The 113,972-nt window shown below is 32.2% G+C and overlaps 14 protein-coding genes across 18 annotated transcripts; 9 read left to right on the top strand and 5 right to left on the bottom strand.

Annotated features, from left to right (window-relative positions):
• Nucleotides 1-15,405: 15,405 nt before the first annotated feature.
• Nucleotides 15,406-17,609, top strand: LOC118033207 (WAT1-related protein At5g07050). The gene is made up of 7 exons (XM_035038101.2): nt 15,406-15,724; nt 15,830-15,892; nt 16,003-16,119; nt 16,227-16,470; nt 16,566-16,724; nt 16,814-16,965; nt 17,069-17,609. The coding sequence occupies exons 1-7, from the start codon at nt 15,522-15,524 to the stop codon at nt 17,340-17,342; spliced, it is 1,212 nt and encodes a 403-aa protein (XP_034893992.1). The 5' UTR covers nt 15,406-15,521; the 3' UTR covers nt 17,343-17,609.
• Nucleotides 17,610-29,626: 12,017 nt separating this feature from the next.
• Nucleotides 29,627-30,863, top strand: LOC118033191 (L-type lectin-domain containing receptor kinase IX.2). Its single transcript, XM_035038084.1, has one exon. It carries the CDS (start codon nt 29,752-29,754, stop codon nt 30,649-30,651), a length of 900 nt encoding a protein of 299 aa, XP_034893975.1. The 5' UTR covers nt 29,627-29,751; the 3' UTR covers nt 30,652-30,863.
• A 6,483-nt stretch (nt 30,864-37,346) lies between these two features.
• On the top strand, nt 37,347-40,019 carry LOC118033187 (cytochrome P450 98A2). Its single transcript, XM_035038081.2, has 3 exons — nt 37,347-37,919; nt 38,687-39,084; nt 39,221-40,019. Exons 1-3 carry the CDS (start codon nt 37,433-37,435, stop codon nt 39,863-39,865), a joined length of 1,530 nt encoding a protein of 509 aa, XP_034893972.1. The 5' UTR covers nt 37,347-37,432; the 3' UTR covers nt 39,866-40,019.
• Nucleotides 40,020-41,231: 1,212 nt separating this feature from the next.
• On the top strand, nt 41,232-44,561 carry LOC118033188 (cytochrome P450 98A2). Its single transcript, XM_035038082.2, has 4 exons — nt 41,232-41,535; nt 42,529-42,711; nt 43,832-44,226; nt 44,355-44,561. The coding sequence occupies exons 1-4, from the start codon at nt 41,232-41,234 to the stop codon at nt 44,559-44,561; spliced, it is 1,089 nt and encodes a 362-aa protein (XP_034893973.1).
• A 295-nt stretch (nt 44,562-44,856) lies between these two features.
• On the bottom strand, nt 44,857-46,910 carry LOC118033190 (cysteine proteinase inhibitor 12). Its single transcript, XM_035038083.2, has 4 exons — nt 46,593-46,910; nt 45,700-45,910; nt 45,268-45,413; nt 44,857-45,125 (listed from the first exon to the last, which is right to left on the bottom strand). Exons 1-4 carry the CDS (start codon nt 46,788-46,790, stop codon nt 45,000-45,002), a joined length of 681 nt encoding a protein of 226 aa, XP_034893974.1. The 5' UTR covers nt 46,791-46,910; the 3' UTR covers nt 44,857-44,999.
• A 915-nt stretch (nt 46,911-47,825) lies between these two features.
• On the top strand, nt 47,826-53,675 carry LOC118033186 (protein kinase and PP2C-like domain-containing protein). 3 transcript variants are annotated; one of them, XM_035038080.1, is made up of 12 exons: nt 47,826-48,150; nt 48,257-48,374; nt 48,583-48,749; nt 48,965-49,032; nt 49,133-49,356; nt 50,010-50,061; nt 50,632-51,178; nt 51,586-51,655; nt 51,748-51,967; nt 52,061-52,165; nt 52,782-52,877; nt 53,221-53,675. In XM_035038080.1, the coding sequence occupies exons 1-12, from the start codon at nt 48,036-48,038 to the stop codon at nt 53,413-53,415; spliced, it is 1,977 nt and encodes a 658-aa protein (XP_034893971.1). In that variant the 5' UTR covers nt 47,826-48,035; the 3' UTR covers nt 53,416-53,675. The 3 variants fall into 3 exon arrangements, 2 of the variants coding, with proteins under 2 accessions (XP_034893971.1, XP_073261156.1); XR_004684796.2 differs by lacking the exon at nt 53,221-53,675 and having other exon boundaries at nt 51,748-51,962; XM_073405055.1 differs by lacking the exon at nt 48,583-48,749.
• A 9,563-nt stretch (nt 53,676-63,238) lies between these two features.
• Nucleotides 63,239-69,574, bottom strand: LOC118033185 (aladin). Its single transcript, XM_035038079.2, has 15 exons — nt 69,338-69,574; nt 69,199-69,254; nt 68,796-68,972; nt 68,496-68,610; nt 68,290-68,389; nt 67,998-68,177; nt 67,609-67,667; nt 66,909-66,996; nt 66,736-66,811; nt 66,191-66,290; nt 65,219-65,270; nt 64,574-64,711; nt 64,305-64,392; nt 64,115-64,182; nt 63,239-63,692 (listed from the first exon to the last, which is right to left on the bottom strand). The coding sequence occupies exons 1-14, from the start codon at nt 69,393-69,395 to the stop codon at nt 64,120-64,122; spliced, it is 1,350 nt and encodes a 449-aa protein (XP_034893970.1). The 5' UTR covers nt 69,396-69,574; the 3' UTR covers nt 63,239-63,692; nt 64,115-64,119.
• Nucleotides 69,575-71,501: 1,927 nt separating this feature from the next.
• LOC118033181 (protein ROOT PRIMORDIUM DEFECTIVE 1) lies at nt 71,502-74,420 on the top strand. Of its 2 annotated transcripts, none has more exons than XM_073405441.1 (2): nt 71,502-73,739; nt 73,827-74,420. In XM_073405441.1, exon 1 carries the CDS (start codon nt 71,597-71,599, stop codon nt 72,944-72,946), a length of 1,350 nt encoding a protein of 449 aa, XP_073261542.1. In that variant the 5' UTR covers nt 71,502-71,596; the 3' UTR covers nt 72,947-73,739; nt 73,827-74,420. The 2 variants fall into 2 exon arrangements, with proteins under 2 accessions (XP_073261542.1, XP_073261543.1); XM_073405442.1 differs by lacking the exon at nt 73,827-74,420 and having other exon boundaries at nt 71,502-73,063; nt 73,181-73,819.
• A 181-nt stretch (nt 74,421-74,601) lies between these two features.
• LOC118033184 (syntaxin-52) lies at nt 74,602-76,946 on the bottom strand. The gene is made up of 6 exons (XM_035038077.2): nt 76,788-76,946; nt 76,341-76,563; nt 75,464-75,669; nt 75,271-75,371; nt 75,108-75,152; nt 74,602-74,894 (listed from the first exon to the last, which is right to left on the bottom strand). Exons 2-6 carry the CDS (start codon nt 76,556-76,558, stop codon nt 74,769-74,771), a joined length of 696 nt encoding a protein of 231 aa, XP_034893968.1. The 5' UTR covers nt 76,559-76,563; nt 76,788-76,946; the 3' UTR covers nt 74,602-74,768.
• Nucleotides 76,947-78,551: 1,605 nt separating this feature from the next.
• Nucleotides 78,552-81,163, bottom strand: LOC118033180 (syntaxin-51). The gene is made up of 6 exons (XM_035038075.2): nt 80,979-81,163; nt 80,509-80,731; nt 79,593-79,798; nt 79,400-79,500; nt 79,231-79,275; nt 78,552-79,040 (listed from the first exon to the last, which is right to left on the bottom strand). The coding sequence occupies exons 2-6, from the start codon at nt 80,724-80,726 to the stop codon at nt 78,915-78,917; spliced, it is 696 nt and encodes a 231-aa protein (XP_034893966.1). The 5' UTR covers nt 80,727-80,731; nt 80,979-81,163; the 3' UTR covers nt 78,552-78,914.
• Nucleotides 81,164-83,623: 2,460 nt separating this feature from the next.
• LOC118033179 (uncharacterized) lies at nt 83,624-84,753 on the top strand. The gene is made up of 3 exons (XM_035038074.2): nt 83,624-84,159; nt 84,243-84,533; nt 84,662-84,753. Exons 1-3 carry the CDS (start codon nt 83,685-83,687, stop codon nt 84,751-84,753), a joined length of 858 nt encoding a protein of 285 aa, XP_034893965.2. The 5' UTR covers nt 83,624-83,684.
• A 1,511-nt stretch (nt 84,754-86,264) lies between these two features.
• On the top strand, nt 86,265-89,067 carry LOC140954668 (probable LRR receptor-like serine/threonine-protein kinase At3g47570). The gene is made up of 3 exons (XM_073405068.1): nt 86,265-86,631; nt 86,782-88,563; nt 88,660-89,067. Exons 2-3 carry the CDS (start codon nt 86,787-86,789, stop codon nt 89,019-89,021), a joined length of 2,139 nt encoding a protein of 712 aa, XP_073261169.1. The 5' UTR covers nt 86,265-86,631; nt 86,782-86,786; the 3' UTR covers nt 89,022-89,067.
• A 1,541-nt stretch (nt 89,068-90,608) lies between these two features.
• Nucleotides 90,609-96,147, top strand: LOC118033178 (protein sym-1). Of its 2 annotated transcripts, none has more exons than XM_073405155.1 (8): nt 90,609-91,194; nt 91,563-91,650; nt 92,365-92,459; nt 92,841-92,913; nt 93,011-93,103; nt 93,231-93,317; nt 93,751-93,831; nt 95,879-96,147. In XM_073405155.1, the coding sequence occupies exons 1-7, from the start codon at nt 90,803-90,805 to the stop codon at nt 93,829-93,831; spliced, it is 909 nt and encodes a 302-aa protein (XP_073261256.1). In that variant the 5' UTR covers nt 90,609-90,802; the 3' UTR covers nt 95,879-96,147. The 2 variants fall into 2 exon arrangements, with proteins under 2 accessions (XP_073261256.1, XP_034893963.1); XM_035038072.2 differs by lacking the exon at nt 95,879-96,147 and adding an exon at nt 94,432-94,867.
• Nucleotides 96,148-104,355: 8,208 nt separating this feature from the next.
• On the bottom strand, nt 104,356-105,579 carry LOC118033177 (calmodulin-binding protein 25). The gene has a single exon (XM_035038071.2). The coding sequence runs from the start codon at nt 105,294-105,296 to the stop codon at nt 104,535-104,537; it is 762 nt and encodes a 253-aa protein (XP_034893962.1). The 5' UTR covers nt 105,297-105,579; the 3' UTR covers nt 104,356-104,534.
• Between the last annotated feature and the right edge of the window lie 8,393 nt (nt 105,580-113,972).

Below are 113,972 nucleotides of genomic sequence, written 5' to 3'. Positions count from 1 at the left end.
AGGTTATGAATCCCACTTGCTTCATACTTTATTCATTTAAATTAATTAAATCACATATATTAATTGATAAACTTATTAAAATAAATATGATTTAATTCGTTTAACAAATAAAAAACAATATATCGGAATATAAATGAGAATCACATCTATCTTCGGATCCTGTTAAATGATACCAAAAACAAAAACAAAAAAAAGCCTTCTTGTCATTTGGGCCAAGCCTAAAGGCAGTGATGGATAGCCCCCGTTTGGGCCAAGCCTAAAGGCAGTGATGGATAGCCCCCGTTTGGCCCAAGCCCAAGAAATATACATAGCTGTACATTCATGGAATGGATAACTTGCAGCTAAACAGCATGCATAACTTGCTTATCGATTGGGCCTGGCCCAAAAAATAAGGATGTATAACTTGCCTTTAAACGAAAGACATGGTTGCCAGCTGTTTGGGCCAGACGCAAGCGACAAGGAAGGATAGTCTACAATTAAATGGCAGGGATTATTGTCCGTTGAGAATAAGCCTTTCCAGCCCTCTCCTTTAAGAGCCCGTTTGGCATTGCGGCCAAACCGGCTTTTCACTAAAATTCAAAATTTTTTTTTTTTTTTTTGCTAAAATTGAGTGCGGTTTGTATTTTTTTTGGATCGTTTTGATGTGCTGATGTCAAAAATAATTTTTAAAAAAATAAAAAAATATTATTGGCATGCTTTTCGACACGAAAAGCTATTTGAAAAGCAACCGCTACCACACTCCCAAACACCCTCTAAGTCCTCAACAGAACAAACTATACCTCGTCACAACCGCTCTGGATTAAGCGCATGTCTGAAATTGTGATAGTATTTATAATTTAAAAATTTATTAAGATAATAATTTTTTAATTTTTAAAATTAGCATATTAAAACGATGTAAAATTATAAAAAAAAATATTAACAATTTTTTAAAAAAAATATCAGGGAACGCGGTTTTAACCATCTTTCCAAACAGTCATCTAAATTGATGTAAATTTTCAATAAGTTTAGCGACAAGCATATATCAAAAAAAATTATTATGGAGTAAATAATATTTTTAAAAAATAGATATAACTAGAAAAAAAATAATCTTAGGTAGAGATATTTTTATGATTTTTGTCTTCTTCTTCAAGGTGGGTTCAAATGAGTAATTAATAGGATATCACTAATTATTCTGAGCACCATAATTTTTTTCCATGTATCATAATATAAAGTTATTATATATATAAAAAAAGTCGATATAACATCACACTTTTCTATATATTTAGATGTCATTTCGGAACGCGGCCCAAACAACGTTTCATAATTTTTTTAGCTTAAAATTAAATTTTTTATGTTTAAATATTTTGATGTATTGATATTAAAAATAAATTTTAAAAATAAATATATTTTTTTTAATATATTTTTAAATAAAAAAATATTTTAAAAATCAATCAATACCAAACCATACTTTTAAAGGCATTGGCTGTAAATTCTATTAATTCGATGACTTAGAGATGTAAGATCAACATCACATAATATTTTAATTTTTAACTGGAATAAAGTCCAATACACCATCAAAAGGCACCTCTCTCTTAAAATATTATTATGCTCTAAATATCATGGTTGGTGTGACATATTACTAGCAGCCATAAGAAGACTTCGTCCCATTCCTTTTTGATGGTCCAATTATGTTGCCCTTTAAGCAGTCCTTGATTCTCCAGGCCTTCTTTTTATTGCGCACTGCTCTAAGAGTTCCTTTGTCCTGTTTTTTTTATTGCATGATTTAGTATTGTCATGTACAGTAATTCTTAAAAGTATTTTTTTATTCAAAGATATTTTAAGTAATTTTTTTTAATTTTTAAAACCAATATATTAAAATTATATAAAAAAATACTAAAAACTACAAATTTAATGGTCTTTTAACATTAAACGCATTTTTTGAAATACATCTAAACTCAATTTTGACCAAAAAAACAAATCGCCTCTAAAATCCATACGCAGATAAAATCATAAAATTGTTTATCTAGCTGATTAAAGATTATCATTTAGATTCAAGAGCATTTTAGAAAATGGGATTTTTATATTTCACTACTGTGGTTCTACTCCATTTCTTGGTGGGCTGAACTTGTTGATCTCTAAAACTTGTTCACATATAAAATATGAGTATATATTTTAAAGTTGTATTTCTAAAAGGTGCCGAGTAAATTTCATTTCGAAGAGGCCAATTTTGCATTAAAAACGTCAAAATGTTATATATATAAACCTATTAAACTTTGGTTTTTTTTTTTTATATAACCCAGGATATTTGGGCCAGTTTACGCGCATCACGACTAATCCTCGAACTCACTGAACATCTTGCAAGCCCAGTAGACAGGTAAGGCACCGTAGTGGTGACAGGCTTGCACGCTAAGACTTGAACCCAGGATGCAGAAACAAGAAAACCCTTGTCAGGACCGCTGGGCTACAAGCCTTGGTGCCTATTAAACTTTGGTTTGATTTGGAGTGTTGTTGTGGTTACTTTTCAAAATATTTTTATTGCCGAAATGTATCAAAATAATTTTTTTTTATTTTTTAAATCAACGCATCAAAACGATCTAAAACACAAACAAAATTAGTTTTTAGTAAAACAAAACAAATAAAATTTTTAAAAACATGATATATTTGCACTATATTCTTAAACAGTACCTTTAAGTAGAGTTCAAGGTTAGCTCCCATCAGTTCCATAGCTCCATTTCTATGAACTAGCATATTTACTAGAAAAGTTTTTTCGATAGAGATAGAGTCTTGCTCGGATAAAGAAATGAGCAAGAGAGAAAGAAAGAAATCTCTCTCTCTCTCTCTCAAATAACATAATATCTTTATGAATTCCATGATGCATAGTTGCATACACATTCACATATTATACATATATTTTTCTCTTTTCATTTCAGATCTTTTTGATCTGCTTAAAGCTTCGAGGATCCTTCACTATTTGTCTTATTAATTCAATGAATTTTTGCTAATGTGACGTGGGTATCTGCGTAGAAGCTGCACAACTTGGATTTTTAAAATTTATGTGATGCAATAATTTGGACAACAAAAGGTGGATATGTGGAAAAATGTTGCCGTTTGCTTTAAGCAAAGATGGTTTTCTCTACAAATCTATGGGGGGGGGGGGGGGAAGAAAAAAGAGTATATATGCACTAGTACTTGTCCCATAAAAAAGCTGAAGAAAAGAGGATTAATTGCATGCCATAAATATTTTTCAACTTCTAAAGATGTTGTCTACTTGCATTGACTTGTACAAATTCTATGCATAATAAACATATTATACACATTATTTCTTTGTCAATGACCTTTGTTGTGCCAATGACTAACATCACTAAGGAATAAGCTGTATTTGCTTTAATGTTATGGTTCTGTGAATGGATTCCACTATCTTTTCCTTAACCTCTTGCTAATCTTGCCTCTTACCGTGAAGGAATTCTAGTTATCGGTCGGTTCACAACTTATTGGGTTGTTGGTGCATCTTCGTTTAATTTTTATTTTTAAAGAATTATACAAATTATATTTTAAAATTTTATTTAATAGTTTAAACTTTTAGGTTGAATTAATTTTTTAATATAGTATTAGAGCTTTGATAATCAAAGCGATTACGAGTTCAATTTTCACTATTTTTATTTATTTGATAAAAATTAAGTATAAAAAAATATAAATATGTATAAATTTTAAATTTAAAGGGCATTCATTTAAAAAGATATATTAAAAATAATATAAATTATATTTTAAAATCTCATCTGAAAACTAAATTAAAATGATTATATGATATCTTTATACCGTACTTTTTTTTTTTTTTTACCCTTGTTAAATTGACTTTTTTCTGTCGTAAGTAATCCGTGAAATGACTTATGTAATTGTCAATCATGCAAAAACACCTCTTTGAACTTTGAAAAACAAGTTATTTTATAAAACGTGAAAAAATAGACGGTCAATTGGTGATTATGCTGTCCTCAACTTACATTCTCAAGCTAACATACGTAACCATTCCTTCATTTGCAGTCTAGAGGTGATCCTCCAATCCACATAAATTTAACTAAAAAAAAAGAAACAGACACGACAATATCTTATTTAAGAGATTTTGGGTCAATATCCGCATGCTTTAGTATCGTTGTTGAACTTTTTTCTGGCAGGCAAACTCAGTAATCTGTCGGCAAGGAGTCTAATCCAGGTTAAATTTTATTTTAAACCGAATTACATGTTAATCTAATTAAATTTAAATGATTATATTAGAGCCGGTCAAATTTGAATGAGACTTAGCCAAGTTAACTTCAATGAATTAAAATTTTATCCAAACCAAATATTGTTGTATTGTGTGTTTATATATAACATTTTTGTTCAAAACACGTTAATTGAATTTTAAAACTATACTAATAATTATTTTTATCTCTATATTAACCTGAGTCAATGGTCAATCAAACTCGTAACTTGAACCTTGTCATGAGTTAACTCTCGAATTAGATTTTAAAATTATGATAACTGTTTTTACTTTTATATTAATTCAGATTAATAGTCAATTCGACTTGTGATATGAATCTTAATTTTAAATTGACTCATAAGTTGGATTTAAAAACTATAATAATAATTATTTTTATTTTTATATTGACTTGAATCTACATGAGTTAATTATTGTATATATAATTACACAAGCTTATTATATATTTTTTTTAGTAGAGGAAAAAAATATCATCCTTAAAACAGCACAACATTGGATAGGACAACACTGGACATAACAAAAATTAATTTTTATATTGTCTGTATATCAAACAACTTCATAAAATAAAAATTATGATGTCTAGTCCATCAGAGCAAGCACTTTTTTATGGAACATGTTTTTCTTATTGGTCACCAAAATTAAAAATTTTATACTAGTATCTAACCAGAAACCTATAACAAGTTTTTAAATCATAATTAATATGGATAATTTGCTTTTGATCTGATTGGATAAATGAAGTTAATCTTTAATTTTTTTTTCTCAAGTAGAATAGGACTCATCAATTGAATTATGTTCTTGTTTGTTTGCTAAAAAGTAATTTTTTTTTAAAGTGAATTATTTTCTTGATGTTTAGTATTGTAATAAAAAAATAAATTGGAAAACAATTTCAGTATTTGGTTATGTAATAGAAAATAATCTAGAAAATAACTTATTAATATTTTATTTTTTTCAAATTTATTAAAATAATAAGAAACAACTCTTACAAATTAAAAAGTTGAATGAGAATGAAATTGAAAAAAAAATATAATTTCATAAATTATCTCAAATAAAATAAATAATAATCAAAATAATAGAGAACAAATCTAAAAAAAAAAAAATTGAAAGATGAAAAAATTAAAATAATAATAATTAACATTTCATAAATTATTTCAAATAAAATAAGTAACAATAAAAAAAAATGAGAACCAAATTTGATAGATAAAAAATTCAATTAAAAAATAATAAGAAAAAAAGCAAATAACAATTACAAAATGAGGACCAAAATTAATATAAAAAATATATTATAAGGGATGAAATTGAAAAATAAATATTCAAAAAAAAAAAAAATATATATATATATATATATATAACAATCAAAAGTTTGAGGATCAAATTTAATATAATCAGCAAATATTATGATATTTTTAAATTTTTCACGATTTTCAAAAACTATTTTTCATCCAAAATAAAAAGAAAATACTTTTCTAAGAACTAAGTTAAATTTTTTTTTTTGATCGGAAAGTATTTTTTACTGATCAATTTTTTTAATAATAAATAAATTTAAAAATAATTTTGTAAAAATAACTTTTAAAACATAAATACACAGCTAAAAAAAAATGAAATACTAATATGTTGTTAGCTAATTGGATCAAGGAGTGACTGGTGATTAGACAACAAACATCAACCAACTGATTGGATAAAACTTGATTGTTTTCGAGAAATTAATCACTTTATTTTTATCCCCACGCGCATAAAGTCATTACTGATCATTAGTACCAAATCCAAAGTTAAAAGAAAATGAATTATGATGATTCTATTAATGGAGTTGTGCCTAATTAGGATAAGCATCCAGATAGTATATGTGGAGGAACGTCTATGTTTCTTCTGGCTGTTGTGAAGCATGATCTAATATTACGACATCTGTACTTCTAGGTCCAGAACAGTTCATTAAAGAAGGCAAGCACATGTGTCCGGACTTCTTTAGGTATCAAATAAAAAAAAAAAAATTTTTAAAAAAATGAATCAAAATGAACCCTTCAAAGTGAATTCCCATTCACCTACCTCTGGTAATATAATTATTATCAAGTTTGTTATTAGTTTGAATTGATTTTTATTATAAGAAAATTTTTTTAAATAAAGTTTGGCTTGAATGTGTGTTTTGTATTATGATACAAATTGATTTTTAAAAGTATTATTTATTTGTAAATATATAAAGGTTCAGGGTTTTGATCCTCAAGAAAAAAATTCAAGTATCCGAGCCTAAAGCAACTCGTGTATTTAAACTTTTATTTTTTTTAAGTTATCCACCATTTAATGCTTTTAAAAAATATAATAAATAATGTGTTACTTGCACTACTGAATTTTTAATGACCTTTAATCATCAAGAAACTATGAAATTATGCTAATATGTTTCCGATAAAAAAAAAGTTCATTTTCATTCATATATCAACATGAAAAAAACAAAAACAAAAATATACCCTGAAATTCTGGCGACAATAGATAATTGAGTTTGGTTAATGTGTGTCATTTGTTAGCCATGATTATCATTTTCCTTTCTTTTTCTTAAACGGTTCAGTTAATACTAATAATTAATCTCTTTTTTTTTAATTTCCACCATAGGGGGAACTTCAGTATTACAATCTTTCACAAGGTCGAAATTGTTCAGGAATCACTTCTAAATATTTAACATGTTAAATGAAGTTTTTTTTTATTATGTTTATATATCATCAGGCCATTTACGAGTTCTTTTGAGCTTAAAACTTTTATAAATACATATTTGATTTGTGTGATGATTTAATTTATATACAGAATAATTTATAATTGCTTAATCTCTGGATTTTTTTTATATAATTTTATTAGTCCTTTTAGTTTTGAATAATTTATACTATTTTATATTGTCAAGTGGTCATCATGATCCAAAACTTTATTATATATATTTAATAAAATCATAATAATAATTTTATATTAAATATATGATATATTTACATTTACCTCATTACTTTTGAAATTACTTACCAATATAAGATTTTTCGCTCTCATAAAAGCACTCAACAATCTCCATCTCATGTACGCGTTTGTCCACATATCGAACCACAATTCTCCTCCCATCCAAAGGCAACATTGCTACAGTTTGGAGGTAGATTGTACTCAGAAGTCAAAATCATTTCAGCCACCTGGGGCGGCGCATCGGCCTCTGATGAGGGGGCTACGGCCCCAAAAATTCTCAAAAAGTTCATTGCAGTCCTTGTGATTTAGTATATCTTTCATATTCGCACCCACCATATTCAAATCTGTCCCCTTTAAATGTATTGCTTTTCTTTTTCTTTCCCTTTGAAATCCAATGTATCTAACTTTACTCACGCTCAGCTGCTATCAGCCAAACTGTCGATTTTGCGATTATGTACTTGTTTGGAACATTTACATATTGGAGCTTTTACGTAACCTATTCAAAATTAAAGTTGATATATATATATATATATATAAAGTAATGCATATGCACCACTTAACATATAGTTTAAATCAATCATTTCCTTGGCTAGCAATCTTGGAAACATGTAAAGATTAAGTAGATAGTACTTTTGACATTATCTTCATCACTTTTAGATTTTAACAATATCTTAACGTCTCAACAGAGGGCATGCATGCGATTCTGTCCAAAATAGATGTTGTGTTTATCATTGAAAAGATCAACTATTTTGGTCCAACTTCACAAAGCTTTTCCTTGCTTGCATCTTTTTGGAAAGAAACTCCATTGGTGTAGAAAGCACATAAGGAAAAAAAAAAAAAAAAAGATTGTCGTGATCATTTAATCTAGTCGGCCATAATCTTCATGAAAGTCTGTCGCAACAATTTTTCACTCGACCAAAATGATAAAAAGAAAATCACTTTTTATCATAGCCATTTCTTTATAGTGATCATCAACGTCTCTACTACTTGTCATTGTAGCAGAAAAGATCAACAATCAATGGCTAAATACCCCGCTTTCAGAAGAGTCAATCAACCACCGTGTGATGGATTTTAAAAAATAGGATGCTTTTCTTTTTTTCAATTGAACTAAAAGCAAGCAGGCATTCATGTCTTTGCATGGTGAATACTTTTGGTTGATTAATAGATACAATACATGGATATCACAGGAAAAATCTGCAAAGCACCGGCTTCAATTGACTGTTCAATGTAAAGATTAATACCGAAAGGTTTGGAGGAATGAAACTTTGACTAGAACATTTTCGAGTAGATTATTTCAATTTTTTTTCAATCATAGTTCTCTTTATCAAAGTTCTTGGAATTGGATGACTTCACTCGGTTCAATTATAGGAGGTCTTGTTCCACTCAAATAGGATGGTTTTGTACGTAAGTTAATGGAAGATTATCATTCTAAGTTAAAGAACACGTCCCACGAGGGGGGGGGGACATCGATCGATCTATGGTTTTTTTTTGGTTCATGTGTCATGAATTAGGATATGAAAGGAATGTGACATAAAAAAAAAGAAGAAACTATGCAGCTTTGTATTGTTGGTGTTTTTTGAAAAGAACGATAGACATTGTAATAGATAAGTATCTTTAAAAAAAATATTGAAAATGACATGAAATAGAGATGATTGAATAGAATATTGTCAGATAAACACAAACTCTAATGATTTAAATTTTCGGCAAATACGAACATGAGAAATTAGCATGACAATAGAGTTGATAACTTGAATAAGTTTCAATTACAGAAGCACCTTAATTTATGAAAGAATATTCCATGAATTAATTTCACCAGGCAAACAACTATAATGCATTAATTAAGCTATAGCATTTCTCAAAGAGACTAATGACCAGTTTTTACAGGCTTCGATTTTCCTCAAAGCAGATCATAAGAGAATACAAGATACAAAACTCATATTGTTAATTTCGTTTCGTTTCATCCGGAATAATCGAAATATTTTATACTAATTTAAAAAACAAAATAATTTTCATTTCGTTTTAAATCTTGGTCCATTCTGAATTTTTCGGTTAAATTCCAGCAAAAATATTCCAGTTTTATTCCACATATTCCATTTCGGTCTTGAAAAGCCATTGAATCAAATTAAACTTAGTACAATTTAATTAATTAAACCACTAAAGTATAAAAAATTATTTTTCATTATTATTTTTAATGACAATGATATTAATTTTTTTAAAATTAGATTTATTACTAATATATATGGTTTATATTCATGTTTTTTTTTTTAAAAAAAGTTTATATATACTTTGTAGAAATTTGACAAAACAATGGATGCTTTAGATTCCATTAGCCTTTATAACATTGAACTAGTTTTATATTTAAAATATTTTGATATTTTGTTTAAGTTGAATTACTTTAAGTTAAAGATCTATTAAATCTTGACTATTTAGAAATATTTTAAATTTTAAAATTATATTTGTTTGGCATTATTTGTATTACATAATTTATAATTAATTTATCTTGAATCTGAATTATGTTTGTTGAATTATATATATATATATATATATATATTAAAAAAAACATCTTGACTTGTCCTGTTGTTTTTACTTGCAGAAACATATTAATTACTCCTTTTTAGATTTTTTTCATGAAATTATTTGTAACATATAAGATGATATTTACGTTGCTAGTTGTGAAGTTTAGCATTTAAGGGTTTTGGAGGACCTCTTCATAGATTAATACATGCAAGCATTTCGCTTCAAGGTTCATTCAAAAGAAAGTGATCAGAGGAAAAGAACGGTTCCCCCTCTTACACAAAAGAACGGCTCCTTCAATATCATGAGTGAAAGATTGAATCCAAACCAAAGAAATGCACTAGTTGATAGGGTAGATTGCAAGACATCACTAAAAAAGAAAAAGTGTAAGCGTTCAAGCAAATAATGCAATCATATACTGCTGAAATTGTGTGGCCTGTTTTGTGTGTTTGTGCCCTGATTCTTTCAGCTCAAATTTTAATTTATTTCCTGTGTAGAAAGAAATATATAGATTACTTGCTGATATTGCTGTCAAAGTTTGTCTCTTTTCTTTCTTATTCCGAGCACGAAAGTGGAAAAGAGAGCTGAAGGTGTGTTGTTTTGTGTTTGCTAGCAGTCACTCAGATTCCATGGCATATTTTCCAACCTAACCCAACTTCACCTGAGAAAGGGCCCTTCACAGACTACAACTGACCCCTAGCTCACCACCACCACCACCAAGTTGAAGATCTTCTCTTGCATGGTGGATCCTCTCGACAATCCAGCTAGCTACCAACAAAAACCTCCACAAAACTTGTCCACAAGATTCGAAAACTGAAGAACCAATCGACTGGGGTTCAGCTACAATATTTATATCGTTTTTTTAAGGCATCGATGGTTACATGCACCGAGCATACCATTATTTAATCGGTCCGGTCACAGTTTGGTTGATTACTTAGCCAAAGTGTTCCATTCTCAACTTTATATATCATTTTTATTTATTTAATATAAGACATATACACAAACACTCAAACGATTAAGCAATAAGATATTTTATTAGAGATCAGATCTATACAAATGAATGGACATCGAGACTACCAAGTTACACGTATTAATGCGTATTTTTTCTACGTGCACATATCTCAACATGTTAATATGCACTCTGTTCTAAGACTTTCTTGTATTATAGGTCAGTATTAACATCCATACTTTATCCGAAGTTTCCTTTTCGATATAAAGAAGATGCATGTTCGGATCTAAAACCTTTTAAGGAATCAGTAATCGACTCTGTCATCATCGCCTATACACAGGCGTGCCCCTCTCTCTCTCTCCCTTATTAAAAATAAATTTTAAAATTATTGAGTTTCACAAATCTTAAAATTATTAAAAATTTATATAATTATTAATTTTAAAAATTATTAGATTAATTGAGATATACACAAACTGGCTCAGATACCTATATTAATAATAAAAAATGAAAAACATTTTCAGTGAAGTAAACGTGAATGAAAAACCAATAACACAAAACGCTTTAATTACCTTTAGAGTTCACAATCTTGAGTGTATGGTTTCGTTTGATCACCATGTTAATGTAGGACACTCTCTGACACATTGAATAGAAACCCAACTAACCATGTCTCCCGGGCAAAGTTATTTTCCTGTAATTGCCCAGGCAATTTTCAAGAGCCCCTCGATCGATCCTCAATTATATATGATCGATGATCATCGGAACATTCTCAGTTGAATATCACTGCAGTTTTCTTGCACCAGTTTTTGTCGGTCCAACGTAGCAAGAAGTGACAGGACGTCTTTGCGATGACTGGGAGGTGATTAGATGCCCATTTAGATGATTTGGTGCTCCACTTAATTTACCTCGTTGATCATTGCCTCACCTCTTTGTTCATGGGATGCTAGGACTTGCATGACGGTAATGGGGGTATTTTTGACATTTCACCTGTAGCGCAAATAGTTCCCGAGGAGCCCTTGATTTTGTGGTATTCAAAACTGAAACGATACTGCTCAAAATGGTGGTCGTCTCTGTTCCCTTGGCCCTGATTGGACCCCATGAAACCACCAAGGGACTAAAAGTGAATGGTACAATCTGTCTATATATATATATATATATATATATATATATATGTATATATTCAAATAATTGAATTTTTTCATTACTTTTAGGTAACGAATAATAAATAAAATATAAATCATAGGGGTATAATTTAACTGATTAATTCATGAGTTTGCTTTTTTAAAAATCATCAGTTTTTTAGTCTTACAAATTTAAGAACTACTGAATATTTACATAGCGTTAATTCTAGGATTTATAGGAGGTATATATATATATATATGAAATGGAACGTCTATCAGTGCCATGCCATGGTGCTTTTCCATAAGACGAATTGTCGCTATATATTCACTGCAATTATATTGCTTCAAGTTTCTAAAACATCATTAAAAAAAAATGGTTATATCAATTTACTCCGTGAATCTAATTAACCCGAGTTTAGCTCTCTTAGCTAACTAAACTAAAATGAGAAATATGTTATTTCAATCAGCTAATTTTAAATTTGATCAAATAAAAAAAAATTTAAAATAATTTTCTGAGTTCAAATCTCTACTTTAATTAAAATATCTAAATGATACCACACATATATTTAAACATATAATATGCATACTCAAAACTCTTATCCTTAATTTAAAATATGGTTTATATTGAGAAAAAATGATTAAATATAAGAAGACCACAATAAATTAAAATATTAAAATCAGAAAATTAATTTAGTGTCCCAAGAACAACAACTTTTAAACTTTTATGCTGTTATAAAGAAAATAAAGCAAATACATTTATACTTGATAATATAAATTAATGCTGACACTCGAATATGATCCAGTGGTTGACTTATAAAAAAATATAAAATAATCTATTTAATGAGCTCCATTAGTTTAAATTATATCTTTGCATATAATTTTTAATTTGATATATATATATTCCATTATTTTTTTTATTTTATAACTTTTGTATTTACGTTTTTAAGTATAAATAAGGCGTGTGGTATCATTTAGACCTTTTACTTGAATATTGTAGAAGATTTTATCTCATTACATTAAAAAAAAATCATTTCTTCCTAATTATTTGTGGATCGTACGTATAACATAGTAAATCTCCTATATGATTCGAATCCTGAAATATCATTAAGAATTAAATCAATAAAAAATCTGCAGTTTATAAAATAAATAAAAGAAAACACACAAAAGAATCAATGTTGTAGTTACATCAGCAAAAATCATGACACACACTCTTTACGTGCGGCGAATGGATGACCAGATACAATTGCGATGGAAGAGTGAATTGCATGCATCATCATTCCATATTTATTAAACCGTTAATAAAGTAGGTTTCAGAGAATTAAAGAAAAGTTATATTCAAATTCTCCATCTTTAAATCTTTAATAAGCTCTAAACAAACTCATCCATAAAAATATTAAAAAAAATATATCAAAATTAGAATTTAAACTCATAATCAGACAATAAAATCAATTAAAATATAGAGATGTTTCGTGTTCAAATTCTATCTTTTATATTTTCAACTAACATGCAAGTGTGCGAATTGATGGGTTATTCCTTGTGACTTGGCTATTAGAAGTTGTGGTTATATTATATATAAAAAAAATATCAAATTAAATTAATTATTATTATTATTTGGAATATGTTAGGTTGAAATTCCCTATCTATATGATGATAGTACGTAGCACATGTTCCAGAATTCACATCACAATTAAAAGCCCAAACAAAAGAAAACCTAGCTGATATCACCCATGTAGGAGTATATATTTGTTTAGCCATTTCCGTATAGATCGAGGCTTCAAGCATCTTATCTCAGTACACTACATATATATCATGGAGAAGGAATCTTCAATTAGATCATATAAAGGAATATCCGATAATATATGCTAGATTCTATGATAACACCTCATGAATGGTTGATATATATATATAATATTTCTCATACGTACGTAATTAAATAATTAAGCAATTATAATTGCTTTCCCTATAATTAAAAAGTTGATCTCCGAATTTTTCCACAGTACTTCCAATGATATTGCCAAATGAATTTTTTATATATTGAATTATATTCATGTATTTGACCTGGTTAAGAACAGATAATTATATCAAAATTAGGAAATTAATTCATGAAAAAAAATCTCAATAATTTGATTCTTATATTAATGAAAAAAGATATGTATATTTCCTTGAATTCAACTTGAAAAACTAAGAAAATCTAGATGACAGTACATTTCGATAACTGGAAATTTGAACAACAAACGAAGGGGAGTGTTTCATGATAAGTGATTAAAACATTACTGTTCTATAATTTCTCAGTTTACTTTACGCAAAATTCTTGATTCGTTTCATGAAAAGACTGAAACGGACGGTGTCCAAATCCATATTATCTTCGTAACATTCTCTTTTGTTCAAGTAATCCATAAAATATGAACTCTACGTACGTATAATATAAGGAACAATGCATTGCCAACTTTTTTTCTTTATTCTACCCAATGAGAAACGCAAACACCCAACTTTACAAAGTGAGTAGTGTCCACCATCTGCAGCAAGTATTGGACCTTGCGAATGACAGTGGATACTTAACAGAAATCCCTTGAAGTTCCAATTAAAACACTTGTGAAAGTATAGTTAATTGCATGAATTATTGGATCATCAAAAATAAAATTCAATGATTTTCCACATTTTCATTGTGCATAAAACCCATAAAAGATAGTATAACTAGCAAAATAGACGAGTGAGCCCTCCGCCGATAACAATTACTAAAAAAAAAAAATCTCTCTCTTTGAAATTTTACCATTTATATTTTTTAATCTACATCTAAGTGTGCAATCAACTAGAGATCTCAAATTAATACTCTTTACCGTGATCTAGTTTTTGAAAATGATCGTCCACGCATGAATCGTGATTAGAGTATCATGATATATATATATATATATAGAAAAATAGAGATAATTAAGCACTAATGTCCACACAAGCTCTAGACCATAGGTAGCATGTTAGTGGCAGATCAGTTCTAGACTAGGAATCATCTTATGAGTGGAGTTAATTAAATAGTGTAGTTAGGCACATTGAGCATCCCTTCATATTAATTAATGACTCTACAATAAGGTCTTTGCTAAAAATATGCTCATAAGAAAAAAGATAAATTAATTATTGGGTTTTTTATCCACTTTGAATAAGAGTTGCTGGAAATGATCAGCTAGCTAAGCATACACAATAGGCATTACCAAGTACTGTTCCAATGGATTGATGAAGATGAATGTTTCGCAATGCCGCGTAGATCGGCCGAGAAGTCGAACCCAACAAGCGTGGAGGGGCCACCACTTCCCACCACCCCACCACCACCATCTATTACCTTTCCCCCTCCATTGGCATCAGCACGCACCAAACTAAACTCTCTTTTGTTTAGCTCTAAACTCGTTTACCACCAAGGCAAACCAATGGGGGCCCCACTTATCACAATCAAGCCTTCCCATTTTCTGCCACGTGGAGCCCACGTCAACAGGATGTAGCTAATCGGAATATTCAACGAGATCCACCATAGAGCAAATGCAACATACACGTGTGAGAGTGTGAGATTCTCACAGCCTTGAGACTATCTATTATATTACATCATCACACTCGATCACTATTTTGGATAGAAGCCTTCACACCCCGAGTGCCTATATATATATAGTGGCCTTGCTAGCCATTTTTACTTAGGAAACACACACAAGCAACTAGAACTTGAAGTCTGGTTCTCCTGATCTCTTTTTCTTCCTCTCCTTCTCATTAATTACCAAACCTTAAGCTAGGACCCAACAAAAAAATGGAGGGGAATGGTTATTCTGGAAGCTTTTTTCAAAGGAGCAAGCCTTACATAGCCATGATATCATTGCAATTTGGCTATGCTGGCATGAACATCATCACCAAGGTTTCTCTTAATCGAGGGATGAGTCATTATGTTCTAGTGGTGTATAGGCATGCCTTTGCTACTGCTGTTATTGCTCCTTTTGCCATTATTCTTGAGAGGTACACAAACATGGTAGCATGATTCAAGAGAGTGCTAGCTTTTATTAATCCTTATTGGTACGTAGTGAATGTTAATCTTTTCTGGTTTTCCTTTTTTGGGTTCAGGAAAGTAAGACCAAAGATTACATTTCCCATTTTCATGCAAATGTTTGTGCTGGGTCTTCTTGGGTTAGTATTTTCTCTCTGGCATGACATGGTTTTAGACTTTTGGAAGATATTGAAGCAAGGATGACAAGTAAATCTTAACTTCTTTCTTTTGTCTTTTATTGGTCTAACAGGCCTGTGATTGATCAAAACTTTTACTATGCTGGGTTGAAATTCACTTCTCCTACCTTTTCATGTGCCATGAGTAACATGCTGCCTGCAATGACATTTGTCATGGCAGTTCTCTGCAGGTACTATAATCAACACTCTGATTCCTCTGTATCTCTTCTCTTCGTTGCTTTATCATGAGTGACTAACTGATGTACTTGTCTGGTGGGCTTGTACTAAAAATATACAGGATGGAGATAGTGGACATAAAGAAAGTTAGATGCCAAGCAAAGGTGATTGGAACTATAGTAACTGTGGCTGGAGCCATGTTGATGACATTGTACAAAGGTAATGTCATCCATTTGATCTGGTCTGAGCATGTCCACAGCACCCATTCGTCTTCTGTTCCTGAAACTACGAACAAGGATTGGATTAAGGGTTCCATTCTTCTCATCATTGCTACATTTGCTTGGGCTTCGTTCTTCATTCTTCAGGTAAATAATAGAATGACTAGTGTAACTTTAGTTGTGGATTTGAAAAAAAGGAGTTCGAGCACTTGACTTTTTGCTACTACGTACTTATTTTACAGACAGTGACACTTACGCGGTACTCAGCTCACCTTTCACTTACAGCACTCGTGTGCTTTTTGGGCACGCTACAGTCCATAGCTGTCACCTTTGTGATGGAACACAAGCCTTCTGCTTGGACCATTGGCTGGGACATGAATCTTCTTGCTGCTGCCTATGCTGTGAGTCTCTCTCTCTCTCTACAAACTCACAGGTTCAAATATGTAATGGCAGTAGTAAAGGCACTAATAAGTGTAATTTTCATGTACAGGGAATTGTGTCATCAAGCATTTCATACTATGTTCAAGGACTTGTCATGCAAAAAACAGGGCCTGTCTTCGTTACTGCTTTTAGCCCTTTGATGATGATCATAGTTGCAATCATGGGCTCTTTCATTTTGGCTGAGAATATTTATGTTGGAGGGTAATTTCTCACGTCCTCCGCAAACAAAAACAAAAAATAGTCTGCGTTTTTTACATTTGGATTTACCACAGTACTGACTAATAATTTCTTTTTGGATTTACAGTGTTCTTGGTGCTACATTAATTGTAGCTGGACTCTATGCTGTTCTATGGGGCAAGCACAAGGAACAAAAAGAAAAAGAAGCTGAAATTATCCCAGAATCAATTAAAGAAAATGGAGAGAATGGTGACACAACAGGAATGATCCAGGACATTGAAGCTAACAATTGCACCGAGAAGCAAAGGAATCGATCTAACAATGTTACTGTACCGTCCGTGGCTATTACTGTTCCAACTTCACAGGCTCCCATGATAGCCAGGGAAGCACCAAGAACATAATTAGCTTAGGAGAGAAATGATAAAGACAGAAATAATAGAGGGTTGGCCATAGAAGCTTGGAAGGGAAGGGAAAATAAGCTTCTTTTTATATTTTTTGTAATTCCAACCTTACTATTTTTACCCCTTTTTTGCCTTTGTTTTTTACTTTTTTGTTTTGTGGGAGATAAAATCATGGGACTCACAATCTTCCATATGTAACTGTGAGCTGATATTCTGTTGATGAAAAGCTAATGAGAGAATGCAGAATCTTCCTTTTTGATTTTATAATTATCGTGTGTCCTGCCTAAACTCCAAATCGATTTAAAATTCCTGGAAATTTTGTTCCACATGTAGTAGAATTGACGATGACGTCCGAGGCAGATTCCACTCACTAGTGTGCATGTGGCTGACTTTTTTCTTGCAGTTTCCATCATGTAAGAATAGGGTGGGAATCTGACGTGCCATTTAATGTTGAGGCATTCGTTCCTAACAATTCACTTTCACCATTGCAAGCTATTCGTTTCTTTGATCACTCTTGCTCCCACTGGCATTGACAAATCAAGTATATAGTGATGGAAGCACACATCTATCTTATTCCTTTGAAGCTTCAACCTGTGTGTTGAGGATAGTTGATTACAGATCAAGTAATCCTGCTGCTTATATGTACGTGGCATTGTTAATTTCTCTGCCTGCTTTGATTTGGTGAAATCATTAAGTATATGGTATGATTAAAATTAAGAGGAAAAAAAATATGTTTCAACAAAAGAGGGACTCCCAAGCTTACTAGCCTGACATGACAAAAATGGTTCAAGTAAAAGTGAAAGCACCACCATAAAAGCCAGACATGTCTGCAGATGATATCCTTGGCCATATGGAGCTAGTTTTGTTTCCTAGGGAACAATTTCCAGCTCTGCTGTACGATTGTCTATTGGCCTCATTTACAAATTTTAGCTGCAATCAATCTCCATTGCAGCTGTAGTTCAAGAAAATCTCCTTCAACTGGTATATGATGTGAAAATAATCATCCAAGCAAAAAATATTGAAATAGATTAATGAAAAGGCAGATAAAAATTCCAGGGAAAAAAATACTATAGTATTTAAGCGATTAGCACTGAACAAAAATGATAGTGATCATATCACCAAGAAAGAGAGGAAATCTTATATAGATTCCTTTTCATCCAAGCAACAGATAATACAACTATCGTTGAGCATCAGTTGCCAAATTAAAGTTTCCAGGATAATTAAGAAAAGTAATAGAATAAATTGTTTCCTCGCACTTTCTGTATGTATCTAATGATAAATAACCCAGATGGAAATGGTAGAAATGAATATTTTGTGTTGATTAGCTCTTCAAAAATTAATTAAATGTCTTAAGATTTAAAAAAGGGCAAAGAACATAATTGTCCCTCATCTATCAAGTGATTCTCAAGTGGGCCTCCAAACAAAACAAATTCCCAATTGAACCCTTCTATCAAACATCACCCAATTAACCTCCATCAACATTTATGGGGGGGAGAGGCTTAAGCTTAAGACAAATAAATCCTCATTATTGTGACTTTAAAAGCAAAATTGTTAAGACAAGGGGTTAATTTAATAGGGTCATGTCCAATAAATGGGCCGGGGGACCCAATTTGGAATTATTTTCTGTTTGGGGACTCGAATTGGGTTATCATTCTTCCACGCCTTAAATATGATTGTCATTAATTCTTGTTTATTTAATCCGGGATATATATTTTTACTCGAAATTCATTTCTCTTCCAATGGATAACTCGGGAGAGAATATAATGTCGAAATTTTGCACAAAATGATCAGACACAAAGTGATGCAGACAATGACTTGAAAGTTTGGAATCCATTGAACATAGCCTCAAAATATGTTTGCATTTTCGAACCAGACATGCCTATACTACGTGCAAATGTTCTGATTCCTAGTTTCTATTTAGTACCATTAAGTGCTAAAGTTGCTGTGCTCTCACTTGTTAGGATAATATCACCACCTCCTTCATATTCCACTTTGATCATCTCCTCCGTAACTTCAGATATATATATATATATATATATATATATATATATATATATATATATATATATATATTCGAATAAAATTAAAGCATCCATCACCTCTTACAATCTCGAGTTGTTGCCGTCCTAAGATTGATGTAATGCATACCAGGTTGATTCTCACGTACTAGCTAGGCTAGCTCATATGTCCTCTAGGATTTGCTATAAACCTGTGGAATAATATTGAAAAGTTGCATTTTGCATTATTTAATTGAAATCTCACATTGAGATTTTCATGTTTTTTTTTAACCAATGAGACAAAAACGGTACTTCATATTCAAGGGGAGTTTTAACTAGAAATTATAAGGAAAATTAAGGTAATTAAATTGAGATACCAAGGTCAAGTCTTTCCTATTTTTTAAAATCTCCAAAAGGGTTAAAAAGCCACTAATTGTTGGTTTCTCCATTAGAAATTAAGCTGAGTGGAAGATTAGGTATCAAAGGATGATCAAGGACAGAAAATCTTGAGCTTAATCTAGACTTTCTCCATTAGAAATTAAGCTGAGTGGAAGGTTAGGTATCAATGGATGATAAAGGACAGAAAGTGTTTGAGCTTAATCTAGACACTCCTTAGCAACATGGTTCATAGCCTTTCACGTGTAAATTCCGATTATAATATGCCAAAATCCACCAAGGAAAGAAAGAGATTAGTAGTAGTGTTGCAAGATTGAAATATTATAAGAACACCGGTCTCAATGCGTCCAAGTGGATGTATTATTGGGCTAGTTTTTTCTTTTCCTGTAAAAATTCTTAGTCATAATTTCACTTGCAAATAGCCCGGAAGGTGGACTCATGACAAGAGAAAGTAAAATTCTTCTCCTTTTGGGCTATTTTTTTTTTTAAGAAATCCGTGTTATATACGGTTTTATTCATATATCTAAATTCAAGATTTTGTCTAGACATTGATTTCATTTTTTCATGATTTATCGTCATTAAAGTAAAATCACATTACTTTCAGCAAACTGCGTTGTGATGATCTCTATTCCGTGGCATAGATATTTCTCACATAGTCGGCTAGCTTGGAATCAAAATAATAAAAAAATAATTTTTAGAAATATAATTCAATTAGTTGGATTCTAAATTTGTTTTTTAAATATTACCGGTTCGAGTCTCATAAATCTCAGGCTATTAAAGACTTAAATAATTATTAATTTTAAAATTATGAAATTAATCAAGATATGTACAAATTGTCAAATATTTATATTAATAAAAAAAATAAAATTATTTGATTAGTGCTTGTGTGTTATAGTAAGTAACGAAATAATTATTGTCAAGCAAGGCTGCTTAATTCGACAGTAATCTATTATTACTTTTTAATTATTTATTTATTTTGATTAGTAACAGAAGCAATTATTTTCCAAATTTGATAATGACAACTGCTTTGATATATACCACTTGAAGAATTGTTGTGTTGCATGGAAATCACTAGCACTGAAAATGATTATGCAACATCGATTCTCCACATAATTTTTGTAGCCTACATCTGCCCTTTTTGTTTTGTTTCTAAGCACTCTTCTAAGTCCCTTTGTCCTCTAGCAAGGGGACACTCAACAAGGCCCAAAATCAATCTTATATTAAATATCAATCCCCACTAAGTTTTATTTTATATTTTTCTTTAGTGCAATAATTCCCATATGATGGTTTCTGCCATCACCTAATTGTAACTGAGATCTTGATCCGGCCCGAGATTAATTTATTTTGCAGACTCGCCACTAAATATTCAAGATTGAGAGAGGAGTACTTGAGCATCCAATATTAATATATTTATAATTGCAAGTGAAAGATCCACTTATCGATCCATGATAAAACATTTGTCATAAAATTTATTCAAGTTATTTACATTAGAGAATAATATAAATCATATCCTAGAATTTTACCTAACAACTTAAACTATTGAGTGAAGATGATTCTTTAACATGATATCAGGGGCTTGATGACCAAATAGTCACGAGTTCAAATTTTTTATTTATTTATTTACATGGGTGTCCGGACCAGCTTGCACGCACCACGACTAATCCCACGACCAACTGAACATCCTGCAAACCCAGTGAGCATATAAGGCACCGCGGGGGTGACAAGCATGTACAATGAGATTTGAACCCTGGTGCAAAGAAAAGGAACAAGCCCTTTCCATCGCTAGACCAAAACCTCAAGTGCGGTTGTGTTGTTTTAAGTTAACGGTTGGAGGATGTGCAGTGCTTGGATTACATTGGCCGTTTAATAAAAATTAAACATAATATAATATAGACATGTTCAAGTTTCAAGCTCAAAGAGCTTTTATTTGAGGGGATATGTTAGAGCTAATAATATAAATCATATCCTAAAACTTTACCTAATAGCTTAAGCTATTGGGTTGAGATGATTCTTTGACAATTTATTTATCCAAAATTTTTTTTTTTTTTTTTTTTTTTGAAGAATGACATATAATATAAATAGAATCTATAAATTAAAATTTTTAATTTTTAATTAAATGATTTTTTAATCAATTTTATAACAAAGTTTTAATTTAATTTAAAATTATTTCTAAACCAAATAAATTTATAACTTTTTCCATGAGGCAAATTTTAAAAAATAACTTGAATCAATATTTTACAAAAGTCATATCGAACAAAACCTTAATATGAAGACTAATTCTAATATTTAAATTAAAAAAGACGCATCTGATTTGGATTTAATTACAAGACTCAAAGATAACATCTTAAAAGAAAATTCATATTTAGGCCAATTCAATTATTTTCTATAGAAAGGAAAGGAAACTCAATAGAACTTTTCCAATTCAATTCCAACCAAAGGGCTCGGCTTTTATGCTTGGCAAAAATCTTCTTTTTCCTATTTCCTTTGATCATGAAAAAAAAAATCAATATCTACGTCGATATATGTAGAAGAAAAATTGTCTAGGAAAAAGTAAAAATCATACAAAATTTAAAATAAAAAATAAAAGCCAGGAGTAGGTCGAGCCAGTTGACAAAAAGGAAGCCTAAATGAGATAGAAGCTTTTAGCAGGCTTTAAGAGATTCAATTCGGCTCGGTCTAAGAAGGCTGGAATCTTCAGCAACCCAAAGTATCTTGATATTAAGCCCATGCCAAGATCGAAATGGTAACGATTGTTCAATGGAGCTCGAGGACAAAAATCAGAATCCAATTTCCAAAGACTTGTCCTCGAAGTCTTCTTTGGAAAAAGAAGCCCAAAACTAAAATTCGGGATTGCCTCGAAGAAAAATCAGAATCCGAGTTTTAACTATAATTATAGAATTGTGAAGTTACTGCTAGGATTAACTTGGGAAAAAAAATATCAATTATATAAGAAAATAAAAAAATAAAAAATAAAAATCAAGATTGAAATAAAAAATAAAATTTATTTGTGATTTATAGGAAAAAATAATTAAAAAAAGGACCAAAAAAAACATTCACAAGAATAAGGATCAAAATTGAAATGAAAAACAAAAAAATTATTGAAGGGTGAGATTGAAAAGAAAATTATATTTAACAAAAAGCCCCAAAAAATCAAAAGAATAAGAATCAAATTAAAAAAAAATAATATTTAGCAAATTGAGATTGGAGGATGAAATAAAAAAACAAATAAAATTTCTATAAATATCCAAAAACAAAAATTAAAAATCAGAATAATAAGGAATGAAGTTGACATACTAACAACAAAGATATTTTTTATTTTTATAGCATTAGTGCAAGAGATTCAAAGTTTTATTATCTTTATATTTTTTATCCAGTAATTTTGAATTATATATATTATAAGATACATAAATAAAGGACTCAATTGGATGTTGGGTCTAGCAGGGTGCAAGACCCAAATTAACTTTGAGTCTAGCACCGTACAGGACCTAATTGGGTGTTGGTTCCTGTCTGGTATAGGACCTAAAATTCCTTTAGATCCTGCCAGGTATAGACTCATATGGGTGTAGGGTCTTGCCAGTGCAGGATTCATTTGGGTGTTGGGTACTGCACGGTGTAGGATCTAGAGGGATTGTGGGTCCTACCTGTGCAAGACTCAAAATCAAATTGGATCTTAATGGCACATGACTCAAAATTCAATTGGATATTGCCTAGTGGTGTAAGATTTTTTAGTTTTTTTTTTTTTTTTTATGTTGCATGTGTTATATTGTTATTAACAAATTTAAAGTTTAATTTCTTGAAATATAAGGTTTCATGGATTAATAAGATAAATTCCATAGATGTGGATTATATCAGTTGGTTACGGTTAATTAAATCCAAATTTGTAATTTTAAAGGGTGCTCAGAATTTAGTTGAATCTGCACAATTCTTCTTCTTCATATTTAGAGCTTATCATTATTTTTATTTTTATTTTCAATGTTAGGAAAAGTAAATTAATCTCCATACAAATAAAAAAGATAAATTGTATAAAACTTCCTTCAAGCCTTCAACTATTGAGAGTCAGGTGTATTTATAAAAATATATTTATTAAATAAAAAATGAATTTGAGTAATAATAATAAAAAAAAAAACTAAATTACCCAAATAATTATTTTATATTAAATGTCAGTTGTTGAACAAAACTCTAAAGTAAAAATCCAATATTAATGATAGTTACATATTGTAGTGCTACTGTTTCTTGATTTTTTTTAAAATATAATTTTTTTAAAAAAATATTTTTTTATTATTATTTTAATATATTAAATATAAAAATTAAAAAATAAGCTCTAGTACCACCAGAACCCAACAACTTTAAATCTTGTCTACCACCGTAACCCAACATCTAATTGGAATCATTTTGCTACTAGGACTTTATATTTTTAAACTCTTTTATAACCAAAACAAAACATCTTTTTTTATATATATAATTTTGTTGAGGAGCTCTTTTAAATTTTTTTGATTATTTAGTTCACATAGCTAGCCTCTAATTAATCTGTGTCTGCAGTGTTTTTCCTTAGCTCTTGTTAGTATAAAAATGATTTACAATCACACCGATGCTTATAGTCCAGCGATGGCAAGGATTTTCTTGTTTCTGCATTCTGGATTCAAGTCTCAGCGTGTACGTCTGTCACTTTCGCGGTGCCTTACATGCTTAGTGGGTTTGCAGGATGTTCAGTGAGTCATGAGTTTAGTCGTGGTGCGCACAAGCTGACCCAGACACCTATATAAATAAAAAAAAAAAAAAAAGATGTACAATCATGTAATCTAATAAATATTGAATCAAACCACCTTAAATTGAATAAAATTAAAAAAAGTAAATCCGTGCATACAAAGTCCATGTTTCCCAGCGAATTGTCAGACAAGAACTGACGCAAAGATAAACATCAAAGATAAACATCACAAGAGAGAATGGATGTGTTGGGATGGAACCAGACTTTTCTATAGAAAGGAAAGGAAACTCAAAAGAACTTTTCCAATTCAATTCAAACCTGGCAAAAATCTTCTTTTTCCCAATTCCTTTGGAAAATGTAAGCAATTGTGAATTTTCTATCATTATTTTGATATTTATAATTATAACTGATCATGAAAAAAAATCAATATCTAGGAAAAAGTAAAAATCACACAAAAAATTTTAAAAATAAAAGTCAGGTAAGTCTGTTTGAGAATATGGTTGTGGTTGTTTTTCAAAGTATTTTTCGTGCTGAAATATATTAAAATGATATTTTTTTATTATTTTTTTAAAATTATTTTTGAAATTGACGTATCAAAATAATTCAAAAAATATATAAAAATAACTATTAATAAAAAAATTATTTTTTTTTAAATATAAATATAACCACATTTCCAAATATTTTTTGTATTTATCAATAAAATCACGCAGGCTGGAATCTTCAGCAACAAGTATCTTGATATTTAGCCCATGGCAAGATCGAAATGGTATCGATTGTCCTGGTTTATCAATAGAGCTCGAGAAAAAAATAATTCCATATCCAAATTCCAAAGACTTGTCCTTGAAATCTTCTTTGGAAAAAGAAACCCAAAACTAAAATTCTGGATTGCCGAAAAGAAAAATCAGAATCCGAGTATTAACTATCATTAGAATTGTGAAGGAAGTTAAAGAAAGAAGATTAAAGATGTTTAGAAGTTACTGCTAGGATTAACTTGGAAAAAATATATTAATTACATAAAAAGATTAAAAAAAATAACAATTTAAAAAATTAAGATAAAAAATAAAATATAAAATAAATTTTATTTATGATTGAAAGGAAAAAATAATTTTAAAAAGAACCAAAAATAATCAAATGAATAAAGATTAAAATTGAAATGAAAAATAAAAAAACATTATTGAAGGGTAAAATTAAAAAGAAAAATTTATTTAACAAAAGGCCCTAAAAATTAAAAAAAAATGAGAACCAAATTAAAAAAAAAAATTGGCAAATTGGGATTGGAGGATGGGATTAAAAACAAATAAATTTTTTATAAATATCCAAGAATAAAAATTAAAAATCAGAATACTAAGAAATGAAAAGTTGAAATACTAATAACAAAAAGGACCGAGTTATAATTTTTAGAGAGAAAAGAGAAAATAAAAAAAATAAAAAAATTCCACAAACGATAAACCAAACCGCTACCACCTATATAAGTTACACATACAATTAGTAAAAGGATGTGGGGGCTTTTCCAACTACAAGGTGGAAACACATTTTTTAAGGTTTTAAATTTCATGGTGAAAATGTATTTTTTAACACTGGTCAAAAAATTTTATTTATACCTAATAAATTTAGTAATAACTAATGTGTCATATAAAAGATTTAAATGCCTCTAATAGCCAGAGCAATGATTTTTTTACGATGAGAAAGGAAAAATCATCATTTTATCACTCCAATGAGCAATCTCCATGAGTCTGTCCACGGTGTTTTTACAAGTATTATTAGCTATTGTTAATATAAAAATAATGTACAAAGTCTAATAAATATTAAATATTGAATCCAACCACCTTAAAATTGAATACAATTAAAAAAAAGAAGAAGTAAAGAGTGTTTTATCAATGGTATCTAATGATTAGGTGTGAGTTAAGTTTTTTTTCTTAAAAAAAACATAAAAAAATTAAGGAATGATTTTGAAGAAGAGGGGTCACTGTATACAGTATTAAGATATGAATCTAATGGTTTTCTCTTAATTGTTTTAATTGTTCAGGCTTCAGATGAATTCCAAGTCATTTGAATGGAAGGCCATGGATACAAGTCAAGGGAAATTGGTGGATGAGTATGAACTAGGTCAATTGACTGTATAAATTTCATCATCTTTGCCCAAACAATGTTAAAAATCTACACCTTGATGTAAAGTATTGTCGTTGATCGCACCCTAGCTTGAGAGCCCCACACGGAGTGGAGTGACTGAACTTATTTCAAAGTCCATGGTCTCCACCTTTGTTCTTGCACCATAAATTCATTTTTCATTTGATTTGATGATCGAGCTAGCTAGTACGCTTATTAATTTTATATATTTTTATTTTAAATTTAAATTCTGAAATCAGCATTCTCAGAAGTCATTCCACACCCTAGATTGATAAGGAGATTTGTCATTAAGATTTCTTTCAGAAAAAGATTTCAAGAAAATAATAATAAAAATACTTGTATTATTCGAACTAATTATTCCAAATGACTAATGACTAACTCTCTTGTCTATATATATATATAAAAGTCGGAGATGAAAAATATAGGTTTTAAATAAAGTATATTAGATATCTCTTTTATCTAAGATATAACCTATATATAAAATAATACTTTATGATTAATTGAAATGAGTAAAAATAAATAAAAATACTAAAACAACTCAAATCTTTCATTTAAAATACACAACCCTTTCTATCAATACAACTTTATTCTCTTCACCCACTAAGTCTTGGGAGGCTCTCCCTTGTCATTTTTTTTAATTAAATTGAAAAATATGGTATCTTAAATTTTAATTAGATCTTGCTACGTGCTTTGACTATCTTGAAAAGTCACCATATGAATATTAAGTAAATTTAATTATTTTTAATTAATATTCTACCTAAAAATTTATTTTATAATACAACTTATTGAGTGTTTTAATAAAAATAATCTATTGACTTGGTCTTTTTCTCTTTTACGCGGTTGTTCATTCCGAGTTTTATTTTAGCTTCCTTTTTTAACAAGAAATGTTAAGAAAAAAACCGAGGAAGGCAAGTGAAAAAAAAAAAACAACCATAAATTAAATAAATAAGTGATGTTATTGCGGTGGTCAAGCCATCATGTCATACACTTTTGAAATTACTATTATTATTTTATGCACCGACAAGGATAATATTTAGCATTCTTTTCTCATTTATTAGTATTTACACCCTCAATAAATAGGGTTGGAGGTGATGTTACTTGATCCAGGAAAAGATGAATGAACTTCAGGATTGACAAAAACAACTCTTTTAATTCAATAGAAAATACCACTTCAAAAAATATTAATGTTCTCATACATAAGATAGTTTTGGTTTTCCAAGTTCAAATTCCTATAGCTCCATATTTTCTTTATATTATATTGGTTTAAATCTATATTTTTATCAATTTATATTAAAATCATGTATGTGTCATTACACTTAGATCTTATTTATTTTTATAAAAGATTGTTTTTTTAAAAAATTACTTTTCAAACTTTCTAGTGTTTATTTATTATTATAAAAGCTAGTCAATAGAACACACTTTCCAATCAAAGAAAAAATTTGCTTCATTTCTAAGAAATTATTTTTTCTTATTTTAAGAGGAAAATATTTTTCATAAATTACAAAAAAATTAAAATATCTTATTTTTAGTTGATTATATTAAAATTGATCATTAGTCTTTTGATTGCTATATATTTTTTCCTTTAAAATTTGATTTTTATATCAATTTTGGTATTCATTATTTTAATTATTATTATTTTTTCTCTTATTATCTTTTTTATTAAAATTTTGTATTTATCATGTTTGGTCTCTATATTTTTTATTATTTATTTTACTTCAAAATATTGTGATATATAATCAAATGTTGATAGTTTATAAAAAAAAAAAAAATCTCATTAAAACCAAGTAATAATAGTAAATCACAATCTACAGGTAGCTTTCAAGAATTTTAAAATGGAAGAAACCTTTGTAAAAAGCTGTCTTGACTGGTCTTTAGTGAACTCGGTTAAGGAGTCAACGACGACTTCCCCGACGAGTCATATGTCATGAAAGCATCATCCCAACAACCATCCGATCGAACTCTTGCCGATCATTTGGCCGGTTCTCATTGGCCTACGTGCGTTTGAGAGCCATGCCTTGAGCAAAAAGTAAATGACTTTTGAAATTGGTTTTCCTTGACTTTCAATCAGAACCAAGATGAGTGTTTTTCTCGAGTGGGAAGAGGATTAATTACAGTATATTCGGAAAGATTCCCATGGTACGATATCATGATTAATGCCCTTTGTCACAAAAATCATCAAGAAATTGAAATTATAATGTGATTCTGAAGTTATAACCTTCTCTTCTTCTTCTTTTTCTCTCAAAACATCCTTTCATGTGTTCTGAAAAATAATTAATTTTATACATCAAATATTGTTTAACAATTTTAAATACTCCATCCGTATAGAGGAGTGCATATATGGAATTCAAGAGAATTGATGCAAAGGAGGAAATTGATGCAAGGGAACCCCAATAAAAATAACAAGAAGCATAAAAATATACTTTATATATATATATATATATATATATATATATATATATATATTAATAAAAATATATAAAAAACAGCCTCAAATAACATCTTTGAGGTTAGGTCATCTAGAGCTCAACTAATTATAGCATTCTATATCTCTTATAGATCTAAACTTGTAGAATTATCTGGAAAAAAGAGAGTTTAATTTAACAATCATATCAAATGTTATTATTTTTTATATATCGTCACTATAATGGTTTGATAAGATCGAATATTTTCTTAGGTTTAGTTTTATTGCATGAAATTTTAGTTGTTGAGAACTTTTAACTTTTGCTAGCTTGACATCACAATTGAGAAAATAATCGAGAGTGTTTATTTTTTTTCAGATGATAAAAGAATATTATTGCATGAAATTTATGTATTAATTGAGACTAAATCGCAGTATGGTACCGAGTGCTTGGAATTCAGAAATTAATGCATCTCTATAGATGTGAGCACATAGAGGATTATTCCTGTAGTCAAAGATTCTCAATGTAGCTCCAAACTACAAAAAGAAAATAAAAATTGCATCAACCTGTTGTGAAGTGGGGCAAAGGCGTGGCTAAAAAGTTTAGTTAATTTTACGCGTCGGCCTCTCCTTATAAAGCTAATCAACGAGAGGCAACATGTTTAATTAAGCCATAGTTTTGTGGAAGTATATTGTAAACACTAAGTGTCATTCATCTATTTCACGACAAACTTTCTCTTCTAGCCATATTTCTTCCGAGATCAAGCCCCTCCCTGTAATTTCTACATGGATGAAAGTTGCCCTAACCCTCGAAAGTTTTCATACCAAACACTGGCTTGCGCCACTAATAATTTCTCAGAGAAAGACAAACTCGGGGAAGGAGCAACTGGTTCAGTTTTTAAGGGATTCTTGAGGGAGCTGAGCTGCTCTGTAGCGGTGAAGAGGATAGCATTTGGTTCTAAATATGGTATGGAGTCATACCTGCCGGAAGTGAAGGTCTTGACTAAACTGAAGCATGAGAATCTGGTCAACCTCGTTGGCTGGAGCTGCAACAAGAAAGAACTTCTCATTGTTTACGAATTGGTTGCAAACAAGACCTTGGAATATCATCTTTTCAAGGAGACAGTCCTCCTGACATGGGGTCGGAGAAAGACCATCGCCCGGGGCTTGGCTTCAGCATTGCTTTACTTGCACGAAGAACGCGAGCAATCTGTTCTACATTGTGATATCAAATCAGACAATATCTTGCTGGACTCGAATTTCGGTCCCAAACTATGTGATTTTGGCCTGGCAAGACCTGCGGAAGATGAGCAAGAATCAGGTTACCCTACTGTTCTGACCGGGGCGCCGGGGTACCTGGCACCTGAGTGTAAAACAAGTGGGAAGGCTACTAAGGAATCGGATATTTACAGCTTTGGCGTGGTGGTTTTGCAAATGGCTTGTGGAAAGCCAGCTGTGGAACAGTTTCAAGAAAACGGTATGAAATTTGAGCTCAAGCTGGTGGATTGGGTCTGTGAGAAAATTGAAAGAGGAGAGAATGTTTCTGCTGTTGCTGATCCACGTTTAGGCCTCAGTTATGACGAGAAGGAGATGGAACAATTGATTTTTGTTGGGCTTTCTTGTGTTAATCCAAACCCATATGATCGCCCTTCAATTTGGGAGCTCATCAAAATGTTAAAATGTTGAAGACCAATTGCCCCTATCACCACCACTGATGCTGCTCCTGCTGCTAGATTTTCCTACCCTTCGAGCCATAGCAATAAATATTTGATGATTTTAGTGATTTTTCTCCCTGTGTTTTAATAGAATATGGTGATGAAAAATCTTATGCTTAAATAAACCTTTGGATCAATGTAATGTTTTCATATATATATCATAAGGTAGTTTTAATTATTAAAGAGATCTATCTGTTCTCTATTTTCCCTTATTTAGTTTAAATATTGTATTGACATATAAGAAAAATATTTTCTTAAATGCTTCAAATCAATATGAAAAATACATTTTTAAAATTATTCATAAGTTTTAATATCAATAAAAAATATTAGATAAGCTGAAAATATTCTTTTTATTAAAAAAAATCATATGAAAATGGGATAAAGAGATTTGTAATACGACATTAATAATTATAGTTATTAAGCATGTTATGAGATAGACTCGATATAAGTATTGACTTATACAAGACTTGGTTTATAAATTAGATTTATTAACTTGGGTTAATTTAAATTAATTATTTTTTAAAAAATATTAAAATAATATTATTTTGATTTAAAAAAAAAACAATAATAGGTTTGATCGCATCATTGATTAATCTAAGTTTTTTACTTAATCACACTATATCAACTTTCAAATTATTTTTTTAAAATTCAATCCAAATAAAGTTTCAAATTTTAATTAATCTGTGAAGTTCTTCGAGTTTATGGGCAAATTTCGTAGATCTTTAAAGTGCATTATACAAAAAAAGAAAAAGAAAAAAGGCGATTCCGTGGAATCTCTCTAGCTAGAGACTCTAAGGCCATGATCCCATTCCATGTCTCTTTCAGGAACCACAAATAAATATCAACGAATCTACCAGGAAAAATAGTAAAATTTTCATAAGGCTTAATTTTATAGAGGAAAAAAAAATAGAAAATTAGCAATATTATAAATAAAAATTAAAAGATATAGTGTTTTAATGTGGATTGTGCATAATATAATCCATAGTAAAATTACTGGTATCTCAAATAGTTGAATAACACTCATGAATAATTTTGTATTTTCATATTTTTATTGGATAATATAATTCTTCATATATCCTTGAAAAGAGAAAAACTAATTACCTTACTTCGGGGTCAACTTTCCTTTTCCTAAGATAAAGGAGTATTTTTAGTTTATTGACCTCAGTTTTATTGCAATTATCATGTGGGGTTAAAGATATTATGATTTTTTTTTATAAATAAATAATAACATGATTGACACGTAATTTATAGGTGGCCTCCTAGTAGCTATTTGTCACCTTTAAGGATGACATCTAAAGTGGTGCGTCACCCTTTATATTATAGGCCGATGCGTGTTAGCCGTGAAGGCACATCGAAGCTCTGGCAATAATTTTTCTCACTTCCCTCTTTTCTCCTCCTTCCACCTTAAAAAGGTGTATTGGCCTTGCAAAATTATGAAGTGATTCTCAAGCTTTTAATTGTATCGAATTTGATTTAGTTGTTTTTCAATTTCATTTTTTGACATTTGATTTTTTATGTTTTTTTAAATCAAATTTGACCTTATTCTTTTGATTTCTATTTATTTTGCTTTTAATTTTTTTTATTGGATTTTATTTTTTGATTTAATCCCTAATTATTTGATTATATATATATATTAATTTGATCCCTATTCTTGTGATTGCAACTCCTTTTATTTTGAGTTCTTTTCTTGTTTGATTTTTGTTTTGGCAATTTCATCCTTCATTGTTTAATTTCATTAAACTTTCATACCATATTTAGTATTTATTTATTTTTTTATCATATTTTTAAAATTCGACTTAAGAGTCGATCTTCGTCATGTCTTGAGTCACGAGTTAGGTTGAATGATTAGGGTTACTGGGGTCAATTTAATTTTTTTTGTTGTGCAAGAAGTAAAAATAACATTATTTTAATAAAAAAAATAATTGTAAAAAAAATTAATAGGTGTTGACATGATTTTCCCCTAGCTAATCGCTTAAATTTTTATTCAGTTAAAAAGTAAAAATGGTATTATTTTGATAAAAAAAAATGGAGAAAAAAATTTAATTATGATCTTCTTTCTTTTGATTGGTCTTTCTTTGTTTTAGATTTTTTTTAGATTGTTTTTAATTTCATCCATTTCCATTTTATTTTGTTTTGTTTATATATCAATTATGTTATTCATTCTCTTTATTTTTGTTTTTTTTTCTTTTAATTTTTTCACTCAACATTTTATTTCATTTCATTTTCTTTCTAGATTGAGTCTTTATTTTTTTAATTGCTCTTTTTTAATCCTTTTTTAATTTGTTTTTTTCTTTTAATTTTGCCGCATGACATTTTATTTCATTTGTTTTTTTTAATCAAATCTTGGTTCTCTTTCTTTTAATTTCTATTTTTTTATCATTTTTTATTTTTATTTCGATGAAGTCCTCATTATTTTATTTCATTAGTTTTTATACCAGGTTTGATCCTCATTGTTTTGATTACTATTTGTTTTCTTTTTAAATTTTTAATAATTAAGTAATTTGTTGAAGATTTGTTTTGGTATTTTAAATGATCATCTTGATCTCGTAGCTAGAGTTGCTGATATAAAAAATTAGTTTAATTTAACTTTAATTTTTTTTTTATTTCATCCTTTGAAATTAACCTATTAACCCTTTAACCTTTTTTTTTTCCTTTCTTTAGGGTTATTCTTAATTATTGGTTAATCAAGTTAACCCAGATTCACCTAAATTATCATCATTTGAATATAATTTTTTATGTTAGAAAAGAATTGACATGCTCAAGCAAAAAAAAAAAAAAATTCTAGTTAAAACTAATAAAAGTCAATATAATAGACCCAATATGGGCCAATTATCAAAATTTTCAACAGGCCTTAAATTTTAGATTCAGTTCAGATTGATTTAAACAGGCTAAAAACTTGAACAAACCATTTGAATGGGTCTATCGAGCCCAGACCAAGTGGATTTGGTGTCAAATGCCACTCCGCGGCTCAATCAAACACTTCCTTGTCCTAACAGTAAAATATCAACTGTAGGCAATAAAAGGAGGGAAGCCAACAACGGCTCTCTCTACCTATCCATAACTCTATGTAGAAATGGAACACTTGTAGTTGAATCCATCTTTGCAAAATGAAATCGAAAACGAAAATTTGGGACTGCCTGAGAAAGATATCGGAAGCCAAGGCCCAAGGAAAAAGATTGTCAAGAAGGGATTTCATGGCAGACTACTCCGTTTACTGGAGATGAAGTGGAAGGTACTAAAAAGAGAGAAATTATTGTCTATTTTATTTGGTTTCCAAGTAAAGCGTCAGTTTGTTTCAATGCTTGTCACTTGATGAAGTAGCTTGAGATCACTTAAAGAACTATGGTTTTAGAGTTTCAACAAGAAGGCTTACATGAGATTTTCTGGTGTTGAATCTTCTTGTTTCAGTTCATTTCAGCATCAGGTCTGATCTGATAATTCTTGAGAATGGAATCCTAGTCTCCAAATCCGAGGAAGGTGTGGAGTTTCATATAGGAGATGGTAAGTGCATTGTGTTCATAACATTTTCTCAAGTAACGTCGTAGAAATTTGAGGGTTTCATCTCTGGTGAGATCAATAATTCTTCTATACTGATCTGGGTTTAGGTAATCTATGTCCTGCATTGAGCAAAGCAGTGAAAACAATGAGTAAGGGTGAGAAGGCAGAGCTAGCTAGCATATTTTTCAAATAAGTATATCTGTAGTCTTTACCATTATAGAACAAGTGAACAACGGACGGTTCAGACAGAGCCATTATGACTATGAAGAAAGGAGAACATGCCGCAGCGACCGTGGATACCGAATACCTCCGTGGCGGTGACGGTGCTTCCCGCAAATTCCTTGCTTCATTATGAAGTTGAGCTGATCGATTTTATCGAAGGTTGTTTTTCAAATTGCCCTTCTGTTTGTATCTGTGAATTATCAGTCAGACCAGATAAATGTATTGAAATTTCGATTTCCTGACACACAGAGTGCATTCAATTTTCACAGCTCCGAGTTTTGGACAGAAATAACCATTTCTGGAAAATTAGAAGCAAGTGAAAGGAAGAAGCTCGACGGAAATGTGCTGTTCAAGGCAGGAAAATTCCGGCGTGCCTCTTAGAAATATGAGAAGGTCTATTCAGAAGATCACAAGCATACTTGAAAACATCTGAATTAGAGAAAGCTGAAGCAGAAGCAGATATAAAGAAAGCTCCAGCCATTGATCCTAATAATCGGTATGTGTAAAATTAAGTCGTTACATGTTTTTTTTCTTAAGACAAATTTAAGGTGGCCAAGACATGACTCAAACTTAAACTTCACACGTTGTCTCTGAGGATAAACCCATGGTTATTAAACTAGGTTCGACTTGACAGATAGTTAAGATTGCGTTTGTTTCCGCTAGTTTTCATTTTAGCGGTAAACAAACATAATAATATATTTTAAAACAAAAAAAACAGTGTTTTATGCTATAAAACTTACTAAAAAAAAAAAAAAATTTGAGCTGCAGTTTTTACTTGTTTTTTTAATAAAATTTTGTAAGTATTTTTTAGAAATATTTGAGAGTATGATTGTGGTTAATTTTTAAAGTGTTTTTTGCTCAGAAATGTATCAAAATATTTTTTTATTTTTTAAAAATTATTTTTGACATTAGTATATCTAAATGATATGAAAATATATAAAAAAATTAATTTAAAATAAAAAAAAATTAAAAAAAATTAATTTTTTTCTAAAACGTTTTTTAAACACAAAAACAAACAAGGTAACCTACATTTTATTTAATTTTTTTTTATATTTTTTACTATATAAAAATTTTAACTACAATTTTTTATTAAATATATATCTAAATCTAACTAATTTATTTTTTGTAAATTTATTTTCCGCTACCTCAATAACATTCACGCCTAAAATTTCAATATCACAGCCCAGAGAGAAATTAATGAACCAGAAACATCTCTCATCTTGCAATCTTAAATGGCCATTAAATTTCTCTGCAGCTACTTTCACATCCACTGCTCTGCAAGCCTTAAATGGGTCATGCGTAGTTATTAAATCTAACCCAATATAAATTTGTCACAAGGCTCTGGTGATAAAACCGGCATATTCATCTACTTTAATTAAAAAAACGATTAAAATGATTAAAATGATCATATTTTTTTTTAAAAAATAATTTCATTTTTAAAAGTTAATTAATTATTTGACACGGATTTTAACCAATATCAATACCCTTTAAGACAATTATCTTTTCTCTCATTTATTTATCTTCGATATATTTGAATTATTAAGGATTGACAGTCATTTTTTTTTTGTGTGATGTCAAGTCATGATTTTTTTCTTCTTCTTGAAAATATAGTGACAACGTGGGAAACAGGCCTCCAGATGTATATCTTAGGTCATGTTTGTTTTTTGAAAAAATAATTTTTAAAAAATTATTTTTCAAACTTTTTTGTGTTTGTTTGTCATTAGGAAAGTTGGTCAATGAAAAACACTTTCCAGTCAACGAAAAACACTTTCCAGTCAATTTCAGTCAAAGAAAAATTTGACTTGGTTTTCAGGAAAGTGTTTTCCCTTTAGCAGTGTTTGTTTTCCGGAAAGTGGTTTCCGGGAAATCACTTTCCAAACTTTCTTGTGTTTGTTTGCCAGTAGGAAAGTTGGTCAATGAAAAACACTTTCCAGTAAAAGAAAAATTTGGCTTGGTTTTCAGGAAAGTGTTTTTCTGAAAAATTTGGAGGGAAAACACTTTTCGGAAGTTGTGAAAAATTTAGAAATGTCATTATTTGCTGATTATATTAAATTTAATCCTCAAACTTTTGATTGATATATATATTTTGTTTTGAATATTTATTTTTCAATTTCATCTCTTAAAATTTTATTTTTTATATTAACTTTGGTCCTTATTTTTATAATTGCTATTTGCTTTTTCCTTATCATATTTTTATTAAAAAAATTTTATCTATCAAATTTGGTCCTCATTCTTTTAATTGTTACTTATTTTATTTGAAATAATTTATGAAATGTTGATTATTATTATTTTAATTTCTTCATCTTTCATTTTAAAAAAAAAAAATTAGATTTGATCTCTGTTATTTTGATTATTATTTATTTTATTTGAGATAATTTATGAAATTATATATATTTTTTTCAATTTCATTCCCATTCAACATTTTAATTTGTAAGATTTGTTCCTCATTATTTTAATAAGCTATGTATGAATATAGGATATAATAAAAAAAAATTCATCATTATAAATACTTTTTAGATTTCATTTTTTTTTATTGCAAGTGATTAAATATTTAATATTAAATATTTTATATATATTAGATAAACTTGAAAAAAAAATTAATTCATTAATAAATTATTTTTTCAGTTTATTTTTCATAACACAACCAAACATTGAAAAGTGTTTTCCAGTTCATTTTTCATAACACTGCCAAATATCGGAAAATACTTTCTCGAAATTCACTTTTCAGAAATTCATTTTTCCCGGAATTAACTTTCCAAAAGAAAACCACTTTCCTGCAAACAAACGGAGCCTTAATTATCTTATAATTAAATAAAGAATAAAAATTGAAAATATCCGAAAGCAGCGGTGGGTTTCTGTAAAAATATATTTTAAAATATGGTGAATGATCTGCCACGTGCTTACCTACCACATCTCAATCTATATGAAGACTTCTCTCCTTACATTATTTTCCGTGAACCTTGAGAAACCAAACTTTGCCCTGTCCTGTCTTCATCTCCTTTTCTTCTTCTTTTTTTATTCTTTTCTCCGATATGGGTCTGCCTCTTTTAGTATTAGTGTCGATCTTTGTTCTCGTTCTTTCATGCATTCTGTACCGGAGGCTGAGGTTCAAGCTGCCGCCAGGTCCACGGCCGTGGCCGGTTGTTGGGAACCTCTATGCCATCAAGCCTATTAGGTTCAGATGTTTTGCAGAGTGGGCTCAGGCTTACGGACCAGTTGTTTCAGTTTGGTTTGGTTCAACTTTGAATGTAGTTGTGTGTAATGCGGAACTGGCCAAGCAAGTTCTCAAGGAGAATGACCAGCAGCTGGCCGATCGACACAGGTCTAGATTGGCTGCAAGGTTTAGCAGAGATGGCAAGGACCTCATCTGGGCTGACTATGGTCCTCATTATGTGAAGGTTAGGAGAGTGTCTACTCTTGAGCTCTTCTCAGCAAAGAGACTCGAGGAACTCAGACCTATTAGAGAAGATGAGGTTACTTTCATGGCAGAATCCATTTTCAAGGATTGCACCAATCCAGGTATGTCATATGGTAGTATTAATTTCTCTTAACACTTTTTCTTGTTTTAGCATTTTAGCTTTTGTGTAGTTTTTGTTTTATTATATTTTTAGCTAATTAATATTAAATTGAAAAAAGTTGATCAGTCAAAGTTATATTATTATTTTATTTTAATTTTAAATTAATTTTGTGTTGGTATTTTTAAATTAATATTTGATATAAAAAATAAAAAAATTATTTTAAAATAAAAATTACTTTAAAAAATAACAACATCAAAAATCTTATCACTTTAAGCCCCATCTTCTGTTCCCAATTTTGGTGGGCGATGTGGGTCCCAGATGTTCTAAATCAGTCATTTAATATATATTATTGGTTTCTCCAGGGAACTGTCAAAGTGTCACATCCCTGAAAAATAAAAAACAAATCTTACCAGGAAGGGGAATGGTCCGTTGGTCCCACCCAATTAATTATTCACCGAATGTCCAAAAAATAATTAATTGGAAGGGACCATCCTTTCAATTTAACCCTTGTGAGTTTTTTTCTTTACTGTCCTAGGTTTTTTCGGTTCTCTTTACATTGAATGTTTACTCGTTCATGTATCCAAAATTATTTATGGACTTGATGAAATGTCGATTTTGCACGAGAAAATTTTAAATTATTGTAAGAGATTGAACAGGGTTCAATTTTAATATTCCATACATGCTATTACTTCAGTTGTGTCTGATTCATAATTGGCTAAAGAATGGTAAAAGGAAAATGCTCTTGAAAACAAGATTCATGTCTTGCAGAAAACCACGGAAAAACCCTGTTGGTGAAGAAATATTTGGGAGATGTGGCTTTCAATAACATTACAAGGCTAGCATTTGGGAAACGATTCATGAATTCTGAGGGCATAATTGATGAGCAAGGTCAAGAATTCAAGGCAATTGTTTCCAATGGAGTTAGGCTGGGTGGATCACTGAACATGGCAGAGCACATTCCATGGCTTCAATGGATGTTTCCACTAGAGGAAGAGGCTGTTGAAAAGCATAACGCCCGTCGAGATAGGCTAACTAGAGTTATCATGGAGGAACACACCGATGCACGCAAGAAAAGTGGAGGTGCCAAGAAACATTTCGTTGATGCACTGCTTACATTGCAAGAAAAATATGACCTCAGTGAGGTTACAATTGCAGGTCTCCTATGGGTATGAATGAATGCACGTTTCGCCTCAAAATCTTAAAAAAATTTGGTGATTTCGTTTCTGCTGTTAAATGAATCATCGGTCGACGAGCTATGACTGATTAGGGTTTAATTAAACTTGTATCTAATAATTTGTGCAGGACATGATTACTGCTGGCATGGATACCACAGCAATCTCAGTGGAGTGGGCAATGGCTGAGCTAATCAAGAACCCAAGGGTTCAACAGAAGGCTCAAGATGAGCTAGACCGAGTGGTTGGGTTCGAACGTGTCATGACTGAATCAGATTTCCAAAATCTCCCTTACCTGCAAGCTGTAGTCAAGGAATCGCTGAGGTTGCACCCACCAACACCGCTGATGCTACCTCATCGAGCCAATACTACTGTTAAAATCGGTGGCTATGACATCCCTAAGGGATCAGTTGTTCACGTGAACGTATGGGCTGTAGCTCGTGATCCGGCTTTGTGGAAGAACCCTTTAGAGTTCCGGCCGGAGAGGTTCTTTGAGGAGGATGTCGACATGAAGGGTCATGATTTCAGGCTACTCCCATTCGGAGCTGGAAGAAGGGTGTGCCCTGGTGCGCAGCTTGCTATCAATCTGGTCACGTCTATGATCGGTCATCTGCTCCACCATTTTCATTGGACCACCCCTGATGGTGTCAAGCCGGAGGAAATTGACATGTCAGAGAGACCTGGAATTGTCACTTATATGATGACCCCACTACAAGCAGTGGCCACTCCTCGCTTGCCTCCACACTTGTACAAACGGGTGGCTTCAGATATGTGATTTGCACCTTGCTGCCATGGTTGTACTTGGATTATATTAGTTTCTGAACTGGAGATGGTCCATCACCAAGTCTGAAACGGATGCCTATGGTTTTGAATAAATGATGGGAAAAAACATTAGCTGCATACAATAAAAGCCACACCAGTCCCATAAAGCACTGATATATACAGACTCTAACATAAAGCATGGTTGCCATGGCGGTGTGTTTATTGCTCTATACGATACTGTATATAGCAGCACTACTGCAAGAAACAAAAGTTTTAGCATGTGCTGCCATCAAATTCACATAAAACGCTCCCTCTATGTTCTTCATTACTTCAACCTTCAAATCAAACCGCTTTACATCCAAGAGTACTGTTAAATTCATGGATTTTAAGGACCGTCAGATATTATTGTTGTTATTTGGCACTGGGCCCAAGCACGTGGCATGAGCCCAGGGGTGTCAGGGGTGTCAGGCGCGTGGTCTGGGCCTGAGGTGCCAGGACACGGTTTGGGTCCTTGTTTTAAGCGTGGGAATACTTTTTAAAATAACCTCTAAAAAAAATTTAAAATTTTTTATTTTTTTTTAAATTAATATATATTTTTGATGTTTTCAAATTATTTTGATGTGCTGATAACAAAAATAATTTTAAAAAAATAAAAAAATATTATTAGCATGCTTTTCTGAGTAAAAAACACTTTAAAAAGTAACAACAATCATATTCCTGAAAACCCTCTTAAAAAATATGATCTATCAATTTTCCTTGTATATTTATCATTCTTTCTTTCGAGTTTAGCTCTACATTAGAGATTATGTTAAATACATGTTATTTCTAGTTTAGATCCGTACTAGATTATTGACATAAAAAAAAAAAAAATACCTCATCGTAATTAAAAATATCAAATCAAAGTTAAACTGTTTAATTAACCCATCAGTCATACCTTGAATTATAGATCATGGGTTATGCTAGTTTAATAATTTTATGTACACTCAATAACACCTCCATGCATGCTTTTATTTTCTTTTACATTATTGTTTTTGCAAAAAAAAAAAATATTCGATTTATGATGATGATAAATTAAAATTAAAGGAGGTGATCATCCGGACAATTTGGATGAAAAACTGCCATTGCATTTGCATGACGCCCATTACTCACTCGTAATATTCACATAAAGCACGTTTCTAACAAATTAACACTTTCAAATCCATCAATTCTACACCATTATTCAAAAATAATAAATAAAAATCCTTCGAATGGTGACCGATCTGCTACGTACCATCTCCCATCTCAATATATATATATATATAGACATCTCTCGTAGCATTTCTTTGGCTAGAACCTTCAAAAGCTAACCTTTGCCCTATCTCCATCTCTCTTTTTCCTATATGGCTCTGCCTCTGTTAGTATTAGTTTCGATCTTTGTTCTCGTTCTTGCATACATTCTGTACCAGAGGCTGAGGTTCAAGCTACCACCCGGTCCACGGCCGTGGCCGGTTGTTGGGAACCTCTATGATGTCAAGCCTATTATGTTCAGATGTTTTGCAGAGTGGGCTCAGGCTTACGGATCAATTATTTCAGTTTGGTGTGGTTCAACTTTGAATGTAGTTGTGTGTAATGCGGACCTGGCCAGGCAAGTTCTCAAAGAGAATGACCAGCAGCTAGCTGATGGAAATAGGTCTAGGGCTACTTTTGTTTGTTAAAAAGTAGTTTTTTTTTTAAAAGTGAATTCTAGAAAAAATAAATTTCAGGAAAGTGAATTTTAAAAAAATATTTTTTGATGTTTGGTAGTGTAATGAAAAATGAGTTGGAAAACACTTTTCAGTGTTTGGTTATGTCATGGAAAATGAGCTAGAAAATAACTTATTAATATTTTATTTTTCTCAAGTTTATTAAAATAATAAGAAACAAATCTTACAATTAAAAAGTTGAATGAAAATGAAATTGAAAAAAAAAATATAATTTCATAAATTATCTCAAATAAAATAAATAATAATCAAAATAATAGAGATCAAATCTAAAAAATTAAAAAAAAAATGAAAGATGAAGAAATTAAAATAATAATAATCAACATTTCATAAATTATTTCAAATAAAATAAGTAACAATCAAAAGAATGAGGACCAAATTTGATAGATAAAAAATTTCAATAAAAATATGATAAGGAAAAAGCAAATAACAATTATAAAAATAAGGACCAAAGTTAATATAAAAATAAAATTTTAAGAGATGAAATTGAAAAATAAATATTCAAAACAAAAATATATATAGCAATCAAAAGTTTGAGGATTAAATTTAATATAATCAGCAAATAATGACATTTTTAAATTTTTCACAACTTCCGGAAAGTGTTTTCCCCCCAAATTTTTCAGAAAAACACTTTCCTGAAAACCAAGCCAAATTTTCCTTTTACTGGAAAGTGTTTTCTATTGACCAACTTTTCTACTAGCAAACAAACACAAGAAAGTTTGGAAAGTGATTTCCCGGAAATCACTTTCCGGAAAACAAACATAGCTAAAGGGAAAACACTTTTCTGAAAACCAAGTCAAATTTTTCTTTGACTGAAATTGACTGGAAATTGTTTCCCGTTGACCAACTTTTCTAATGACAAACAAATATAGGAAAGTTTGAAAAATAATTTTTCAAAAATTACTTTTCAGAAAACAAACATGATCTAGATTTCTCGCCAGCTTCAGTAGAGATGGCGAGGACCTCATATGGGCTGACTATGGTCCTCACTACGTGAAGCTTAGGAAAGTGTCTCCTCTTGAGCTTTTCTCAGCAAAGAGACTCGACGAACTCAGACCTATTAGAGAAGATGAGGTTTCTTTAATGGCAGAATCCATTTTCAAGGATTGCACCGATCTAGGTATGTGATGTATAGTAGTATTTCTCTTACACTTTTACCGCAGTATTTTTAGCAATTTAGCTGTTCTTTGCGTTTTTTATTTCTTTCTTTCTATTAGGAACACACATACGATGGTGGAAATATATTTGTGGTAGTCGTCCTCTTAATCTTGCATATTAAGATTCATCGGGCTGATCATGTTTGTTGTGAGAAATACTATCCCATCCCATAATTAGTCTTCATCAATTTAAAAAAGTTTAAAAAATATGTGGGTTTATCAAAATATATGGAGTGTTTTTTATATGTTTTTGGTAAAAATTATATTGAAAAATGAGTTTATAGTTAAAAAACGTTTATAACCCTCAAGTTTTTGGCAATTATAATGGCTGGAATCTAAAAAGAAATAAATAACTTTATTTTTTTTTTCAAAAACATTTAGGCACGGATACCTCTTAATAAAAAGGGTTCATCCAGGATCGTGGGCTTGAGTTGAAAATCCTCATGCCTAGACCTTTTTTTTACTGATTCATTGGCCTTTTCTTCCTCTTTTTTTTCGTTTTTCCTACAAATTTCATTGGTTTTTCTTGATTTTTTATTGGCATTTTTTCCTTTCAATTTCAACACATTTTCAAAAATTTTATGATATTTTTAATGTAATACAATTTAATTTTTACTTAGTTTACAAATAAGATTTTAATGTTTTTTTTTTTATATAATACTAAGAGACATTCTTTCTATGCAGCACTATTTAAATTTGTTTTTTTAGTTTTACTCGATCTCTTTTTTAAGCATGTTTTTGTATTTTTATTTTATTAAAAAAATATTAGTTTTAAGAAACAAAGTTATTAGACAACTAGATACATGATCTTAATTTGTTGTGAGATAAAAAAATCTTGATTTATAAATGTATGTATTAACTTTTTAATTTACAGTTCGCATTTTCTTATATGTCAAAAAGCATGTTGGAAAAACCAAACCTGCATATTTATTTTATTGTGTTGGGAAAAAAATATTTGATTTGCAACAAAATGCGAGTCACAAAGCCAATTATCACACTAAACTCTGTCAGTTGATGGTTGTTGTGCCTAATTCGAAATTATCTAAAAGGACTGGTCTTGAGATCATGATTTATCTCTCGCAGAAAACCATGGAAAAATCTTGTCGGTGAGGAAATATTTGGGAGATGTGGCTTGGAATAACATTACAAGACTGGCATTTGGGAAGCGGTTCATGAATTCAGAGGGCATAATTGATGAGCAAGGCCAAGAATTCAAGGCAATTGTTTCCGATGGAGTTAGGCTGGGTGCAACACCTTCCATGGCCGAGCACATTCCATGGCTTCAATGGATGTTTCCACTAGAGGAGGAGGCTTTTGCCAAGCTTAATGCTCGTCGAGACAAGCTGGTTAGATCTATCATGGAGGAACATAACAATGCACGCAAGAAAAGTGGTGGTGCCAAGAATCATTTAGTTGATGCATTGCTAACACTGCAAGAAAAATATGATCTCAGTGAGGTCACATTTATTAAAATGTATGCACATTTCGCTTAAAATCTTAAACAATATGGTGGATAGAAGTTTCTCTATGCTGTCAAATGAATCTTTGGTTGACTGGCCATGACTGATTAGGGTTTAATTAAACTTGTATCTAATATTTTGTGCAGGACATGATCAGTGCTGGCATGGATACGACAGCAATCACAGTGGAGTGGGCAATGGCTGAGCTAATCAAGAACCGAAGGGTTCAACAGAAGGTTCAAGATGAGCTAGACCGAGTGGTTGGGTTCGAACGTGTCATGACTGAGGCACAGATGGTGTCAAGCCGGAGGACATTGACATGTCAGAAAGACCTGGACTTGTCACTTATATGATGACCCCATTAGAAGCAGTGGCCGCTCCTCGCCTGCCTCCACACTTGTACAAACGGGTGGCTTCAGATATGTGATTTGCACCTTGCTGCCATGGTTGTGCTTGGATTATTAGTTTTTGAATTGGAGATGGTCCATCACCAAGTCTGAAATAAAGAACGAGAGCTACATGTGTTGTATGCCTATGGTTTGGAATAAATGATAGGAAAATACATTAGCTGCATTCAATAAGCAGTCAATATTTTGTATTTGAGGTTGTCAACTCAAGCATTTCTATACACACATATAAGATTTGAGGTAACTCATAAAAGCCACATCTATGCCATAAAGCATCAATATATACAGATTCAAACATAAAGCATAGTTGCCAGAGTAGTGTGTTTATTGTTCTATATCATAATGCAGGTAGCAGCACACCAAGGCACACATGGTTTTAGCATATTATGGCATCAAATTCACATGAAACTTTCCTTCCATGTTCTTAATTACTTCAACCTTGAAATTTTCTTCTTTTATTCCCCTCCTCAATTTCAGAAGCAGATTGAATTTGGCATAATCTTCAATGACCTGCAACATCAAACCATGGAAAAATCAGTCGGAAAACTTCCACATTCACATATACCATAAAGCTCACAGGTCGGAAAGATCAATCCAAGTATGGGACCCAACAGAAGCAACATTTCGAGCTCCAACATTGAAAAATGCCAACCTTGGCTTTCGCCAGAAGGATCTCTACAAGTTCATATGGGGACAATGAGTTGGATCTCTTCTGAATGGACTTAACAGCATGATTTGCTGCATCTTGGACCTCAAGATCATTTGTTGGCATTGGTTGCCATCCTGATCCATGGTCATCTGATTTGCATAACGTGCCTGATTAATCACTGTTTTGCGACTAAACTACTACTCAATAACACCCTTTCAAACAAAATCTACATTTAACTAAGATTGTACAGATCCAATCCCATTGACAGCAAAATTGGCTAATTTAATAAGAAATGATAGCATTATACCGAAAAATGAAAACATGAGAAGAAAACCTCACACACCAATTCCATTCTCATTAAACAACCATCAACAGGAAAAAATAAAAACACAAATCAATTGCTTATATCTATATATATATAAAAAGATCCATTACCTGGTTTAACACCGAGGTCAGAGGAAGTACCCCCTTCAACATGCTTGAATTCCTGCAACTGCTTGAAGTTCATCCACGGCTTCACCCAGACTTTAACTTCATACATCTTATTATTACCAGCATCAGTTGCCTCTAGAGTAAGGTGGTATAGCTTACCAGCAACCACCTGCTCTTTCGCCTTCAACACCCTCACAAACTCAAGAATAGCATTCTGTAGACAGTATCCAAAGTAAATACTAAGAAATCTAAGACCTTGCCAAAAAAGTTATCAAATTGACAAATATTAAATACTTGTACTAGCTATAATTTTCTGAATTCATTTAATGATCAAGTTGAACTCAGTTAGCACACTTTGGAAAGTACTCAAGAAAAAAGCTTGAGCACTCCATAGAAACTTGAATACTAAAAAGGGAGCAACTGAGAATAGTCATATATGCAAATATATTTGAAATATATTATCCCCATTATTATAAAAATTAAACAATTTTTTTCAACTAATTAGATTTTTTTTTTCATCTTAATTTCTAAAATAATGAATCAACTTTCAATCATCCTGTTTTCTTGACAAATATTTCCTAGCAACCAAAAAAAAAAAGAACAAAAATATTTTATATATTAGAAATACTAGAAAAATATATCAAGCCATAAGATAAAGACTAAATCAACAAATAAATCACCCAAAAAAAGGGGAAAAAACAAAACTCTAGTAAATGAAAATCAGAAACCATATATAATCTAAACAAAAATTCAAAACTATAAGCACTCAAATCTCTCTATGACCCCTCTCAAATCATCATCATATATCGACAACAAAAAAGAAGAAAAAGAAAACAAGAAAATTATGAATTCAAAGAATTGCAACAAAGAAAAGATAAAAGATCAAGAAAAAAAACCTCTTTCTTGTTATGCTCCTGGACAGCAAAACGAGCGAGGCTATCAATCTCTGCACTATTTTGAGAACCTTTACAGTCATGAACACCACCAAGCTTCATCTTCAAGAAGTTGTCCTGTCTACAAAGACCAAGTTCAGTATAACACCCACACAGCAAAACCAAGACACTCAAGATTATTAAAGAGGATTTGTTCTTCATCGTCTTCGTCGTGTTTGTCAAACAGAAAGAGATCTATTCGGTTCTCTGTGTCTGTTTCTTCCCTGTTAAGGAATAAATTTTCGCAGATATTTAGTTAACTTGTGGTGGTTGATTTTGAAAGGTAGTTGGTCACCTCCTTCCCTTAAGGGTTGGATTGAACTTAAAATCACAAAGGGCTAAGCCCAAAAGCGAAGACCTTGGAAATAATCCAAGATGAATGCAACCACCCCAAATATGGGCTTAGAGTCTAAGCAAAGGATTCAAATTTTAACTCTGCTCAAAGAAGGATATCATATGAAAATCATACTGATTAAAAATCCAATCAGATCCATCTAACAATGTCATTTTATTTTATTTTAAATAAAATTAAATGGAGTTTCAACCAAGTCTGTTGGGGTTGTTTTAGTGCTAGTTTAGTGAACCTGTTTTTTTTTTTTTTTTAAATTAATTTTTAAAGTTTTTTTGAATTTTTTTTTGATGTGTTTCATATTAAAAATAATTTTTAAAAATATATTATTTTAATATATTTTCAAATAAAAAATACTTTGAAAAGCATTATCTATCACATTTCTCAATATTTTTTTATTAAATTGATTAGATCAATCTCAAATTAATATTTATGAGACATGTCCCAAGTTTGATTTTAGATAAAGTTTAATAAGCATGGTGAAATTTGTAGGAAAAAAAAAAGATTTGAAGAATTTTTTTGTTAGGTGTTGTTTATATATCAATTTTTGTGCATTCAAGTTGGAATTAAATGGTTTATGGAATTTTTAATTAAGATGCCTGATTTAAGATTTCAACATATTTATGTCATTGATTTTTTTTTTTTTGACAAGTGATATGTTTTAATTCGGATTGATGATATTCAAAGAAAAATATTTTAAGTTCTTACTCTATGTAAATGCAATGTATTTTTTAAAGTGTTTATGACATTTAAAATAGTATATATATATACTATTTAAATATGATATTTTTATTAAAAGTATAACATATGCTTTTATATATATATCACTACACTTGAGGACATGCAAACGGAAAACGGCCAGGAAAGGAAACTTCCTCCAAAGAAGAGATTGAGGGGAAAAAAAATATATATTAACCGCTAAGCTAACTGGTGTGGTGTGGTGCTCACTTCACTTTTGTCTAAAAAACCCACAGATCCCTACTTTTATCGGTTGTTCCCCTCTTCGAAAGAGAAGCATAGAGAGAAGAGAAAGGGGGCAAGAAAATAAATATAACGTGATGGGGCTAGAAAATGTGGAGCCAAATTCCTGCATAAGAGGATGCTGTACTAGCAATTCAATCCCCCTTCACCTCCCTCCTTCTTCCTACACCCTCCTCTCTCCAATTGCCAAAGGTATGTAAAACACTCTTCAAATTCTCTGACAGTTCGAGTCTTTTTAAGTTTTTGAATGTGGGTTTTCTTTCTTTCGGTGATTGATGTTTTCTTTTTGTGTGTGTAGGGGCTGAGAGTGTGGTTTATGGAGCTGTTTTGGATGGGAGAAAAGTTGCTGTTAAAAAACCAATCTTGTCTACTTCTGAGGACATTGATAAGTTCCATAAGGAGCTTCAACTCCTATGGTATCTATGCCTTTAACTTGTTTTTGTTAATGGGGATATGTGGTTTGCAATAATTTTTTATTTTAATGGGTTCTTTTGAAACTCAAATCCCATTGCAATTTGTAGTTGGAAACAAAAGAAGGGATTTTGTTGCATTAACATATTGGGTTATGTTTATTCTATTTTTTTATTTTTTTTTCTTCCTATTGGTTTTTGTGGAATAATGAAGCAAGCTAGATCATCCTGGAATTGCCAAGCTGGTTGCAGCTCATGCAAAGCCTCCAAATTATATGTTCTTTTTTGAATTCTATGAATCTGGTAATCTTTCTGAGAAATTACATGTGGAAGAATGGAGTCCAAATATGGATCAGGTGCTCATGATCACAGTCCAGCTGGGTATGGCTTGTTTTAACTTGAAAAGTTTATCTTTTATATTTTTTTCTTCAAGATTAAAATTTTTAAAGTCATGTTCTGTGGTGGTGTTGGATGCAACTGAATTATTTCACTAAATTGTATATTTTTATTGATTTGGTTAATTAGAAGATTTTTTTGTAAGGACATTATAGGGTGATGTTACGTTGTTTTTCTTTTTCACTGTTTTCTTCTTCCAGCAAAGGCTTTGCAATATCTGCATAACCACGAGATTGTACATAGGGATGTGAAACCAGCAAATATTCTTGTAATTATCTTCCATAAGCTTCTAGTCAATCCATGGTTTTCTTTTTGGTATTGGAAATTGTTGAAACACAATTTTGAGATTTTTTTTCCATATGATGCAGCTTGATGAAAACCTTTGTCCACACTTAGCAGATTTTGGTTTGGCAGAATACCAGAAAAATCTTAAGGGAGTTTCTCTTGAGAACTGGAGATCATCCGGAAAGCCAACTGGTGGTTTCCATAAAAAGAATATGGTTGGCACACTCATTTATATGGCTCCAGAAATATTGAGGAAGGAGATACATACTGAAAAATCAGATGTCTATAGTTTCGGAATATCCATCAAGTAAGACTTTCAGAATGTTTCTAACTTGCAAAGCTTCTGTTATATTTAGCCAGGAGAAGAATTTATTCGCATGTTTTTACTTGAGCATTTAAATTGTAATTGGGTAGTTCAAATGAGAAGTTTTTGGAAGCCTACATAGTTTCTTAAATACTCAGGCCATTGATTATGATTCAATTAAATAATTTTTAACCTTGGCCGAGCAATGGAAAGACAAATCCTCTTGTGGTCTCTATATTGACACATGGTAAATTGTCTATGTAGTTCCTTGATCAGCCATGTACCTGTTGCTGCGACAAGAAGTGATACAATATGTTTTGCAATTAATTTTACCCATGAATAGTTATTGAAGGATTCATAAAGAAAATTTGGCCTAAACAGTAGAATGAGAAAAAAAAAAGTCTTATAATGAGTCAGGCTTTGCTAGTTGAGAGTGTTAAGAGCTAGATATATCAGTTTAGGTGGAGCTTGATTAGTTATGCTGCTTTACATGCTTAGACTGAAGTCCTTACCTATTCATTAAGTAAGGTTTATATTCCTTGTTTTTTTTCTCATATACCCAGGCACGCTTTTTATTCTCTTTAAGTCGCATATTAAAATTATTCATATGGTTTTCTCCCCTATGGAAAAGAAAACTCATTTCTATTCTATTGCAGTGAGCTTCTTACTGGTGTCGTCCCATATACTGATCTCCGTGCAGAAGCTCAGGTCAGTCTTTCTTTTGTTTGGTTTGTTATTTATATCCTCTTTCATTTTCATTTTTGTTTTGTATTTCCTGAACTATAGCCATCTGTTTTGAGTTTCTCTTGTGTTCTGATGCAAACCATTTTTTTGCTATGTTATCTATCTAGTTGGTAGCTTCTCTGATTTCTAGTTCATTTGATGTTTTTTGTCTGCTGCTATTTACTGGTGTCCTGTAATAGGAACAATTGATAACCAGAATAACTTCCTAACATCTAAATGTATGTGTTAGCTAGAAAGAAGTTCTTAATCTGTTTATTAAAACATGCACATACTAAATGTCACATCTTTTGTTCCATTGATTTATTTACATTGTTTGATAAAGTATGCACATACAGTCATATCTAAAACACACGTGGAGCAGATCATAAAAGTTCTAGTTATGTGATTAGGCTGAGCCAGTTTGCAGAATTTGAGAACGCAAAGTTCTGTTTATTACATTCTTGTGGACACTCAAAACTATGTCTGGCATGTTCTGCTTTCCACTTAACATGAATAATTAGATTTTTTTGGTTTTGGTTCCATAAATGCTGGCAGGCCCACACTGTACTGGAGATGAACTATACTGAACAGCAACTTACAGCATCTGTGGTGTCTGGTAAATTACGACCTGCTCTTGCTGGTCTGGGTTCAGGTGCTTCAGCAAGCATACTTACATTAATACAGAGATGTTGGGATGACAATCCTCAAAATAGACCTTCTTTTACTGATATAATATTGGAAGTTGATCCAATCTTGGAGAGCAGAAAGAAATCAATTGGAAAAGATTTTTCCCTTGACAAATATTCTATTTCACATGGAGATCAGCCAGCAGATAGTGCCAAGAATCTTACAACGTACCAGGAGATTATTAACTGGTCCACTCAGGGAGAAATTCTATCAAAGGCTCCTCCTGCAGTAGATTCCAGTTTAAGAATTTGGCTTGATTGTTCAAATGTTGGTTTGGCTTATCGTCCAATACTTTCATGGGGATCCTTTGCCACATGCGGTAAAAGGGAGACTATGGAAGATACCCACTTCCTTATGCCCCAAATGTGCAACGAAAAGGATATTCATGCTTTTGGTATCTTTGATGGTCATAGAGGTATGCTCACTTTCAATAGAAATCATACTATGGCCGTGAATTTGAGGAAGAATAAATTCAAATCACCTTTAGAGCATAGCAGTCAACTAATCACCACATTTCTAAGACATTAGTAGGTTAAAATCATTCTTCCTCAGTCCAAGCCCTCTACATTAATTTGTAGCACTTCAATTTTTGTTTTCTTTTTTTGAAAGTACAACAAAATACTCTCTTAATTTCAGGGGGCTATCTGTTTTATCTCTTAAGTTCAGGTTTTTTTTTTTAAAAAAAAAAAGAAAGAAAAAAATAAAAAAAATCACTTTCTTTGTTTAGGAGAACATTCAAAAATTCATTTCGTTTTATTTTTATTTTTTCAATTTTTTTTTCTTGTTTCAATTAATAATACATGTTTACCGGTTCATCTTCAGGTGCAGCAGCTGCTGAGTTTTCAGCTCGAGCATTACCTGGATTTCTGCACAATACTGGTTCTGCCAGCAGGTAGCAACTTTTGGATGGTTTCTCCTTTCAAAAACATTTTAAACCACAATAGGCCCGTTCTTAAAGTAATTAAACCCTTTACATGAGTGCAGCCCCAGAAATGCATTAGTTGAAGCATTTGTTAGTACAGATGCTGCATTCAGAAATGAACTGGATACTCATCGTAAATCTAGGAGAGTTGTTCAGAAAGACTGGCATCCTGGCTGCACTGCCATTGTTGCTTTAATAGTTACAAACAAGCTTTTTGTTGCAAATGCTGGTGATTGCAAGACAATTTTATGCCGGGCTGGCAAAGCCTTTCCTCTAAGTAAGGTCAGCTGCATTCATTTACACAAACTGTTATTCAGTTCCGTGGCTTGTTGTGAGTTTTTTTTTTCTGAAACTGGTTAGACTTTGAAAAATCAGGATCATGTCGCAAGCTGTATTGAGGAGAGGGAGCGTGTGCTTAGTGCTGGGGGACAAGTAAAATGGCAAATTGATACTTGGAGGGTTGGACAGGCTGCACTCCAGGCAAGTAGTGTTTGTTTCTAAACAAGTCCTTTATTTATATGATTCATATCCAGATAGCTGCATGTTTAATTGAAGGCTGAGTGATGAACCTTGGATCAACTTACAAACTAGAATTTAGAGAAGAAGTCATTTAATTGGAAAAATATTCCCATTATATATCAGCATTTATGTATGATTTAAATCCAATATTTTACTGGAAGAAACATTTTAAACCCAAATGCATCTGAAACAGATCTTGATTGCATGTGTCAATGTATCCCTGGAGATGCTATAAAAATATTATAGTAGGTTACCCATTTATATATCTGATGCATATCAGGTGAACACTTCGATTGGACCCATGCCCAGTAATTGCTTCTGATTTCAAATATTGGCCTTCAGACTGACATTTATAATTGTATCTTCTCAAAATATATTTAGGCTTCGGGTCTATTTTAGGTTTCAAATCCGAGAAAAAATTAATCTTGGTTTTGTGAATCTTTTGCTCTCCTACTATGTTTCATCTTTGTTAACTGGGGAAGTTTTACAAACAGTGACTGGGAAATGTTTATAGCCATTCTTCCTCCACCACCATCTCTCCTGTTAGAGAGTTCAATTAATTAATTTCTTTTAACAGGTCACTCGATCCATCGGTGATGATGATCTGAAGCCTGCTGTAACTGCAGAGCCTGAGATAACCGAAACTGTACTGTCAGCGGAAGATGAATTCCTGGTAAGGACCCCTGCTTTGACTAGTTCTTGCTATGGCAAGCAGTTTCATGTGCACTGAGTTCCTTATTGCTTCAGCTTTCTTTCTAGAGGGGAACAGTGTGGTTCTAAAAGAAAAAGTCAGTGCTGGAAAATGGATATGCTGCCTTGTTATAACTGCTTCCCATTGTTTATTGACACCTTTTATATGCTTTTGTCGTTGTATTGATCGGAATGAGTTTGATTAAAAAAGAATGGCATACGCAATGATCTGTTGGTAAATGTTAGAACTGCCAAAATGATTACAAATGAACACATTTTCTGATGTTCCATTGGATGTAAATGAAAGCAATGTTTTCAATTTCTAGGTGATGGGCAGCGATGGGCTTTGGGATGTCATGAGTAGTGCAGATGTCATAAGCATAATCAAAGACACCGTCAAAGAACCTGGTATGTGCTCCAAGAGATTGGCAACAGAAGCTGCAGAACGAGGCAGCAAAGACAACATCACGGTCATTGTTGTCTTCCTGCGCCCAGTATCGACAGCTGAGAGAATTTATTAGGCAAATTGAAAATTGTCGATCACAAATGGATGATGTCGAGACCTAAACAAGATGATGTATGCTTTTACTCGGTCGTCACTGCTTCATGTAGTTTATTCATTCGTTTGTATGGTAATAAATTAGTGTATTAACTTATTTTCGTGAAGGCTTGCAATTATAATTTGTAAGCATGGATCATTGATTGCTAATCACCTGTACAACAGCGGGCGATTGGCAAATTTAAATTTAAACTCCAAGCCCCATCTCCTGATTTTGGATAATATTGTGTGAGTCGTCAGTGATTCAAAGCTGATGATCGGATCCTCACTGGGAATCTGAAAAACATATTCTGATTGATAATTCGCCAACTCATCATCCTCACCCGCAATAATTCCTATAACGTGATCATCACTGAATCTTGCAAGCACCATCAGTTGATTTTCGCAAATCATTGGTTCTTGAATGAAGTTTAATTGCTGATGATCAGGCTCCACTTGCAAGGCAGGTTCAATGTTGACAATTACCGTCTCATCGTATAAAATATCTTCAGTAGCTTGAACTCCATTCTCTATTTGAACAATGGCTGCCTCAAGCTCCGTCTCCTGATTTTGAGTAATCATTGGTTCTTGAATGAAGTAAGCTTGGTCAGACTCCAATTGCACCACAGGTTCAATGTTGTCGAATTATATTTCTTTATCAAAAGAATCTTCAGTAGAGAAACCTCCATCATCTTCCATTGCAGCAGCAGCCTCAAGCCATATCTCCTCTGATCTTCAGTAATCTGCTGCGTTTCTTGAGATTATGACAGTTTAGACCCTGAGTCGACTGATTGCCAATATCCCAAGCTCTATTTTCTAAATATTATCGAAAGTATCTTCAGTAGATCGACCTCCGTCCATTGAAACCGTTGCAGCCTCAAGCCACATGTCCTGATTATGGATGATCTGCTGGGGTTCTTGAGCTGGTGGCCTTATAGATTCAGAGTTGATCACTGTAAGAGTGGTAATGCTTTGAATGATCTTTGAATAAATTCTCATCTTCAGCAACTTCAAGAACTTTGCATTCATTTTGCATTGTGCAACACAAGAATAGGGTTATGATCTTGATCAATGAGAAAGAAGTGCGGCAAGTTAGCTTAAAAAGAAAGATTGTTTTTTAATATGATGCTACGGGTTTTTTGCTTGATAAGGAGAGATCAGCCGCATTTATATAGGCAAGTAATCAATTAGGAAAACCAAATCCATTTTGGAATAAAAGAAAGGGTTGACATAAACATGCCTATATCTGAAGATAAAACAGCAATAGATTTCTTGTTTTCTTTTTCTTTTTTTGTATGGACTTGAAATATTAAGAACTTCTGTCAACTAATTTTTTCTAAAGGGCTCATCGTAGCAAGCTTCACATAAAAGCAGAACCTAGAAACTAAAATGTCCTTTGGCACAAGAGTTGGTATTGGATTTATTTTTATTTTTAGTAGAAGTCAGTTGAGAATTCAACTAATAATCGAAGGTTATTTCACATATAAAAAGATGGGGTTTAAACAAATTTCTCATGAACTGTATAATTAAGCCAAAATTAGCAGATTATGCGAGCAAAACTGTCCTGTAACCTCTAAAAATGATCTAACAGAATCCTGAGGGGTGTAGTTAACAACTAATTATGTCCTGGGTTTACTCTCCAGAAGATATTAGTTCGAGTCCCACAAATCTCAGGGTCACTGGAAACTTACATAATTGTTAATTTCAGGACCCGTGAGATTAGTGAAGGTGCATACAAGCTGCCTCTAACACCCACGTTTATCTTAAAAAAAAAATTGGTCTAACAGAGAGCACCTGCACATAGCATAACATGCCTTTATTAACCGATCATACACAGTGAAAGAGAGATTGTTGAAGTATTCATGTATATCATCATTACAGATTGCAATGTGCTATTTTCCATCTTCAGAGCAAACAATCTGAGTAGAAGTGATTAGGGATCATCTGAACCTCATTTTCTTGAACGAGTTCTCCGGAACTCCTTGCAACAACATCTTAGGAAACGTCTCGAACCAATAGTTGGTGGGATAGTTGTCACCTTCAACTTCATCAGACTTAGCGAACAATGAATCCGAATCCAAGCATTCGTTCAAGTCACTGCCGTAAACAGGCTGGACTGCACTCGCTGCAAGTACTCCATTAGCAGAAGCACCTTTAACACTGACCTTATCATTCCCTACTCTGACAGTGGGGATGAACTTTAATTGCGCAGGCTCCACTTTCAAGGCATGTTTAAGATTGATGTTTTCTGGTTCATTCTCAAAAGTACTTTCAGCAAGGCTAACTCCATTCCGGTTTTCAATAATGGCCGGTCGTTGAGTGTGCAAAACGAGGGGTTCATAGTTGCTGAACCGCTTTCGTCCTCTCTTCTTTGGATCCCCCTCAACCGACCTAAATTTCTCATTGACACTCCTGTCTCCACCTTTACTAATCTTTCCTTTAACCACCATAGCCTCCTGAGATGATGCAAAACTTGAACCAGGTTGAGAAACTAAATCCAACCCAGCTTGTGAAATCGCAGTTTTAACAGTTCCAAAATCATCTGACTTTGCAGAGATACACACTTCACAAGCAACCAACTTATTACTAATAGTTCTAGATCCAAGAATCACACCTTCAGCATTAATCGTTTTATCATCAATAAAAGGAGATAAAACAGTAGAAACTGACCTGTCAAGGTAACCCACTTCAAGATTATCAGCATTCAGAACCTTTATAGCAGGATTCTGATCATCAGGCTTTCTTGGATGAAGCACAAGTCGAACTGATTCACGCTCATTGAAGAATACTATACCATATCTGCGACTCACTATAATACTGGCCATAGCAAAACCAACATTGGAGGTTTCATTGAGGAGAACTTGTTGTGGTGGAGAATAATCACAATCATCGAAAGAAGAAGAATCGTCCCAATCATCAAGATTGTAAAGGCTCACTAGGTCTTCTTGAAATCCTTCTTCTTCCATTATAGAAAATGAAAGAACGATTGACCAGTTATTTTCTTGCTTCTTGTTTCTTTCCTTTGTCTATGAACGGAGAGAGGGAGGGATTTTTGGTGTTTGAGAATCTAAGCATGTATGAGGTTAGATAGTATATGCCGGTAATGCCGTTATATTGTTTGATCCACAAGGTAAAGGTATCTCTACTCACTAGTTACTCACATAACTCGGACAGGTCCTATGGATTTCTCCAGGTTAAAGGTTTGGCTGGTTCAACTAATAATTCAACTTGCCCAGATAACTGAAAAAATACTCTCTACAAACCAGGTAGCCAGCCCACTGTTAATTTAGAATGGCTAATACATGAGCCATTGAGAGAATCTGAGTGAACATCTTGTTAGATTAAATCTCTCACTTTTCTCCTTGAGGAGGAGGAATCCATGATGATTCACTATGCACTTTTGACTTGTTTATCCACATAAGAATATCATTTGATGATCTTAGTAAGTCTATCCCAGTATATATAGCAGAAGCTCTCACGGGAGTCTCATCACAACATTTCGCCCATGTTGCAACTCAATTGAGAAGTGAGTAATATATATCGTTCCAGCTGGTTTCCACCTCTTTGAAAATTAAATTATTGCGAGCATTCCAAAAAAACCAAACTATTTTAAAGAAAAAAAATCGGATTCGGTTTACATACCTTCCATGTAAATAATCAAAGTAGAAGCGATTAGGAATCATCTCAGCTTTAATTTTTTGGAAGAGACTTCTTTGGAATTCCTTGTAATAACATCTTATAAAAAGTCTCTGGGGATAATTGTCACCTTCTGTATCAGAAGATAATGGATCAGAAGCCAAGTTCAATCAATTCAGTTCCCACAACCGATTCTGCGCTCAGTACTAGTACTGCATTGTTAGAAGCACCTTCAACCGTGACCTTATGTTTACTTTCATTGATGATTACTCCAAAAGACTTGAGTTAACTTTCTTAAGCACAAACATGAAGTGTTATAAGAATTTTAAGCAATGGAAAATTATAAATGAGAAACAAAAGGAGAAAGTGGTGAAGTGGCTCAAGACAAACAATGATCTGGATTCTTATTCATAGAAGTTTGATGAGTTCTTTAAAGAAGAAGTGATGTTAGACACAAGATGGTTAGCCATACACCTCAACATAAGGAGTAGGGATGAACATGAATTTGTTAGAAAGAGAAAGATGCATGTTGTTGAATGCTGGATTGTTCAAGGATTTTTGGCCAGAGGCTATTTTCACAGGAATTCCCTTATCAGAACCATGCCACTTGCCACCAGTAGTATCAACCTCTCTATTCATGTTTTTAGCACCATTTACTTTTTTTTACATGTTGATGTGAAAAAATAGAGGCCATTATCATGTAACTTGTTGCCTCCAACTTCCCAGGGCTCTTCTTCATTAAAAAGATTGTAGTCCTGGGTAACAGTGGCTTCCTGGAATGATAAACCTCCATGGCTAGATAGAAGCCGATCAAATCTTGGTCAGCGGGGCGGAACTTGTTTCCGGGATGTAAGAGAGAAAGAGTAGTGTTTTGCATTGTTCAAGACAAGGAAATCGAGGGTTTTGAGCTTGAATGATCTAGAAAGAAAGTAGCTAGTGAGCAGGGAAAGAAACAAAGGTGAGTTAATATAATCTGCTGCCAGGGTTGCGTTATATATATAGACAAATTTATTAGTACGAGTGAAATCTGTTGTGGAATAAAATAAATTAACTAGATAAACATGATTATATCTATATTTATCTTAATTTTTTTTTTTAAAAAAATAGATATTATTGATCGGAAATTTATCATATTTTGTCCGTGAAGATTTTGTACTGCCTCAGATTTACTTCTAGGAAAAATTGGAAACGTTGTCTGTTTTTTTATTTTCTTTTATCAATTATGCAGTAAAACAGCATCACACCTTGCATTGTGCAACTTTCTGACGAACTAACGATCAAGGCAAATAAATCCTAACTGATATGCTAATTTCCATATTTAGAGTAAACAGTCAGAGTAGAATCGATTAGGAATCATCTCAATCTCATTTTCTTGCAGGGATTGCTCTGGAACTCCTTGCAACAGCATCTTAGGAAATGTCTCTGACCAATAATCGGTGGGATAGTCGTTACCTTCAAGTTCTTCAAAATCAGCAGATAACGGACGAGAAGCCAAGCCTTCGGTCAACTCAGTGTCCATAACTTCCCGGACGGCTTGCGCATCATGCCTTGCTGGGCCAAGGTGGATGAAAGTCAGTTTCTCAGGCTCAACTTGCACGGCAGGTCTATCAGTGATTCTTTCTGGTTTATTCATTGAAGTATGTGATGTAGGGAAAAATCCACGTTCAATAATCTTCGGTTCTTGAGTGTACAAAATGACAGGTTCCGAGTTGACTACGATTCTCCTACGCCTGTACACTTTCCCATCAACTCTACCTTGTTTGGCCACCATAGCCTGAGATGATGCAAGACTTGAACCAGGTTGAGAAAATAAAACCAGACCACCTTGCGAAATCGCAGTTTTAACAGTTTCAAAGACGTCTAACCTTGAAGAGATACGAATTTCACAAGGAAACCCGTCGCTACTAGCTCTAGGCACCACACCTTCAACATTAATCATTTTATTTTCAATCAAAGGATATAAAACAGTTGCAACTGACCTATTAATGTAACCCACATCAAGATAATCAGCATTCATAACCTTTATAGCAGCATTTTGATCATCAGGCTTTCTTGGTTCAAGTTCAAGTCGAACTGATTCACGGTCAGTGAAGAATAGTAAACGATATCTAAGACTCACTACAATACTGGCCATAACATAACCAACAATGGAGGTTCCATTGAGGAGGGTTTGTGGTGAAGAGGAAGAAGAATCTTTCCGAGCATCAAGATTGCAAAGGCTTCCCAGGTCTTCTTTAAATTCTTCTTCCATTAGAGAAAATGAAAGCTGTTTCTTTCTTTAGTCTTGAATGGATAGAAACTTGGGAAATATTGGAGTGCAAAAGCGGCGGGTTTGGGGAGAGAAAGTATAGAAGCTGGTTTCTCTTTAGTCTACTCACTAGTTACTAATCAAGATTGATGTAAAGGCTTATTTGGTCTTCTTGAAATTCTTCTTCTTCTTCCACTAGAGAAAATGAAAGAAAGATAGATCAGCTCTTTCTTGTTTCTTGTGACTTTCTTTAGGCTAGAGAGAGCGAGTGAGAGAGAGAGAGGCTTTTGTGGTGTTTGAGAATCTAAGTATATGCAGGTAGCGGGTAACAGGTAGTGGAAAAAGGGCAGGCTCGAGGAGGTCTCTTCTTCGTCTACTCACTAGCTAGTACTACTCACGGTTGATGAAAGACATTTGGCAATCCATTTATATATACCATAGACATGGGATATGCTTTGGAAACAGATCGCTCTCGAATTTACAAAGTACATCGCTGGATGAACTCTGCCAGCAGATAGAGTTCCTGAGTTTGTTTTTCCTCTTCTTGCTTCTTATGTAAACCATTTGAATGATCGACAATATGCAATCAAAGGTTTGAAGATTTTTTTTTTAAAAAAAAAGTAGTTGAGAAGAAGACTTCGGAGTTCGGACCAGCTTTGCCAAGGTAACTCTGTATATGCTTTAATCAGGACAGATTCCATTGTAACTGTATAATAAATCCAACATTAGAACACTATCCAAGAAACATTACATTCCTGAAACCATTAAAATGGCTCTGCTAAAAACTGATAGAGCATTTTGAATTTTCTTCATCAAATCCCCTGTTTAATCTTTTTTTTCTACGAAGTATTATTTTTTTGATGCATGTGTGACCTAATCTTGGAGATTGATCGGAGAGAGTTGATAAACAACAATGGACTTGGTTGATGATGAAACTTATAATGATGTTGACCATGCAAGAACTGAAGATGAATTGAAAGAATGAGAGCACTTTTTAAGTAGTAAGTGTTAAAAAATCAATTCAACCTAAAAGTTTAAACTGTCGGATGAGGTTTCAAGATATAATTTATATTATTTTTTAACATATTCTCTTAAGTGAAAGTTTTTTGAGCTTGAAACTTGTATAGATCCACATTATTTTGTGCTTAATTTTATCAAATAAATAAGAATGGTGAAATTCGAACTCGTGACCGGTTGGTTATTAAAGCTCTGATATCATGTTAAAAAATTAATTCAACCCAAAAACTTAAATTATTAGATAAATTTTTAAAATATAATTTTTATTATTTTCTAATAATAATAATAAGTACTCGATGCAATTAACAAGCGAACCCAGCTGACTTCGATGCATTTAAGTCAGAAGATTACACTCCATTTCACTGGCTGACAATCCATAGATTCCTCTGAAGCAGATCGTATATGGCAAATAATTTGACACGGGTGGAAGCACAAAGCCGGTAAAGCAATCACAGAAAAGACATTAGATTAGCTGCAAGCTTAACCTAAATTGGCAATTTATTATTCTGATATAAAATCTAATGATATTTGTATTTTAAAACGGTTTACAAAGTCTTTTAGTACAGGCTAGAATAACTGATAGGTAATAATATCATAATCCTAAAATATAAAGGACAGTAACATAAAATCTAAAATAATATAAGAAATCCAGGAAATCAAAGAAAATTGGCAAAACATGACGTTCCAAGCCTAACTTCAGAAAATCTACGTGGGTTACTCAGAAAACTAGGCTTCATGAATTTCATGTAAATATTTGAGCTCAAATATGGTTTTTTTAGTCATTATACTTGACTAGCAAGATTAGTCATTTTCTTGGATATAACCTCATTCCATTAATCTATAAAAACATGTACTAGACTATATACATCGTTTATTTGAGGCGGATTCCTATTTAATTATAGCAGATCTTTATCCGACTACTTAGAATCTTTAGTTTCGATTAACTCAGCTATATCAAAAATAATGGTCCAAAAGAAAAGGAAGAAAAAAGACATTTCATAAAGATAAATTGATGTAGTATTGAAGTATTCAAGTATAACATCCTGGATATTGTATCATGAATACATGTAAGTTGTATTTTACTACACTTTTTTACTATTAAAAAATAATATAAATTATTTATTGGAATTTTAGATTTATTTTGACACTGACATGTTAATTATCCTTGGAAATAAACTCTAAACTCTATAGCAACTAATCATGTTCCTAATCTGAAAAGAAAAACGTGTCCATCATCACTAGTTCATTTTCTTTAAGTAGAACGGATTAGGAATCATCTCAACCTCATTTTCTTGAAGAGACTTCTCTGGAATTCCTTGCAACATCATCTTAAGAAAAGTCTCTGGCTAATAATTGGTGGGATAACTGTCACCTCCAATGTCAGCAGACAATGGATCAGAAGCCAAGTGTCATAGGGTTAAAATCCGTCAAGGTGTAGGCTAGCGAAGAGCATTGCTGAATAGTAGCTACGGGGTGGCAGCTCGTGTGACAGTAGTGAAAATCGGCTGCCGCACACAACAGCTAACGCAGTAGTTTGCTGGCGAGAGTTGAGACTTGGGCGAGGATTGTCCAAGGCTTGACGAAACAGTGCTGAGATGACACAATGGAACGGTGGGGAATTCGGCAGCACTAATAAGATCAGCAGTGTCGACAAAATCGGCAATTGAGGCTGATGATAACTTGGATAGCGAATGGTCAAAGGCATGCAAGACAATTACGCTGGCAGCATGTGTGTTGGCAGTGGGCAGTTGGCTTGTGGGAGAACATGCCAATACAGTTGCAGCAGTTCTAGGAGCAATTATCGACAGTTGCGGCAGTTTCTTATATGAGGAAGAAAGTGGCCAGAACATGGGATAATGGGTGCTCTAGTTGTACAGGAAATTAGAGGCAGTTTTAGATAGGCTGTAAAATGTGTAGCATGCAAAACGAAAATGGACATAGCACACAAGAAGGACTTTGTGTAATCCTTTAGTTGTGTTAATGAAAAGGTTGGGACTTGTTTCTTTAATCCGTTGTGTTGTTTATTCTGTTCATATTTATTAGTGTTATTCTGCTTGCTTGTGACATTGAAAGAGTGTGAGGATCTCTTGGATTTGTGGGACAAACTAGTCGTAAACAAAGCACGAGCAAATCAGTGAGGGAAAAGCTGAGTCTAGCGAAACTAGACTGCCATGCGAGGTCTGTTTTCGAGAGCGAAAAATTGACCCCATGACACCAAGCCTTCAGCCAATTCAGTGCCTGTAACCTGTACTGCATTCCGCATTGTTAAAAGCACCTGTAACCTGATTTTACCATCCCCTACCACAGCAACAGGACGCGAATTGGCATCCAGATCAGTAAAGTTTGTTGCTGCTGCTGCATGGCGCAAACATCTCCAGCTCCGGCATTGCAAACCTCCCTACCGTCCTCTATTTCAGTAACTTCTACCGCATCACCATTGTCCGAAGCACCTTCAACAGAGAAAACTCCAAACCCCATCTTCTGTTTACGGCATCATAGGTTCAGACTTAAAGCATCGAACAACTTTTGATTCCATCCTCTCCTTTTGTGGTATCGTGTTTTTAAGACGATGACCACTTTTCTTGAGCAGACAGATGACTTGGTTTCGAGAAAGATATTCTGCACTCTATTCCAGCATCAACCAATAACCATCCTGTTCCGATTTTTATATTTTCTTAACAAGTTGGAGATATGATAGCGTTAATTTTCTTTAAAGCCAATTTTTTCCATCAATATTTAAATTAAAACCCATTTTTTTATATTTTAGATTCAGGCCAGCAATTGCAGAAAAAGAATCCATCTGCAGAGAGTTACATGACCACTTCATCCTGTTTTGGGAGGTTGAGTACAAGTAATGTGAAAAACAACAAGGTAAATGTTTAGGCTTCAAAAAAAAAAAAAAAAAGTAGAAGTCGTAGTGTTCATCAAAAGACCTAATGGCTGATGAACCATTCTGTTTTGCAAATATGAAAACATTCAAACTGAGAAAGCTTCCATAACAATTCTCCTCGTTTGGCAGTAAACAGAAAAACTGGAATTAGAATATGAATACGTTTTGACAACAAAGGAGGCAAGGCATGAATTTAAGCGCAAACCCTATGTTCGTGTTCTTCAATTTTTCATAAGGTGTTACACAAACATTTAAATCTTGCCATGACATGATGCATGCCTAACATCTTGAGATGCAGCTGTAATTGCGCCTACTCATGAGGCTTCCACATCAACAATATACATTTATATGCTCTCTGCATCAGTGAGTGTCATGGATTAGTTTGCTGCATCTCTCCTGGAGGTTCGAACCAACAATCATCTTTGCTATATGACTTCTCATCAAACAAAAAACAGCACTCTTTCACATGCTTCATGAAACAAAAACATCATCAAAATAAAATCTATCAAAGCTGGATCAATGGACAACATCAGCAACAAAATAAAAATAAAAATAAAAACAAAAACAAAACTCCATTATCAAGCCAAGAATGTCCCCATGACTTTTGAGAGGGCAGAGGGCAGAAGTTGCATGCTACAATAAAGTTGGTGTGGTACTTATTAATTGGAACCAATAATCTAAGCATATATTTCTCCTTTTCTATAGATTTTACTCAAATAACAACTGATAACAAATTGGTCCTAGGACCTGCTAGCATCTTAATCATAACAACAGCAATTTATTCAACTAGCATTTATCCAATTGCAGGAGGCTGTTTCTTTAGTCATGACAGAAAATCAGCGAGTTTGGGAAAGGGTTTGAGTACTATGTGTTTGGAAATTAAAGACATACCTTAGTTATGGAAGACTATGGGAGTGAAATATTAGAGGATAGGTACAGCAAAATCCACTGCTCCAACACTGCACATTAGAGCAATTGCATGAATTGTTTGTTAAAGCTAATTGTTATCCATTGAAGCACTGAAATTGCACAGATTTGTAGTGAATTGTGTACAAAGGTCAAGAAATTTAAGAGGACTTACCACAGAAAGCAACGGTCCCTGTTTGAACTTGTCATGAAACGAAAATGCAATTGGCTTTGGATTTTCTCCAGGCCCTCTAATAAATCCACTGGATTCATATCAAGGCAGCTCATAAATATATAGAGAGTAATGATGCTATTTAGTCATTCGAATTAAAATATCATTTTATTTATCTCTAAAAGAAAGAACTATTAATTGGGAGAGAAAAAAAATACTGCAAACAGATTATAGTGAAATGAGGATTAGGATGATAATGATAAACAACTCACACCAGTGATGCAGAAATCAGGGGAGTCCTTCTAACATCATATATGGCAACAAGACCTTTGTAATTATCATCCCCTCCTTTATAAGATACAGCCAGTCTTTCACCAGAAGCATCCCAAGCTATCTTCTCAATTCCCTCACTGCATGATAAAACATGAAAAAATAAAATTAGTTGGCATAGTGTCTTTATGCTATCAAACAATTACCTTACAACCCACAATTAAGAATATCAAGCCAAGGCCTGAAACAAAAGATTTAAAAAATGAGTGCTCATGTCATGTAAACTTCGTCACTTTCTGTTTCTGACCTTAATCAGAAAGCTAAAATCTTTTTAATCATACTCGAAAAATAAGACTTTATAATAATAGCTTTCAAATTTCACCATATTATTGAGAAGGGATTGGGTAGATTAATGTTCATCAGCATTGAACAGTACATGAAAATAAGAGCATTTCAGAAAGGCATTCAAAACACAGGTATATCTATCTGGAGGTAAGAGAATAACAATAACTAAATACACAATTCACCATACATTCATATATTTTTACTCCTTTCATTCTCAAGAATCAGTTCATTCATAATAATTCAAACCATAAGAAAGAAGCTAAAAACATTCTGTACAAATTTAAGAGAAATTTTCTCTATACCTGCCCGTCATGGTTGTTATCTCTAGTAAATCAACTGGTAACAGATGTGCATCTGCAGCAGAACAATAATGATATGTTAAAGGTGAAATAACCATATAAAGACCTTATTCATTTAATAAATTCACCAGATAAGAAATCAACTGAATTTGTAGAGGACAGTTCCTGCATCTATATAGAGTGCATAAGCAAGAGAAAACCAGGTCAATCAGAATTCAGATTGAATATCAGCTTAAAAAAGCAACATGAAAAGCCCCGGAGACATTACACCACAAATGAGCCCCAAAAAGTAACCTGGTTCCAATAAAGTTGTAAGCCTCTAAAATTCCTTGTAAAACTAAAAGATTCTGCTCCATCAACACAAACCACATGAATGCAAAACTAGTAAATTTCCACAAAATCCTGTGATCCTTCCTTCTCCCAAAAGACACCTGTTGGAAGACTCTGCCTAGTAAGAGATAGATACTATCATCAAAGTTAACAATTTGACCTATGACCGAAAAGCTAAATAACATAACCCAAAAAAAAGGAGTTAAAAGCTTCTGAATTTTTAGAAACTTGAACAATACACTCATTTCAAAGATTACATGCATAATTAAGTAATCATAGTAATCCTAAACTCCAATAATTAGCCCATGAAATAGAAAACTACACATTTTGGACTGCTAAATGGATTGAAACCGAGTAAACCAAAAAAAAATCAGACCTGACTTGGGATCCAGCAAAAGATATTCAGCCATACAGAAAACTAACAGAATATGCCTTGACTCGTACAATTACTGAAAACCTAGAAAATAGTAAACTAATATAATTACAAACAGAACTTAATACTAATCGAATAAGATTTTAAAGTGCATCTAACCTGGAGTATAATTTCAAATAATACATAACCTTATAGTTTTCTATGTTGCAAGCCTTTTATGATTCTCATTGATATGATTAAAGAAAAATATTTAAAGGCTCCAGCCTGCATACCTAAAGATGGAGGCTTTGATGAAAAATGAATGGAACCCAATGTTAAAGATCCAGAGAAAGCAATCAATATTATATGCCCATCAGGATCCCATGTTGCTCCCTGACAAAAGAAGACATGATTGATATCTGAAGCCAATAAAAATTCTTCCATTGCATTGCATGATGAATAGCATCCAAGATAATGAAATAATTGAGTTTCTGTAATTATCCAAACCAATTCTCCAATTATACCTCTTCAGCCAAATACGGATGGGGCATTTCATTCACTTTGAGTTAGAGAATCATTTTAATAAAAATTGCATCAGAACTTCGAAAAACAGAAAGAAAAAAAGGGATAAGATGGAACATTGACCACTTTGATAGACTTTTATATAAACTTATACTAGGATGAGTAAAACTTGAAACTTAAAGAAATTGGGCAAGCTAACTTGATAAGGGATTACAGCCACTGAAATTCAAAACTTGAATGATCTCAATATTTTGCAATTCATAACCAAGAGGTTAGAAGTCATTTATGAATGATGCAAGCGTCATCATATACATACCGTGACAAAGCCACTAGTCGAAGACCAAGGTTCAGATGTCCATGTGTTTGTCTCCCAGAGATAAAATGTTCCATCACTAGATGAAAGAAAATGATAAGCAACAGCTCATGAAGTGGATCAGAGTTCTATCCAAATGCAATATATATATATATTAACTTGAGTTATGGCCATACAATTTTGCAGCAAAAAAGTAATCTCCAGTAGGTGACCATTTTAGTAACGAAATGCCTCCTAATCCACGTCGTATGGGTGTCCCCAGACCTATAAATTGCAACAAAACAAGACAGATTGAGAGAGGTTTTAGAGACCAAAAATCTTGGTGAAGCAATATCAAGCTCAATAATACATAAGCCTATCCCAACTAATCTGAGATTGAAGCTTAGTTGTAATTGTTGTGATACACAGGGCTCAAGGAATATAAGCATCCAAAAGAGTTGACCAATCCTTTCAATAGTAGTCAAAATTGCTCGATCTTTTAATGTCATTGATTTTTGTCATGAAAATTTGGCCAAATAAACTCAACTTAGTCTTTAAATACCCAAGCACGCAGGACCTAAAACCCCCAAATGGCTAACCATTGGATTTTCACCTCATCATATGTCATGAGTTTGTAATTATTTAAAAGCAACTTTAAACTGCATGGGGGACACGTATGAGGGCACAAGAACGTCCATAAAACACCACTGAATGCATAATGTAATCACGTTAGTTGCACACACATGATAATATATCCATGTCAGGGGTATATGTATGAAGCCAAACATCAGGAAAAATATCATACTATTGTCTTTCAGCTAGAGATTTCAAATAGCCTCCTTAAAAACTAATTGGTGTTAACCATGAAAATTTAAGAGGTCAACATTGTCCACATACCTTGTGAGACATCCCATATGGTGAACGAAGAGCTCTCGCATGATGCAGATGCCAAATATGTGAAGCTAAGTCAAGGAAATTTAATCTCCTTTAAAAACAGAAACTAATCTGAAATGATGAAAAGACATACCAAATAGATACGAAATGTCAGAGCTGACAAATTGTAGAAAATATCAAGGATCTTAAGACTAGTCTCAGAGAAGTAAAGCTTGCAAATTAGTTGACAAAATAGCTAACATGTAAAACATATGATAAAATCATGTGCCAGTGTAAAAAGCTTCAAGGCTACAAGATCTGCTATGATTTTGGTCTTGAATGCAAATTTTTCTGATTATTTTTTTTTAAAAAAAAAACACTTTCAAACTTCAAATTTAAATTGATCAGGATATCTTCCATCAGGACTCCATGATATTGCACTTGTTTGCTCATCACTGTGACTACGAAGAAAATCCACTAGAGTCCATCGACCTCCAGAGCCTCTAGTAAGAGTTCCCAAGGAGGAAGCAGCACCAGACCTCACAGTGGCTGGATTACCTGGATAAGAAGCAGCCCATATGCAGATTCCACCCCTGGAGTCCAGTCCAACAACCGAGAAAATACACAGACTTAATGCCTTGTAAAAGAAATGCATAAAATTGACTATCACAATACAATGACAGAAATTTCAATTTTGATACTTGCTTGCACGCTACAGAAAGTGACTTTCCACCATTTGGTCTCCACTCAAGAGCCCTAATATCTTGTTGAGCCCCATTGCTTAAAACACAGGCATCCTTCCCTTCTGTTGAAAAAAAATCAACATAATATCTCTCAAACTCTGCAAAAAGGCCTTACCCCTTAACATGACTGCTCCTTTAAATCATTAAAATCTTGTACCATAAACTTACCTGAATCTTCATAATCACGAACTATAACCTGGTTCGGACCTGAAATAAATGCAATAATATGTCTATGCTGGTGCCAGCTCACTCCTTGAAGATCAATCTCCGGTAACAAGTGTACCTATACCACTTACTACTTGAGAATGCAGAACTACAACATATCAACCCTCTCCCTCACTACTTCTCATTCAAAAACTTCTAAAAACTGTTACATATCATTGCCTAATTTCCCATTTGCACTATGTTCCACTACTAATTACACAATCAAAACAAAAGTAAAAGATTAAGGTGTTATTATTAGCTTACACAATTAGGATAAAACATGCGCTTGATCGAGTCATTAACAAGGTATTGCAATGATTTCATCAAACCTTTCCTCTCAACACTCTCTCCATTGTTTCTTTCCTGGTGTTCAGATTCCTGATTTTCGCCGGTCGATCCCAACTGCTCTGGTTGAAACGGAACTGGACTGAACACCATTCCCTAAGCATCATTAAATCCAAAAAATCAAAACTTTCAATATCAAAACAGAACATAAAACCAAAACATTTTTTTATTAACACAAAATAAAATCAATTTATTGAAAGAAAATAAAGAATCTGAATCTTTCCATTGGTTCAATTCTAAAAAAGATCAAGACTTTCAATAAGAAAAGAGCATAAAATAAAAGAAACCCATTTTTCTAAACACAAAAAAGAAAGCAGTTTACTAGAATTTTTCCATAAGCATCCTTGGCTCGATCATCAGAGATGGCATCAGCTACAACTGCAATGTACAAATTTATAAGGATTCAACCTTTGAAAAAAACAAACCAAAAATGTATGCTTTAAGAGGGTGGGAGAGAGTACTTAGGGTTCGATTGATTTCGCAGATGGTGACTGAGCCTTGCAGGGGAAAGGAAGGCATGGTTTTGGGAGGAAGCAAGGGCGGTTGACTCAGTGAGTTGGGGAATCAAGTTATTGAAATTTGGGGTTTAGGGTTTTTGTTCAGTTTTTCACAGTACAAAAGCTTTGTGGGATTTTGGATCCCTCTTTGTTGTTGTTTTTTTTAAAAAAAAAAAAAAAATGTTATTTTGTGAACAGAGGGCAATGAATTTCTTTTTAAAAAAACAAATCAATTTAATAACCTGCTCATACAAAAGCACAAGAGGATGCTATTATATTATTCTTTAGTCCCTGTTTTCATAGCATGGTTGTAACTTAGTCCCTCTTTATTCAACAATTCTATGTTGTCGCATCCACTTTAATTTTATAGTCCTTTATTTCAGAGCATATTCTATAATCCTTTATTTCAGAGCATATTTATGGTTAAATTCACTTTTTAAAATATTTTTTACTTAAAAAATAATTAAATTAATATTTTAAATTTTTTTTATGATTTTTCTATACTGATTTCAAAAAATATTGATATCAAAAATAAAAATAAAAATTATCTTAATATATTTTTAATTAAAAAAACTTTTATAAAAATATTATACATTACCAAATATTTAATACTTAGTACTATCATGAGAAGTGGTATATATATATATATATATATATATATATATATATATATATATTATTGTGCTTTTGGATAGAGTCTCTAATCTTACTAATCTTTTTTTTTTCTCCATTTTTTTTTTTCATTCTCTTATTTTCTTAGACAAAAAAAAAACAACCTCTTTTTTTTTTTAAATAATCCTAGCCTAATAATAACCACTTCTGGTTTTATAGAAACTGATTGAGATTGTGTAAAATTTATCAAATATTAATCATTAGTTAATAATCCAAACTTAGGTAGGTTAATGTTAAGAAATAATTAAAAAAACAAATATTATTTTAATAAAAAATAACTAGACTAAGGGTGTCAATTCCGTTCTAGTTTTCATTCTATTTTTTCAATTGGAACAGTCTATTTTGATTTCGAAGCGTTTTGGCATGTCATTTAAAAGTTGTAATATAAATATTAATTCAATAAAAATAATTTCAACTCAAATTCAAAGATAAATTAATTTGAAATCATGCAATTTAAATTTCAAATACAAGTAAAAAAAAAAGAGTTGGATTGATATGACCTAATCAACTCGATGAGTTCAAAGAACACATGTATAATTGATAAAAATATAATTTAAATTAAAAAAAATTAAGATGACATATTTTTTAAAAAAAATATCGAGACAATAACACATTGAATCGTCTTGGGTCAGCCTTCTAAATTCATGACCCAAGTCATGAGACCATAATAAACTCAAATAATATAAATCAAAATAAATTACGAAACTTAATTTTTAATAAACTTATTGTTGAATGATGAAATTAGAGAAAATTCAATCTAAAAAAAAAAACACAAAAAATTAACCTTTCAAAAAAAAATTATAAATTTAAACAAAATTCTAAAAATATCATCGACATTCTCACAAGACTTTTCTATATTTTAATTGTACTAAAATTTTAACTTGAGATTACTCGTAAAATATCAGTCTAATCTAATGGTTAGATTGAGAAATATAATTAATATTATAAAATTATATAATATTAAAAAATATATATATTATTTAGCTGTAACATTCCCGCTATAATTTGAGCAGAATTTATGAAATGAATCAAAATTATGAAAAATAATAAAATCTATTTTAATTTTTAAATTAAAAAGAAATATATCGATCAATTTAAATAAAATAAATGAAATTGACAGCTTGAATTAAACTTAAATGACAAGTGTTTTCAAGATTTGGTCATGTCAAAAAGTAAAGAAAATGAAAAAAAAAATTGCTTGATTCTCTCTTCATTCATCAATACTAGTTTTAGCATGTATTTGTGATGGTAATGTGAAGTTATTTTTTAAATAATTTTTTTGATTGATATTTTAAAATATATTTTTTAAAAAATAAAAAATATAAATTTAATATTTAAAAAAATATATTTTTTTAAAAAAATATATTTGAAAACAGTATCAAATGCAATAAGAAGTAACCTTTAAAAAGTTTGAAGCTGGACAAACCCATAAATTAAAATGAGGTGAGAAAAACTCTGACATAACTCTCAAAGAAAGACAAACTCTTGAAAGCTCAAGCTCCAAAACCCTCTCCCTCTCTCCCCTTCTCAAACAGAAGAGGAAAAGAAAAAATGAACCTTTCGAAAATCGGCAAGCACCACTGCCTATTACAGTTCAGAATCCACATAAATCCTCAAGAAACAAACCTTCCGAAAATCCCTTTTGGTCCTTTCAATTTATTCATCCAAAGAAGATGGAAAAAGCCAGCAAACACAGCACAAACTCGGTTAGAATCAAGAACCATAGATTCCAAACTCAACAGACTAACAACCTACCTCAAGAAACTCAAAACCATCCTCAAAATCTACGAACTAATGTCAAATCGAAAGAGGGGTCCTTTTGTATCCCTGCAGTTGATGTCCAGATGGACAAATATAGTGGGGCTGAATGTAGGTATGGGTGAGTTTGTGCATAAGCACCCCCATGTGTTTGATGTATTTACACACCCGGTTAGGAGGAATTTGTGTTGTAGGATTAGTGGGAAATTCAAGGGTTTGGTGAGTGAAGAAGAGGGTCTTGTGAAAGATTGTGAATTGGAGTGTGCGAAGAGAGTTAAAAGGTTGTTAATGATGTCTGAAAACGGGAGACTTCATGTTCATGCTTTGAGGTTGATTAGGAGAGAATTGGGGTTGCCTGAGGATTTTAGGGAGTCAGTTTTAGGGAAGTATAAGGAAGATTTTAGGCTGGTTGATTTGGAGATTGTTGAATTGGTTGATACAGATGAGAACTTCGGGGTGGCTGAAGTTGAGAAATGGAGAGAGAAAGAGTATAGAGAGAAGTGGTTGAGTGAGTTTGAGACGAAGTTTGCATTTCCTATCAATTTCCCTACGGGGTTTAAGATTGAAAGGGGGTTTAGAGAGAAGTTGAAGAATTGGCAAATGCTTCCCTATTTGAAGCCTTATGAGGGAAATGAGGTTGTTCAGGTGGGCGCTTGTGGTGGGAAGAATAGATATGAGAAACGGGCGGTAGCGATGATTCATGAGTTGTTGAGTTTGACAGTGGAGAAGATGGTTGAGGTTGAGAGATTGGCTCATTTTAAAAAGGATTTTGGTATGGAAGTGAATGTGCGCGAGGTGTTATTGAAAAGTCCTGGGATTTTCTATATATCAACTAAGGGAAGCACTCATACTGTTATTCTTAGGGAAGCATATAGTAAAGGTTGTTTGATTGAGCCAAATCCGATTTATGTTGTTAGGAGGAAGATGTTGGATCTTGTATTGCAGGGCTGTAGAAACACAAGAGAGTTGCAAGCTGAGGAAGAAATTAAGAAAGGGAGTGACAGTCTCATTAGGAAAGCATTTGCTGGAAATACAACAGTTGGCGAGTGGGTTGTCCCAATTTTAGAGAGTTTTGACAATGTGAATGACCATGATGATCCAGCAGAAATCATTGATGCATCAGAGGAGTTTGATGGATGCTAGGAAAATTGAAGCGGTGAAAATGACGAATGAGCTAGGGGATGATACAAAATAAGCATATGGTGACTTTACATTCATTATCCAAGATGTAATTCCGTGGACTGTTTGAACACCAACAAGGTTGCCGCGACAAGCAGATCTCCTTTTATAAATGGAGTAATTTCACACAGTACATCAACACATCCTTTTTGTAACACCGCGTGTTATCAGTTTAACACTTTCTTCCTCCTTTGTCAGGGGAAAGGAGTAGTATCGTGTAGCATTCCAGAAGGTCCAAGGGACAGAATGTTCACCTTAAGTTGCATCACAGTCTTACGAGATATGCAGCAGTTTGAAAATGCAAGTACTCTGATCGAAAATGATGACTGAAGACAAATAACTAGTGTTATATAGGATGCATGGTTTTCTTCTCAGACATGCTAAGGGTCCCGGGAACTAACTGCGAGGATGAAATGTGATTGGTTGCTTTAAAGATGATCAGGCTGGAATTATGGACAAGCATTCAAGGGATCAGGGGATTGATGGCCGTGGCTGAACTTGAATAATCGTTTTAGCCGGTGCTAAAGCATTTAGACGAGGGGCGGGGTGGAAGCATGGCTCTGTCTCTGAAGTCTAAACACAAATCTTTATGTGGTGCTGAGAGTGATTTTGCTTACTGATGCGTGAAGTCTTATTGTACATTGGACAAGACTGGCACCGGATGGGGCTGCTTGAGATTAAGGTTGCTTCGTAAACAGTATCTTTTTTTGGTTTCCTTTTATTCTCCCCCGCAAAGAGTACAGTTTTCAACGCACCGGTACATTCTTTTTCTGCAACATAGTTCATTTTTGTAAACGTTCTTGGCATCAATCTAATACTTTCTTATATTTTTCGTGAGGGACAGAAGTAGTTTGGTGTAGCATTATAGTCTTTATCAGATATGCAGTGATATGACAATGGTTGGACAATCTGAAGAATTGAAGATATGAAGTCCAGGTGCTGGGGTCAATAATGATGGTGAAGAGAGAATTGCAGCACAATAATACATACTCTTCTTCTCCAATCTCTGTCATTGTGGTGCCAGGTAGTGTGTAGTGTTTAAATATTGTCAGGAGACAATTTGAACATAGGGAAGGTGGAGATTAGCTCTGTTTAGTAGTGGTGTACAAGAACTTGATTCTGATTGATGGAATAACCTCTCATGCTTTTTTTTCTTGGGTACAATATAGTAAAATTGAAAGACCAACTTCAGAGAAGACGATTCCCAATCTTATCAGCTAGCAAAAACCATGTGAGCCCGGGAGGACAGGTGGTGATTCCAATCCTGCATTGCAGAATCAAAACCTAAACCCAAATGGGTGTTTGTATAGTCTGCACACTGGTAACCTTCTCAAAGAACAGGTATGAGCTTATATTGACCATCCTTTTTACAGAAAAGCTAGAACAAATGAGAGTGGCAGGAGCTAAAAGTTTGCAAATGCACCTGATGGCTTCCATGGAATCTAATCTGCCACCAAACAAAAACAGTCCACTTTTTTAGCCAGCAAGATGCCCTGCTAAATGCCCCACGATTCGGCTACCGTGTTAATTGCCAAACCAATATAACCTGAGAAACCCTTAAACCAATTCCCAAAGTGATCCCAAATCCGTTAAATTTTCCTAGAAAACACACATCCATCACGGTGCATTTATCATCATCGTTGACAATCACCAAAACGCTCTATACATGAGTTAATTACACACTCAAAACATAACCACAAGACCAGCACAAATCGTCTGTTTCTGCCATGCAAGTGTATCCAAGCAAAATTGCACACAAGGCTAAAACAAAATCAGATTGTTGAGCTTACAAATATTTAATCAATACCAACACGACAACAATTAGAATGACAATAGCAATGACCAGAAAGATCCAGCAAGCACAGCCACTTTTGGTGCGTTTGTTCAGAAAAGCCAAATTCCTTTGAACCCTCTGTTCCAAATATAACCAACATAAGCATCAGGTGAATGTGACAGTTACCTTTGAGGCAACCATAAATTTATGCATAAGATTATCAAAAGACACTGAAAAATCATCTCCTTCACACAGTAAAAGCCCTTAATCAATACTTAGTTTTATTGCTAATGAAATACAAATTTATAACAATTAATTGTGAACCGCCAATCTAAAGATCGGAAAACAAACCTGCATACGGGAATTCGTTACATCCACATGCTCGTCTAAGTCATCCTGAATAAAGAAAAGGGAATATTGTGTTATAGGTTGCAATCAACTTCAGCATGTTATAGGATGGTGAAAATGCGAGATTATAAATAGAATAAATGGGGAATAAATAAAAAACACCGACCAGAAGCCTAGTGTGTAGGGTAAGTTCCTCGTTGACAGCCAATGCAATGTGTTTTGTACTTGTCACTGTCTCGTCCAATTTCTCAAGGCCTTCATCTTGTTCTGTTTTTTACGTAAAACAAGTTATGAATCAGCATTACATAATTAGAAAACCACAGAAGCCAAAAAAAAAAAAAATAGTTGTTAGAGCATGCCTCTCATGGTTTGCCGTTGAAAACCAACAAGGCCCTGGTTGTCCAAGCCAGATGCTCTATTTATAATATTATCTGTCTTGCTATCAGACCCAAGCAAGTTCTCTCTGTTAGCAGCACCGGCCATATTGAGAGCAGTAGACATCTGGTTAACTTTTGTACTCAGATTTTTCAGCATCTCTTGACGCCGATTTATCTCTTTCCCTGATCTGGTTTTGGAAACAGTAGTCAAAGATTTCTTTCACATTCAGGAAAACAGCAGCAACAAACTATGGCTAGCATATCACACAGACAAAGGTTCTCCACCCTCCACCCTTGCGCTTACCTATAAATGACTCATTCATCTCATTTTGGTAAAGTATACGTTGAAAGATCAACAAATCAAAGGATTTCCACTCCTCAATTGTAGAATATTAAGTATCTGCTACTATATTCGATCCTCCTATGAAAAGGGTTTTCTTAACAAACGTGGATGAGCATTGAACAAGCAAAAATTTCCATAAAAGAAAAAGAAACAAACAATTTATATTACATTATCATCTAAAGAAACACGAGTACTCCACTCATTTAGCACTGTCCTAGCTCCTTAAAAGATCAACATTAAGATTAAATTTGTAAAACAACCCATGAAGCCTTCACCAAAACTTTAGAAGAAATGAAAAAAAATAATAAAGGATTGCTGTTTCATTATCATCTAAACTAACACAACTGCTTCACTCATTGAACACTGTCCTAGCACCTTAAGATTAATGTGAAAAACAACCAACACCTAAACATTCACAAAAAAATAAAAATAAAGAGACAAGACACCCACAAATATAAAACAAGATTCCATAACCATACTAAGGAAACCTCTATACATAATGATGGAAACACTTACATTGGCTGTTTGCCTGGAAGTGCTGACAAAAAGGACTGCAGACTATCAAGTTTGGTTGTCAAAATAGTGGCCTTTCTCCGTATCGCAGAGAGATGTCGCTGTGTTTCTGGTCCAGATTGAGGCAAAGAATTCTTCCCAGAAATCATATCACTAATTTCATCACCAAGTTTTGATGCTTCATTGAATTCTCGCATCCATAATTCTGATGGCGATGCCATTTCCCCTACAATAAAATCTCGACTTCCAATTTAATCGAAATGGATCCAATTTTCACGAAATATCTAAACTTTCAGAATTCCCATCTCTTATTAAATAAAATTTCTAGGTCTTCTTGCTATCAGAATTGAATTCAATTGGTAGCTAAATTTCTAAAAGAATAAAGCACTTAAAAAAAATCCAAACAAAACCCAAAAAAGATAATCAATTTGTTGTTCGTTTATGACTTACCTTAGTTAAAACGACCAGGGAGTGATGATTTTTGAGAATTGAGAAATGTTTCTACAGCTTAAGCTCTGTTTGTGTAGAGAAAATGAAGACTTGCCGGTGTTTAGCTGTTCAAATTGATCCGAAGTTTCTAAAGAAGAGTGGCAATGTTGTAAGAAATCAGAATTCTACCCACCAAGAAATTAAATTAATGTGCTGTGAATTAAAAAATTAATGTTAATATATAATAAAAATTATATTTTATTATAAAAAACTTTAAGTTACTTTTCAACATAGTAAAAGAATAAAATAATGTTTTGTTGTTAAGGTGAAATATCTTTTTTTTAATCATTGTATAATAATTTTTTTTAAAAAAATAAAAAATCAAATTACAAAAAAATAAAAATAAGAACAAAAAAATAGTAATAAGCCAAGTGTAGAGTATAGCGATAAATATTAAAAGTGTAAAAGAAATAAATATTTTTTACAAAAAAAATATAAAGAAAAAAAACCAAAATTTAAAAAATATTAAAAAATAAAGATAAAAAAAAAATAATAACAAAAATGTAAAATAATGAAAATACTAAATATAAAAAAATAAATAAAAACTTGTTTTCTAAGAAAAAAAAACTCAGAAATTATAATTCTATCACTGCTATATTATACTTCAATAAGAAAATTAACAAAATTTATAATTTTATTATTTTTAAATAAAAATATATTTTTTAGTATATATATAATAAAGAAAGAGAGAGAGAGGGAGCAGCTAAGGGGGCCTCTCCACTTGCGGTAAAACATGAATTATCCATTAGTTACGAAAAGATAGTTATTTAGTTATTGATGTACATTCAATTCTTTAAAATTCCGTACAGGTTAAATTGAAATTGATGATGAAAATCATATAACTTTTAATTAAATCATTGGATTGAAATAAAATTGTACGAGTATATTCTATAAATTTAATGAATCAATTATTATAATAAGTTAAGGTTGTTTTTATGTTCAAATTAGATTTAGAAATTATTGTTTTAAAAGTTTGTCATTTTTTCATTTCTTTTTTAAATGGAATTTAATTTAAATTTTATTTAATTAAAGATTTTATTAGTTAAATCAATTAAACTTACTATTTAAAGGTTTTATATGTTATTAACATATAATTAATAGCATTCATAGTTTATTAAATCAAAATTATATTGTATACAATTTAGCTGTAATTTTAATATTTGTAACTTTGCATAATAATATTTTTACTTTTTATTTTATTTAATAAATTTCATGAAATAAAAAATATTTTTTATGAACAAAGTCGTTGAATACAACTATGTTAAAGACTTGAATTAAAGATCAAAGTATCTTAATTTATATTTATATTTATATCTTAATTTTTTATTTTTAATTTTATTTATAGTTAATAATTTTTATTTATTAGTATACATAATTTTTAATTTATTTAATTAGTTTTATATATAAATTTTTTAATTTTCAACTAGGATTTTTCTATTAGAAAAACATGTTAGAAAAGCAAATTTGTTTTTTAATGAATGAATTAATATAGTACACGACAAGGCATGTCGGTAAAACTTAAAAGGCTTGTACAAACGTTGAAAAACTCCAAGAACGGGGAGTTTCTCGGCATTTGTCGATTGAGTGTGGGACCTATTTGGTTGGCCCCGCCCTCAACTTTTGAAAACCAAAGGCCAACTTCTCACACGCGGAGGAGGCCATGAATCCCTTCTCAAAATCAATGAATTGGAATTACTTGGCAGAGGAGAGAAAACATGCAGCTTCCCTTGTAATCAAGAAATTCTTCTTTTGATTCATAACAACTGCTACAAAATGCAAAAATAGTGTTCGGGATTACAATAGCTTCTATTTTGAAGCCTTTTAAAAATATATTTCACTTACAAAAACATATATTTTTGTTTTAATGTTTTTCAATATGTTAATATCAAAAATATATATATTTTTTAATATATTTTCAAATAAAAAACTTTCAAGACCAGACAAAATAAGTGACTTCCCAGTGCAAATCTCCGAACACTTGTGACCAACAAACATTGTCCCTCTGCTGAGAAAGAGCAGCCTGGCAATTCCACAGAGCGCCATAGGCAGAAAAATACATCACAATCTCGAGCGTGAAATCCTCAAGAGTTACAGATGTTGAAACAGTTGCCATATGACAACAATTAGAATGACAACGGCAATGAGCAGCAAGATCAAGCAAGAGCAGCCGCCCTTGGTGCGTTTGTTCAGAAAAGCCAATTTCCTTTGAACCATCTGTTGCATAAACAGCATCAGCATCATTTTAAGGTTAAACTAATCCAGGCAACTTAAAAGGTTAAAAATGCAGAAATTTCCCCATAAAAATATCAAAAGATTAACTCTTTCACACAAGTAAACGCCCTAATCCCATATGTGTTCCATATTGCAGACGAGAACAATTAAAATTAAAAACCAGGAATCAAACCTGTAGACGAGAATTTGTTGCATCCACGTGCTCATCCAAATCATCCTGAGTTAAAGAGGGAAGGGAATATTGAGTTAAAGGTCTACAACAACTCCAGCATGTTGAAGAATTGTCAAAATGCAAGGAGATTATAAAATGGAAAAATGGGGGATAACTCAAAAACTCTGACCAGAAGCCTAGTGTGTAGGGAAAGTTCCTCGTTGACAGCCAAAGCAATGTGTTTCGTACTTATCACTGTCTCCTCCAATTTCTCAAGGCCTTGATCTTGTTCTGAATATTTTTATGTCAATTAAGCTACAAAACTTGAGCTACATCTTTATAAAATCAGAGAAAGCAAGAACATCTAAGTTACAATAACATGCCTGTCATAATTTGCCGTTGAAAGCCAACAAGACCATGGTTGTTCAAGCCAGTTGCTCTATTCATGATATCATCTGTCTTCTTATCAGGTCCAAGCAAGTTCTCTCTGTTAGCAGCACTGGACATATTGAGAATACCAGCCATCTGGTTACCTTTAGTACTCAGATTTTTCAGCATGTCTTGACGTCGATTCATCTCTTTCCCTGTTCTGTTCGTGATGGCATCAGAATCAAAGGTTTTCAACAAGGTCAGGGGTGAAAAACTACAGCTAACAGCATATCAATGAATTTCTCGTTCATTTGATTTCAGTAAAATATCTATAGAAACTACAAAGGTCAAAATATCAAAGAATTTCTCATATTTGAGTACAAAATACCATGCAATACTGAGCACTTACTTCAATATATAATCCTCCTATGAAAAGGGTTTTTCATGCAACTCTGGAGAAACACCACTACCTCATATTTATGCCTTTCATTTGATATTGGTAAATTCCCATCGAAGATCCACTTTTTGATACTTTCTACTCTTCAGGTACAAATTACCAAACCATACAGTGGTATGGAAAGGGGTTTCTAGGAAACTCTAGAGGAAAGCCTCAACCACACAATCAAAATATGAAGCAAGAGAAAGAAAAGGAAACAAAGGGTCGCTGTACAATGTCGTCTAAACAAACACAAGCATTTCATTCATTCACCACTGTTCCAGCTCCTTAAAATTAACATTAACTTTGCGAAACTGGCCACACCATAACATTCACCAGAAAGGATAAGCACAAACATAAAACAGGATTCAATTACCATAATAAAGAGCAATTAGGAAGTCTATTGCTAACCCAGACATTGCAGCATAACTCAATTTAAGGCCCAAAATAAGGAATTTACCGAACAACAATTCACAAGAAAGAAAAACACTTACATTGGTTGCTTGCTAGGAAGTTCTGACAAAAGGGACTGCAAAATATCAAGTTTAGTTCTTAAAATAGTGATCTTTCTCCTACTTGCGGAAAGATGCCTTTGTGTTTCTGGTCCTGATGAAGGCAAAGAATTCTTCCCAGAAATCATACCATTAATTTCATCACCCAGTTTGGATGCTTCATTGAATTCTTGCATCCATGACGCCGATGGCGTTGACATTGCCCCTATAATAATAATAATAATAATAAAATAAATAAACTTTGCTGCTTTATTTGCCCTGTAATCCTACCAAATTCAAAGAAAAGCTTATTCTCAAAAAAGGGTATTCATAACACAAAAACTGTCGTAAAATTCTAGTTCAAGATTGAATTCTGAAACAGTCTGTGATTGGCATAATCAAACTACCCCGAATTGCTGGATCATAAAATCGAGACATAAGACCTGGGCTTCAAGGGAACAGAGAATGTTTACCTTAAATTGTATGTTTGATGGGTAATGGATGATGGAGAGAAGAGAGCCTTGGCTTCAGAGGAACAGAAAATTAACGTTGACGAAAAGCAGGCAGAGAGACGAGAAGGAAAGCTAGTTGTCTGGTTCCTAATCAATGAGTAATTAATGAACTAAGAGCTACACGTGTATGACGATTAACTTGTCGGATTTACTCAGGAATTTTTTATTTTTTTTTAAAAAAAAAGCCTTGGAGCGTCCGTTTGTTCTTGGGTTGATAATGTTTTATAATTGCAGGTTTTATTGTCGTTGGTGGGTTAATTAAATTATGGTAGAGTGCTTTCACTGTATATGAACTGGGTAATGCGAGTAAAAATGGATTATAATAATATTTTTTATCCCTTTTTTTTCTGCTCCAATTATTAATTTTCTTTAATTTTTTTTCACAATCTATTTTCTAAATATTAGATTTGATGTTTTTTTTTTGTTTTTTATTTGATTATCATGTTGTGTCACAAGGGTTCGAAGTTAAATTAACGCTTGATTTTATATAAAAAAATATGGTTTTATTATTTGCAAAAAAAAATTAAAGATACCAAATTAAAATTAAAAGTGAGTGAAAATGCAGCCATTTAACTCTAAGCAATGTTATTTATTCAGTGCTTTTCTAGAAAAATATGCCTTGATATTTTTTTTCAAATTCTATTTTGGTATTTTTATTTTGAATATTATATATTTTGATTTAAAACTTTATTTTGTTGATATTAATTAAGATGAGTTTAAGAGATAAAAAATAGAGAGTTGTTGAAAAAAAAAAGAAGAAAGAAAGTTATTAGTTGTCTATATTTTGATAATAAATAAATTTATTATTGATGTTAATAAAATTCATTCAATGAAAAAAATTCCATTATGGAATCTTTTACTCTATTTTATAAAAAAGGATAGTGATTGATAAAAAAAAATTTCATTTTGATTTGATTTTATTTTTCAAATCAGTTTAAATATGTTTTGAGTTAAGAAATTAATTTATTGAGAATCTAAGAGTTTTTTTTTTGTTTTTAGATTAAAATATATTGAAAATAATTTTTTTGAATTGAAAAAACCTTAGCTCCTCTCTAGCGGTTGGAATCTGAAACTGTAGACAATGTGTCGTAAAGGTTTTTTTTTTTTTTTTTTTAAAAAAAAAAGGATTGTCCTCCCCTTGAACCAATAAAAGATTTTTAGAAAGCCATGCATTTATTTACTTTTAATTTTAATTTAAATTAAAAGATTAGACACCGCAACCTCGTGAAGATTATCTTCAACTATTGCTTGGAAATCATTCAAAGAGTGAACATAATGATTGATGTTGCATCTGCATTAGAGTATCTTCATCAGGTCATTCAACTCCGGTGGTGCTTTGTGATTTGAAACCGAGCAATGTGACATCTATAATGGAGTTGGCTCTGCAATGTTCTAACGAGTCACCCGAAGAAAGGATCAACATGGTTGAAATCCTAGCAAGGTTTAGAAAGATCAAGGAGCAATTCTTAATATATCTCTTGCTTTGAGATTTGTAATTTCTCACCTCCATTTTCCTTTCTCCTGTTTTCCACCTGACGAGGCTGGTCTTTGTTAGGTGTCATAAGAGAATTGATAGGTCTCCTCCCACATAGGGTGTTGGGCGTCTAAGTTGAGCTGTTGAACACGACTTCAATTTTGACCTCTTGGAAGCCTGCAAAACAAGGTCAAGGGATCTTTCATTGCTTAAGTTAGTATCAATGAAGATAGAAGGAAACTTTTACTTTGGTTCACATAGGTCAAATCTTACCTTTTTTGGTCAGAAGATTGTCAATTATGTTCATTCCGTTTGGAATAGCTGGCATATTTTATTTTAATTTAAAAAAAATTAAAATTTTTTTATTCCATTTAAAAATTAAGCTCATTCTAGAAATTTTATTTAAATTTTGACCCGTTCTGGTTCATTCTGTTCTAGTTAAATGGTGTTTTTTTTTATAAATAATATCTAGTTTTACAGTATTAATTATATCTCTTAATCCGATCATTAAATTGAACATGAATTTTACGAGGAGTTTCCTGATATATTGGTATATTTCATGTTAAAATTTTAGAGCAATTAGAGATTAGAAAGGCTTTGCAAGACTGGTAATGACATTCTCAAAATTTTATCCAAACTTATAATTTTGTTTAGAAAAGTTATTTTATTGTGTCTTTTCTAGATTTATTCTTTCTCAATTTTATTATTCAAGAATGAATTTAATAGAAATTAAACTTTATAATTTGTTTTATTTAGAGTTATTATGATCTCATGACCTGAATGAATTTAACATACTTATATATATGGATTTTAAATTAAAAAAGATCATCCAATTATATAATATTGAAACATTATCCAGAGATATTTAACATACTCATGCTTGAAATTATCCAATCAACTATCATATAGGACATAATCATATAGTTAAGGACTTGGCAAATAGCATGGTCCAACAACATTTAGACGGGTATTACAATCTTGGTGGTTCCTTCACGTTATTTAATTTTGACTTTTTTTGAGAAGGTCTTTAACGGCATTCTGACACCACATTTATGAAAGCATCTGTCCATATGGAAGTCAGGATCATTAATTCAAGGAAAACAGGATTTGTGATCTTGGTCGCCATTCAAAATCAGCTTATAAAGCTTTTTCACAGTCTTCATTTTTATTATTATGTTCTCACAAAACAAGTCATGGGGAGAGTTTGGATCACTGTTCTTGTTTCGATGCTGCTAATGTCTCTGTCGAAGAAATGCATTAGCATACCCGCAAGTAACTTCACTGACCAATCTGCCCTTCTTGCCTTCAAGGATCACATTACTTTTGATCCTCAAAACATGCTAGCTCACAACTGGTCCTCCAAGACCTCCTTCTGTAACTGGATGGGAGTGTCTTGCAGTGTTCGCAGGCAAAGAGTCACAGCGCTGGATCTCTCTAGCATGGGCCTCCTAGGGACCATTCCTCCACAGCTTGGAAACCTGTCCTTTCTTCAATATCTGATTCTTTACAACAACAGTTTCCATGGAGATCTACCCAGCGAGATAGGTAATCTACACCGATTGCAGCAAATGGATATAGGTTCCAATAAGTTATCATTAGTGATACCCGAAAGTTTTGGGAGTTTGCAGAGACTTGAAGAACTAAGATTCGATGGAAATAATCTCACAGGTACCAAATGATCACCTTTAATTATCAACTTTAGTTTCTTAACATGTGAAGGGTTTTTTTTAACATGCATGGATATGTTTCAGGTACAATCCCATCCACAATCTTCAACATCTCTTCCTTGAAAGTCCTTGATCTCATGTTTAACGGCCTATTTGGAAGTCTTCCGAAGAACATGTGCGACCATCTTCCTAGACTAGAAATGCTTTTTCTTTCCACTAATCAACTCAGTGGCCAAATCCCGTCTGATTTATTCAAATGTAGAGAGCTTCAATCGTTATGGTTGCCTTATAATAACTTCACTGGAGTTATTCCAGAAGAACTTGGATTCCTCCCTATGCTTGAGATTCTAAATCTTGGTGTCAATATGTTGTCAGGTTTGCAGTCTCTCGTTCCTATATGTGCACAGAGAGACAGACTTTCTTTGATGCATTTTTGTAACATATTTTACTAACCTATTCATTGATTATCATCTTTTTTACTAATATCCTAAGATATTGTGCAGGTGATTTGCCTCGATCGATCTTCAACATGACTTCTTTAAGAAGCATTCAACTTTGTTGCAATAACCTGTCAGGTAATGCTTGTTTTTCATAGTTATAAATATATAAGATTTGTGAGTAATGATGTGAAGTTTATAATAACATAAAAATATACAAAACATAAAAATAAAATTCAATGAAAGTCTAAGAGTGTATATAATTTTTTTAATATATGAACATATGCAAAAATAAAACTCGGGTCAAACATATTCTTAACATAAATATAATAAAAAAAAATACTAGTATGCATATTACGAAATTACAATTGATATAAAATTAAAATTTTAGCATGCATACTAATAATAGTAATAACTATGCTTAAATTGAAATAGATAATGATATATACTTGTTGAAATATTTTAAAATAATGAATCTTTTATTGTTGTCAATGATGAATATTTTGTCTTTAAAGTTTTATTACTCATAACTTGTGTAATTAAGATGTTTGCAATATATTTTTCAAGATTTCAACATCACTATATTAGTTTAAATGTACTTCTAAACAAGGTATGTGAACAAAAAATTATGTAACTCAAATATCTCTCAACAAAATAAACATTAGCTCTAGATTTTAAAGAAAAAACAAAGCATAAAAAAAAAAAACTAAAATATGAGATGACGAAGAGTGTATAAAAATAATAATAAAAAAAAACATTGTAAGAAACTCTCCATTCACTCTCTTTTTATAGTGAATTTTAGAAGTTAAAAAATTAAAGAATTAATTATGATAATAATCAGAATTAATTTTTATATTATCAACTTTTAATTAATCATCTTAAATCAAGAATTAAATCTAAACATAATAGCTACAAATCTGTATTTTTTAAGATCAAAACTCACTTTGCCTAAACCCTCTTCTCTCTAAAAACTTGGATTCTCTTTAAACTTAGTTTTAAATTTTTAACTACTCACTTTATAAAACACTTGAAAATTTTGTTTATTTTCAATGTAGAATAGAGTTTTTTTAAATAGTTTTGGGCTTCATCAAAATATATAAACCTAGAGTTCTTTAAGATTAATTTTCCATTCATTTTTTTTATATATATAAATCATGTTAATGTTGTATGTCAAAAGATGTATATTAAAGATTAAATTTAAATAAAGTTTTAACTCTAAAAATAATTACATCTCATTTTTAATTTAACTTCAAATATACCCATTAGCCATATTATTCAGACAATGCTTTCTCTCTTCTTTCTTCGCACCTCGAACACAGTCGTTTATAGTTTGAGATGCTTCTAGGGAAAGCAGAGCACAAGTCGTATAAGTGCAAAAAGAAACCCTGTCATTAAATCCCTGTTCGAAACGGTCAGATTTTGTAACATTATTTTGCTGTGGAAGGCCTACAGTATCGCACAGAATTTATACGTTCTTGGTTTCTCCCTGTTTCGTTTTATAATTTTCCTTATTTGCAACATCTACCAAACTATATTCATTCGGAAACACAATTCTTGAGCTTCTATTACACAAGAATCCTGGATCAAAGTTGTCCCAGTTTGCTTGCTCAGATAAAACAAAAGGCCATTATCTTTTGCCTTGTTCTAATTCTAAGTATCAAATTAGATTGGTTTGATTATTGTTCCTATTAAACCGAACCTGATAAGACGAAAATAAACACCAAGAAAGACAGGAATTTTGACCAAAAAGGGTCATATATATAAGTAGAATCCTAATTTATATTTTATTGCTTTATATTTTTCTCTTATGTAGTCTTTCTTTAAAATGTTTATAATTTCTTAAATATACATGCAAGAAACCAACTTCATCCAACTTAATATAAACTAGAATATTAATGTCCTCCACATTATCATCATCATCAAAAGATAATACGCCTCACTTTTTTATTTTATTTTGGCAGGATCAATACCTCAAGAAAACAGCATTGATCTTCCTAACTTGGAGGAACTGCACTTAAATGTAAATGGTATAACAGGTCGGATCGATACCCATCTCTCTCTCTCTCTCTCTCTCTCTCTCACACACACACACACACACACACTCTCTCTCTTTCAGTTTTCAGTTTTAAGTTTATTTCATCAATTCATACCGATTGGCTTACATGTTGGTGATAATATGTTATCAGGGTCAATGCCACGCTTTCTTGGGAATATGTCCAGGTTGGAGATCCTTGATTTGTCATATAACAAGATGACTGGAAATGTTCTACAAGAATTTGGAAATTTGAGAGCGCTGCAAGTCCTCAGTTTGCAATCCAATTCCTTTACTAATCACCCTTCCAGTCAGACACTCAACTTCATCACCTCTTTGACAAATTGTAGGCAGTTGAAAGAATTGCATATTGGGGACAACCCTTTAGATGGCATGTTGCCAAATTCCGTAGGGAATTTATCCAGCTTTCTAACAAACTTCTATGCATACGCCAGCAAACTCCAAGGCAATATTCCAGGTGAGATTGGCAACTTGAGCAACCTAATTGTCTTAAGTTTGGAAGAGAATAGTCTGATGGGACCTATTCCTACAACAGTGGGAGGGCTAAGGAAGATTCAAGTACTATATCTTTTTAAAAACAATCTTAATGGTTCCATTCCACCTGATATATGTCTTGCAAGGAGGCTGGCTATCATAACACTAAACAATAACGTATTGTCTGGAGAGATACCTTCCTGCATAGGGAATCTCACGTCTCTAAGAGAACTTTATCTTCACTTCAATATATTAAGTTCTACCATACCTATGGCTCTGTGGAGCCTAAAGGATCTCTTGATTTTGAATCTGCATTCAAATTTTTTATATGGATCTCTTCCTTCGCAAGTTGGAGAAATGGAAGCTGCAATAAGAATTCGTTTGTCAAGCAACCAGTTGTCAGGTAATATTCCGAGTACAATAGGTTCGATCCAGAACTTGATAAGATTTTCATTATCCAAAAACAGCTTTCAAGGGTCCATTCCAGAAGCATTCGGTGGTTTGGTAAGCCTGGAACTCTTAGATCTATCACAAAATAACTTGTCTGGTGAGATCCCCAAGTCACTAGAGGCACTTAAATATTTGGAGTTTTTCAATGCGTCTTTCAATGGACTACAAGGAGAAATTCCAAGAGGAGGACCGTTCGCAAATTTTACTGCTAGTTCTTTTATTATGAATAAGGGCCTATGCGGCCCATCTCGGCTGCAAGTCCCACCTTGCAGCATTGAATCTCGTAAAGATTCAAAGACTAAATCCAGACTTCTAAGGTTCAGTTTACCAACTGTTGCATCTATACTGCTTGTGGTGGCTTTCATTTTTCTTGTCATGGGATGTCGACGAAGATACAGAAAAGATCCAATCCCAGAAGCCTTGCCCGTGACAGCTATCCAGAGGAGAATTTCTTACCTAGAACTGCGACGTGCAACAAATGAATTTCAAGAGAGTAATCTGCTAGGTGTTGGAAGTTTTGGCTCTGTATATCAAGGGATGCTTCCTGATGGGCTAAATGTAGCTGTCAAGATTTTTAATCTGCAATTGCAAAGAGCATTCAGAAGTTTTGACACAGAGTGCGAAATCATACGCAACATTAGACACCGCAACCTTGTGAAGATTATCTGCAGTTGCTCTAATCTTGACTTCAAAGCCCTAGTCCTGGAGTACATGCCTAAAGGAAGCTTGGAGAAATGGTTATACTCCCACAACTATTGCTTGGACATCATTCAAAGAGTGAACATAATGATCGATGTTGCATCAGCATTAGAGTATCTCCATCACGGTTATCCATCTCCTGTGGTGCATTGTGATTTGAAACCGAGCAATGTGTTACTAGATGAAGACATGGTCGCGCATGTATGTGATTTTGGTATTGCAAAACTCTTAGGTGAAAATGAGTCTTTTGCACAAACCAGGACCCTCGCCACAATAGGGTATATGGCACCAGGTAATGTGTACTCTCCCTCAAACAGAATATGTTCATTGCTTTAGCTTAAATATTCGGGAAATCACATCCTAGCTGTAACATTCTTGTCATCTGCAGAATATGGATTGGACGGACTCGTGTCCACGAAGATTGATGTCTATAGCTTTGGAATCATGTTAATGGAGATGCTGACGCGAAAAAGGCCTACCGATGAAATGTTCGAGGGAGAAATGAGCTTGAAGAGATGGATCAAAGAATCGTTGCCTGATTCAGTAATAGACATTGTGGATAGCAACATGCTGAATAGAGGAGATGGCTACTCCTTAAAGAAGGAGCACTGTGTGACATCTATAATGGAGTTGGCACTGCAATGTGTCAATGAATCACCTGAAGAGAGGATGGCCATGGTTGAAATCTTGGCAAGGCTTAAAAACATCAAGGCGGAATTCTTGAGAGATTCTGAGAGGCGGAGGCCATAACATACATCAAATTGTTCTAGTTTATTGCTGTCCAATTTTCCTGTGTGAATTAAATTTGATGGTCAATACCATGAATTTTGTCTCTTTATCATTAGAGTGTATCATTGAAGAAGGCCTTAATTTTTATTTTTTTAGTTAATTGAATCTCAATTCAATCAAGTTTTTCATCACTAAGCTTATACAACATTGATCCAGTCTTAAAATAGAATGTTCACATATGAATTGTTATTATAATTTTACAAGGTAAAATTTCTTTCATACAACTTCTTCTTCAATTCATTTTCATGTAGAAAACAAGCACGTGTTCCCAAATCAAGCTCTCAGGGGACCATAATGGGCTTTAATAGGCCATATTTATAACTTTGAGGCCTTTTTTCTGCAATCCCTAAGGCCGAAAGCAGAAACAAGAGTTCATATTCTGAAGAAAGGATCAACACACTCGATATCCTGGCAAGCTCAAAAGACTTTCTATGACATAAGAAACATTACTAGCACCTTCCAGGCCGGTTCCATTTTCTGTGTGATTCTTAACTAAATTCTTAAAACTACAGTGATGAGCTGTGCCTAAAGATTTGACATGCAGAAAGATAGTTTGAAAGCAGAAACAAGAGTTCATATGAACCTAAGAACTTTCTATTAAATTACTAGATTCTTATGGTCAATGAATCATTGCCTGAGTGAGTAACTGAAATTGTGGATAGCAACCAGATGAATCGAAGAGATGGCTATTCAGCAAATAAGGAGAATGTGCCACACCAATAATGTAGTGGGCTCTGCAATGTTCAAATGAATCACCTGAAGAAAGGATCGACATGGTTGAAATCCTGGCTAGACTTTAGGAAGATTGAATTCATGAGAGACACCGAGAAATTAATGGAGACCGTAAGACGCATCAACTAGCAGTACTTACACTACTTTTCTTTTCTTTTTCCTTTTTTTTTTTTATTATTAACCTACGAATGTCCACGTCAGTTTGTGTGTATCTTGACTAATCCCATAAGCTTTGAAAGTAACGATATGTAAGTTTTCCAGTGATCCTGAGGACTCGAACTCGTGACTATTGAGGAGCAAACTCAAAACCTGACCAGTTGAATTACCTTTCAAAATTATACTGCTTTTCTTTTTTGTATATATGTGGCGCAAGTCAAATTTGTTCTTCAATAATCTGAATTTTGTGCTTTATAATAGGAGGAGACTTTAAGTTAATCAATTCTTTTAACTATTATTTTTTATTTATTTTTTATGTTTTAAAAGTATTTTTTTTAAAAAAAAAAAATTTATATTTTTTTTGTTTCAAATTAATATTTTTTTGGTTTTTCAGATCATTTTGATGTGCTGATATTAAAATTAATTTTTTTAAAATAAAAAAGTATTATTTTAATGCATTTTATTACTTTAAAAAATAACGCAACCACACTTTCAAACACCCTCAAAGAGTTGCATTATCTAATGTTGATTAGATTGGGATAAAATTGATAAAATCAAAATGTTTGAGACTCATTTTACACTAGAGGTAGTACATTAGGGGCCACATTAAGGTTAACCTTGTAGCAATCACCTTTAACCTTTTAAATTCCCCTACGTCAACAAAACAAACAAAAGCAGAGACACGAAAGAGTTAAGCTGCAAGTGAGTCACACGCTGCAACAGCCAAAGCCTTTTCCACTGCCCTGGCCTCCAGTAGCCAAAAACCCTACCCGTGACAAAACCTGATCTTTAAAAAAAGAAAAATAAAACACCACCTTTAAACCCTGAAGGCCATTTTTTCCATTCAAAATAAAATGGTGCCAAACCCAGTATCTCTCACTCGTAAGACTCCATTGTTATACTGTTTTGTTGGTTTTTCATGCAAACCCACTTCTCATTCTAGCCAAAGAACTCAGCTTTCGTTGAAACCTGTTCAGATAACTGGATTCAGGGCCTGTTCTTCTTCTACTCTGTTTTCAAATTCTTTAATTTATAGTCATGGAGCTGTGTTTAAGGACTTGGATGGTACCAGAAAGGGATATAGGCAATTGGGTGTTGATCAATCTCGTCTCTTGGCTGTTTCTGATGGTGGCTCTGGTGGCTCTGGTGGTTCTGGTGGGGTTGGAGGCTCTTCTGGTGGTGGAGGTGAAGGTAGTGGTGCTAGTAGTGGTTCTGGTGGAAATAGTAACTGGTCCTTCCTTTCATGGTAATGATGAATTGTCAGTTTTTCTAAACTGTTCAGTTTTTACGCTGTTGGTGATTTTAGTTCTTTCTGGTTCATGCTGCGTAGCAAGCTTTTTTTTCACATTGGTGTTTGATAGTATGTGAAATTCTATTTTGTTGTCTTGGGAATGCAATAAAAATGTTTAATCAGATATTTCTTAACTCCTCCTAAAGTGGAAATCTATGGGAGTATGGAATCATTTTTGTATGTACATGCTGTACCCTATTTGTCATCTTTGTCTGCATTGAATTTTTTTTTTTCTCCTGCAATTTGTGATATAATCTCTCACCAATAACCGATATTAAAAACAAGATCACTTTTAGCTCAGATTGAGTTATATGTTATTGCAGGTATTTGAATCTTCTTGCAAACTACCCTGTGTTGACTAAAGCTGTAACTTCTGCAATATTGACTCTTATGGGAGACTTGATCTGCCAGGTAATTTTACAGGCTATGGCAACAGATGTTAGCGAAATGTGCATCTCTCTTCCACTTTTTACTTATTTTGGGTTTTTTCTGTTCATATATATGTCGTGAGTGTTTGTTCTTTGTATTGATTTCCATTCATTTGATCTCTAAGATGAGTGGTTTATGCTTTATTTAGCGACCTATGGATGTGTCATGAACTGAAGATATCTATATGGTAGTTCAACTTCATCAATTTGTGGAATTTTGGCAGCTTTGATTTTGCATTTATGGTTTTTGAATGATCTATCTCTTTTCTGAATGCCTCCAAACAAGGTGTGAACAGTCTTTGAGAAAACAATTGATTTCCAGCGCCCACACCCCCCCCCCCATATAAAAATAATGATATTAAATAAATAAAAGTCACTGAATTATCCTTTAGGGTGGTCTGAAGTGCCTGCAAGAACATCCGAACTTTTTTTTTTTTGAACTGCAGAGTGTTCAAACTCAAGTTAAACTAACAGTGGTGTCACCTTGAATTAGGAAACAATGGCCCAATTTTTCATTTATATGCTCTCATGTGTGTGTGTGTGTGTGTGTGTGTGTGTGTGTCCTGGTTACGCTATGGCATCTTCTAAGAACTCCTTGCCATGTTCAATTGTAGTAATTAAGCTATTTTTAATGCATGCTCTTGTTATAGACCATTTCATGTATAACTTTTCTAAATCTTTGCCTTTTCTGCCTCAGCTTGTGATTGATCAAGTTCCATCCCTAGACCTTAAAAGAACTTTCTTGTTTACACTCTTGGGGCTGGTACTGGTGGGTCCCACATTGCATATCTGGTAATCCTTCAGACTTTTCATATTTTGGTTTTGCAAGCATGAGAAGGTTAGTGAGTAGAGTTTAAATTAACTCATGTGAGAAGCCATTCATGAAAATAACAGCCTAAAACTTTTTTGCGTCAATATTTGCAGTTGAAGTTCTACCCTTCAAACATGACTCTGTATTTTTGTTTGCCTGAAGTCTGGATGATCCAATCTGTTTGACTTAATACTAATGATGCTCTGGTTTATGTTTCTTAGCCGCCAAATTGTTTTGGTGTCTACTGTACTCCAATGCATGTGCTTATCTTGTCAACCAGAATTTGCTAAAAAAAAAATGAAAACACACCTGCTTTTATAGGATCCTGCTAATTTTTCATTACTTGACTTGGTGTTTCTTAGGTACTTATATTTGAGCAAATTGGTAACAGTACCTGGAGCATCAGGTGCATTCTTGCGCCTTTTAGCTGATCAGGTGACACCAAATTTTTCATAGTTGACTTTCATAATTTTCATGACAACATCTGTGCTGCTGAGCTAAATATGTTCTATGTATTCTAAAATAATTGCAGTTTGTTTTTTCTCCTATATTCATTGGAGTTTTCTTGTCAACATTGGTGACGCTGGAGGGAAGGCCATCACAAGTCGTACCTAAGCTTCAGCAGGTTGTGTTAAAGACTTAGGGGCATCCCTTTCTGTTCTTTCTGTGGCTTCTATGTCTATAAACCATTGAACACAGCCAGTTGGAAGGATTGTTCAGCGTTAACTTTTCTTAATATTCTTTTTCTGCAGGAATGGTTTTCCGCTGTTCTTGCAAATTGGCAACTGTGGATACCGTTTCAATTTCTGAACTTCCGTTTTGTCCCACAGCAATTTCAGGTTTTAACGAGCATCATGTGTCTCACTGTCTATACATTTGTGGTTGTTAGCATGTTACATGTCTTACATGGTTAGATAACTTTGAAGTGTTGGTTTGAAAAAGAAAAAAAAAAACTTTGAAGTAGTAAAAGGGGAACAGCTTTGCATTCCCTACTTGCTTCGGACATCTGATACAATGCCGGAAATGAGCTAAAATTGTGGCCAAATTGAGTTGTCTGATGGTGAAGTGGTAGAGTGTTCCTACATTTATCTGCACAGCACGTGCTGGCCATATTTAGGTTTGGTACCATTACCATTCACCTCCGAAGCTGTTATAGAGAGTCAAGTTAGTGTTAAATTTTGCTATAATATTCATGTTGACAATCATTGTAACTTTTGCTAGCGATTTTGGCTACTGTGTTCCAATAACCGTTCACTTAAAAACCAATTTCAGGTTCTTGCTGCTAATGTTATTGCTTTAGTCTGGAATGTGATTCTCTCATTCAAAGCTCACAAAGAGGTTCTCCCAAAATAGGTACGTTATTTTCTGAGAAACCACAAAACTTACCATGAAGACTGGTTTTCCCGTGCTTTCTATACCTAATTAATCATGATGTTTTTTTATTGGGTTTGATATTATTTAAGTGTTTTAGAAGATGATTCTTTTAGGATTGCAAGATTGTTTAGATCCAAAGGATTGCTAACTAGAGTTTCCTCGAGAGCCATAAGATCAATATTCCCATGAACAATCCGCATTTGATTCTGAACATTCTCCTATGGTGCCTTCAGTGCAATATTTCCTTCGTATCATGCTTTTAACCTCTAGCTCATGTAATAGAAATAATAGCAGGAAATTTGCATTTGAAAAATTTGCAGTGTACAACACTTTTTTGTTTCTTTTTTTATTTTTTTGTTAAGAGGCTCTAACGTGGGATCTCTAAGAGGGAGGACAATGCCGGTTGAGCTACAAGCTCATTGGCAGTAAGCAACTTTACAAGTCTACAATAGTGATGAGATAGATCAAGCTAGCTAAAAACTGTAACTATCGATTGAGGAAGCCTTTATATCCACGCATTGTTAACATGTATTCTAACGAGAGTGCCTTCATTAAACCCCCAAGCTTGTTGTTTCTCAGGTGAAATGCACAGAAAAGAGATGAATTTGAAGAAAACATCAGGGGTTCTACACATGTTGAAACAATTTTTACCTGGATCTGCATAATTCAAGAGTCTTGTCACATTGAACTGTTCAAGTGTATGGAACCTGGTTCACGAACCCTTCTGCCCTTGCCCCTTGTGTATTTGTGATTTGCAAAAGTGTTGGTTAGAACCCTTTTCTTAGATTGAACGCTCGTTAGGTGCAGCTCAATCTTCCCTATGGATATCAAATACAAGATTGAAAACAACAAAAGGTTTCCTTGCTGCCAATTTTAGCTAAGTCCCAAATCATTCATGCTTTTTTCTTTCTTTTGTTCTTTTTTCTTGTATTTATATGAAATGGACATTGTCCATTGTAGGATTAACCCTCCACAAATTACATGAGAATTGAAACTTTAGGTTTTCCCCCTCCTTTCTTGAAGCGAGCAGCACTTGGAAGATTTCATGATTCTCGATGACCTAGCAGGTCAACTCAAGACCTAGACCGAACTGGTTTTGATTTTGAATCATTTAAGAAGATGCCTCGGTCAAACTTAAGTGATTTAGCAAGTTAATTTTTGACCCGATCAAAACCTGACAATGTAAGGGATTATGGCTCAAATACTCAAGAGACCCGTATGGGCTTTAATCATGCCATATTTATACTGATAATTATAATTATAAAAAATGGCTCAAGTCCGGATTGGGTGAATCAAATCACAGGTTAAAGAGATAACCTAAGTCTATCAAGTAGTTTTAATTATTTTTTTTAATTCCAAAACGATGTCATTTAAAAAAAAACTAAAAAACTGAAAATGGGTGGCAATAGGCTCAACTAGTTAAGTGGAATGGTCCACTCACCTTGGGCTGTGGGCCTGTTTATCACTGAGGCAGAATCCAGTTATGTGCTGTCTTGATGTCTTCTATTCAAGAGTCCTCCTGCCTTGCACCTCATCCTTAGAATGAATAAATAAAAATCATTAATTCGTGAGGAAAAAATGTTATGCTAAAATAAAAATATTTGAATAGTTTTACAATACAATTCAATGTGTTTTCTCATGCATTAACACATATATCTTGCGATTAATTTATTATTATTATTGCTATTATTATAACAATGTAGCTTCAAGATGCATTTTTTTCTTCACAAAATATCACCCTCCCCAACATTTCTAGTCAAAGAAAAAAAATTCAAGAAAAATACGTAAGAATATGGATTCAGAAATTTAACATGTTATGGATTTTGATTTGTATGGTTATTAAAATTCATTTCCATGAAAAAAAAAAACAAGTCTTATTTTGTATTTTAAAAGTGCTTCTAAAAGAATTAGAAAGTTTTTTTATTTTTATTTTAAATTAATTTTTTATACTTTAAAATTATATATAAAAAAAAATTTAAAAATAACTGTGTTCTAATATCCGATAGGACTGTACTTTGGTGGGCAGAATATGTAATAAAAAGTAGATGACGAGATGCAAAGGGAAGCATGACGTAAGTGATGCAGCCAATAATGCAAGGGAAAATGGAAAACAATAAAGTAAGGTTATTTAACACTGCTGCAGATTGACAGAGACAGACCAAAGTCAACTGACACGTCAGTCGTTGGTAAACTCCTGATTCTCTCTCGAAAAGCAATCCATGCTTTTCGGTCAACAACTTCTCCCACTTGCCTGCTTGCTGCTGCTATTTCCTATGATTGTGCTCTCCCTCCCTCTCTCTCTCTCTAATATCTCTTTATTTCTTTACCTGAAGAGTGACCATTTAAGATTGATGGTTGAAAACCGTTAGCTTAACTATTAGATTTTAAATTTGATTTTTTAATAATTATAAAGTTTGAGTTTTTTTAAAAATTGGTGGAGATTTATAAAATTAATTGAGTTATATATAAATTAATCCAAATATTTATATTAATAATAAAAAAAAAATGATTCAAAGTAAAGCATTAAATCCATTAAAAAACTCCCAAACTCTACTTGAAATTTAGTTAGATAAATTATTTTTATTAAAATAATTTTGTTTTGATTTTTATATTTTTTTAAAAAAAATAATACAAGTATTAAATGAACTGAAATTAAATTGAGTATAAAGAGTGAACTAGGTCATTAAAAATCATTAATCAAGTTAATATTTTATTTGATTTAGCTAGCAAATCTACCAAGATGAAGTTTAAAATATTTATCTAAATGTATTAAATTGATGTTGAGAATATGTATTTAAGATTATTTTAGAAAATAATTAATCTTGATTGACATATAAACTAACATGTAAAAAAAGAACTTTAAAATCATTCAAACAAGTGTTTATTATAAATTGATGTGTTAAATGAATCATATTTAATATATTCTACAGATTATTATGGTATTCCAACCAAGTATATACATAAACCGGTCGTGGAATCACAGTAAAAAGGATAAATTATCCTTTTCGAGATGGATTTCAATTTAGAGAAATTATTCCTAGATTCTAGAAGAAAGCAGGTAAAGATTTTGAGCTACAACGCAGTGATTTTTGCATTAAACATCTGCAAGTGTTATCAATCAAGGATTTTCATTACAAATTATAAAAAATGAAATAGATCAACATCAAGGAAGTCCCATCGAAGATTTGGGAGCTATGATCACCATAATCTTTGATCAAAGTTCAAAGATATAGATAGGACTCTCATAATCTTTAATGCAGCTCACCGTCGAGCCACACAGGCTCTATCCTCCGAACCTCTTTTCGGGTGATGGTCAACAATAGCTGTCAGCCGCTGGATTGTCATGGGATAATGATCAATCGGAGGACGACTATCCTAGAAGGTGCTGATGAGGACACGTGGTTGTTCATTTACACGACACGGCAAAGAAAGTCAAAAAGTCTTTGATGTGGTGGGGAGGTAGAGGCCAATCGTAGTCAGTCAAAGCAGAAAAGAACAAGATCGTACAATCAAGTACAGCCCTCCATTTCTGACCTTTTACTGTGTTATTATATTTGGTTTTGACATATCTAGCATCCAAAGTAAATTTTTCTTTTAAATAAATTTTTGTTAGATTTTTTTATATTAAAATGATATCCAAACTAATTTGTATATATCTTAATTAATTTTATGAATTTTAAAGTTAATAATCACATAAATTTTAAGTGGTTTTAAAGTTTATGAAACTCGAAACCTAGTGACCTTTATAGAGTAAATTTAAAACATAATCAGTTAAGCTATATCCCTCAAGATTTTTATTAATAGTTTTTTTTAATATTTACAATCCTGGCTATATATAAAAAAAGAAAACAAAACTTAGTTTAATCATCTGTTTCAAGGATCATCCCACTTGATTTATAGCTAAAGTCTCAAACCAAGATAATCTTCAAATTAAATCTTATAATTATAATTATGATTGGTGAATTATTTTTTATCATACTAGTATTTAAATAAATAAAATCTTATTTTACTTTTTTATGTTCTACATCATATGGAAGACTGAGATTTAAATTTAGAACTTCCTAATAAGTTCCTCAAACCAGGTTTTACCATTTATTCTAGTTTTTCTGAATTAATTATATTGATTGTTTGTACCGATGGAACATGAGGGGTTGATATGTTAATGTAAAATATGTTCTCCTTGCTTGTTTTTTTATAAGATTCTCAAACTTCATGCGACATTGGAATAGTAAAATTTCCATGATATTTTTTATTTTGTAACGAGTTGATTGCTTTAACCAAATTGCACGAGTACCGTAGACTTGAAGCTTGTGAAGAAAAATTGTATGCTAGGACAAGACCTAGAAACACCCACAAAAAACCCAGGCAGAGGACCGTTTCAATTCAATTATTACAATAACATTAAGCCTAAAGACCCATGAACAATAAAGATAAGAAAAGTTCTCTTATAACACCACCGAGGCTTGTAGCCCAGCGATCGCAAGGGTTTTTCTTTATCTCTGCATTCTAGGTTCAAGCCTCAGCGTGTACGTTTGTCACCCTTGTGATGCCTTATATATTTATTGGGTTTGCATGATGTTCAGTGAGCCGTGGTATTAGTCGTGGTACACGCAAGCTAGTCTGGACACCCACGTAAAATAAAAAAAAAGTTCTTTTATATGCGTTTCAAAATATAATTATAGTTGTTTTTTAAAATATTTTTTATTTAGAAATATATTAAAATAATTTTATTTTTTTTAACATCGATACATCAAAATAATTTAAAAATATTAAAAATATATTAATTTAAAAAAAAAAAAAAAAAATTAAAATTTTTTTAAAATACAAAAACAAACATGAATACGAATTTTATTATACCAGGAATAGCTAGCAATCCTGAGGCTGCTGGAAGAAACCAGCGGATATACATGAATGGAAGTTTTCCAAGATTCAACAGGACTCGGGCTACCGGTCTTCTTTTTCATTGCAAGGAAAACTAGAAGATGTGAATGCCAATTGAGCTAACCAATTTGCTCAGAAAACTGGTCTTGAAATCGATGTTCTTCCACATTTTTTGTCGTGTTAGAATCGACATCAATGCCACGCGCTCGTGGGAATTAGGTGGGAGGAAACTATCTAAACCCAAATTCTAGAAATAGATCAAAGTAAACCCTTGAAAGTAATGTTCCTTTCTAGTGCAATAAACATGTTAATTAAGCATATTGGAAAATGGTTTGGGTTCATTTTCCCAACATTATTAATTTCTTGTCGGAACATGTGTTTAAGCAACTCGGCATGCATGGATATTAAAATTCAACCAAATTTATTTATTTTTTCCAAAAACTTGAACCAAACTATATGGAATACAAAACCAAAACTTAACAAACTGATTTTTTCTTTTTGAAAAAAAAAACTATAACCTAAAGTATTCAAAAAAATTGAAAAAGTTGTTTGGTAAGATTAATTTTTGAGGAATTATTAATTTTGGATCAATTTTTATAAGATCTCAAAATAAATCGATTAATTTAACCACCCTAGCCAATATACACGTTACTTCAGATGTCTAATTCCTTTACAAAACAAAACAAAAAAGAGAAAAAAAGACAATTATAATTGGTTCTCTCGAATAGCTTTATAAAACATGACCGTGGACTTTCAATTTATATTTTATTTTTTTGAAAGTAAAACGACCCTGGGACATTTTTTTCAGACCCACCTTTTGAAGAAAAACAGCTTTCAAATGCTTACGTGATGGCATGGGTCATCTTATTCTTTCTTTGTAATGGAATTTTTTTGCTTTAATTGAACGGTTTGACATTGACCCAATACATGCTAGCTAGAGGCATGAATACATGCCTCCATATCCACCACCACAACCACTGTAATTGTCTATATTGTACCGCTGCCAACGTCACCGTGTTCTTTCTTTTTTCTTTTTTTTTTCCTGAAATTAGCTTCTTCAACAAGAGAAAGGAACAAGCCATATCCTCCATGGTAAGCAAATGGGAGCTTATGCTACAATCAAATCTTGTTGTTGCAGTGTCTTGAAGAGGTTGTTTGTATATGGAAAGCTTGTGTTAGCAAGTATTGATGGTTAGCTAGTGTGTAAGTAACTTCATTGGAATTGTTAATTTGATGTTGATAACTTGTTTGGCTTGTGTGTTTTAATTAACCCTTTTTTTTTTTTAGTTCGAGCGCTCTCTCTCTCTCTATATATATAAATTATTCATATTTGGGTTGGCAGGAAATAAAATAAAAAAAGATCTTAATCTCAAATCACAAAATAAGGGGCATGTAAGAATTGATTGAACCCTGGTATGAACATTTAACATGTAAGAATCTTTAATTAAAAGATAGAAAAAAAAAAAAATAAAGTAACAATCTTGAGCCAAATACTATTTTTGAACACAAGCAAAGGTATATATATATATATATATATATATATATATATATAGAATCAAAATACAAATAGAAGAAAATTATATACCATAATCAACACGATGGAAGGGATTATTTTCTTTATTTTTCCTCCTCTTTCTTCTTCCTCTTTTCTTGCTTTTTTTTTTTTGGGGGGTGGGGGGGGGCGCTTTGTGGAAAAAGAAAAGTAGGATGGAAGGCAATCTATGAAAAATAAAAGTAACACGAGACTGCCTCAGCAATATGGAAAAAGACTAATTATTTTAATTTTTTATGCATTTGTAAACTCAGGAAACCATGACTAATTGCATTTAGAATTAAGTGGTATAAAAAAATATATGGGCTAGACTTCGCTATCATATTGAGAGTGACACCACAAATTCATTTCCACTCTTCTCGCAGCACTATATGGTTTGATTATTGATTTGTATATATCTTAAGTTGTTTGATTACGTCAACTCCTTGTGCTAATGTTAGATTAATTTGGCATGAAAAAAAAAATTAAAATGAAAGTGGGTTTTCTTACCCAAAACAATCCATTTAAATCACGAAATCCCAATAAACATCTCAACAAGTTGCATCACTTTAACAATTCAGTGTTTTTAAATATATTTTCCCTCAGGAAAAAAGGGTCACAAGACCTAAGTCAAGCTCATGATGCCACCTAACACATTATAGGGGCTTGAAATTTTAATTTATTAAATCTTTTGACTTAAGCAAGTATTTGCACTCATGTATTTTTAATGTCAATTTGTTAAAGATAATGAATTTATATTTCCAAGTCAAGAACTATGCATCTCATGAGATCAGCTTAATATAATTATAAATCCTTGGTTCTAGAAGATAACATATTTTTAGGGTAAAGTGTTGGTTGGTTTGATATATTATTTTGCTTTTACGATCTTAGCGAAGAAGTCAAGGAGCATGCACAGTAAGATTTGTTAATTAAATATCTTAAATTATTTATTGGATTTAAGAGGTGATAATCTTTCCTGCAAAAGGGTATTTTAGAATTCTATAGCAACCATCTTGTATTAAGAAGTATTCAATAATCACTGTTTTTTTAAAATATTTTTTATTTAAAAATATATTAAAATAATATTTTATTTTATTTTTTAAAAATTAATTTTGATATCAACACATTAAAACAATTTAAAAATATAAAAATTAATTTTATATAATTTTTTTAAAAAAATTTTACCTGACTTTTATTTGGAACGCAATACCAAATAATAGCGTAGTTTGAATAGTAAATAAATTCTTTATATATATTATCATTTGGATTTGAATTCAATAATAAAAAAAACAGCTAGGGAGAGGCGTCTTCTGGGAGATGACTTCCAATGGCTGGGGGAGGTGACCGTAAGTTTTGAAGTGGGAAAATCATGAAATATAAAATAAGATGGTTGATTTACCGTAAATGTATGTCTTCCAATTAATATATATTATAAAAAAAAACCAATTCAATTCAATAATTTAGTTATTATATAAAATTTTAATATATTATTTTCTAATATATTCCTTTAAAAACTTGAAACTTACATGGATTACATTATCTTGTATTTAATTTTTATAAAATAAATAGAGCTAACGAGATTCGAACTCGTGACCACTTTGTTATTAAGATTCTAATATCATGTCAAATAACTAATTCAACTCAATAACTTCAGTTTTTATATAAAATTTCAAGATATAATTTATATTATTCTCTAACATTCATCTTCAACTTATATTTATTTTTTTAAAAAAAATCATTATAATTATTAAACACCGTCTAAAGAGATTATAATTAAAAACTCAAGCCTAGTTAAATTTTAGTTTGAATAAAAAAATATTAATTCTAATAAAGTCTAAGTTCACTATACAATATCTTACTCAATTTAAAACAAATTGGATAAATATTAAAGAAATATTGTTAATCAAAAAATTTGATTAGATGGATTTGATAAACCAATAATCCAGATTATTTTTTTCCTTGCCAGCTCCTCACGTAAGGGAGGCACTGGGAATCTTATTTGACTGTGGAGCAAAAGGCATGTGGAGCCCCATTACTGACAAGAAATTGATGGGAAATTCAATTAGTGACAGTAAAAATATGGGATTCCTCTCGAGGATTTTCTCTTAAACTCCAAAATTTGCCAACTATATCCAACACGCATCTCATTTCCTGTTCATGATTCTTATTCCTAAACACGTTATTAGCGCTGAGATTCATGTAATTATGCGATGATAAGCGTCATTATAAATCCAGAAAAATAATATAATTATTTCCAGCATCATGTCAAGGTTTTTTTACCCTCTCCGATGTCCGTTTCATGATTTGATTGTGCCCATCTTCTTAAAAATGGAGGGGAGGGGAGGCATTGCTCTCCCTCTGTGTATATCTAGCTGGGATACATTGTTCTACACGTCTCGGACACCCTGAATATTCTTCGAGCAAGCAAGACGACACCGTTGCCACCAGGATTTGCTGGGATTGCCTAAATACATGGCTCCTAGTAATATTTTGGAGAAATTGAACATCGCTTTAATTTTGGGAAAAGATTAGCACATCTCAAAACGATTATCTTAATTGAAACATGCTGGCTATCTTACTTGACTTGTCGTGGGATGGAAGAGATTCGTGCGTTTAGAATAGAGAGGAGATCTCCTTTCTCTTTTTTATATAAATTTGTTTTAAAACTATTTTTGAATATAAATTTATTTTATATTTTTATCTTGAAATATTAATCAAACATGACCTAATTCTTAGGTTTATCGATAAAATTAGTATCATTTGCATCAATGAAAATTTAAGTTATTACTTCTCTACTTTAGATTGGAGTTTGTTAAAAGAAAAAATAATTCTAAATGAAAGTTCATTTTTATGCTTCAATCTGTTTTTTAAATTATTTTTTGTTTGAAAAATATTAAATTAATTATTAAAAACATCTGTTTATATATTTTCAATTAAAAATCATAGATAATACCACATCACGTCATATCAAGAGCAAGGAAGAAATAATCATCTAGTAGGTGACTTAGTGGTAAGAGTTTAGGACCAAGAGGTTTGCTCCCTTTATTATCTCAAATTTGAATTCTATGGTTGCTAATATGATAACCACTGAAGGCTTATATAGTCATTAACTTCAAGGCCCGTGGGATTAGTTGAGGTGCGCGTAAGCTAACTTGAACACCCACGTTAATCAAAGAAAAAGGAGTAAGAAAGAAATAAACTTTAAGATGTGTAGCTCAACTAGTCAGGCCTTGAGTTTGCTCTCCAAAGATCACTAGTTTGAGTGCCACAAATCTCAGGATCACTAGAGACTTACGTGATTATTAATTTCAAAATCTCGAGGAATTAATCAAGGAACGTGTAAGTTAATCTGGACATTATCAATAATAAAAAAAAAAAAAGTGAGGAAGAAATAATATAAATTTTATTACGAATATCTACTAATTTTTAGCAGAAAAGACAAAAAAAAAAAAGAAAAAAAAAAAAAAGACGTTCTAATTATCACAAAAATAAAGACAAAAGTGTGAAATAGTAACTAAGATGGTACAAAGAGAGCCTTGACAAGAGCCACTTTAATTTTTAATGGGTATTTCATGTTATAGTAGTATTGTTTTAAAATATTTTAAATAATTTTTTATTTTTTAAAAAGTCATTTTAACTTTAGCAAATCAAGATAACTTAAAAAACAAAAAAATATAAAAATTTAATTTAAAAAAAAAATACTTTAAAGAAGTAAAAACAAACATGCGGTATCCCCTACAGTAATGACTCAAAATCATAGAAGAAAAGGTGCTTCTGTCACAAGAAAAACAGCTACGCAAGTGCCAAAATGGCACTTGTCTTGGCAGCAACAATTCCAATCAAGATTTAGTTTATAACTTGTACAACGACAACCCATCAAGCAGCAGCCAATGTCTCAATGATTGATGCCATTTTCAAGCAAATTATGCTAGCCAATCTCGAGCAAAGAAGGCACCTCCTCTTTCTTTTCTTTTTCTGAAATTATTCACATGAGAGAAAAGTTGCCTGAATTCATGTGCCTCTCCATGTGACTTGCTTGACACAATGTACCAAGGTTTATATTTAAACTCAAAAATTAAATTAAGCCCGGATTAAATATCATAAAGCCTTAATACTTAGGGAATAAGATAATGTTTTACATTGCATAAACAGAAATACAAAATAAACAAAGCTCTAAAGAGACTAGCCTAAACCAAGGGACCCCAAAAATATAAACAGATAACATAAAACTTCACTTCGGAGGTAACAAAAACCCTAAATTAATTAATTATCACACAACTTTCCATGACTCTAGAGTGGGAAAACTAGAGAAAGTGTCAAAATCTATGCCACCACCAGAACCAACACCAACATCACCCATCATGGGCTGCTGTGTAAAAGAAATTGGGCCAGACCCAGGACTAGAACCAGAAGCTGACCCCATGACCACCTGCTGTTGATGGTGATCAAGCAGAAACGCCGACGTATCAAGAGTGGGTAAGCACCCACTACCCCCTTGCAACCGGCCACCGAGCCTCTGTGGCTCAGGCTTCAAAACAGGAACCATTGAAACCTGCGAGCTATTGAATCTAACACCGGTAACCTGTTGCACCATCTGTCTAAAATTAGCCGGATCCGCTGTAATAAAAGTGGTCTGAGACCGTTTCGAAGCCCTTGACTTACGTTTCGAGACCTTCCCGGTAGCCCCCGGCACAGGGTTTCGATTGCGTTTCGTGACCCCAGCCGTTTCCGGGTCCGACCCAGAAACGTTTGAGGGCGTCGGAGTCGGGGGTGCCGTCTCGATTAGGCCGGTAAACGGGTTGATTGAATTTGAAGAAAACGTTTCGGCGATGGAGAAAGAGTTAGAGCTGTTATCATTGGTGCTGGTGTTTATGGGGATATCATCTATATTGTTAAAGAGGGATTTTTGGAGGGCTCTTGTTAGAGTTTCCGTGTCTCGAGCATAAGCTTCGGAAATCCAACAATCTGACAAACTTGGCCTAAACATCATATTCCATGGCTCAAGACTTGCCAAGTTCTCCGATGATGCCATATTGCTAGCTCCCTTATGCTGTGCTTCTCGGTGCTGTGAAACTTTAAGAAAACAACGTAAAAATCGCAGAAGAAGCCGACTATGAGGTGTTTTTCAATGCATTTTGTAGCAAGAAGTGAGCATCTAAAGCAGGGCTGACAGAGGAACTGGAAAGCAGTAACGTAGTCAATAAGGGTTTGGTTTGATCGGCGACCAGAAGTGGTGACCGGTGGGAAGCGAGGCTATGGTGTTCAGAGCTGGAAAGAATTCTTTTGTTGGGGAGGAATGGGAGGGAGGAGGGAAGGATGTAGGGTAGGATATATAGGGCGGTGGAGAAGGAGAAACCGCGTTGGTAGGGGAACACGTGTCAGCTATTTAGTACGGAATCTTAGACTCTTTTGAGTTTGAGAGAGCTTAAAAAATTTAACTTGGCTAACCATGGTTATGCATTGCTGGTAGATTTGACTGATGGGGGATGCACGTGGCAGGTGCTCAACTATATAGAAGTTTTCATATTGGCTCATCAATTTTAAGACTAATCAATATCATCCCTGATAAATCCATCTGAAGAATTTTACAATTCATTTAGGTGTAAGAACTTCACTTTTGAAAGCGTGTTTTTCAAACATTAAATTAATGTTTATATTTTTTTTTTATGAACTTGATGTGTTAATGTAAAAAGTAAAGAGCAAATCTAAAAAAATATTATTTTAAAATGTATTTTCAATTTAAAAACACCCTTAAAAAATATCAAATATCTCATTATCAAACACATAATTAATATTGATTATAATTGATGGCGGATGCAATTGTGAATATATCATAGTATTTTGTAAAAAATACAAAACAAAAATAAAAGTATCGAACACCTCATTGTCAAACACATAGGTATTTTGTTAATTAAACTAGTATTATTTTTTTAAGAAAAAAAATCTACATTAATTCTAGGCTTATAAATAAGATTTGTTTTCCATGTTATTGTATAATCGATGGTCTTTTCAGCTCAACCGAGCTGAGTTGGAGAGTTAGAACTATCGTAGAGTAACTCATAAACTTAATGATATGGATAACATTGAGGTTTTAGCACTTGAGAGAAATAACATGAATAATTGAAGGACTGTTTAGTATTTTTTATTTGTATTCTTACAATTTGATCCTTTGTTTGAAAAGGGACCGTGGGTTTGCCAAAGTAAACAGAGCAAGAGTAGTAAAGTGAGAAGCAGCGAGGTACTGTGGGCTCTGAAGGTCAAGCCGCGTCGCTCGGCGTCTTCTTTTTAACGCGGAATCTCGCTTCCCGATCCGTTTTTTAATTCTTTATTATTTCTTTTCTGCTTTTATATGGTTTTTGTAATTTTCTTTTTATAAATATTAAAAGCACTGCGCCGTTACCGTCAACTGCGCACGTACAATTTGTTATATATATAAAAAAAAGAAAATGAAAGAATCTTGTAACGAAATACTCTAGGATGGATATTCACTCTATGTTATAAATATTTATCATATTTTTTATTTATTTATGATATATGTAATTCACACATCCAGTCTAGCTGTTATTTTTTAACGTGTTTAGTATTTTAATTTAATTATTTTAATCGAAATATAAGTAGTTTTATCAATATTTTAGTTATTATTTTTGTCCAAGAAATCAAAATTACAAAGACAATTGATTCTTTTCATCATATAGTCAAATTAATGTAGAGTTTCTCATCAAATTAATTAGGTTTTATTTCAAGATTTAAATCTCAATACCACCAATAAAAGTATATTAATCATTGCAATTAAGAAATGTGTGTTTAGTATGCCGCATGAAATGTTTTTCAAATTTTTTTATATTTATTTTATTTTTAAAATTATTTTTAAAACATTAAATTTTTCATTTTTTCAGCTAAAAAAAATTAAAAAAATAAATTGTGACTTAAAAAGACACTGTCCATGTAAAATAACTAGCTAGCAATTCATAGTATGGCCCAATCATGCCATGCAGATTCCATGGCCGACGAATTGCTGTAATTCACGTGGATATAGGCCTCGGCCACGGGCCCACAAAGGGTGAAAGCGTGTGGGTCCATTTATTTCGGCTAAGATCGATTTCTTTATATTTTATTGCCTCTTTATGTACTTTAATAATATTCGAATCCTTGTCTCAAATTTTCTTTTGAGAAATTAAGTCATCATGCTTCTGCTTGCCTTATTGAAATTATTATTATTATTATTTTTTAAAATATTTTTTTATGTTAAAATATATTAAAATAATATTTTATTTATTTATTTAAAATTATTTTTGAGATTGGTAAATCAAAATAATCTAGAACATATAAAAAAATTAATTTTTAATAAAAAAATTAAAATTTTTATAAAACGTAGTTTACACTGTATTCCCAAACAATATTATATTGTTTATGTATTTTATTTTTATAAAAACAATAACGATAAATAATTTCTCAATTTTGTAGTATTTTTCTATTTATCAGCACGGGAGTTTATATCTTTTGGTCCGGTGCCTTTAAAATCCTGCAACATGTAACAAATGTGTATAATAATAGAGTTAAATTCTTGACATGTTATTTCAGATATTAAATATATTTGTTTTTTTTTTAATTCAAACTTAATTAAGAAAATGTTACTGTATAGAATACATATCGTACAGCAAAAAGGGAAAAAAAAATACTATAATTTCATAAACCTAAATGACAATTAAACAATTGTGAGAAACTCTGATTTAATAAATTTTAAATGTTAAAAATTATAATGTTAATAATGTACAAAACTAGTATATTTGTAGTATTTATTCTAATTAATGTTTTTTAGTTTTTTTTATATTGTTTTAGTACGCCGATGTCAAAAATAAATTTTAAAAAATAAAAAAAATATATTATTTTGATGTATTTCTAAATAAAAAATATCTTAAAAAAATAATAAGAAAGCTTTACGATTTCTGAATTCATTTGTTTTTGGATTTTAAAAATATTTTTTAAACAAATAAATTTTTTTATTTTCAATTAAATTTTTTTATATTATTTTAATATAATGATATTACAATTAATTTTTTAAAAATAAAAAATATATTATTTTAATAAAATTTTAAATAAAAAATACTTTAAAAAAATATCTCCAAATTACCCTCTCGTTGCTGATGATGGTATGAAGAAGATCGATTAGAAAATAAATTATTTTTAATGCAAGAGAATTGACGGTTAGCTTGAAATCATCTAATCATTAAAGCAAAGAAAACAAATGTAGGAGGCTAAGAAGTAGACTAGGGTTGATCATTACATGATGTGTGTAACTCGACATCTCCTCCCTTTTTTTAATTAATTCAAAAACAATTCATTGAAAATTATGCATAAACAAGGCCTTGGAGATTGCGTGTCCCTTAAAGGGTAGATATCAACTGCCTTATCGGAGCTTGGCAAGTGGAATTAGGTAACATTGAAATTGATGTGTCTCCTAAACATAATATGCCTTGTTATTCTCCTCCTCCTCCTCCTCCTCCTTATTTCGGACTGCCGGTGGTTGCTAGTAAGTGGTGGCGGCCCTTTTCAAATATAAAGTAAATGCTTGCATCACTATTATATATCAAATATATTATTATAAAGCACATTCTAGAGCCTTACTTAATAACTTAAATATTTAAATTAAATTAGTTCATTGGCATTATATCAAAATTTTAATAACCAAGTGATTACAAATTTAAATTTCAATCATTTTTATTTATTTAATAAAAATTAAACACAAGATAATATAAACATGTGCAAGTTTCAAGTCCAATAGATTTTTTTACTTTTAAGGGAATGTGTTAGATATTAATATAAATTATATTTTGAAATCTCACCTACCAACTTAAATTTTTAGGTTGAATTGGATCTTTTATAATTGATATATCTTGTAACATATTAAAAATAAAATACAGTAGAATAAATTTTATTTTGTTTAAAATCTTGATTAATCCTGGGTTTTTCATTTAAATTCTGGCCAAAATATGCGAGATTTACCTAGTACATAGTATAAAGTGAAAAAAGGATGTCCTAGTAAAGAAGAACCAGGAAGATGGCTTTTGTTGGAAAAGGCAGTGAAACGGGATCCATGCAGAAGCACTCATGGCCGCGTCTTCTTTTTAGCACTTCGTATTTGTCTTCACCTGTGATTGTCATTCTTGCCAGATATGGTAACTTCAGGTGGAATTTACTTTTTCATGCCCACTAGTGCAGAAAGGATGAAAAATTGTGCTCGGTACCCCCTGAGACCACTGTAACAAAAATAGGATATTGATTGTTTATTGTTTTTTAAAGTTTTTTTATTTAAAAATATATTAAAATAATATATTTTTTATTTTTTTAATTTATTCTTGAGATAAACATACTAAAAAAATTATTTAAAATTTTTTCAAAAACATTTTTTTACTGCAAAAAGAAATGCAATTGCCATAAATTCATTTCCCAATCTTACAATTCCTTTTACCAATCCAGTCTTTCACGAATCACTAAAACAGAGCGAAAGTCATTTTGTGACAGTTAATGTTTTGATGGGTTAAGCAGCTTAATAATCCATTGATTTTTTCTTAATTAAGGAATTTATTTTATAAATCCTTCTTGTTTAAAATAAAAGGAGGTCAGTGAAGGTTTATTAAATATAATTACAAGATTGGTTCATGATTGTGACACTTAATATGTAATTAATAGCCAACTTGAGAAGTATAAAAAAACAGCTAGTGATTCTAGCATATCCCTAGTTATTTGTGGAAAAAAAGAAGTTATAGTATTAAAATTTTTTATTTTTTTAATATTTTGATATTTTATTTGTGTTGAATTACTTTAAATTAAAATTTTCTTTAACGTGACTCATGAATATTTAAAAATATTTTAATTTTTAAAATTATTTTTAAATATTTGATGTTGTATTTGTATTGTATAATTTAAAGTTAATTTATTTTTATAATTGAATTCTAATCGATACGATACATGTTGAATTAATATTTTGAATTATATATGTGTATAAAGAGAAAAGGAGAGTACAAAATCCCAAAATAAAACACTTAAATTTTCCAAAATCAAATTTATTGTTCTCCACGTACTAATTTTATTTCTCCTGCCTTGAAAGATGTCATTATCTTAGGACTAGTAAAGGGCATCTTTTATGGTCACTCCTTCTAACACCACATACAACATAATTAAGGTCTTGATCCAGTGGTTGAAGAGATTTGTTTTTTTTCTCTACATCCTGGGTTCAAACTTCACCGTGCACACCTGTCACCCCCGCGGTGCCTTACATGCTCATTGGGTTTGCAGGATGTTCAGTGAGCCATGAGATTAATCATGGTGTATGCAAACTGGCCCAAACACCCACGTAAATAAAAAAAAAAAAAATTGAATTGATATCTTATCCGACAAATACAAGGGCTTATTCCCTCTTCTTGTAGTTGATTTGGTTACAAATATCAACGTTTTATCATGATTTACAAGCATGCTTGGCTTAGCTTAATGATTGTATATTTGATAGTTTTTTTCCCCTTAATTTCTAGAAGAGAAATTCATCATTTGTTATCCTCTAATGGGTCCCTTGTCGAATAAAGAAAAATCACATACCATTTGGTGATATTTCCCATTGAATTATGTGTTTTCTTCCCTGCGATGGCAGAGATTTCATGGCGCGTTCATTGAAGGTTTCCGTGAACGACTCAACTGTTCCATAAAACTGGACCAATTTAATGGACTCCATGGATTATTCCAAGCAGGGAGAGTTCAACTAATCTATGAACAGCCGTGGAGGGTTCATCCATTCTCTATACTTATCCACAGATTTGACCTGTACCATGAACAACAGATCGATCATTTTAAGGCTAAAACATTTGAATTCAAATTCCATCGAGTGAATTTAACCACACAAGCTTATTGGACGTGGATCAAACGATATGGCTGGCAAAAACAGCGTCGAAGACTAGAGATAATTAATGTCTACATTGCGGTTGTTTTCAGAAACATCAACTCCTTGGACCTTGACGAGTGGCTAGCTCTCTCTCTCACCCCGCACCACCTCACGTTTGTGCTAATTCTTCACTGTGCGTGAAGACCATAATTACAACTTTTGAAAAAAGAAAACAATTTTGCATCATAAATGAGAATTGATGGCGATGGAAATTGATCCATGAAACCATCTAGAGTGATGGCAAATGATGGACAGAATAACACCACATCTCACTTTCATTAGAGATCGATGTGTGATGAGGTCACCGATAACCTTTGCTGGAAAGGATAATCGAAGGCAGATAGAAGCTTGTTTTTGTTTTTGTTTTTGTTGGACTAATCAAAGGTAACGGTGAACATAATAAAAGGGAGAGTTTTTGTTTTTGCTGAAGAAAATATTACCTTGAAACTCAAATTAAGTGATATATATAACATTGAATCCATCCGAATATGTTCATATAAAGGTAATCCAGTCAATTCTCTTATCACCTACATTCTTGGACTAACCAAGGACTCTCAGTCCCTGGGACTATTGAGGAACTGTTCAGAGATTTAAAAGGGTTTGTTCTTACAGCAACCTAAATTTTTGTTGTTTAGTTAACATATAAAACACAGTTTTTCTACATGGAATCCATTGATTGCTGTGTTCCAACCACAGGATTAGAAGAAGCATGCACATGATTGTTTTTGCTGATTTCTAACCACAATAACAATAATTATTACTGGTTTTCATGTGGGATCCATTAACTATGCAATCTTTACCTAGCGACTATAGTACTGATTGCTGATTTTTATGTGGAACTCATTAATTGTGCAATGTAATTCAAGAAATAATTTTTTTTTCCATCTTTGATTATTTTATGTGCAACAACAATTTCAATAATAATTTTAATCAAATATATTATAACATGTTTTTTATCAAACAATTATTTTAACCAATTATATATTTTATTTTAACTAATAGAAGTAAAAATAATTTTTTATAATTACTTTTTTTAATTACAAAAATTATTACAATAACAAACACAATAATTGCGAAAAGGAATTTCAAGTAGCTCTCGAGCCTAAACCATATGGTGCGCAAGGTGCCACGTTGAGCCAATAATGCACACCTATACTCACATGATGAATATACACAATCCAAGGAAGTTGGACCATTAAAAACATCTCGAAGCCTAAATTAGATCGGTGATGATATAAGCTTAGAGTGAATTGATTGTGTTTTCTTCGTCAACTCGCCATTGTTGAACTTGTTTACGTTTTAGATTTATACCCACGTGGTGCACAAGGAGCCACGTTGAGTCAATAACGCACACCTAGACTCACATGACGAATATACACAATCCGAGGAAGTTGGACCATTAAAAACATCTCGAAGCCTAAATTAGATCGGTGATGATATAAGCTTAGAGTGAATTGATTGTGTTTTCTTCATCAACTCGCCATTGTTGAACTTGTTTACGTTTTAGATTTATACCCACCTGGTGTACAAGGAGCCACGTTGAGTCAATAACGCACGCCTAGACTCACATGACGAATATACACAATCCGAGGAAGTTGGACCATTAAAAACATCTCGAAGCCTAAATTAGATCGGTGATAATATAAGCTTAGAGTGAACTGATCGTGTTTTCTTCGTCAACTCGCCATTGTTGAACTTGTTTATGTGTTAGATTTATACCCATGAAAGGGTTTATAAGCTCGGTTCAATCTCTAAAGATTGAATCAACAACACCAATAATAAATTAATAGGATCGCAATTAATTTGGGCTTGCTTGTGGCGTGTGAATTAAGAGTTTGGTTAGTATTGCGATACTGGTTATTTTTTAAAATATTTTTTATTTTAAAATATTTTAAAATAATATTTTATTTATTTTTAATATTAATATATCAAAACAATTTAAAAACATAAAAAAATTAATTTTTTACAAAAAAAAAATACTTGAAAACCATAAAAACATAAAATCAAAGAGACTAAATATGTGTTTAAGGTTCAATCCTTGCTAATGATAGCTACAAACAATTTCGTAATCCAGTACGTCAGTAGAAGTTTTATCGAATGTACACTGGAAAATATTTTTTTAATAAAACAAAATAAAATCACTTCCTTAAAGTAGATGCCCGTTAATCAATGGCCCACAATGACCCTAACAGGTGGCATTTTTGGACAAGAAAGATAGGCTGATAGGCGCGGAGGGAGACTTTTAGATTGATAAAAATTCAATTTCAAAAAAAAAAAAAAAAAAACAATTCTAAGAAAAAGGAATAAATGGCGCGAGCGATGATGTCACATGATTACGTGGCATGACGAAATCGTGACATGTACGTTAAATATATTAATAAAAAAAATTAAAGCAGAAGATAGGATTTGACTTGAGTGTTTTTATTATTATTTTTAATTAATTATTAAATTATTATTATTATTTTTTTAATTATACACCGAAAGCTTTTGGTTTTATTCCCTAGAAGCAGACAGTCTTGTTCCCCCAAGTCTTTCCTCTCTTCAACTTCGGCTTGGCTTGGCTAGCATGGAGTAGCTTCTAATGTCTTTAGTCCGCTAGGGCCGCTAACGCATTTCTGTTATAACGGCGTTAAATGGAGTTATTAGCTATTTTAATTTCTCAAGGTTATTATGAAACTAGTTTCCTCTGCATTCACACGCAAAATACCATAATATCAAAATAAATCATCTCAAGGTTATTCACTAGTGCATTAATAAGAGAGAAACAAATCTACC

This window comes from Populus alba, chromosome 16 (assembly GCF_005239225.2).
Source record: "Populus alba chromosome 16, ASM523922v2, whole genome shotgun sequence".
Classification (NCBI taxonomy): domain Eukaryota; kingdom Viridiplantae; phylum Streptophyta; class Magnoliopsida; order Malpighiales; family Salicaceae; genus Populus; species Populus alba.
The sequence above is the reverse complement of the archived record's forward strand: the minus strand, read 5'-3'. Positions and strand labels throughout refer to the sequence as shown.

What these genes read in the sequence shown, in the direction of transcription:
- LOC118033207 (XM_035038101.2), top strand. Translation starts at nt 15,522, where the DNA reads ATGGAGGGGAATGGTTATTCTGGAAGCTTTTTTCAAAGGAGCAAGCCT. An exon ending in TTTGCCATTATTCTTGAGAG is followed by an intron (nt 15,725 to 15,829) that starts GTACACAAACAT and finishes TTTTGGGTTCAG; the next exon opens with GAAAGTAAGACCAAAGATTA. An exon ending in CTTCGTTCTTCATTCTTCAG is followed by an intron (nt 16,471 to 16,565) that starts GTAAATAATAGA and finishes CTTATTTTACAG; the next exon opens with ACAGTGACACTTACGCGGTA.
- LOC118033191 (XM_035038084.1), top strand. Translation starts at nt 29,752, where the DNA reads ATGGATGAAAGTTGCCCTAACCCTCGAAAGTTTTCATACCAAACACTG.
- LOC118033187 (XM_035038081.2), top strand. Translation starts at nt 37,433, where the DNA reads ATGGGTCTGCCTCTTTTAGTATTAGTGTCGATCTTTGTTCTCGTTCTT. An exon ending in CAAGGATTGCACCAATCCAG is followed by an intron (nt 37,920 to 38,686) that starts GTATGTCATATG and finishes CATGTCTTGCAG; the next exon opens with AAAACCACGGAAAAACCCTG. An exon ending in CAATTGCAGGTCTCCTATGG is followed by an intron (nt 39,085 to 39,220) that starts GTATGAATGAAT and finishes TAATTTGTGCAG; the next exon opens with GACATGATTACTGCTGGCAT.
- LOC118033188 (XM_035038082.2), top strand. Translation starts at nt 41,232, where the DNA reads ATGGCTCTGCCTCTGTTAGTATTAGTTTCGATCTTTGTTCTCGTTCTT. An exon ending in CAAGGATTGCACCGATCTAG is followed by an intron (nt 42,712 to 43,831) that starts GTATGTGATGTA and finishes TATCTCTCGCAG; the next exon opens with AAAACCATGGAAAAATCTTG. An exon ending in TCACATTTATTAAAATGTAT is followed by an intron (nt 44,227 to 44,354) that starts GCACATTTCGCT and finishes TATTTTGTGCAG; the next exon opens with GACATGATCAGTGCTGGCAT.
- LOC118033190 (XM_035038083.2), bottom strand. Translation starts at nt 46,790, where the DNA reads ATGAAGAACAAATCCTCTTTAATAATCTTGAGTGTCTTGGTTTTGCTG. An exon ending in AGGAGCATAACAAGAAAGAG is followed by an intron (nt 45,911 to 46,592) that starts GTTTTTTTTCTT and finishes TACTGTCTACAG; the next exon opens with AATGCTATTCTTGAGTTTGT. An exon ending in TCCTTCTGGCGAAAGCCAAG is followed by an intron (nt 45,126 to 45,267) that starts GTTGGCATTTTT and finishes TTGATGTTGCAG; the next exon opens with GTCATTGAAGATTATGCCAA.
- LOC118033186 (XM_035038080.1), top strand. Translation starts at nt 48,036, where the DNA reads ATGGGGCTAGAAAATGTGGAGCCAAATTCCTGCATAAGAGGATGCTGT. An exon ending in TATCTTTGATGGTCATAGAG is followed by an intron (nt 51,179 to 51,585) that starts GTATGCTCACTT and finishes GTTCATCTTCAG; the next exon opens with GTGCAGCAGCTGCTGAGTTT. An exon ending in AATACTGGTTCTGCCAGCAG is followed by an intron (nt 51,656 to 51,747) that starts GTAGCAACTTTT and finishes ACATGAGTGCAG; the next exon opens with CCCCAGAAATGCATTAGTTG.
- LOC118033185 (XM_035038079.2), bottom strand. Translation starts at nt 69,395, where the DNA reads ATGCCTTCCTTTCCCCTGCAAGGCTCAGTCACCATCTGCGAAATCAAT. An exon ending in TCGTGATTATGAAGATTCAG is followed by an intron (nt 68,390 to 68,495) that starts GTAAGTTTATGG and finishes TTTTTTCAACAG; the next exon opens with AAGGGAAGGATGCCTGTGTT. An exon ending in ATCAAAGCCTCCATCTTTAG is followed by an intron (nt 65,271 to 66,190) that starts GTATGCAGGCTG and finishes GTTCTGCTGCAG; the next exon opens with ATGCACATCTGTTACCAGTT.
- LOC118033181 (XM_073405441.1), top strand. Translation starts at nt 71,597, where the DNA reads ATGAACCTTTCGAAAATCGGCAAGCACCACTGCCTATTACAGTTCAGA.
- LOC118033184 (XM_035038077.2), bottom strand. Translation starts at nt 76,558, where the DNA reads ATGGCATCGCCATCAGAATTATGGATGCGAGAATTCAATGAAGCATCA. An exon ending in CCCTACACACTAGGCTTCTG is followed by an intron (nt 75,153 to 75,270) that starts GTCGGTGTTTTT and finishes TTCTTTATTCAG; the next exon opens with GATGACTTAGACGAGCATGT. An exon ending in TAACGAATTCCCGTATGCAG is followed by an intron (nt 74,895 to 75,107) that starts GTTTGTTTTCCG and finishes TATTTGGAACAG; the next exon opens with AGGGTTCAAAGGAATTTGGC.
- LOC118033180 (XM_035038075.2), bottom strand. Translation starts at nt 80,726, where the DNA reads ATGTCAACGCCATCGGCGTCATGGATGCAAGAATTCAATGAAGCATCC. An exon ending in CTTCCTAGCAAGCAACCAAT is followed by an intron (nt 79,799 to 80,508) that starts GTAAGTGTTTTT and finishes CATCACGAACAG; the next exon opens with AACAGGGAAAGAGATGAATC. An exon ending in CAACAAATTCTCGTCTACAG is followed by an intron (nt 79,041 to 79,230) that starts GTTTGATTCCTG and finishes TTTATGCAACAG; the next exon opens with ATGGTTCAAAGGAAATTGGC.
- LOC118033179 (XM_035038074.2), top strand. Translation starts at nt 83,685, where the DNA reads ATGGGGAGAGTTTGGATCACTGTTCTTGTTTCGATGCTGCTAATGTCT. An exon ending in CGATGGAAATAATCTCACAG is followed by an intron (nt 84,160 to 84,242) that starts GTACCAAATGAT and finishes GATATGTTTCAG; the next exon opens with GTACAATCCCATCCACAATC. An exon ending in TGGTGTCAATATGTTGTCAG is followed by an intron (nt 84,534 to 84,661) that starts GTTTGCAGTCTC and finishes GATATTGTGCAG; the next exon opens with GTGATTTGCCTCGATCGATC.
- LOC140954668 (XM_073405068.1), top strand. Translation starts at nt 86,787, where the DNA reads ATGCCACGCTTTCTTGGGAATATGTCCAGGTTGGAGATCCTTGATTTG. An exon ending in AATAGGGTATATGGCACCAG is followed by an intron (nt 88,564 to 88,659) that starts GTAATGTGTACT and finishes TGTCATCTGCAG; the next exon opens with AATATGGATTGGACGGACTC.
- LOC118033178 (XM_073405155.1), top strand. Translation starts at nt 90,803, where the DNA reads ATGGTGCCAAACCCAGTATCTCTCACTCGTAAGACTCCATTGTTATAC. An exon ending in TGGGAGACTTGATCTGCCAG is followed by an intron (nt 91,651 to 92,364) that starts GTAATTTTACAG and finishes TTTCTGCCTCAG; the next exon opens with CTTGTGATTGATCAAGTTCC. An exon ending in TTGTCCCACAGCAATTTCAG is followed by an intron (nt 93,318 to 93,750) that starts GTTTTAACGAGC and finishes AACCAATTTCAG; the next exon opens with GTTCTTGCTGCTAATGTTAT.
- LOC118033177 (XM_035038071.2), bottom strand. Translation starts at nt 105,296, where the DNA reads ATGGCATCATCGGAGAACTTGGCAAGTCTTGAGCCATGGAATATGATG.